At 37.7% G+C, this 111,394-nt stretch overlaps 5 protein-coding genes, 1 long non-coding RNA gene and 1 other non-coding gene across 8 annotated transcripts; 2 read left to right on the plus strand and 5 right to left on the minus strand.

Moving 5' to 3' along the window:
- Positions 1–30,757: 30,757 nt before the first annotated feature.
- LOC145774143 (protein ECT2-like) lies at positions 30,758–52,103 on the minus strand. 2 transcript variants are annotated; one of them, XM_082585303.1, is made up of 11 exons: positions 51,778–52,103; positions 49,912–50,043; positions 46,146–46,422; positions 39,289–39,403; positions 38,148–38,354; positions 37,578–37,767; positions 36,645–36,790; positions 36,083–36,262; positions 33,812–33,932; positions 32,911–33,080; positions 30,758–32,135 (listed from the first exon to the last, which is right to left on the minus strand). In XM_082585303.1, exons 1-11 carry the CDS (start codon positions 51,929–51,931, stop codon positions 32,073–32,075), a joined length of 1,755 nt encoding a protein of 584 aa, XP_082441429.1. In that variant the 5' UTR covers positions 51,932–52,103; the 3' UTR covers positions 30,758–32,072. The 2 variants fall into 2 exon arrangements, with proteins under 2 accessions (XP_082441429.1, XP_082441430.1); XM_082585304.1 differs by lacking the exons at positions 46,146–46,422; positions 49,912–50,043; positions 51,778–52,103 and adding exons at positions 40,712–40,863; positions 41,384–41,469.
- A 5,807-nt stretch (positions 52,104–57,910) lies between these two features.
- LOC145773896 (putative ubiquitin carboxyl-terminal hydrolase MINDY-4) lies at positions 57,911–60,187 on the plus strand. Its single transcript, XM_082585020.1, has 2 exons — positions 57,911–58,417; positions 58,484–60,187. Exons 1-2 carry the CDS (start codon positions 57,911–57,913, stop codon positions 59,786–59,788), a joined length of 1,812 nt encoding a protein of 603 aa, XP_082441146.1. The 3' UTR covers positions 59,789–60,187.
- Positions 60,188–60,277: 90 nt separating this feature from the next.
- LOC145774355 (pyrroline-5-carboxylate reductase 3-like) lies at positions 60,278–66,414 on the plus strand. Its single transcript, XM_082585584.1, has 6 exons — positions 60,278–62,108; positions 63,582–63,724; positions 63,829–63,933; positions 64,137–64,346; positions 64,875–64,967; positions 66,166–66,414. The coding sequence occupies exons 1-6, from the start codon at positions 62,027–62,029 to the stop codon at positions 66,352–66,354; spliced, it is 822 nt and encodes a 273-aa protein (XP_082441710.1). The 5' UTR covers positions 60,278–62,026; the 3' UTR covers positions 66,355–66,414.
- Positions 66,415–66,812: 398 nt separating this feature from the next.
- On the minus strand, positions 66,813–70,777 carry LOC145774620 (anaphase-promoting complex subunit 13-like). The gene is made up of 2 exons (XM_082585903.1): positions 68,213–70,777; positions 66,813–67,584 (listed from the first exon to the last, which is right to left on the minus strand). Exons 1-2 carry the CDS (start codon positions 68,333–68,335, stop codon positions 67,468–67,470), a joined length of 240 nt encoding a protein of 79 aa, XP_082442029.1. The 5' UTR covers positions 68,336–70,777; the 3' UTR covers positions 66,813–67,467.
- A 5,259-nt stretch (positions 70,778–76,036) lies between these two features.
- LOC145774914 (U6 spliceosomal RNA) lies at positions 76,037–76,143 on the minus strand. Its single transcript, XR_014290087.1, has one exon. It is a non-coding gene; the product is annotated as a U6 spliceosomal RNA (small nuclear RNA).
- A 477-nt stretch (positions 76,144–76,620) lies between these two features.
- LOC145773897 (mitochondrial import inner membrane translocase subunit Tim29-like) lies at positions 76,621–77,244 on the minus strand. Its single transcript, XM_082585021.1, has one exon. It carries the CDS (start codon positions 77,242–77,244, stop codon positions 76,621–76,623), a length of 624 nt encoding a protein of 207 aa, XP_082441147.1.
- Positions 77,245–99,819: 22,575 nt separating this feature from the next.
- Positions 99,820–103,500, minus strand: LOC145774702 (uncharacterized). Its single transcript, XR_014290046.1, has 3 exons — positions 103,344–103,500; positions 101,863–102,072; positions 99,820–101,516 (listed from the first exon to the last, which is right to left on the minus strand). It is a non-coding gene; the product is annotated as an uncharacterized LOC145774702 (long non-coding RNA).
- Positions 103,501–111,394: the final 7,894 nt, after the last annotated feature.

Below are 111,394 nucleotides of genomic sequence, written 5' to 3' on the forward strand. Positions count from 1 at the left end.
TTACAAGTTTGTTGAGGTCGTAACGCATGACTTACTTTGAAGCACTGCGAATATGCAAACCCGATCTTTTGAGCGCTTACTGCACCACACCGAAGTACGATGGCTTTCCAAGGGAAATTGCCTTGCACGATTTTAATCGCTGTTTGAAACTGTCGTGGAATTTCCATAGAGTTGTAACCCTGGCCTTGCGAATGACATCCTGGTTGTGAGAAATGATATCGCCTACTTGTCTGACATATTTTCCAAATTTAATGAGTCTATCCCTTCACGGTAACGAAGTAAATCTGATCAAGGTGAAATCGGCACTGTGTGGATTCAGTGATAAGCTCGCGTTCTATCAGCGAAATTTAGCTAGACGAGAATTTTTCCAAATCTCAAGCTTGCATCAACTTGATACCAGTGACAGAGGCATATCTGATGTTGATGAAGAGACGTACAGCAATCATCTTCAAGAAGTACACAAAGACATGGGAGTTCGATTCCATGATGTATTTCAGTTGTTTGTTTGATCTTTATCCTGCATTGCGGGAAAGCGGACTTGAGCGCTATGCATCGGTGTACGCCTTCCTACGTACACCTGACCCACGCTGCAGCCGACGGCAATGTCTGTTTCCGGTTGTCTACTCTACTTATGACTTAAACTTGGTACTACCCATTACTCGAAATCGATCACTGGGTAGAGGCAATTATCGTAAAGTTTCTTGCCCAGAGAAACAACAGCAAGTGCGGGTGGCTGAAGTCGAACATGCAGGCTCTCGACTGCGAGCCCAACACGCTAACCACTCGGCCACTGCTGGCGAGTCTGACTGGATAATCTCTGACTGGATAATCTCTGACTGGATAATCGACCCATTCTGTGATATTTCCGAACATGGAATTCTTGAGAAGGAACTGATAACATTGCAAGACGATTTTGCACTCAAACCGAAGTTCAATATCTCGCACCAATCGTTCTGGTTACAGAACCAAATCAAAGAGAAATACCTTCACGTGTGGAATCGGGTCAAATTTTTTATCATAGTCTTTCCCGGCTCATACTTGGTGGAGCGTGCTTTCAGTGCCGTGACAACGCTTCTGGATAATAAAAGAAACCGTCTTGACATACTTAGATAGAGGAAGACTTAAGATTGTTCCTATCCAAACTGGAGCCCGATGTCAAGAGGCTGATGACATTGCACCAACCTCATCTGTCTCATTAGAGTTGGACTTGAATGGAAAATAACTTTGGTTTTACTTTTTTGTCGAGGGGGCGTTTGATACTCTGTTTGTTGTCCAGGGGGGCGCTATTAAAAAAAAGTTTGGGAAACACTGCTCTACAGTAATAGGGTTCAAAAACGTAACATGGCTGTCAGTGGCCACAATCTGGCAGTGGAAAAAATTGAACTCCTTTTGAGGATCTCGAACTGCTTGTTCTCCGAACTTTAAAATTCAAATTTTAAACTGCATCGAAACACTGTTGAATTTTCTTTGAGGCAAGAAATCATTTTAAAAGTATCTTAAGCAAAGCTCCCAGACATCAAAATCTGTCATTTTTGCTGTCTGCAACCACTTAGTCTTCGCAGCACAGCAATTGACCGCGTGAATTATTGCGTTGAAAATCAACCAAGCGATTTGTACTTGATCCAACTGTCGTACATCACGTTGAAAGTTTTGATAGGAAACCTGACACCGGGCACTTGACTGTCTAAAGCGAGCATTGTGATCAAATGCACATACATCCAATCCAACACGAGCCGTGTATGAACTACATTACTGAGCGACTGGCATGTGTATTGTCCGCAAGATATTTTAAATTTTGAAGTGATCATGCACGCCAATAAAACATTTAACTCGCAACATTTTTCAGCGAAGAAGTGACCCATAACAGCATGGATAATACATTGTCAGTGCAGCTTTGTAATGCAATCAAGCATTACATAAGTGCAGCATGACTGCTTGATTCTCAACCCCAACAAGGTACTCATCGCTTGTTCTGTACTTTCCTGGGATAGCTTCCTTCCATGCATGCTCCATGCTTATCAAGTCTTGCTTGCAAATTAAGCTTTATCATAGAAAAAACGCAGAGGTGCAGTTCTATCTTTGATGAAGACAAAAATACAGAATGACTTGTTTATCGGAAAGGAGCCAACTAGTTTCTTGTATCAATCAGCTTATGCTCTCCTGACTTGCCTTCTACTTCATTTCACAAACAAGTAAATTGATTTGCGTAATACTCAGCGTAAAAGTTACACCAAGATTAACATTGAAAAACTGGACATTTGAGACCTAAAAGAAAATGTGCCTTTAAAGCTGCAAGAGCACTTTCGCTTACTATTTGATGTGCTGAGTTCTAACAAAAGAGAGAACCGAAGAAGATCTATTCAAAACATACAAAAAATCTGCCATTTGAAATTGATGCTGCTAAACGGAAAACATATTAAACGGGCATGATCGAGATAAGAGAAAGCAAACGCTTCCCAAAACAGACATAATGACCGACAATTTCATTCTCGGTATGGGTCGTGAATAACCGTAGCATTTAACGCGCAATTAAGTCTTGATGTCAAATAGCACAATTGATTTCTGAACAGAAAGAACACGTCTGCAATGCATGGACCATCGCGGTAAAAGCGGCATTTCGTGAGTAGTAGACCAAACGGTTTTTTCAATGTCTAAACCAAATCTTCTTAAATGAGACACTTTGCTTTGTGAACAAATGCAACAATCAACTCTTCTTTATGCAAAAAGAAGAGTTTTTCTAGGCGGTCAGGACAAGGCTAAGTGCTCACCCAACAGCGCGCAATTGCTTTTGTAAAAAGTAAAAGAAGCAAAAAAAGCGTAGATGTAAAAAATCGCACTCACTGAACCACACACCCTTTCGCAAAAATGTCAAATCAATACTAATGAAGCTAGGTTTGGCATTGGCATACCTATTTGAAGAATATACAACTTCTTTTCTTGCGTTCTTTTAGTGGCTTCAGGCTAAGCTACTAAAAGACAACCATTTGTAGTCAGCAGAAGATTGCAAGAGATTTAATAATCAGATACCTGAACATTTTCATTCACTGTTTGAGAAAGAAATAAAGAATTGAAACCTTTTTTAACATTGCACAAAACAAAACATGCCTTAAAAAGTGCTAAATAGGGAATTATTGAAAAATTATGCAAACTCAGACTACACTCATATGGCACTATTAAAAAAGCATGACCGATGCCCGTAATTCAGTCTGTCACGACAAGATCATTATTCCAAGGCAGTTATGCACTTAATAAGCTTCCGTTTAGTTACACTGGAGGTGAAGAGGCATTGCAAAAGGGTCAAACCGAGGTATGTAAAGGGTAATCATTGAAATAAAATTAGTAATCATTATAAAAAACATGGGATGAAAAGTGACGAAAAACCCACTCAATGCTAACCCTGAGCCTGAGCAAACTTAATTACGGGTACAAAGGTACATTTCAAACAACTAAGAAATTTCTCATAGACAACTACGTAAGTCCATGAACAAAAGGGTGGCGCATACCAACAACCCAGCTGGCCAAATCTGCCGTTTTTACCTTGGTTTAACGTATGCAGACGTTAAATCAATGTAAAAAAAGGATTTAGCCGGTTGGGAATATACAGCCGTACAGACGTCATCAAAATCAGAAGATGATTTTATTATTACGCATCACGCAACTAAAACTATGATGAGTCTAATGACTCAAGTGACTCAGTTCTTGCTTTCTGAAGTACTCAACAACGTCTATGCAACGCATAAATACATACATATAATGTATACATATAATCAACAATAAGGGACAAGCAGTTGAACACACAATCATCCGGGCACTTCGACTGAAAATTTTAAAGTGACGCATTATGTTACAAGGCTAAAATGGCAAGCCATGTCGTCACTGAAAGCGAGTATGGCTGACAAGAGGGGAGTGTGTCTTATCATTACAAAACAGTTAGGTATCTATCAATCAGAATAATTTTGATATTATTGGAGACTATTGAGTTTTGCATCGAAGAAGTTTTACCACACAAATAAAATATAACGTGAGAAAATATCTCAAGAAAGCAAGAGCTAATAAGTAAGAATGCAAAATGCTTGGGATATGCTTTTTTGTAATGAAACCCACAGCCAGCAGGAGTAGTTCATAAACCTCCTTTTTGAAGTAACGAATCTTCATATTATAGTAGCCCATGAATATACAGTGCGATGAACGCAACCCAGATAAAACGAACATTTAAAAAAGGGCAAGAACGCATCACATGAATACTTAGGAAAAATCACACAAACTTCCCAGAAAGGAAATCTTTTGAATCATGTGAAAAGACTAATTTTCTGTCTTTGCTTACAGCAAAGTTTTGAAAAGTGAAAACGCTGTAAAAATAGAATCTTTCGATGATTGGGATGGATGCTGTGGTATAACAAAATAGAAAATTGCTATAAATTGTCGAGAAACAATCATAACCAGAGAATGTCACACGCGGGATAGACAAACAGATGATTTAGTTTCTAGAAATTCTGCGAAAAAGCGTCTACCACATCCAAATTTTGACAGCCCAAAGTAACTTATCTCCGAAGCGCATGCTTAATGACGGAACAAATAAATAACAAACAAGAAATTGTTGCGTCATCAAACAGTCTTTTTCGAGACTTTTAGCAAAGTTTGGCTTTTTTACATAAATGAAAGACGTAAAAACGATGTTGAAATAGAAATTTTTTCCAGTTGGATTTGTGCAAATATAGAGAATGATTAATTACGCCATGCGCAAGATTTGTGTTTATGACCATACACTTTGTTGAGATTCGACGGTAAGATTTGCATAAGTTCGCATTGCGACAACGTCAAAGTACACACTGCTACTAGCAAAAGTGCTGGTCTGAAATGCGATTGATCTCAAAAACGACAAACAACTCTTATCGCCAAGGCCACATTAAGGTCAACTGGAACAACTTTTACTTCAACCAAAACTGAGAAGAAACATGTCCTCCTGGTCAAGCAGTACTTCAACTTCAATAATTGTCATTTACTCAGAAAATTTTATAGATAAATCTTGAAATTCAAAAGTCAATTTCAACGAATAAAAAACTGTTGGGGATGGGATTTAAATTGTAAGTATAAGTTCGAAGGAATAGGAATAGTCATAATATGATGTCTTCCCAGCTTACAAAAGCTGTCACTGGAAAGTTTGGTTTAGCAGGCCAGATCTTTTCTGTCTGTGTTAAAAAAGATAATTAATCAAACGTTGGAAAGACATTGCGCTGGTAGAAAATATGGCTAAGTGCACAAGATATAGATTTAAAAGTTTTGCTGGCTTTATTTCACAAGAAATCTGCTTTTGTATTGCAGTGGTGAAGGACGATATCTCAACTTTACATGTAAACATTTCTATCGCTACGCAAATGTCATTATCATTGAACGATGATTGCGGTAAGGTGGTGCAACTACTTAATTACTTTTAATAGGCGCTCATACGAAAACTGATCAGCAAAGACCAGGTGTTCAAAATGTCAAAATGTGGGAAGCTTGTTCAGGCAAGGAGTTTCCGTTTATCTGCTCTTTTTGCATCGATTCAACGTTTGTACATGATAAATCAACGTACAAAAGACCTATTTTGCGAGGAAAAAGAAGTTCGAAACAAATTGTGAAATAAATCCACAGTAAAATGACAAATGAATTACATAATTAACAAGCTACAATAACTTATTAAAAATTTAAAGCAAAGCCTACAGGTCATCAAACAGTGAAGAAGTGTAAGAAAGTAGAAGTACTTTGTTTATAAATATCTTATATATACTGTATAAGTGTATATGCCTTCATGGTAAGACTGACCTTTCGTGCTATTACAAAATGCGGTTCTGTTCACACTCCTGTTACTTTCCAATTCCATATATTACAATTTGGGTAGAGAGGTAACTCTTTTAAACCATAAACAGACATAACTAAGCAACAACACTACATTTAACATTATAAAAATAAAAAACAACAAGCGAACGTTTTCGGCTAGTCATATAGCCCTTTTCAAGCCTATAAGAAAAAATACATTATTACAAGAAATGCTAAAGAATCATATAGTATCACAGCAAAAATATGGTCAAATCTAATCATTTGAGAAACTGCCTCGCTCAAACAAAATGATAACTGAAAATTACACAGCACAACGGGTCAAGTATTTCAGAGGTAAAATTAATTGATTAATTCCATATATAGTCTGAAGTATCAACAAATATCTACGTCTTTCAGCAATGCGAACCTAAACCGCAATCTTCACAGACAAAATATGTATGTACAACTTGCTACTAAAAAATGACATCACGTGAAAAGTATTTCGCTTCAAGCTGCTTAACTTCGTGTAGCAAAGCAGAACTGAACCACTGATTTGTTTATCAGTGTTCTGCCGAAACTTGCGCCAACTGGTAATGTCAGCTCCCATCAAAAGCGATCCATGAAGAGAATGCAGATAAGGATTCAAAAGTACCGAATACAATGGATACCTCTGAACGAAATTGAATTATGAAATAAACAGCAGTGAGGTAACTATATTGTCGTTAAAATCAAACTACTAAATCTTTCTCCATCCTGAAGGTGACTTTTTCAGTAATCTTATGAACAAGGATATATATTAAGGAACTATTTATGTAAGGATTCAATGATATTAGAAAAAGATTACTGTGAAAGCAACCTTTACGGTGGCGAAAGATAATAGATTGTGTAAGTTTCTGACCCTTGCTCACGTATTTACTTTAACTAGGAGTGACAACCTAGTTGAAATCGCTCATTTTCACAAAGGGTTGGTGCCAACATTCAGCAGTTGATGTCATTGGTACCACTTACGTCAGAACGTCAAGCAGAATGTATTTTACCGAGCCTGACAAAAACAGCACATGGCAAGGCACTTAAGCAGTTAACCAGTAAATGCAGGCTTGTGATTTCTGCATCCGAATACATGCTATTCAGAATAAATCTCTCTGAGAGCTATTACGTTTTATCAGCTGATATAAATCCCGGTGCAATGTTAGTGTGACATTTATGTCGAAGATAAACAAGCTTCACAATTCGCAACTACCTTGAAAACGATGTTTGCCTACCGTATTTAAAAAAACACAAAGAGAAACAATGTTCAAGTTATTATGGCTTGTCTAAAAATTTCTCCAGTCCGAAGTCTAAGCTCTACTTCTGCTAATTTTTGCAGTTCCAAACAGACTGGTGTTGACAGGAAAAAAATGCCAACATTTTCTATAATACCAATTCAGCAAAGACAACCAAAGTTACAAGATGGAACTCTTTGCATCAGATTCAGAAAGATACACGATGGAGTGAAAAAAACATAGTCTGAAAAAGCGACAAAAAATCAGTGTCTTTGATTTGACCAAAGGAAGCTTCATTAAAAATATGTTGCAAGATATCATCACCGCACAAGGTATTAAGGTTATATAGAAATGGTGAAAGTATAAAGTTAAGTCTACTACAGATGAGCTGGGTACAAATATAAACTGCTTCAACTTCATATAACTTTCCCAACTCAACCGAAGTGTCAGCTGCTACACCGGCTGAAACAACAAAAGGTTGTACTTTGAACCGAAACTGCAAAAACAACCAAAAGAACAAAATCGGATTCGCTCAATAGCTCAGCAAATAGTTCCCCTAACGTCGGATTTACAAATTTGACAACAAACAAGGTTTAGACATGAGTGGAAACTTTTTTCTTTCAAAAACCTACACCCACGCATTAGCCTATAGTGAACACTGAACAGTACGTTTCCAGCAATTGCAAAAGCATTTTTGATAAGTCAATATCTTTTTACTGTCTTTTTTTTCGGGCAAATACAAACCGATCAATTCTAAATTTTGCCTCGTTTCAAGATCACGAAGCCGATTCAAACAAATCTATCAAGACTACTCGTTACTTCATTCTAACCAACACAGAAAACTAAAGCATTTCATATTTTTTTTAAAACGGTCACATCAAACAAAAAGTTTTCTTGTCCAGTCAACCACAAACATTATTTATAAGATATTGACCGTAAGGCTGAAATTGAGCTTTAATTTAATTTTTTATAAAGTGCTAAGAACGAAAAAAAAGTAAAAGTTACAACAAGCGACCTACTGACATGTCATTGAGTAGGTAAAAGATGATAAAAACCCTGTAACATTTAAAACGTAAATAAATAGATGTTTGAGTAGCCAGGTAAGTTATACGTAGTCAGCAATGTGAGAAAAACGTCGTTTTTAAGATCAAGGATACAACACACCAACCACAGAAGCTAAACATAAAACTGCCATTGTCCAAGCGCAGAGGCGTGGAGTTTGACTTTAATAAAGAACATTTGCCTACAAACGAAAGCAACATTTCAAAGACAAAACTGAATATTAAACCAAGAGTTCAATTTAAGGAATAGCTTCAGGTCAAATCACGTTTAATTAAATCGGCATAACTACGGACAGCGAGCTTGAAATGGCAGCTAAACTCGTGGTCACGACCAGTCAGTGTTCCTGGCAACTTATTAGGTAAATTGTGACTCATACAAACAATTTATTTCCAGGAAAAGCTACCAATTATCACCAATACTTCCTAAAACGGACAAAAATCGCACACCAGGTTAGCTGTCGCCAGGTGAACCACCTTATTCTCAAATTGAGTGATCCAAAATCAGAGATTACGTCTTTTTACGTTGTTTCAACCTCTGCAGAAGAGTGAATATGGTGTAAACAATTTCAATGCAAAAGGTACTCATATTGTAAAGCGGGACTGAGCCGGTCCTTCAGTCAGGCTGTATCAATGCCGAGTTGCTTTCTAGGAAAAAACGTTTAAACTTTGGTTTCATACTGTACTTTCTTATGTATTTCCCTGTACTAAACCAGTTTAATTCAACTTTGCGCTAGCTGGTCATTATTGCAAAAATGTATTTCTGCTAGCTTCATAAGGAACGAGACTGTAGACTTCGATTAAACTCCACTGTCCAAAGCCGCTGGTCTCAAAATCTCTGTTCCTTTACAGCAGTCTGCAGCGTTCAGTTTTGAATGCAAAGAATAAACGCTGTAAAAAAAACTGATCGTTTCGTGTCTGATTATGTTGTATCATCAAATCTTGCCGGCTGGAAAGCGTTGCTATGCGTCAGAGAATGACGTCGCTTTTGTCTGCTGTGCGCAACGTGGTGATCACGTTGTTTCACCAAATCCATAAAGTTTTTTTTTTGTGACAACAACCGCACGGCTGAATTGGCAAACAAAAGGAAAGTTTAGTCACGTATTTTTTTTGTAAATCTGATCGGTTTGCAACGTTGAAAACTATGCAGAACCAAAAAATGACTCCAGGGAGATTTAAAAAAAATTTGCGTTTTTATGGTGATTGAGCTTAAGCCTAGGCTAAAGCTACAAGGAAAAAAAAGTTTTAAAATTAGATACCAGGTGCATGGTCTCAGTTTACAGGGTGTTGTCTAAAAACCGTCGACGACAGACAAGAACCACCACCATTATAATGTGGTAGGAAGAATCTTTAGAATAAGTACCCACAAACGAAGAGCGATTACAATGGAAGAATGGTGTGAAATTTTGAATTGGAAAACGTGTCACATAGCGTGAACAACTGAACAACACATAAGGAAATACTGACAGGACATAGTGAATGAGGTCCCACAAGTTGGGGACGCGAGTGGAAAAAAAGCAACGTTGAATACTGAATAGAATGCAAGCAATTTCCAGGATGCACGAAGGAAGGAAATTGTCTGCAATGCGAAAACAGTGCTGGCTCCACTGCACCGATTGAAATTTTCAGAAAAATAGTGAGAGGCACAAAACTCAGTTATCAAAAAAAGAATGAAACTACATAGTAAGCAAGATTGGAACAATTTATTAGCACCCTTACGTGCGCCTATTGCGGAAGAATTCCGACAAGGCTTTGCCGTTAAAGCTTCGTAAAAACTTTCAAAGCGGTAATAATAATAAGACGATTTGGTTTAAATCAGGCAAAAAGTATAATTTTGTTGAAGGAAAGCGATTTTAATCTTTCATGCACATTTCGCAGCTGCTCAGTCGGCTGTGCTGACAGCTAAAGATCACAGATCGATCTTGCAATTTACAACCTTCCTAAGCGGTAAAACCGAATCCCGTTGGCTCTTCTATCACAACACAGTTTACAAAAAAACACAATGGCCTTATTTTCTTTGGCAGCCTTCTGCTAGGGAGTCAATGGCTTCCGTTAAGCAATTGTACGGTCGCAATGTCTTTCATTACCAAAAAGCCCTTTTGTACTGGGTGTCTGCCATCATGCAAGCAATACCGTTTCTTTGTCTCTACAAGATTCATACACGTATGAAACTGAAAAAGAACACGATTCTATCTTGCAATGCTTGAATAGAATTCAAGTATTCTCTCGATTTCTCATAAAAGACTAAAGATCCAATCAAACCTCCCAACTGCAGAAAAACAGAGAAAACAAGAAGTTTTTTTTTTCTAAACCTTGCCTGACAAAGAAAAAATCCAAAACCTTATATCAAACTCAATTTGAAATACAGTTTTTCCACGTTGGTCTTTTTTGGCACTCAGTCGGGAACAACTGCATCTAAGTGTTCGAAGCAGTTTTCCATTTAAAAGACTTCAGCCTCTTACTGAGTGTAAAACAGAACTGATTTGGGGACTGACTCAACGTTTGGAGACGTTGTTTAACATTGAAAAAAAAAACTGCTTTCTTGACAGAGTGAGTATAACACTCTCATGTTCCAAATATTTTGATTGCCATATTTATTTCAATTACCGGTGCTGTTAATATTAATCTGTCTTTTCATCATGTTACAGTACTAAAAAATAAACTAAGTAGTACTGCGATCTTCGCTGCTTCAAACTGACGAAACTCAGCTTAATCATCTGTAATTTCAATCATACCAGGTCACAACTTAGGTGGTGAAGATTCTGAAACGAATTGTAATGTGGAAGCAATTACACTGATGCGCGGAAGCTTTTGACTTACGGCCAACATATTGGAATTTCCTGCCATTGATTCGACAGAGGCGGGTAAAATGTGCAACCGTAAATTGCTTTAACAAGCTAAGCGTCACGACGCTTGCTTTGCTGCATAGACATGAAAAGACGATGGCATGATTGCACAGCCTCAGGCACATTTAGCTGCGGCTTTGTGAAAGATTAAAGCAAAGTTGGTCTTGTCTAGACATTTCTGTTCTTGAATGACAAATTTACGCCTTCAAACGAGATCTAGACAAGACATACTGCATTTGTCTTTTTGTGTCGAAGATTTAGCTGGAATCAATCAAAAACTGATGCAGTTTGACGACTTGAGATGGTAGCCAAAACATGACAATACTTTACTGCACTTATTGAATGGTTAACACAATTAACACATCTATAACAAGGAATTTGAATTTACCGCTGACTCACTACCTCTTATCAGTACAACAAGTTTTTTATCTTCCAACATGAACGCTGCATCTCGTGTTACTCAGATGACAAAAGCTGGCGTTTTTACATCGTTTCAACGTTGTCAGACTTCGAAGCGATGTGAAAACAGAAACTTTTGCTGGCTGCGTAATGAGATAATCACCGGCCCCACCTGCTGTAAAATTTTCCCACAATGAGATATAAACTCATCGGCAGAACAGTTCAGAGGAAGTAAGAAGGAGTATTTCGAAGCAAATGTCAAAAACCAGGCAATTTACAATGACAGTTGTGAAAACAAAATGCAGATTCACAAGACAAGTTCCTGTATCTTTGACAGGCGAAATGAATTATTATCGAATACTGATAAAAACGTCAGCAACTTGCTGTCCACTCACGAAAACAACATTTAGTGTCAACTACTCAACAATGATCGATTCCAGTACCACCTTTTAAAAGGAGGAAAACTCATACTTTTTCTCTTCATTGCTGAAACAATTTGAAACCGGTATGAAATTGTTGCAAAAAGAGATGCTATTTCACAATTTCGCCAAAAGTTAGCCATTGTTCTTGGTCATTGTGAAACATGTCATCAACACCAGACCACACTTCCTGCTTTTCATATATCGAACACAAATTGCTAAAATGCTGGTAGCTTACGGCTAATCCCAAGAGACAAACTACGCACAGGGTGGTAATGCGAAGTGACTGTGTGAAGTTAGGAACAGCAACAGTTGTCTTTTTTTACATTGCTTTAACATACCCAGGTGTTGAATCAATGGAAAAAATGTAACTTTTGCTAAGGCCAAATGCTTCTTGAAGAGGAATCTTATGGGACGTCTGCGTAGGAAATTCACATTTTGACACTGTGGCTAATCTTAGACATTCTTTTTGTGGGGTGGTCATCCTAACGCAACGCAACAAAATTACTTTTCAACCAGTTTCTCCAAGTAAACAAGAATTTCCCTGCAGTTAAGACGAAAAACGAAGAAATACTGTAAATATGTTTCTGAATATTTTTAAAGCTTTAGGGTGTAGCCTACTTGTATATATATTTTACCTGTATTTGATCATTTAGCCCATTTTGAGACCTTTTTTTTTTATCAGTCAAAAGTCCCGAGTGGCCACAGTAGCAAAAGCAATCAGAATCAAAGCAAACTGGTAGGTAGTGGCAGCACGAATTGTGGGGTTAGATTTTGTAAAATTGTGAGAGTTAGCTACAAACAAACGATAAATATCGCCGTAAACTCTTTGATGTCTGGTTGGAAAATTGGACTGTACATTTGTACAATGAACAGTTTTCAACAATTGAATTCTTTCAATGTACATAGTACGCCTTCATGAACGACATCCTTTCTTACCAAATAAGTCCAATGATAAAAATACGTCGATTGCAGATCTGCTTTGCTATCATCGCATGAAAACTTAGCGTTTTCAGCGCAGATGACAAGGATTTTAGAGCGAATCCATTGTGTTCACAAGTGTCTAGCAGAAACGAAATATATGTTTAAAAGCCGTTGGCATGCGCAGATCCACTTCCATTTGTATATCAGTTAATTGGCCAAAGAGTTTTACAGCTCAGCTTTGATAAAAACAACACTTTCAGTTTTGAGGTAATACAACAAAAAGCCAAGGTCGCTATGAGATCACATACTTTACTCGGCCACATTTACTGGGAGTGGCTCTAGAAAAAGACACTAATATCATGTCAAAACCATAAATTCATGTCAAAAACATGAAAAAGGGACTAAATTCTAATACGATGATCATAGGAGAAATTGACAGGCCGTGAAAAGCCCATAAATCTTTGACATCGCAAAAATGTGGCTTCAAAGGCACAGCAGCGAAGGCACGTCGGTTGTAACCATGGTGGTTGTAACCTTTGAACTCATGACATGAAGAGTTGGTACTTGCTAGTGGTCACAGAAACATAGCGGGGGTTTATTCGTGTATTCATTCAATTAAGCGACGTTTATTATCACAGCCGGCAGATAAAAACAATCAGTCAAAAAATACAACCAACATGCATAAATATAGCATTTACAGTATATAGCGGTGCCGGTACATGACGCGATCCCTGGGCCGTAAGGCACGAATGACGCAAGGCCCGAATAGCACAAGACCTAAATGCCGCAATGCATAAATGACGCAAAGCCCGAACGCCGTAAAGCATGAATGACGCGAGATTTGATTATCTTTTACTAAAATTAATTGCTCTTTTGAATACATTAGTAGTAATTTTTTTGTCACGGTAGCAGTTTTATTTTTTATAAGAACAAAAATATAAAAACTGTCTTTTGTGCTTAACAAAATAAAGATGAGACTTGGCTGTTTCTCACTAAAACATTTTTTTTAATGTTAGTAGTTTCATTTGCATAGTAGAAATAGTAAATAGTAGTAGCGGTAAAACTATGGCTTTCTCGCATTGATTTGTCTTTTTCTTCATCAGCACCAATGTTAATTACACTGTGCTGCGTTTGACAACTTTTTCGAAAAATACAGAAATGTTTTGACTGTTGTTTCTGAATCAATTTTTTTGAAGAGTTTGCTTGCGAACGCAAGAGATTATTACCTAACTCCAGATAACCTCAACTTTCATTGCATCTTCAACTTTAAAAAAGTCACTTTCACAAGCAAATTCTAACTAATTATAGTGATTTAGTCAAAACAGTTCGGGGTGATGAATTAATTTTATGTATTTCAACTGACGCAAACGAAAAATAATTATTATAATTTTCAGAATTGCAGTGAACCAGTTATAAAACACGCTAATTTTCCAAAGAGTAAAGTACGGTAACCTCCTTACAACAAGGTTTTTTAAGTCACACTTTCCCCAGACCGCAAATCAGTCGGTTATAACATTGATTCAACGTCTGCACATGTAAAAACAACTGATTTGTTGTCTGCGTCTTAATTTGCTAACCTATCACACAAGAACTCAAATCATGGGTTGGTACTAGCATATTCTCCGAACTCTGAAAGTTTAAATACGAGATTCCCACGTTAAATGGGAAAAGTAATAGACAGTCAATATCAAATTACAAAACTTGCTACTACTCCTATTGTGCAGAAACACAACAGTCTCAATTACTGTATTAGCAGTGTTAAAAGCACTAGTTACCTTCATTTCACAAGAAGTCGATTAGTTGTCTTAATTTATTAATAGATTGACACCACCTTCCCTTCTAGTAAACTGCCAGCAAACAAAATTAATTTGAATCAATTAGACAGACTGGAGCAACACGTATGTTTTTCAATAAAATGCCACCAATTAAAAGGCTTACCAACATGGTAAATATATATTTGTAAATCTGATGATAGTGCTAGTTTTATTGATTCATACTAGTGTGAACTATTGTAAGGATTTAATTTTACAACCGCTTTGAGTGATTGCTAACATGGAGTTAAAGCAGAATCAAATATTTTGACGACAGTCGGATAGAAATCTATTATACCCAACTGCTGCTTTGTGCTTATTGATTTCTGTATGATACAAAATCACACAAGATATTTACTTAAAATCCAACGAGCGTTTTAACAATCCTGAACTGTTATCGAAGAGTCACACAAGATGTAGCTAGCTCAATGTCAAACCTGGGTATGGTTTTTCTGTCGATTGTTGTAGTGAACAGAAAATAAAATGGATCAATGGAAGTTTTAATAACCAATGTGCCCACAATTAAACTCTGGACCAGTTGAACCAGTAAGTTCCAGCATTCAAGCTCAAACAATATGTCAGTAACTCATGGAAGAATATAAAATTGCCAAACATGCATTGTTAACGATAAAAAGTTTTGCACTTTTGCAAAATATATAACATTTACGTCGTACATTGGCAGTGCTTGCCAACACAAGCTGCCTTAAGCAATGAGAGGTTCCAACTTCCAATCATATCTTCACATGGTGCTGGCCAATTTACAAACCAAGCATAAGTAAGAAATTAACAAAAAATTGAGATTAAAATGAAAGTTTTAACTCAGCAAAAGTAACCTTGCTGCATCTAATGGATGGAAAATATATGTGACTGATTGACAAAATTGGTGTATGTTAGTGGAAACTTGCAGAAAAAGCAGACAATAACGAATGTTTTGATTAATAAATTACATTAAGACTTAAGAGGTTAAATTGTTGAGCAAATGCCAGCATCTAATGAATGCAAAATAGCAGTACCATGTTATGATCTATGGAATGATCGTTTCCCTATGAACTGCAGCTGACAATAAAAAGAGGTTTCTGATGAACCGAAGCAATTGCAGGAAAAAGGAAGTAATAAAGCACCTGTCAAAACAACCGGTGGAAATCAACTTCCTGACTACATTTTCCATTCCATTTATGTTGGAACAAGAAGTGTTATACATCAGTCACTATAAGAAACAAGGTTAAAAATAAACCATTTACATTCCAAATGTTTGCTATATAAACTAATATAAATAAACCATCAATATATAATACAAATAAACAACCAAGAACATGATGGAATCAAAAAACATTTGTCATTTGAAAAAAAATTCTCTCAGACTTTTCAATGTCACTAAGTATGAAGCTATAAATTATTTAAAAGTTATATAACATTTATATATATTAATCCAGCGCTTAAGCTTATTTTAATAGTCTGGAAATGTTCCTTTTATTTTTTAAGCCTTGATTTTTCTTTTGTGCACGAGCAATATTTCCGATTATATAATACATTATCTAGCCATCTTTCAGCATTTCAATTGATCACATTTTTTTCTTTCAAAATATGAAAATTATTTTGAACAACACTGCAAATGACATCTTTCCAGTATCGTAGTACTTAACCCTGTTGTATTTTTATCAAACTTGTATTTAACAATGATAATAATAACATATGAGATATTGCAAAGCAGAGTGCTTACTGAGCATCATTCACATTCATCTTTCAACTACATATAGTGAACAAACTAATAAAGATAATAACTACATTGAAGTTAACAGGTGATATCAACAGTGATACACACGCAAAAGTAAAAAGTTATCAAGTATCAGTGAGAGAAGGTAAAAACTAAAAAGACACAAAAAACAATAGGCCTACCAAAAATTTTGTTATTGGACTAACAAGTCTAAAGCAATATTGGTAAGTCTATGAGTATGCGTCAATTATGAAGTGTCTCTGCCAAACCCCAACGCAACATGTCTGCACCATAGTGCTCACTAGTGTTGGACGCTATGGTGCAGACATGTTGCGTTGGGGCTTGGCAGAGAGTGCTGCTTGTGAGTGTGGTGAAATGCAGACGGCAGCCCACATTATCAAGGATTGCCGGCTATACAGACCTCCTCATGGTATGGAAGGCCTAGTTTCTATCGATGACGACACCAGGCAGTGGTTAACCAACAGATGCCCTGACTTATAGCGACAACACGAGAGAAGAATTAGGAAGTAACTGCTGGTATAAATAAGATAGATGTTTATTGGCTGCTGCGAAAAAAAAAGATGTACGATAAATCAAAACACAATGTACACTAAAACTGTTGAAAAGATAATAATAATAATGGTGTTGCAAGCACAGTGGTGCTTTATCACCATTCACCTTCATGATAACTTACATAGCAAAGATAACAATTAAAAAAAAAATTATTTCATATATGATAATAGCATCACAGTAATGGGAGGCTGTAATTATTGGAAAAAAGCTGCATAATGAAAGATAAGAGTAATCTTTGATTAAAAAAAAATCAAAATAGGAAAAAACTTATTTAAACGTTTTCTTTAGTTTATTTTTTATGATATTTCAAGTTTGACATAAATTTACAATCACCAAAGTAAGATCTAGACATGCTTCATAAAACCTGAGTATCTGACTATGCAACTTTATATATATATACTCAAGTGATTCTAAAATTCATGATCAAGGGTCTTAGGAGTGTTTGGACCATAGCATTAAACACTGTGGCTACATGTTACAGACTTAGCAATAGCCAGTAGCCACTACATTTCAAGTTACAACAGATGAAATCACTTTATGGCATAAAATTTCTAAATATCAAACCATGAGTAGCCTAATCTATTCATCCATTCCTATATACTGTACTTGTATCATAAATAGCATATGACAAACAAAAGATGTAAACTGTGCCATACAAACTTTCAAATCGTTTGCTCTCCATTCAGCGGCATCTAATGGATGGAATAATTTCCTGGCAACAACACTAGACTTTTATCTGTTTATCTTGGTGACCGAGGCTACATCAGTGGTCTAAAGCCTCTACAAGTATGTGAAACTGCCAACATTAAACTCTCAAAGAAGCTTTCCCAGTCCGAAAATAAAAACTCAATCAATCAACTAGTGTAATTTTCCTAAGTTGATTGTTTGATAATAATAATCTGCTCTATCATTGCCACAATATCACATTCTGAAGATTTAAATTACATTAAGTTCAAAATAATATTAGAAGTTACAAAACAAGCATACATGATGTGTATTGTGAAACCAATCTGCTCTGCTAACCTACATGCTGGTCTAACAAATTACCCTTACGCACATGTTAGACAGATCAATGTGGAGGCAGGGTGAAGGCGATTGCAGCACTTGGAGATGAATCCGGCCACACTCGGTAACTACCGTACTCCTACTACCATGGTCCATAAATCACATCAAATTACCCACAAGTCATGTGAAGTTACCTATAAATTATGTTGCATTACCCATAAGTTAATGAAGTCACATCAACTTACTTATAGACACCTACAAGTTACATCAAATTACCTGTAAGTACCCATTCATTGATTGATTGATCAGTTAGGCAAAATTGTTACCAGTTTAGTCCATAACACCAAAATTTCTAAATTTCATAAAACTGCCGTATAATTAAAATTCAAATGGTTTAAACAACAACAAGTAAATAAATCAGGCAAGTTCGACAACTTGTATAACTTATTGATAAAGCTTTCGTTACTGTAAAAGACTTCTTCTTTAGTATCATTTCAAATAGAGTGAACACATTATGCTTGGGAATGAACATTAATGAGCAGTCCCAACAATAGGCTACCTTAAGTAGTCCGCAACAGCAAACAAAACTTTTAATAAACTTTACTTGCCTTTGCCCTACTTGCCTATGCCTAGTGTGGTTGAAGAAACTAGGGGAGTAACAGCTGTTCTCATTGGCTACGTGGTGATTGAATCAAAAGGGTTAATTATAAAAATGACTTAACAAGCTTAAACTCAATCCACAACACTTTTTATTAAGCTGTTATTTATTACTGTATGCTTTTCTTACTGTTTGTTTTTTGGGTTTTGTGGCCGTGCTAACTACAGCTTACTACAAGATCTACTATCCAGGCATGTTTTAATCCTTTCAAGGTTTTGCCACCTTCTTTCATTTATTGACGTGCTGGTAGGCCTATATCAACTATTGGAGCTAGTAGTATTTTTTCGTCCCAAAAGCATCAATGATGAACATTGTCTTAGAAAAACTAACTTGGTGAGCATATATAGGTGAGCATCATAAGATGTCCTCTGGACATCTTGTGATGTCGAAAACGTTCGATACTTAATTTGTTGCGTAGTTTTATGTTTATGTAAATGTAATAAACTTGAAGATGTTAAACTTGATCACGTTGCTCGGCTTCGTATGCCTATGGTTCAATTAGTAAATTAGATTAGACAATCACATTACAATACAATTTAAATACTAATACAATGCTCAAATTTGGGGAAAAACAGAATTAACACTACTTTTAGAAATTAACAAAGCATGAAAAATAGTTGAGTACTACAGTTAAGGCCAACATTTATTTCATATTTTGCATTTTGCAACATACCGACATGCCATCTTAAAGTACTGAATTTACATTCCAAATAAAACTTATTCTTTATCTGGCAACTCTGCCAATCAGCAAAGCAAGTATTTAAAGTTGCTAGAAGAGTTGCCATTTGACTATTTTCATAGCCAAATTTCACAAACTTGTGTATTTTTTTATATGGCTTGGCTATTGAATTATTTTTTTAATAGCCAAGCCTATTTGGTTTTTTTTGACCTTTTGGCCAGAAACACGTCTTTTTATAAGACATATCAAAAGTTCTACTGGTGAATGATAAAATTTATCTTCAGTGTTTTCGCTGATTTATAGCCTACAATATACAGAAGTTAATGAAGCAAAAAACCTCTCTCCTTTTCCACAATTATTATCAATCATGTTAACAAGTCGTTGAGGTTGACACCAAAACACGATCAGGTATTGTGCTTTCAACTTTGAATTAAATTCAGTTAAATTGATGTCAACCAGCTGTTAACCTGAGTGATATTCGCGGAATTGTGATGTGAAATGGATTGTATTGTGTTAATTTTAAGGTTACCCCAGAAGTGTTGAAACTCTTTGCCTTTACAACAGACAATATGTATGCTGATGGTGATAAAAGTGATGCATTTTTAGACATTTTTGACATTTAAATGAGCTTGATGTATCATTGTAACTTTGTGATTAAGGTTTGGCTATAATTTGGCTATATTTTGGAAGTAGTTTGGCTATTGCCTCAGTTGGCCACCTGGCAACCTTTGTTGCAACATTTATATAACAAGGATGGATGGTCATTTTATTTTTGTTTGGATGCGAAACGCCGAAACATACATAAAACAAAAACTGACAGTGTGCAAACTGTGCATCCAATGAGAGAGTGCTAAAGACCGTAGCCCTGAAGGCGTAGGAGGTCGTCGAGTCCGCACTCTCTCATTCAAATAGTTATACAAAAGAAAGTATTGCGTTGTTAATATTGTTGCAAATTGACACAAAAAAGAAGAAGGAAGGAAGAACAGAAAAAAACAAAACAAATACAGATACTACAAACAATAATAACAATTAACATAGTCAAGTAGTGGATGTCGTTTTTGTGTCCACCACAGGCTTGCCAGATTGGCCCTTTTTAGAGGCAGTTGGCACAAAAAAAAATTGTTTGGCCCCTTGGCGTTTTGTTTTGAATATTTGGCTCTGTTTAGAAGCAGTTGGCACATACTATCAAACTAGCTATTTAAATAAATGTCTTTTAGAAATTGAGACTGAAAAGTGTTGTTACGATTTTTTAGACAGTGTTTAGCTGACGATGTTTATGCCAATGCCAAAGATTCGAGTGGAAACACTGTAGGCTAGAAGATGAAGATTTGGAAATTGGAATTGTTCTTGTAAAATGTAGAAGCTGTAGAAGACTGTGTTGTTGTAATGTTGTAACCTTATTGACGTTGTTAACGTTATTGGTGTATTATTAACAACGTTATTGAACAATTTGGCTATTTTTTACCCAGTTTGGCCCTTTTTTCGACATTGTTTGGCTCTTTTTCTCAAAAGCTGTCTGACAACCCTGGACTCCACCATCATGAAACAAATCTAAACAGGGTGGATCAGACCACCGAAAGTTTGTGAACTTTTCCGGTGAGTCGAGGAAGCCACCACTCTCGTTTCCAGAAACGAAGACCTTTCAATGAGATGGAAAGACCATTGTTTGTCTGTGTCTAGGAGATCACTGAAGTTCAATCATTTTTTACACAAGTTCATTGCCATCGCACGAGAACTTCTCAAAAAAAAAACTTTCACTTACTGTAGGTAGTTTCAGCTCAAGAAAAGGTCAAGTCAGTTTGAAATTCTTAGGCCCAAAAACATGAAATGCTTTACCTTCGGAAATAGTCGGGGCTACGCTACTGGTATAAAAACTTAAAATTCTATACAATTAAACTTTGCCTACACCAGTGCTTCCCAACCTTTTTCAGTTCGCGACCCACTTTTAATGCAAGTTTTATTGTGCGACCCGCAATGAGATATGACATCTTTATTATGGCATCTTTACTACTGGCGTACGTACAGAAATAGCTAATGCGACACAACACATCTAATTCCATTGATGTACGCGCATGCAAAAAATATTAACGCCGTCAGCGTAAACGCAAACGTTCAAAAAACCATACGCCGTATGCGTCAACGTAACTTGTAAAAAAGTTGTCAGCGTCAGCGCATACTTGTTACGGACAATTTTCACCAAATCAAACGTCATATAAAACCGTTCAGGTCTACTGAATCTTAGCGTATTACGTCATGGAATTTTTCCTAAAAAATGAGCCAATATTGCACCATCGTTCGTAAGACCTGATGAAACATTGCATCATCACCTTTGAACTCCTGTTTGAATTGCTTCACAATTCCTTTCATTATTGCGTCACAGTGACTGTTTACGTGAGTTTGAGATATTGCAAATTATTCTGATCATTCGTAAGGTTGTTGCTTGAAAGTTGGTCGCAAATTTAACTGTTTCGCTTGGATTGTAGTGACAAGTTTTTAGTGGTGTAGCCTATCGCGTCGCACCCCATTTTCGATAGCCGCGGGCTAATTTTACAGAAATACACTTTTTGAATAGACGTTTCAAAAGAGTGTTTCTTTTCGGTCATTGCATGCAGACGAACGGATCCGGGAATCTTATGTTACAATTTTCCCACGAAGAGATTATGGTTTACCGCTGTGACCAATACTAGCTACTCATTTGGTTTGCTAGGTGCCAAACATTCACACGGTTAAACCAATCGAAACAAACAAGTTTTATTTTGCATTTCCACGAAGAAACACCAGCATCTGAAAGTGTTCATCTGACATTTTGCTGCGTTTTGGTTTCAATTTGTCTTTGCCGATTGAAAACATTCTTTCAACTTATTCAAAATTTGGAAAGTTTGATAAAAAAAAATGCAAACAACAGCTAAGACATTAAAAAGTATGCGTTGACGCTATGCGCTAAAAAACCGCGAAAACTTTACGGCGTAGCCTCAAGCGACAACTATCCAAAAAAATGTGGCCGTAAGCGTTAGGGTAAACAAAAAGTCTACGGCGTATACGTACATCTCTGTCTAATTCTTACGTATAATTTGGGCCCAGGCATGGGGTTAGTTGAAAAATCTATTGTAGGCTATGTTTGTTTATTTTAAATTTTCATTATAAGCTAAATTGACTCAATAGCCTACTCGTTTTTAGTTGTGTAATAAAGGACACCACGGGTGATAATCTAAGCCGCTTTAAGTTGTCAAGTTATGCACCGATTATTTTAAAATCCACTTAAAAAAGAAACTTTCCGACTAACCCCAGTCTCCCCCACCTACTGCATGTGGCACAGGAGCAAAAAAATGGTTCGTCTTGTACATAGTATAATGGTTTGGTTTTGAATCTTTATTCTCGGATTGACAAAGCCTTGATAGGTTATTCCTGGTAGTTTCGCATATGGTACTTGTAGAGGCTCTTGACCCAAGGCGGGTTACCGACAGTGGCGCCGGCAGGGGGGCAGGCGGGGCAGCTGCCCCCCCAAGGTTTTGGGCATCATCTTTTTAATTTTTTTTTTTTATTAATACATATTAATATTATTTTTTTAATATTTGGATCCCAACCTCAAGTAAGTCAACTCAAGTTGCAAGGGGGGGGGGGGGGGGGGGGGAGGGGGAGGTAAAATCTCTCTCTTTAAAAAAAGTATGGAAAACCTTGATGACTAAATTGTACAGTAGATAAAAAGATTTTCTACAGAAGCAAAGATATAGACTTTTTGAAGTTTTAACTAACGTCACATTGATGTAGAAAAATAACAACCTGTTAAATTTTTGATACCTCACACTCCCATGACTTCTTCCGCGCGCATTTTGGCATTGGTTGCTTGCAGTGATTCTTTCACTTAAACAAAACGTTTTGTTTCAGCAGTTTTGAGTTGTTCGATTCTTAAGTTGTAAAGGAGACTCAATTTCTCCAATATTTATGTTTCTTCTTTAATCTCAGCAGAGTATAAAACTTGTAAAAGTTTTTCATCCATACGACGTCATGAATGAAATTATATCTCAAATCGGCGTAATGACGTGCATCATCTAAACATTTTACCGAATAATAAATTAACAAATTCGATCGTCAAAAGTGGTTTGGTGGTGGTAAATATTCTTCTTCTTCTTCACTTGCCTTGCCTGAACCAGGCATCGACGGCCTCAGATGAATAATTAGACCAAATGTTCCTAATTATTCATCTGAGGCCGTCGATGCCTGGTTCAGGCAAGGCAATTGAAGAAGAAGAAGAATATTTACCACCACCAAACCACTTTTGACGATCGAATTTGTTAATTTATTATTTAATATTACGTAATGAAAAAAATGTGTTAAGGTTGGAAGACATTACGTCATGTATTTTCAATACAAATATGAAGTTTAAAATTTATTCTTTTGTTCATAGTCGTAATCCTCCTTCAAAGCGGTATTACAAAGAACAATTTTCGATAAGGGGGGCATCAAGAATATGTCGACATAACTTTTAAGGTTTACGTCAGCTTCGGAGATCAGTAAAATATAAGGTTCTCATTATCGTGATTGTAAGCCGCGGGAAATTTTTTCTCTAAAAAACAGATTCCTGGGAAGCTAAACATTTTTTCCAGCCCTGGTAGAAAACAAGAGAAAATAAATAATATATGTCTTGCACCAGTGGCGTAGCCAAGGGAGGGGGTTTCAACCTTTCAAATTGAATTTACGGATGTTAATACATTGTTTACAAGAAAAGTTTTAGCCTATGATGTAATTTCTCGTCAAACTGTGCAAGGATGCAAGCCATCTGCAACTGCTGAGATCGCTTGTTCGATCTAGATTAACATCTAAACAGCTATTTGTTATACAAAACTTTAATATATCAGAAATAGCCTAAAGTAACTTCATTGTCTCAAAGCTTTTTGTTTGACACTCATCAAGATGTATGACCTCTATGACGTTACATTTTCTAAACTTTGAGTTGACTTCAGAGCATAAAAATTAGTGACTTACCGGAATAAGATCGTTTTTTGAATCAACCAAGGAGAAAATTGATATATAATAAAACTGTAATAATCTCGCAAAAAAAAGCAATCAACCTATGTCTCCAAAACAAAGTTTGCCTAATTTTAAACCAAACTGCATTAAAAAAGCGAGGTTTGCCAATACCAAACATTCAAATATCTCAGTCTGGAATTAGCAACAAGAAAACATACCCGCACAGCAAACAATGTCGGCTGATCGTTGGCCAACGGTCGCGAACGTCGCGGTCGGCTTTTCGCCGCAAAACAACCATTTGCCAACTAACATTATTTCTTTAACTGGACAAAGAATCAGTAAAAAAGGGTACAACATGTTATAATTTGGTGATATAAACCACATAAAACATTTTTTTTACCAAATATATATTGTGTAAAACTTGGTTGTGGACACAATGCTAAGACAATGGTGGGCCAACGTCGCATTTGTCGTCGTGGGCATTCAGTTGAAAACCAACCTCCAGCCACCGATTGTTTATTTTGATATTCCGGGTGAAATAATCTTACATAATGAAAAGTACCCATTACAATTCTGTGAATTGAAGCTTTTATAAATTTTTATTTCAACAAACGTCAATATCATAAATAGGTTGTTAACACAACGTTGAACCAACGAAGAACCAACGTCACGTACGTCACCGTGGGCATTCGGTTGTCAGCCAACTTTTTGAGAATAAATCTCAATTTTGGTGTTTCTGGCAAACGAATTAAGAGATATGGCAAGTATGTATTATAATTCTGTGAAATGAAGAATTTTTAAAGTTCATTTCAACAAAAATTTAATATGACTAATATAGTTGTTGACGCGACGTTGTGCCAATGGTGGACCCCACAGCGCGTTCGTCGCCGTGGGCATTCGGTTGTGAACCAACCTTTTTACAACAAATATCATTTTTCGTATTCACAACAAAATAATTCGAAGCATTGGCCAGTATATGTTACAATTTGACGAAATTAAAGTGAACAAAGGTTTATTCTAACAAAAACGCTATATAAAAAATATTTTGTTGAAGCGACGTTGAGCCAATGGTGGGCTCCACAGCGCGTTCGTCGCCGTGGGCATTCGGTTGTGAATCAACCTTTCTACAACAAATATCATTTTTCGTATTCACAACAAAATAATTCGAAGCATTGGCCAGTATATGCTACAATTTGACGAAATTAAAGTGAACAAAGGTTTATTCTAACAAAAACGCTATGTAAAAAATAGTTTGTTGACGCGACGTTGAGCCAATGGTGGGCCCCACAGCGCGTTCGTCGCCGTGGGCATTCGGTTGTGAATCAACCTTTCTACAACAAATATCATTTTTCGTATTCACAACAAAATAATTCGAAGTATTGGCCAGTATATGCTACAATTTGACAAATTTAAAGTGAACAAAGGTTTATTCTAACAAAAACGCTATGTAAAAAATAGTTTGTTGACGCGACGTTGTGCCAATGGTGGCCCCACGGCGCGTTCGTCGCCGTGGGCATTCGGTTGTGAACCAACCTTTCTACGACAAATATCATTTTTCGTATTCACAACAAAATAATTCGAAGCATTGGCCAGTATAGCCTATGCTACAATTTGACGAAATTAAAGTAAACAAAGGTTTATTCTAACAAAAACGCTATATAAAAATAGTTTGTTGACGCGGCGTTGAGCCATTCCCACAGCGCGTTCGTCGCCGTGGGCATTCGGTTGTGAGCAAACCTTTTGCCAAAAAATCTTAATTTTATTTTATTTATTTATTTGCAATCAGACTCAAAGTCCATAGAATTCAAAATGCTTAGCCTACGCAATTGAATCAAATAGTTTTCAATTAGAGAAAACACAAGTCTCACGAAACAAAGTGTTACAATCACTCATACAAATAGCCTATATTAAAATGTTGCATGACCAAATGCTGCATAAATTTGATTAAAGAAATTCATCTTTTGATAAACGTTTTTACAGCTTTTCAATAGTTTATAAGTCAGTAAATCGGTTGGATATCGGAAATTTTTGAAAATGAAATATAAGCCGTCGCCAAAAATTCATATAAAAATAATATTTTGTTGAAAATACAACCAAGAAAACTCAAAATGCAAAAATTTTGTCTTGTTTGAGGATAAGGATTTTCGTTAGCCTACATCTGCCGTATTTAACGTTTGACTAGAATTAACTACATCAAAATAAAATAATTTAATTTGGACCAAAAAAATGATTTCATCATGTTTTTACAGTAACCGCAAATATCCCCCATAAAGTAGCCTACAAGTGATCATATGAATGTTTGTGGTGGGCAAAACTATTTCTCAACCATTCAGACTTTCGAGTGTTCAATACAAATTACTTCCTTTAGCCACAAAACTTGTTGTTCTCATCTCGTTTGCTTCGAATTTTCGAAGTATTTCGTTTCGACCTAAAAGTTTCTATTGAAAAGCAAAGTCCAATTTTTTCACATTCATCCAATGTTTGAAGATGTTGAATCAATGTAAAATGCCTGATTTTGTTCGCCAGTGATTTAACCCAAATAGAATTGTGGTTTAATTAAATCCAAAGTTTGATTGAATTGAATTAAGTTTAACTACTAGATTCACCCGGACAACAGAGCAGAAATTGATTTTCATTGATTCAACGTTCACAGATGTTGATACAAAAGCATGCTTTGCTGGCTGGCAATAAACAGCTCTTTGTTAATTAGGTCATGCATTGGTGTTAATTAGGTCATCCTCTTCTTTTTTCATTTTTTTCCCATGCTGCCCTGCTTTCAAATTTATTCACAGTGAGTTGTGACGGCTTGAGGGCTTGTACGAATTACAAAGATAATATTGCGGTGCTTTGGTATGTCAGCAAGGTCCAACCAATGAAATTGCGAAAGATTTTAAGCCTACAAGCTCCAGCCTCGAATACTATCATTAGTCGCCTGGAAAAGCATTGGTGAGTGTATACTAGGTACTGCATATCGCTGTTTTTATTGTTGTTAGCATTTTTGATAAAGCATGAGATGGTTCAATTAGTTCAATGTAGTAGCCTACTATAATTAATTATAATGCAATACCGATACATAATTATTCATAAATTTAGATTTTAGGACACACCTGGGTGTGTACTGTGCAGTGCATTGATTTTTGTGTTAGTTTCGATAATACTAAATAGCTTATCTCCTGTTTTTTCGATGAAGTCAACTTTTTGTAGCGAGCTTGCGCGGTGCGTTTTTTGTAAGGATTCTGAAAGTAACGAAAAGATTCCAGATGCTTGTTTAATAGATCAATGAAAAGTCAATTCAATACCATTACTTATTTTAAGTCAGTTTGTTTTAAATGGACACTGGTAAGCAAAATGTTTCCTCCTACATTGATAAAAAAAGCTCACCCTCAATAATTTGTTTATTTTTATGTCGCCAGTTTTGTGGCTCAGACTACTGTCTTGTATCGCAATTTTGGTACGATCTAATTGATTAAAAGCAATTATTTTTAACATAAAATCTAAAAAAACACTAAATTATTGGGTCAAGTTTTTGTTAGGTCATTAAGGTCATTTTCACATTTTAAAGTAAATTGTTTTGAATATTCAGGTCGACGAAAACTTGCTCTATTTGTGAGGAATAGGCTGATGATGATGGATGATGGTGATGACGGATGATGATGAGGCTACATCAGATTTCGATAATCCTTTTTCACTACAAGCACAAGCATGGTCAGCTTAAGCATTTACCCCTTTACCTTATGTTTCTTTTTCAACAAACTCTCAGTTTTTAATGAATAATAACTACAGACAAAGCTTCTGTAGTTAATTTAATGCAAGGTTGCATGAAAAAGGTGTTTATTACAGTGACGAAAAATCATAATTTTGTATTTGTAATAGAAGTAATTCGCAAAATCTTTGAAGAAATGATTTCAAAGTTTATTTGTAGCAGGATAATTCTCATTTTCTTTTCCAGACTGTTGTAATCAATGTAATTCTGAGTTTATTCATGGGAGATACTTTCAGAACTTTTTCAGTGTGATTAGTTCATTGCTTTATGGGAAAAAGTTGCTTGTTAGAGTTAGTTACGTGGCTTCAGCAACCAACCTTTTCCACTAGACATGTTGGCTTGGACCAGCTATTGGCAATTTATCCCAATGACATTATTATTTTTAGATGGAGTACGAAGAACCCATAACTTGTCCACAGCAACAAATTCAAATATCCATGCCGCTATTTCAGACTGGCTGAAATACGCAAGAAATGAGGACTGAGAAGTTTGAGAAGAGGAAGACAGGAAATTTGATTTAATTTGCCTCATGCCCTTTTCTAGACCGCTGTTATATTTAGCATGTTCTTTGTTTTTGCTGTGATGGTTAGAAATAAAAACAAACTTAACTGCCATCTGTCCTACTCTTTGCTTGTATGAGTGCCTTTTCTAGCAATGTTGTACCGAGTGGAATGCTAGTATGATAGGTGATAAGGTTTACTGCGAATTGAGGCCTCGATCCCACGTCTTCGTGGTCATCATTTTCAGCACAGATTAACTCGAAAAAAGTGAGTTAACAACACGCCACCATGTGGTCAAAGTTAAGAAACGTTTTCGGTTTGGTGAGGTTGTAATGTCTAACCCTTGTCAGAGCAAAACGTGAGCGTTTGGTCGTAGATTAGCAAATGATGGCCAACGCTAGGCCCACGAGTAACCAAATCGTTTTCGCCAGAGGGGATGATAGTAAATTGCGTCTTCCACGTCGACCCAACGAAAGCGTTTGGTCGTAGGTTGGCCAACAGTGCACTAACGTTGGTTCTACGATTAAACAACTCTTTTTTGCCACAGTGAGGATAGTTGTAGGCTAAATTGCGTCGTGGATCCCACGTCGAACTAACGAAAGCGTTTGGTCGTCAGGTTGGCCAACAGTGCACCAAAGTTGGGTCTACGATTAGCCAAGCATTTTTTTTGCCACAGTGAGGATAGTTGTAAATTGCGTCATGGATTCCTCGTCGAACCGACGAAAGCGTTTGATCGTAGGTGGCAAATGGTCGGGAAAGGGTTGGCCAACAGTGCATCAACGTTGGGTCTACGATTAGCCAAGCATTTTTTTGCCACAGTAAGGATAGTTGTAAATTGCGTCGTGGATTCCACGTCGAACCGACGAAAGCGTTTGGTCGTCAGGTTGGTCGCAGGTGGCAAATGGTCGGGAAAGGGTTGGCCAACAGTGCATCAACGTTGGGTCTACGATTAGCCAAGCCTTTTTTCGCCACAGTGAGGACAGTTGTAAATTGCGTCGTGGATCCCACGTCGAACCAACGAAAGCGTTTGGTCGCAGGTTGGTCGCAGGTGGCAAATGGTCGGGAAAGGGTTGGCCAACAGTGTGCCACCGGGGGATCGACGTTTAACCAACCGATTTTTGTGACTGACGATTCGCCCAAGGTGGCCCGCTGGCCAAATTTGTTACGCGCCAACGTCGGAAACCAACGGAGGGCCCACGGGACGTTTCCGATGGTCTAACGTTGGACCAACGACACGTTGTTGTGCGGGTAGAGACTTAGCTTTATTTCCGAAAAATGCCGAAGAAAACATGATCTTATCCTTTTGCTATGCCACCGGACAGCACCATTTTAAAGAAATATTCATACCCACAATTTTGTTGAAAATGCTCTCAGAATGCACCAAACTGAAAGTAATTTTTCAAAATTTTCTGGGGGAGGCCCCCCAGATCCCCCGCCGCTAAGTGTCGCCTTCGGCGAACACGCCATCGGGCTTCGCCCGCCGGCTGTCAACACCCCCCTTTTCAAAATTTTTGACTATACTACTGTCTTGCACTGTCAATACTTTGCCCCCCCAATGTTGAAAGTCTAGCGGCGCCACTGGTTACCGACTGCCGAGATTGGCAGAGTGAAGTTTTCCGATTGTTAAAGTGTTGTTGCGGGAAAATTATTCCATTCACTACGTGCCACTGAATGGAGAGCAGTCCTTAGAATGCGTTGCTCAAGCGCACACCCCGAGAGTCGAACTAGCGCCACGTGCGTAACCACTGAGCTAACAGGGCGAATGATGCAGCTGACACAGGTTGATTTAGCCATTTGACTCAAAAAGATGCCCAGGACTTTGGGAAGGAACTCCGATGATGAATGAAATCTTTAGTTCGGTAAATACTAGAAATTGACAACAGAGTCAACAAGGAAGAAATTTTAATTTTCAGTTTTGGAAACCCAGACTTTTTCTTACAGCTCATGCTTCTCTTCCTCAGTAAGCCAATTGTGTAGGCCTAACTTTTTCGAAACCCACACTTCTTTTTCTTTACAGCTCATGTTTTTATTTTATCCTTGCTCATGTCGAATCTATGATCAGGTTCTAGTGTTTACCGTTTATTCAGTGAAGGCAAGATTGAGTGATGCACGTCAGCTTTTGTGCAAGTTATGAAACTTACTACAATGACCAGATGCCGCAGATGGCTCAATCGAGAACTGTCCTCGAAGAGCGCTGTAGAAATGTCCACCACAAGAGTTGAACTTGTCCTTTCGTCATTCACATTAACGAGGTTTATCCACTGAGCTATCGAACGTTTAAAGCAGGCCTTGAGTTTTTTCGGAAGCCACTTTAACATGAAGAAATTCAGCCATTAGTCTCCACTACAAACAAGTAGTCTCAGTGGCAACACACTCAACCACGATAACAGACAATCTTTATTGTCGGTAGCTTATAGGAGCAAAAACGAGTGCATGCATTGAGCTTAACGTGCGCTAAGCTGGCTTAAAAGATAGGACAATGTCAAACAATAGAAACAACTTGCATCCACAAAATAGTCCAAGTACTCCACAATACAAGTCATCCACAAACGAGTGTTAAAAAGAATGATGTCATTCTATAAACGACTTGATAAAGTTCTTTTTCGCTCGGACTTTCTACGTAGGCAGACACAAAGAACATTTCAAAAGCTAAAATTATATTTAAGCTAAAATGAATTGCTGAAGAACAGTACGATACTTTGGTAAAACGATAAAAATAAAATGATTTAAGATTTTAGATTAAAGATTTGTGTATGAATGGCAACGACGGTCGTTCACAAATACAAGTAAGAAGTGAGATTAATAATACACAGTTAAACGACAAACATGGGAATGGTAGCTTTTTTAGGCAATAAAAAGACAACGATTACAACTTATCAGACACTTAAACAATTAAAAGTGTTCAGACACCATATGACCTCGCCGTGGTTACGTCAGAGCAGCCATATTGCATTATATTGGTTTAGGTGGTGGTGGGGTGAGAGAAATATGTAAAAAAGTCCGATTTGGAGTGAGATCATACAGGAAAGAAAACTGTGTCGTATGACATTGTGAATAGCTTCTTATAGAAGCAACAGCTCCATGTAATCTCAAGAGAATGTCAAACGGCGATTGACAACTTTCACAGTCATAGTGGCACAACTTGCATGAACACAAATGGTCAGTCTTCAAGCAGGTTTTTCTTCGTTGCAACTCCAAGAAACCTCAACGGTTTTAAAAACGTCTAATGCAAGCAATAAGGATCAAAGCGCTGTACTCCTTAAAACAGTGAAACTTGAAATACGATTAACCTAACAGTTGGTGAGTACATTTTTGGGTAAAAGCACAAAAACTTAAAACAAACTGTACTGTGCACTGGAACAACTTGTAATATTCTTAAAGTGCCAATACCATCCACAGCACAATTTCTTCTTGTGCCAAAACAATGGCAAGATTACAGCAGCATAACATACACAGCAGTGAATGAACCTAACCCTCTTATCAACGATTAGTCTTTTTACTTTGACTCAACGCGAGTCAAATGAAAGAACTCATTCTTGATAAGAGGGCACAGTAAGAAATTAATCATAGCACACAAACTTACCCGAGATAATGAATACCACAGAGTTTTTTTTTTTGCAAATTAAGCCTTTGTAAGCTAAAATGTTACAAAAACTTTGTGATGTTCTTTACACGGTGCAAACCAACCCTTGCTTCAATCCACTTTTAGTTTCGTCTTCAGCTTTTTGTAAAGCTTATTATTCTTCCTCACAAAGTTCTGAAAATAAGCGACTTATTTGAATGTTATGCCTCAGACAGCAAAATCCGCCATTTTTACATTGATTCAACGTCTGCAGACGGCACAGCCAAAGAAAACTTTAACAATGTAAAGGTTTTATGATGACATAAAATAACGTAAATTTTAAAACCATAAAGTGATTTAAAAATTTGATAAAGTCTCCATTGTTGCCAAGGAAACAGCATGGTTATGATAAGAAATTACTCCCCACAATCTTAGATATTAAATGATTGTGCTAGTTTGCCAGTCTCGATATCAATTGTTGCAACAAAAACTAATCTTGTCACATGATTTCTTTTGTGCTCAATATGGAGAATGATCTAGTTTAACCCAGACACATTGATTCAAGCTCTGCAGACGTTGAATTCATGTAAAAATGAGAGATTTTGTGATCTGGGACGACCGGATCTCTACGGGTAGTTGCTCTAAAACTGTTTAGCACTGCGTAGCAGCGTAGGTATTAGACAACATAATATTTCCTATTACTGTATACTTCATGCCATCTTATTTGTAATTTTGAGTACAATTTATATGTAGGCTACTACCACTTATCACTAAATATCATCTCTACAGTACACTGCATAAACTGAAAAGTTACACTAAAAATTACCTTCAAAGACATTGCCGAAGAAATTTCTCGAAGATCCTGACTAAAATTAATAACTAAGTAAATTAAAGGTGATTTTGTATGGTTTAAGAAAATCCCCTCTTTACCAAAATTGTTTTAAAAGTAAATTAATGTCACTAAAATTACCAGTAAATCTGATGGTGAGGTAGAGACTAAGACATCGGCATGATCATGAAGGCCTTTGACATGAGCCACTTGCTTTGCAAAGGAGTATATCCAGTTTGATTTGAAACTCTTATCATCGATAAGCTGAAGCACCGAGACCCTTGTTTCTACCGGAACTGAGTGAGGATGACCTAAGGATGACGTCACAATCAATACACGTATCCTAGGCGGTAGGCTCCACTCTATGTACTTGAGTAGGTATGCTGTTTTAATTACATTTAAGTCTTACTTGATTGTAAAAGTTGATAAAAAGCAGAACTAACGAATGGAAAAGGGTAGTTGAAAAAGAAGTTAATTTAATACGTGGGTAAAGTTTGGACAGCACGTTGGTCATAGAAATGGTGGCTTTACGGGTAGACTTTGTCAGTTTAAATTCAAAAGCGATCGTTTGAAAACATGACTCGACTCATCCCACAGTAGATTGAAGTGATTGCAATCTGCATGTTACAGCCTTAGTCAACGTCAGCTCCCAGCGAGCGATTGATTATATGGCAAAGTCTCTGGCAAAATTGGTTCTTTTCACATTGATTGATGTCACGGCAGTAAAGCAATTTGAAAAGGACCAATTTTGCAACGTGCGACAGCCGCGTGTAAGTGGGTACGTATAGGCTGCTCGGGCATCCATATGGAACGTCATAGATTAAAGTTGTAAAACGTACTCATTTCTCATCTATGCCTCCATCGGCCATTCAAAAGCCTTATTGTGTGAACTACAGGCGCAAAGTGGAATTATTTCAACAATCATGAAGATTTACGTGACGCATAACGTAATCCCAGACAGCAAATCAGTCGTTTTTTACATTGATTCAACGTCACATTGAAACAACGTAAAAAGCGACTTATTTGAGTCCTGGTAGCTCACCACTCTCCGGGATGGCGTGGCCAGTGGTCATGTACCGGACAGCGAACATGTTGGTACAGTCGTCCACGTCTGATATGTCCATGATGGCAAGGATATTCTTGAGAGGGAGGAGATCGACATGCTGGAAAAAAAGGGATTAAGTCGTATTTCAGGCCCATTGCGATAACATACAGTACACTGCGTATCTGCATCACAACAGGCAGATGGAAGCAGCAAAGCGACATGTGGTCATCAATTTAGCTGCTCTTATTATTTCGTCTTGTTGTGGCATAGTCGCGTGCCCTAGGGCAGTGTCGAAGCGTGGTCCTTTCCATTGTCGCGTAGACGTTTTCGCCACTCGGCTACGCAGCCAATAAGTTGCAAAATGTCAAGTCAAGCTGAGTTCCAAGAACACTTTTCTGAAGGTCAGCAAAAAGATTCAATTTGGTAATCGAATCAGTTCTATTTAGTAAATAGGTTCTCAGCCACTAGATCAGTCTTGTTTTACATTGATTCAGCGACTGCAGACGTTGAATGAATGTGAAAATGACGAATTTCGCTGTCTGGGTTAGTAAGCAACTATTTAGCTACGTTCTATACCAAGGAACAGTTTATGCTGTTCAATGCTTTATTGCATCACATCCGTAACAAAGACTGCCAGAGTTCGGGTTACGAAATGGTCAAACCACGTTTTTGAATGTAAAGAGAAAACGGTGAGTTGAGACTTTTTTTTGCTGCACGAAGACGAAGTACTGAAAGAAATCTACAGAAACAAAAAAGGATGGATAGCACTTGTGTAAACTTTTATCCTGAGAGTGTGAGCTAATAATTTGGGAGTTATTTTTCAACTTAGTTTAATGGGCCAGACATGATTAAACATTTCAATTTTTCTGCAAAAAGAAGGATGATGTCACGTTCTTTCACGTTACTGCATCTCTTAGATTCTAACACTAAATTAACGCACTAAATATTTTAACATAACAAATAACATACTGCCTGAGGAAGTAAAGACAATTAACAAACATTGCCAGTATTTTGATTCAATGAATAGCTTAGCAAACACTACCAGACTTACAAAGGCCTGAAGAGAACAAAGATCAAAGCTGTGGTAGAGAGTTTACTTTGTTGTACCATAAATATATAAAACCAAACAACACAATCAATTTAACAACAAATGCTATTATTACTACAAAAAGTGTTCGAAGCCAAGCAAAAAGATAAGTATAGCGAATTGCATCGAAGTAGCAACCGGTAACTGTAAATTGTAACCGTAAAGGTAAGGTAGTGACTGGTTTAACATATAATATTAGTTAAATCATACAAAAAAATAAAGCAGATTGGATGTTTTGGACGTTACCTAACATCGTCTACTCGGCAAGAGGAAAAACAATCTTTTAACTAAATTTGAAAACAAAACTATGAAAGCGATTTAATTTTGCAATACCAACGATGTAACTGCAACCTTGAGATCAAAATAAGAATCATCGAGTCGAAACCAGCAAAAACCTGCGAGAAACAGATCATCCGAGATGTGACGACTAAGCAAAAATAATAATTAATTAGAAAACTTGAGCGGGTAATACAAACCGCAAGTTGCCTGCTAAATAAATGAATAAGAATGAATACGTGTGAATGAATAAATAATATATAAGAATGAATAAGAATGAATAAGAATGAATAAGTACAAAAAATGAATACGTGTGAAACGCAGGAGTCCCAAGATTTTGGTTTGGAACTCAGAGCGGCCTCTGGATGTGACAAAAAAAGTCTTAAATTCTGAGTTACTTTTGTGCTATTGTTATCATATAAATAATAGACTTGATTAGAAGTTTTGCAGAGATTTGACATTCAGTGATCAGACTTTGGATATTTGTATTCTCAAAGTTATCATCTCCAACAGATGTAAACTTAGCTTAGTGTTCCGAGTCGAAATTACATCATTAGTCAGATTTATGTGAACATGTTGGCTCCGTTTGTGTTGGTTGGTTTTGTAGGCTATATTTGTGGCACAATTAATGGAGACAACTTACCAAATTAGAATTGATTGAAAACTTTTGACCTGTTCCTAGAGCAGGGATGGAAAAAAAACTTTTATTTTGCATGGGTCATACAAGAAAGCTTAATCTTTAAAAATGAAAGTGGATTATACATTTAATGACATGTGAATGCGAAACTTGGCGCTTTATTTTCTTTGCAAGTGTCGTTATCCTTGGTTGATACACATGCGCAGTTTTTAGTTTCACACCACATATGCAGCACTCATATCTACCCAGCTAAAAGATAAACGCAAACCTTTAAAAGCGACTTTCCATGGGAACGATTTCTCCACTTGGCAATCTCTATGACGTCAGTAAGAAGATAAAGAGCAAGTCGTTCTCCTTGCCTGTAGAAGCCATCAGTAAGGGTAGTGACGTCAACCTTTCCAATATAACTCCGGTTCGATGATATGATTTCCACAGGACAGCCAGTTACCTGCAGTGTTGGTCTTAGGTTAAAATACGAGCTGAAATTGTTTTTCTATACGTGGACAAGCGATCGCACATCTTGGTGCCTTTGCTGGCAATAAGAAACGCAATTCTTTGCTTTACATTTCGCTAAAAAAAATGTAGCAACTTTACAATAAAGACAATGAAAGAACAAGAGACAAGAAACATAATGTCTATGGTTCAAAAATGCAAACTCTCTACCAAAGCTTTACAATAAAGACATTCCAATGTTCCAATGTATACGCCACACTTAAATAGTACCGTACGTAATAGTACACAGACTAAATTGAAATACTAAGAGATAAATTTTGCATAATAATCCAGTTCTTTTTAATTCTGGACCAAACAGAAACACACGCAGCAAATACCTCATAAACAATGTCAAATATTTTCATTTTGCCTTCAGTTTTCCGTTTATCCTCGTTAACATATGATAGGATTTGTTTAAGGTCTTCTATGGCTTCACCCAACTTAGCGTGATCCTTCAGATTTTCCGGTGTCCTCTTTCTCAAGTCTATAAAAGAATTTTAAAGTTGTAATTCAAATGAAGTTAAAAGTTTTGAGGAAGTCTTCTGAACGGTAAACCTAGACTTTATCAAACCATATAACAAAGAAATATATTTCTTAAGAAACGATTCAACAAAATTTCTTTTTAAAAGATATGTTAAGCCTTCCATATATTTCACTTTATATGTTTCCATAAACTAGGTGATAGATTAATTTTATATTTCGATTTATTTCAGAAAACTTGTCGCCAATCTTCGTTTATACGAAGAGCTTTTGTGAAAAATAGAATAATCATAATAATGCTTGTTTTTATATAGTTCTGTATCCATCGCAGAATGCGTTGCTCCTCAGCGCTTTATAAAGCAGACAGTGTCAATGCAGCCGTATAGAGGCGCAACTGAGTACACTATTACCCGAATCCATTCCATTGCTTAGTGCTAAGCAGGAATTAGATTCAGTACCAATTATGAAGTCTTTGGTATGACCCGACAAGGTATCGAACCCATACCTACCGATTCAGAGGCTGGCGCACTAACCACTAAGCCAACGAGCCGGTTAATTTAATGAAACACAACAGAATTTATATTTGTGAAAACCATTCTTGATTAATTATCACGTGGTATGTTACTTATATATATAACAAAATTCCTTCAATAAAAGGCCAGGAAAACTAAACGCATATTGGTTTGGAAAAACACATGTGATCTAACAACATAATTGTTAATTTGCTACAACGCATAACCAACTATTAACGAGCAAGCTGTCGTTAGTTCTACTGAAGATAAAATCCATACCAGTGATTAGGAGAAGCAGACTGGGAAGGCGCTGGACTGGACGAATAAGTAGAGCATCGAGCGTCTGCATGAGGCTCTGCGGGTTTTTAAAGCATTGCACAAGGAATTGTTTAAACTCTGGATTGGTCTCTTGTCGCTTGAGCAGAAGCTCGTTGCTCATGTCAAAGTAGTTGACATATGGGGGGTAGGCCTGGTTGAAACAGAAATTGAAAATGATGTCGTCTGTCTGTTATGTGCTGCGCTGCCCAGCCAGCAAAATTGGTCGTTTTTACATTGGTGCAACGCCTGCAGACGTTGAATCAATGTGAATAGGTTCAATTCTGCTCAGTGGGATGATGATTAATAAACGCTGTTGAGTGTAGGCCGACAGGAAGTGTAAAAATTTGCACCACAGCAAATAACACACTAGATACGCAGCAAAAATATAGCAAATACCAACACCGCTCAATTAGAAGAATAAGAAAATAGTTTTTAGAAAATTATACGTCACACATTAGAGGACCTAACACTATTTACTGTGTTCCGACAGAAAAAGTAATATATGCTGCATCTGCATATTTAGTGTCCTACTATTGTGAATCGGTCTTTATTCTGTTTGATGACGTCAGCAACGCAACAATCCTCTCTCCATTCATCGATGATCTTGCTGACATCATGATGAAAGTGATGATGAGCACTCGCGATTTTTGTGATTCCGCCAAAGATGCTTTTGATGTCTTCAGGAGCCAAAAGAGGCTTTCCAGCAGCGACTGCATCTTCAAGAGGTTCTTTGTAAAGCTTCAAAAGTTTTTACAAGAACAATTTCACAAGAATGCATGTGCGCAGATCATACGGATGCTCCAGAACACCAAAGGTGGGCAAAGACGAAAATTGAATGAAACTGTTTAGGCTATCAGGCATATAATTCAACAACATGATGCGCTTTTCTGGCGTAACCTAAGCTGAACTATCATGAGGTGTTCCGGGTTGCAACTTTCCAGAAGGTACCATTAAAAAAATTTCCTTTGAACTTTGTTTGGTAATTGCAGAAGAAAAAAGAGCAACACCACTGGTGGGGATCAAACCCACGTCAAGGAAATGACTACCATTGCCCTAACCCTCTGCGCCAAGTCAGCCGATGGCAAACCGACGACTTAATTTAGCTACTATTTGCGTTTTGTTTTGTTGCTCAAAGGGGATTTTTAATGGCACCTTTTGGAAAGTTGCTTCCGGTTTTCGTCCGCATTTATTCCGACGTTTCGTCAATCAGACAAGGACCGACTTCTTCAAGGTTTTTCAAAACTTGATGATTACATGATCTAGCTAGTGATGAAGTCAGTCGTATCTGATTGACCAAACGTCAGAATGAATGCTGATGACCACCTGAAATACCAAGTGATAGTTTGCTTGTTTTAAATCAGAAGAGCGTATCATGTTATTGAATGGGCAAAAATTCTGCCACAATGCCAGATTAATGTTGATTTTAAAAAGGCGACCCATGCTGTCATGTCGAAAAGCTAATGTGGCGGTTTTAAAAAACTGTTTCGTCTCCAAAGGCTCCCAAATTGCAAACAAATGCCAATGCCAAGTTGCAGAGCCACCAGTTTATAAAGACACAGCAGACAAGAGTATACCACAGATCGTGTTATGGAGTGATTGCTTGAACAAAGCTAAACAAAAACATTGAAGTCGCGCAATTAATTATGTAAACAAATTACATATTCCTTCGCACCTTAACAATAGTATTGAGATTTCTTATGTAGCTTGTTTCGGTCTGCAGCAATTCCATGACTGTCCGATGACGTTTTGTTGGAATGAAACCTTTGAGGTGGGACTCTGACGAAGGGCTATGAAGAATATTTCTTGTCAGCACAAAATAAAAAGCCATCAAATAATACAACACAAAGATTGATAAAATTCTTGGTTGTGTGTCTACATTCTTTGGGTCTCAGCTGAATTGGTCACTAGTTAAGGTGTAGTTTTGAAAACATATTCAGTTAAGCAATTGATTGAGTTTCGCTTTTAGCAGCATGATCGTTGCTTACTTCACAGTGTAGATTCTAACAATCTGTTTTAGCCTGATGCTGCGAGTACGTTGTGGCAATATCGAATTACATTAGCTTTCGGAACATAGTTCCCTAGTCATTGCGATGTTTTTCAAAGAATAACCAAAGTTAATCCGTTCCAGATTCATACCAGTTTCCAGACATGAATCTAGTTCCCTAGTCATGTGCTATGACGAATGGAATTCCCAAATTATTCGCTATCCAACACAAAATAGCTTGAAACGATTTTTTTCGTGCATTTAGTGATCGGGAATCGCTATCCGACTACAATAGGATAATTTGTGAACGGATGTTTGAAATAAACGGAAAACAATTCCCTTTAGACTGGATTCACAAATTGATGTATCAAAGTGTGTTTAAACGCAATAATTAAACGTAGTGAGTGCAAACTTACTAGGTGTAGTCTGCGAGATGACAGTGCTGACCTCGTAACAGACATTGTCAAAAGTTTTCATAGAAATATTCTTTATATGGGACTAAAGGAACCAACGCATTCGTTTCCATAGTTAGCGTTCACTCATTGGCGAATTTCGAACATAATTAAACAAAATTTTCAGCAGACCAGAATGATGCAAATAATCATCCAACAATGCAATTGTAGTAACGCCAATTTATTTTAATATAAATACGCTGAGAATATCACTACACAACCTGTGATCACGTATGAGCCAATCCTTTGATACTTCGAAACAAAAATCGAAAAGCAGCAGTTGATAACATTTCATGAGTACGAGCAATCGAGCATGGTAACCTACACCGACAACTTACTGGGCCAATCAACTACTTTCATACAAACGCGTCACATCCAAGGCCAAAGCTACGTTTAATCTCCTTGTGGCGGGGAATTGGATAAGTGAACCCCAAACCTAACTGCGTTTCCACCAAGAAGGACCAATATCCAGTGACGTTGAAATAATGTAAAAGAGACAACGTTTGCTAGGTGAGAAAAAATTTTTGAAGTGGTTGCATGCTTTAGCCTTTCAGTTAACACAGCGAAAAAAATTCAACAATTGCAAAGCATCATGACAATGCAAAGTTCAGACAAATACGTCAATATAAAGGTGTTTCTCCAACAACGTCATATCCCACCTTTCACAAGCAGACACTGGCCGTTTACCGTCCCGATTCAATTGAAAGGGAACTTGAGACGCATTCTGATCAAAAGCTTCAGAACTATGCGTCTGGGACCGCAGCAGTGATGCCGTGGAAGATGCGTCATCATCATCATCATCACCAAGCACCTAATTGTTGCCAAGTTCTTGTAAATAAAGTAAATCACAATTCACAAGATGAAATAGCAAAACGGAAACCCGACCGCTAATTCATCTGACTACTGTTGCTACAGTCTGTTTTCATCTTCAGAACATTACCAAACTACTTCCTTATGTCCTGTTTATTTTTTCTTCTCGCTCAGAACAGAGAATAAAATCACATGCTCTACCAACCACGCCTATCAGCCCCAAAACGCCAAACATAACTATCAACTTTCATTGTATCATCTGAATTTTCGTCCACCGTAAACTGCAATAACAACTACACTACATACGTTGCTGCTTCACAGAACGTACAAAATTAATACCAAATATGAATACTCTCTACTGGAGAAGATACATTCGCCAACCAATTATCCTTGATAACATTCTCACATGACCTTTGTGAATGCTGTGTCTTATGATCGTTTTGCCAACAATAAAAATATTAACATAGCCCAAACATTGTTTTTAGTCAGTATTACATGAAAAAAAATACTGTTTCTCATACCTCATAATCAGAAGACCTGCGCCCAAAGCATACTTGACAGCAATTCCCCATCAAAAACAGTGAAAAATACCAGCAGATATAATTGCTTAAACTTAAAGAGACGTTGCACAAGACGTGCTTTTTTGTCAAATGGTTGCACTTTAGTACATGTTACATGCTACACATTCTGTTATTAACTAGTAGCCTACTTTTTACTTTTATTCAAAATAATCTCCAGTTATGACACTAATATAAACGTTGAATAAAAGTATCATCACAGCGCTCTGGCTTAGTAATTGAAGTGCTTTCCTGCAACCCAATCAGTCTTTTTGTACATTGATTCAACGTCTGCAGACATTAAATCAATATAAAAAATGACTGGATTGTTGGTTGGGCTTGTGTATGTTGATCCAGTGAATAGCATTGGTTTCATACAAAACAAAGACTTTTACCTTTCTACTGATTACCACAATACCACAAAAAGCATAAGAACCTGCGGGTAAATTCCTTATCGCTCAGTGACAGTATGTTGTAATTTCACACATCAAGAGGAAGCAGCTTCTCTAATCTCTATGTTGAAATAACTATCAACTTTCCACCTAAACGTTACAACATTCTGACAATATTCTTACTGACAGACCATTGATCAGCACATCTAAAGCAAACTATCGTCGAGTACACTTTTGTCCCTTGGACGCATAACTATGAGCCACTCACAATAACCTCTACTCTACATACAATAACCTCTACTACACATAATAGCTGACAAGCGTTGCTGTTCTGCATGTCAGAAGGAATGTCTGAAGTCACATGACAATTCATGTGAAACGTACAGCAAGCAATTTCCTGCAATCGAGAGAGAGAATTTTGCCGAATTTTTACGTTTCATAATGATCTGATCATTCAAACGAACGAAAGAAAATTTGACTAGTGTAAAACATTACAAATGGCCTATGCAACTTTTTTGTTGTCGTCGAGCTACATATTTTCTACTGAATTCACAAACAATCCTGTCTCTTGCGAAACACGGCAAACCGTCATCAAATATTTTTTTAAAACTGAAGAAATATTTACTAGGCTACGGCAAAAAATTCTGAAAAAATAAAATGTCCTTTTTGTTACACTGCACTCAATTTATATCCGACAAATAATCATACTTCATACATACACTACCTCAAAATGCATACAATGCGCAATTGTGTATTGCGCGTTTAAATTGAAAATCTCCAGTAAACATATGCTCTCCAGGCAATGCCTGCAAAATGGCTTTCTTAAACTCGAAGGAAGTTAAACCACGGCTTAAACACAATCGCCGTTACAAACCCATACCGGCTGAAGCAGCCAGTTCAAATAGTACACAAAAGCCTTTTGAAACTAAAAACTACAATAGTTTTGCTGCAAGCTAGAGGCTGAACAAAAAGCAACTGAAACTGGTAACCACGCTATTATTGCGGAACCTTTAAAGTTGACAAAAGTCAATGTTTTAACATCAATTCAACGTCACTTTTCATCAAGGAAAAGTGCACAGGGCATTGAAGTGCATAATGTAGCAAAAATAGCCGCAAGCTAATCCAGTACCGTACCGATTCTGCGACCACATTCTCCACCAGCACAAATGTTCCATGCTACAAAGTTTATCTCAAATGAGCCTCAATAACTTTGTTGAACAGTAAACACGTCACTGAATCTGTTCTCACTGCACCCAATCAGTTCATTAATTTGATATTGTTCCTCATTGCAAGTTGTCACAACAAAATGTGTTGCTGAGTGACGAGAGCCCTGTGCGATGCTCAGAAGGACGTCGGTTCGACCCTTGTGTCTTGTTTCGATAAACTTGGCTGTATCTTTCGCAGAACATACATGACAAAACCAGCAAAACTGTAATTTTGGAATTTTTTAAACTCAAAACGCATTTTACAGTACAAGAATGCTAGCAATAACTCTGCCAATTTTTTATTGTAGTTAGAACAAGTGTTGTTATTTTCTTCTACCAATTGGCATGAATGGAAACGTTCAGACACATGGGAAATTATCGTCCAATTGTTATCCACATAACCTTTATTTGCGACAAAACCAAATAAAGTCTAATGATAACATCGCGATGAACGCACTTACTACTTGCATATAGATCATAGAAAATGTATAAAAAGTTGTTGGTATAAAAATGAGATGGGGAAACGAGATTGAAAAATAATGTATAACAAGAAAGTGGTATCAAAAACACACGATTGACTTGACTGGATTGGCAAAAAAAGAAGGCTTTCGCTCTGCAATGGGCTATCGCAAGCTGAAAATGATGATGATGATGAGATACGGATATTGTATGTCGTGAATTCAATTGACCATTTTAATTGAGGTATGAAACAAATGTAAAAATTACGTGAATGTCTTCCTCTGTAAACTTAAGTATTTAAAGTATGCTCATGCCGAAAAAATACCGACTCCGGTCTGGCCTGGGGAAAGACCTGACAATCAACCCCAGAATTCATCCAAAATATTCTATGATGAGTGATGACATAAACAGCATACGGAGATACAGTTGGTTTAAAATTTGTAAAAGGAACACGTCAGGAACACGATATTCTATCTACTTCTCTGTTCAACAAATACAGAGAAATGATCACACAAAAAGCAGGTCAAATAACTCCAATATTGGAGTGAAATGGGTGGTAGAATTATCAATAATTTAAAACACGCAGACGACTATTACACTTCTGGCCGAGAATGCACAAGACTTAATTTTCAAAGTGACAAAGGAAAACGAAAAGGCTGGTTTACAAACCAACATCAAAATGTCAAAAATTATGATAACTAGGGCAGGTTTTTATTGACTTGAAAATCCAAAAAAACGTCTTTATTGACTTGTTTACTTTAAAACCTTGTTGCCCACTGTATCATATGACTTAGAAAAGCAGTTCAATAAACCAATGATGTAGCAATCTATTTTGTCTACAGACATGCTTCCACGAGTATCACAATTGCCTTCTTAATAACAGAACAATAGCTTTACAGCAAGAAACTCAATAACAAGACCAGGAGCTTTCAAAACAAAAGGGGCTGTGCATTCATTATTACTCCAACATAAACAACATGTTTTGCTTTTGTATTAAGGGCAAGAGCAACTTAAACCACCAATCACATCCATCTTTGTGTAACAAATGGTACAAAATTTGCAAACAATGCAATATGCTAGGCCCAGAATGGTCCGTTTTGGAAAACCCAATTCGGAGAGGCCAGATTCGAAGACAGCCTTTTTCGGAGAAAACCGATTGGATGATTTGTTAAATCCAGCGAGGGCTTCTGTTTATTTAGAGAATTTGTTGGGATCATTTAGGTAAGCGATTTTTGTGTTTACTTTCCCATACCCAATTACCCATGCAAACGAGAAAGTTATTCTTTCAGTGAGGTAGATGTAAATTAGCTGATATCTTACGGGTATAAGTTATAGCGATATCAGGCCTCGAAATATCCGGCGGTCATGGCGGGCATGACCTCCGGAATGACCTCGAATGTCTGCCGAAGCCGACTCATTGGTCGGTCATAAATGACCGCCGCAAAATTCTTGACAAAAATAGAGCTAATGCAGCAAAAAGATATTTTAAACTTGAATTGTTACAATTGTTTGTTTAACGCAAAAAAATACGGAGCTGAAACAATAATAGTACAGGCAATTGCTTTAAAGATCACATTAGAGTGGCGTGGTTAACGAGCTGGTGGCAAAAGTAGCCATTTTTACATCATTTCAACGCCTTGCAATGTTGCCTTGAAATAAAGTTGTCTGAACTTTTCAGCAACAATGAGGATTATTGCGTTACATTGATCGTTTGTTGAAAAGAAACGTCACAGAGAAGCAAGTCTCAGCTGGGTTCCGCACGTGCTTAGGCGAATGTGGCGACCTTATTCACGCTGATACTGATAGAAATAGTATTTCTGCACAGAAGGGAGGTGTTAGACACATTTGTCTTGAAATTTGGATTGTTGTTTTCAATTATGTTTATTGCGTCATTAAACGACTCATTAACGCACTGATTTATTTGCAAGCAATCTGCTCCAGTGTACTTCAGGGTCGGTTAATTAAGCCATCAACCAATGCAGAGTTATTCTGTTGTAGAAAATCTTCTTCTACAAACACGACTACACAATACTGTAGTGTGATTTTGTGCAAAATCTACATGCAAAAAAGTGTCCGGTTGAGATATTAAATGTCCGCTGAAAGGGCAAGTCCGGTAGGACATGCTTGACCGCCAAAAAAAAGTACAAATTTCGAGGCCTGGATATCTACCAAAAACATCTAGCTTATTTAGCAACTTACATAAGTTAAAACATTTTCGCTGAGACTTCATTTGATGAACCACTAATGTTAATCACAAATCGCCGTTTGACAACTGTTTTATTTTTTTTGTCGGTGACACTTTAGTCAATCTTGGATAGCACTAAACATTAAAAAAATACCCGTGGATCTGCCTAAACAAATATGATCTGTTTCTCGGCAGTCAAGTGTAGCAAGAATTAATAGCGATAGCCGATAGACACGTGTTTCGCCCATGAGACGATGTGATATTTGGTGCTGTAGGCTCTTTTGTTATTGTATCACATCGTTAATTTATGCCACAGAGATCTCTACCGCTGCTTTTGGCGGTCGATTGAATTCTTACTTTGTGGGAAGAAAACAACCAAACCAGCTATTGTAAAGGACAGAAAAACGTGCTAACAAAGAATCTGTTCCATCATTTTGAAGAACTTTCAAGAATTTAAATCAACAACTGAAATTGCATAACCATACCTATGTTGTACAGCAGTGATGGGAATGATTTCTCCAGGTTCAAGAGCTTCTTCATCTGCAAATAGCAAACCCATGTGATGATGAGAGGATCCTGCTGTGTGGATAGACGGTCCTGCTGCCACATCAGTTTGGGTAGGTGATGCATATGAAGATTTTAGTAGATTGTCTACAGCAATCACCACAATTCCGGCTAAATTGAGGAAGACACCTAGCTTGTAGAATCGAGAGAAATATTCCACTGGGCCAGGCAATCCAAAACGAACAACTGAGAAAAGCACTGCAAAAAATCAAATCGATGTATATTAAACTTATTTCAAAATTTAGTATGCTTATATATTGTGCAGTGTACAAACTGTGGGTCTGCTACTATTCGGTGAGTCCGATTCGGCGAGTTCCTAACCTCTAACCCCTAGGCCCTAACCCTAAAACGGCAATGATAATTAGGCTACGGTACCTGATAATTTAAAAACAAAAATTCAAAAAATCCCTGAATAGGGATCGGACTCACCGAAACGGGCCATTTCGACAAATTGTACACACAACAATAAACAACACAAAGTATCAAGGCAATACAACGTAAATAAAGTGAAAATTTTGTTGCGTGATCAAACTTACACCAATGTTTGTTTCAGTTGCTCCAGATCCTTTTCAACTTGTTTTATAACTAGGTGTGAACAAATCAATCATATATAAAAATTTACTCTCGTTTATGTTCATAGTTCATGTTTCTTTTTAGAAGGTATATGCATTATTTTGAATGGGTCTGCTACTATTTGGTGAGTCCGATGCAGGGTTGTCGGTATTTTACCCGACCCAAAAAAACCCGGGTGGGTTTTTTTAATAAAACCCACTTAAAAAAAAACAAAAAAACCCATAAAAAAACCCAGAGCATCATATTTGTCCAGTTTTTATTGGAAAATTAAAAAAATTTACAAAAACACTACAAGGCACTTACAACAAACTTTAAATTAGGACTTAAAAGGATGTGATTGTGAAGTAATTTCCAAGAATAAACTGAAAACGCAGTGGATATTGCACAGTACACAAAAATCAAGTAATAAATGTCACTTTGTGTATACTACACTAAAACTCATTTATGCAAGAAGGCCTTATAGTTAAACTGGTGAAAGTACTACTCTACTGTAGTCTGTATATATGATGTGAAATGCAATTTAGGAGGCTATTTACCAATTACAGATTTTGGATTCTAATGCATGGCTGTTTCAGAGCATTTGCCTAATTGGCCACGCAATCGCTCAATTGCTCATCCAATACTATATATATATAATATATAAATCAAATGTAGTTATTACTATCTGAAGCCTTTACAAATTGTTTCACCTAACGGATCATCAGAAGGTCTTATTCAACTACATTTGATTTAATTCGCTCTGCTTTGCCTTTTTGCTTGGCATTGAGCACTTTTTGTAGTATTAATAGTTTTCATTGTTTTTATATAATATATATATATAAATGATAAAAAATATTTAAACATGATGGCATAAATGCTCCTTGCCTTCAAATCTAAACAAATGATGCAATAATGTGATTTCTACCACGGTAGCATCAACTTGGTATAGAAATCAGTGGATGATGCAACATCCAACTTGATCTTGAAATTAATGGATGATGCAACATTCAAGCAACAACAGCCTTAGTGCATTATTTTATTGAGTTATGCAAGCATGTACTGTGAGTGAAAGGCACTTCACTCGTAAAAAGTAGTTTTGAGGTGAAATAAGCATGAATCTACCTTTTTTTGCATCTTTTTTAAAAAAACCCAATAAAACCCAAAAAAACCCGGGTTTTTTTAAAAAAACCCGGGCGGGTTGGGCTTTTTTAAAAAAACCCGGGTTTTTCTCAACCCTGGTCCGATGCGGTGAGTCCGATTCGGTGAGTCCGATTCGGTGAGTTCCTAACCTCTAACCCTAAAATGGCAATGATAATTAGGCTACGGTACCCAATAATTTAAAAAAAAAATGAAAAAATCACCAAATAGGGATCGGACTCACCGAATCGGACTCACCGAAACGGGCCATTCCGATTTTGAATAGCCTACTCTGTTGTGTGTGCTTTTAGGAAAGTTTCTCAATTCAAAGTTTGATAGTAAATAATGTCTCTAGTCTCTAGATGCCCTAGTCTCGAGTAGAAGTCGACCATTCGTCATGTTAGTCGTTCGTATCGTCTATATTACTTCTTTTATAGGTGTTCCTGTGGTGCGATGTTTGTCATATAAAGGCTATAGCCAAATGGATTAAAATTTAAATCAGTGTGTAAACAGGCAAAACAGCCTATCTTCATGTCACCTTCAAGCAAGTCACTAAGTGGCTTACTACCGTATTACTAACAGGCCTCGAAATTCGTTTTTGTTGACGGCGGACAAACGTGTCCGGTCTGAGCAGCTATCTCGGCGGACAAATTAAGTCTCACGGCGGACACACCAGTTTTAACGTCGATCGTCATGCTTAATCACTTTATCTTGATATTTCTTCGCCATCTGAGAAGTATAGCTTTAAGCTAATAGCTATACGGTTTAGAAGGCTTCAAATTTCAGCGAAGTCACTCTGAAAGGCTTTCATCAGACCAACGACGTGCGCTTGAAGAGTCAAAGCGCCGTGTAGCTGCAATACGCCGCATAACTGATTAACTTCCACCGAACGAGGTCGTGTGGATTCTTGCGTCACAATGCTCTGGGCACGAGTAGGAAAACTTCTACACTAACGCTACTATTTTCTGCTGTGCAAAGTATCACTGGGCTTTTTTAGGTTTGTTTTTGCGTGTCATTTGAGCGAAAGTGAATTTTCCCTGGGCTTTTTCTTACTGTAATACCAAAACTTAACAAATTTTGCTGCATCTTGCCGTAATAGCCTACTCGCATTTCTAATTTTGTAACCAACTTTTCCCTATCAATATTACTCGGAGATCAAAGCCAAACATTGTGACATAAGACTTGAACTAAGTCACGCGTGATTAGAGTAGAAGTACCGGTACTCCCATCGATTCTTAGCAAAGAGTTCATCTTTGTTACGATGATTCAATGTCATCAATCGTTGAAGCAACATAAAAATCAAAAGTTTTCCTGCTTGAATGGAAGCTAAGGGATACAGTACGGTATTCACATTTTCTAGATGAGCGCTAGAATGCACGGGAAATTGTATTCTCGCAACAATTGTTCGAATGTTCGTGCTATGCAATGACGATTTGAATCGCCAGTTTTTGTGTTATTTCTCGGCGGACAAATATGACCGATCTAGAGGGTACTTCCCGCGGACATCACATGCTGTGACGGCGGACATGTCCGCGGTGTCCGCCGTGAATTTCGAGGCCTGTACTAACATAATCAGTCAGATGTTCTCAAACAGAGTTTCGAACCAACATTCTTGCAAATGTCGTGCAAGCCATGTAACAGGAAAACTAATTGCAATTTTAAATGTGGTAGGCTACTGTATCAAAATTTACAAAATGCTCACCTTACTTAAAAATGTAAAATGGCAGCATTGCTAGAGTGATGCAGTTAAAAAAATTGTGCCCAAAGTTATATCATACCCATTACGGTACCCATTTTGTTAACATTGAACAACCAACAAATTCTTTATAACACATCAATAGTATTCCATACAAACATAAAAGGTCAATAAATAAAGTAAATTATGTAGTATGTTATGTTTGGCTTGTATTGTTTCATTGTGAAGGTCAGAAATAAAAACAAACTAAACTGATGTTATGTGTCAGCATTCAATACAGTTATAAGTATGAATTTACTTACATGATGCAAGCATAAGATTACGCATGTATATAGGAAAATAACTGGCATCGATATGGGCGTATCTTGCCATCCCATCTGTGAGAAACAACTCCATGCAAAGAATCAAGACAATGCACAAGAGGCTCACCCTTGCTGAAATGCAAATATGCATCAAACCTTTCATTTGTGATTGAATATTTTAGAACATTATTTGATAAATTTCAAATGGATAATACTATATATCGTACACAGATTAGATTGAATTAGGGAGAGATTGTCAGTTGTTACTATTTGTTAATAATGCATGGTTTAATCACCTTCATAATTTGCATAAAATTATCATTATTACTGCTCGCAGACCAATTTGTTTCTTGGCAACTACGAAACAATTTTAGTCATAGTGAACATGCACAACATATGGTAAATATAGCCTCCGCCTATCAAATTTGTGTAGATAAGTCAAACAGCAGCAATGCATACTCCTGTAAGCAAGCACAAGAAAATATAGCAAAATGACATCATTTAGAAATAGCCTAAACAGCAACTAAAAAAACAACTAGTTTACATAAACAAAAAAAAGAATCACCGTAACAAAAATCACTGAATTAGAATTACCAAACAGGTGCTTGAGCATTGTCCGGCAGCATAGGTACAATTTTAACTTTCGGGTTTTTAAATTATAACTTTTTTTACTTGAAGCTGTTTGAAACTTCCTGACATCTCTACATTTTTAGCGGAAATGCGTACGACAAATTTCAGAAAAAAATCTCTACATGCTTTCGGGATGGGGGCTCAAGTTGTATATTTAAGTTGTACATCTATAAGATATACATGGCATAGGTACAATTGTACCTTTGCATACTTTGTATGGAACTAATGGAAGATAAAAAGATATATATTAATTTTTATTTGTTTTTAAATAATTTTTTGTTATAATGAAATAACACAAAACACCTTACCGTATTTACTTGATTGTAAGCCGCGCTTGATTGTAAGCCGCTTTTGATTGTAAGCCGCATGTGATAGTGTTAAAAAATTAATGTAAGCCGCCCTTCAATGTAAGCTGCAAATACTGTTTACACGCAAAGCTGAAACTGTTTACTGTTAAGTACCATAAATAAAACTGACAACTCCTTTTTTTCTTTCGAATGCACGTCACAACTTCACAATTGTCGGCATCAGACAACGCAGTACAGCAAAACATCTATGGCAAAGTCGACAAGGAAAAAGGCAAAAAGAAAAAATGTAAGCCGCCTTTGATTGTAAGCCGCCCTTGAATTTAAGCCGCAAACATGATGGAAAAAAAAAACTTTATAAGCCGCGGCTTACAATCAAGTAAATACGGTATTTACAATTTCAATGCTAATTCAAAAAGCTTTTTTATTCATTTTCACAAATAACACTAGTTGTCTTTGCATGTGAATCTTTGTCGCCAACAGGTTGAACAGAAACCGCACAGATTTTTCTAGTTTCACATTGTTTTTGGTTTCAGCAGACAAAGCATTTGCCAACAATCGTAATAGACTATATCTGAGTAGACCTAGTGTATAGAAATGTTCGGGTTAATAAAAACCATAGACTACAGAAAGCATACCTACACTGATTTTTATGCTATATATATGAAGGTGCAATTGTACCTATGCCACCTATTAGCATTGCAAAATTATGTCGCCTGACGAAAGTTAAACATATACATATTATGTTTGTGAAAGCGGCTCAAAATAGCATAGATGATAAATATTGATTATGTGCCTGATCTGATACAGATGTTGACAATTATAAATTACTTCATGATAAATATAAAATCAAAAAATTAAATGCCATATTCAAATATTAGCAAGTTGATGGTCAAAGTAATGATAAAAAAATAAACATTCTTAGACTTACCAGCAAAAATACATGCCATGTGTAATAAATACAAGCCATATCCAACGGTAGTCATCTCTTCTACATCTATGAAATGTTCTGCACAGCATATATTAAGAGACAATGATCCTCCAGCTAATGCACATGCAATCAAGTGCATCTGTGTCAGGCCCATGGCTGTTCAAGTGAGATGTTGATCTTGATAAACAAAAGCTCTTCAACTTATCTCAGGTTGTTTGAGACAATAGCCTTTCAGAATTTTAGTTATCTTTTTATACATGCATTGGTTTTTAAATATGTGAAAGCAGTTTCCTTATAAAAATAACCTATCAAACTATTTCTAGCCTAATTCTACAGTGAAATTAAACATCAGTATTATGATATACGGTAGAACTTTACACAGTAACCTAATACAAAATACGGTAGCTTATTACTATAAGTCAGTTAAGGATTATACAGCCAAAGCATAAGTTTGGCATTTCCAGTTCAAAATTAAGGTTGCTACAAATTTATGCATCACTTCTTACATCTGAAACATTGTGATTGGGTACGGTATGCAGGAAAACATTGATTGATGATATGATTGATTGATTGATTGATTGAATCTTTATCCTCGGACTGGTAAAGCTTCTTGAAGAGCTTAATCCTGGCAGTTTCGCATATAATACTTGTAGAGGCTTTGAATCACTGACGCAGGCCCGGTCACCGAGATTGACAGAGTGAAGTTTCCGATTGTTGAAGTCTTGTTGCCGGGGAACTATTCCATCCATTAGATGCCGCTGAATGGAGAGCAGTCCTTAACGTGCGTTGCTCAAGCGCACACCCCGAGAGTCGAACCAGCGCCGCTTGATCTTGAAGCTTCTTCGTTCCAGAAGTGACGCGCTAACCAATTGAGCTATCGGGGCACATGTGTGCACTTGCAAAGTGCTTACTGAGAATATGAGTTTAGAAAAACTGGCGTTAGAGAATAGACAATGATGCTTCGAGTTCTACACAAACACAAAACTCTGATCTGAGGTCTGAACTGAATCGGAATCGAATCCCGAATTCCGGATGTTGTTTATGAAACTGGGTGGTGACAGTGTTGCCAAGTAAAATGTCTTCTTTTAAACGTCAATCGTTATCGCTGGCTGCACATATCACTATAGGCAAGCCATTTTAAAAATAGGCGTAAACAGAAGCGGATCTGGAGAAGTACTTGATGACCTCTTGTACCTCTGTAAAAAAACGAGAGAAAACTTGCAGTTTTTTCCAACAGGCACGTTTTTTCGCAATAGGCTAGGTATGGCGGATGGCCTATGAGTAGATACGGACTAGAAATCAATCAATCAATCAATGATTTATTTGTCAATAACAGGAACATTGTACATGTTTGAAATATGCAAGTAATATACACATTGCAAAAGTTACACAAGTTCACATACCGACAGGTGGACAACGAGACGACCATACGGTCTACTAGTCAATTGCCCCTCTACGAAAATGACGATTTTGCCATTTAAAATACGAGAGAAAAAATAATAAAACGTTAAAGCGTTCCCGCGCTTCAACATACGCACCAAAAAAAGCATATTTAAAACAGGGAGTCGAACCGAACCCGAACCGGATTTTTGTAAACCGGTTTTGGTGCGATTTTGTCTGAACCTGATAGCTCAATTGGTTAGCGCGTCACTTCTGAAACGAAGAAGCTTCAAGATCAAGCGGCGCTGGTTCGACTCTCGGGGTGTGCGCTTGAGCAACGCACGTTAAGGACTGCTCTCCATTCAGCGGCATCTAATGGATGGAATAGTTCCCCGGCAACAAGACTTCAACAATCGCAAACTTCACTCTGACAATCTCGGTGACCGGCCTGCGTCAGTGATTCAAAGCCTCTACAAGTATGCAAAACTGCCAGGATTAAGCTCTGCAAGAAGCTTTCCCAGTCCGAGGATAAAAATTCAATCAATCAATCAACCTTAACCGGAACTGAACCGAAAATTTGAGTTAGCTTAAACCCTAACCGAACCCGAACCGGTTGAAAAAAGCGGTTCACTCCAGCATTACGTCATTGTTCGCATTGTGGTAAGTGAAGTTCTACGTAGCATGTTGTTATCTTGGAGGCCACATTGTACGGATGAATTATAGCCTATTCCGTAACACACGATCCACTATCATCGATGCTTTGGAGAGGAATTTTTTGAGGTAAACAACTTCTGTTCTGTGACATCATAGACAATATAGTTTGATTGTAACTTGTGCAACAAACAACAAAGGCAAGTTAATTGAGCAAAGCAGTGTTGAGATCAGTGTTGCCAACCTTGCGGTTTTCACGCCCAATTGGGCTAGTTAGTAGTTGGGCAATAGTAGGCCTAGGCCTAATTTTATCGGACCCGAACCGGAACTTATAAAACCGGTTTTCAGTTTCTTCGAAACTGAACCAAATTTTGAAACAATCTTTGAACCAGAACCGGACCCGAACCGGAAAAATCAAACGGTTCGACTCCCTGATTTAAAATAACCTAAACACAAAATTCCAGAAAGCAAGCAGAGATTACTCAAGTTTTCGACTAAATAGCATAGGCTATCCCTCAGGCTACTTACAATACACTGCAGCTTTGTAAAATTAACGCTTTGATCTCTTTTTGAAACAATAAAATTATAACTTTTTCAGCCTACTTTAGAGAACCTCTGACCAGATCATTGGTCCCAATCCCTGCATGGACTTTTTGCCAAATTCTGTGTTTGATCTATTTATAAAAGAATTGTTGCTTGTTTCTCGGCAGCCGATTGTAGCAAGAATTAACAGCGATAGACACCGTGTTTTGCCCATAAGGCTGGGCTCGTCAGTATCACACCGTATTGTGATACTGACAAGGGTATTCGATCGCCGCTTTACCAGTCCCAGTCCGTTTATTACGCAATAATAATTCTTCACAGCAATTGTTGCTTGTTTGATATCAGCGATACCTATTTGATATTTGGTGTTATGCTGATGAATGAATGAAGCATTTGGGAAGCACGAAATGGGAATTTGGAAACCTCAAAACTAAGAAAATAGTTCAGCATTTTGAAAGAATGTGCCAATACTGTATAAAAAGCTGGAGACATTTTATTTAAATAGGTTTTCATTTTTTTTTTCTGCAATGTAGCTTTGGAGTCTACTAGATGCATCAAACTTTATACATCGAAACGGTCTTTTGCCTGAGGATGGGTTTCTCTTATGTCCGGTTTTCTTTCTCCATCCTAGTGTTGTTATGATGACTGCTCATGCTCATCCACATCAATATTGGAACTGGCAAATTCCATCCACAACACTTTTCATTAGGCTGTCATTCTTTATTACATGTGTTCGCTTTTCTTTGTTTTCGTCTTATTTTTTGCTGTTTGTTTTTGGGTTTTGTGGCCATGCTAACTACAGACATATAGCCTACTACATGATTTACTATTCAGGTACGGTACGGTACGGTATGTTTTAAACCTTTCAAGGTTTTTCCACTTTTTTCTCGTTCATAACGTGCTGGTAGGCTTATATCGATTATTGTAGTTTGTAGGCTAGTACCGTATCTTTTTTGTCCCGGAGGCGTTCATGACGAAAAATAAAATGAATGAATGAACAAATGAAGAGTAGCCTAAATCATTGAAATCCACCTATGATTTAAAAAAAAAAAGTGATTTGAAACTTCACTTTAATTTTAGACTAAACATTGACATAAGTGTGCCACTGTATTGGAACACAAACATAACCAAACGGACCAAACCATGTCGGGGGAGGAAAACAAAAACTTGCTCAAGTAGGCTATACGCAATTTTATTGAAATTGCTTAAATTCATTTTCTCCATCAGATAACCTGAGGAGAATATTGTGGGAAAACAGTGTCTGTTTCTTGCAACAACAAAAAACACTGCACGCAAAAAACAAAGACAATTGGGAAGCAGCTGTCTCGATGACTAGGCCTAATAGGCTATAGTCTTTCGCTGCTTCCTGTCTGTTGTGAAATCTATCATGGTGCTGTTTTATTTGCATTGTTTGCAATTGTGCCGTACCGTAGCCTATACAATTCGCAATTGTGGCAATTATAGACGAAATAAAAGTTTTCTGTTTGTTCGCCCGCATAGCTCAGTTGGTTATAGCGCGTGACTTCGTGACCAAAGAAGCTTCAAGATCAAGCGGCGTTCGTTCGACTCTCGGGGTGTGCACTTGGGCAACGCTTTCTCAGAATTGCTCTCCATTCAGCGGCACCTATTGGATGGAATAATTCCCCGGCAACAAAACTTCAACAATCGGAAAACTTCACTCTGTCAATCTCGGTTACCGGCCCTGCGCTAAAAGCCTCTACAAGTATGCGAAACTACCAAGAATACCCATCAAGGCTTTCTCAGTCCGAAGATAAAGATTCAAAAACCAACCAACTCTCTCTTTTTCTGCACACCAAGTCATAAATATTTTAAACTTCCCAATCGCAACACGATCAAACTGTTATTCATTCATGCATGAAAAACGTCTCCGATTCAGTGATTCTGAACGCCAGGCGCAAACGCAGTGTTACCATTTTAGTCTTTTTAAAACCAAATCTATTTTATCTTTTAAAACCAAATCTGGTTTATTTTGCAACCGTTTGGTTTATCTTTTTTTCGATTGGGTTTATAGTTTATTTTTTATTTTTTTGGTTTATATTTGTTTTTTTGGACATACTTTACGTCTTATTTTTTTAGTTTATTTCTGCTTCAATTTGGCTTAATGGTGCCAGCAGTGGTGCCCTTTTAGGGTCATGTAAGCTACTGCACATTTTGCAATATAGCAATTTCTGCTATTTTCTTTCAGCCTAATTATAATCTTTTATTTATGCCTCAACATAATATTCACGACACAAAATTCTGTATCACTGTAGGTTACATCATTAGGCTATAACATAGCATGATGCCCTTCCGTTCCATTGTTCTTTGTATACCTGACACTTGTATCATTACTCGATAATGAGCTGAAAGATGAGCATTATCGCTATATGTTGTTTTAAAACTATAAAAAAATAGGCCTTTCAGCAAAAAAGTGCCCTTTTTTCATAATCCTGCCCCCCCAGTGAAAACTCGTTCCGGCGCCCCTGCAAGTAGCAGTTGTTTTTTAACAACTTTGTAACTGAAAAATAGCAGTGAACCAAAAATATCTGGAGGTTTGTCAAGGGGCTAAATAGGGACATTCCACCTGCAACTCAAATAAATCTGGTCAGAATTTTCTCTTTAACTTGGTCGTATGAAATGCTGCTAGTAATAAGCTTCAGCATTTCTAGAAAGGCCTACAGTGTTCTACAGACGGAGAATGCACATTTTACCAAGCTTCAAAAAGTGCCCTGCACGATGGACTGATTACACAACTTCACCACAATCCTTTGAAATCCAGTTTGCAAAAATGCTTAAGTCAAGATTCGCCGCTGTTAAGTCGCCTATTTTAGTGACTTAAATTGGTGGCTCAAAACCTGGAATGAGACGAGTTTTAAGCTAGGCTTAAAGTAAGAATAATTTCTGCAGCGCAAAACTCGGCTCAAGCCACTATCTAAGCCCGGCTTTCTTAAAACTAGTTTTGAGCTACCTTTCTGTATTCGACTCTAAGTATCTTAAAGTCACGCTAGTATCTTGAAATAATAGTTGATAAACCGAATCTCGCTTTCGGGATAGGGCTTATCAAATTAAAATTAGGGTTAAAGTTAGCCACACTTCTTTTGTGGTGGCCCATAAAAACTCAATGATTAATTCAAGGGGAAAATTTTTAAATATTTGCGGAAACTCCGATCAGCGACATTGGCTTTGTTTTATTTTTTTTCTTGATCTTTTAGGGGACTAAATTGAGGAACGAAATGTTCAGGAGATGGAATTTCGAAATTGATTGCAATTTCGAAATTGATTTGAGAAAACTTCAAATGCGTAGGTTATTAACAGTATGGTACCTCTAAGTAAATAGTAAATACCCATCGTCATCTTTTTTCGGGCAACCCTTCTGTGGTTGCTTCTAGTTTGGCAGTAACTTCTAGACCATTGCACCAAGCTGCGGCCGGTGATTGCCAACCTCTGTTCTATAATCTATACCATATTTTCCAGGCAATTTGGAGGTCTTCATTATACCTAGTGATTCTTGTCACCCATTTCTCGCTGCCAATAGAATAAAACATATGTTTTTCTTGCCATGGATCATAATATTGAAGGTCTTGCATCATCTATAGTGAGAGAGTTTTTAAACAGAAAGAAATGTACGATGACCTTAAAGCAAATGGATGAAGAATGGCCTAGAGATGAAACAAGCATAAGCAATCGTACAAAGCTGGCTCAGGCACTTCATATTGAATCGTGGGTGAAAAACAACAAGGCTGGGCATCCTACTTTCAAAACAATGTTAGAAATGATTTTACATAATGTGCTTTTGACAAATCAGTCGCTTTTGCAAAGCAACGCTACAACTTTATTTGAAGAAGACAGGCATACTGCTAAAAAAGAACCAATCATCAGGCCTCATACTGTACAGGGAAGTACCAGATCAAGGGTACTTCACGAAGATCAGTCCTTCAATAACAAAGTTGAACAAGTTCAAGTTGTAGAGGATTTGACACTCGAAGACCTAAACACTAACAGCACTGAACCTTTAACAAGCAAAATATGGAATAAAACTAATCACAAGTTAACTCATATTTGTGATGTTCGTGACTTCAACTTACTACATACTCAGCAAAGTGATTTTGAAAAAAATGAGAAGCTGGAAAAGAAAAAAATATCTCAAAAACGAAACACATCCTTTAATTCTGCACCAGTTCATCAAACAGATACACTTCATACTCAGTCTTTGTTAAATTTTTTAACTGATAATTCTGAAAAAACAATTCAAACCCAAGAATTTAAGCAATTTCACTCTGATGAAGCTTCACATATTCACCAAGGGCTAAAAAGTTTGCATCATAAATATGATAAAGAAAGTGAAAATGTTTTATTTCAACCGACAAAAAATGTAGCTTTTGATTTTGAAACCGCAAAGCATTTGCATCAACTTATTTTTGGCTCTCAGAAGCATGGCTTCCGCTCAGAATGGACAAATCAGGATTTTTCATTCTGTGATTGTCATGATAGAACTGATTTACTGCGTTTTGGAATCGTCCAAAAAAAGGGTGGGCCATGTGGAGTTCTCGCTGTAGTACAAAGTGTAGTTTTAAAATATTTGTTATTTTCAAGTGCTGACACTTTTCCCTCGGAGTCCTCTTTAAATGTCACTGACTCTGATCGTTCAAATTGTCTTGCTGAAGCAATTACTGAAATCTTATGGCGAGCTGGTGAAAATAAGTTTGCTGTTTTGGCAGTTTTATCGCTGAGAAAACAATTCACACCTCTTTCTCATGAATATCTTCCAGATGGAGTCTCAGAATATGTCACAACTATAAATTTTACTTCTCTGTCAGATTTACGATCTGGTGTGAAACAGAATGTAAAAGCTTACGAGCGTGGAAAAGGAAGCTGTATTTTACTCCTATATTCAGCAATTCTCTCTCGTGGAATCGATTTTGTAAAATCTGATTTTGATGAAACGAACGGAAAGTTAATGGGTTCCCATGGCTACTGCACACAAGAGATGATTAACCTGCTTTGTGTTGGACGCGCCACATCAAATGCTTTTAACAACACTGTGAAGCTTGATGGATCAACTTTACTTCGTGGTGTACACATGCAGAGTGACATTGGCCTGTTGTCTTTGTTTGAGCATTATCGTTCATGTCAGATCGGCAGTTACTACAAAGATCCTAAGTATCCTATTTGGTTAATATGCAGTGAAAGTCATTTTACTGTGTTATTTGGACTCGGTGAAAAGTTGGTATCTCAGTATTGCCCAAAATCATTTGAGCTCTATTATTATGATGGCCTTGCCAATCAAGATGAAGTTATTCGACTCAGCATTGACATATCTGCCAAAGTTGATGAGAGTTACCTTAAGGGTGACCTTGTTCCTCCATTAGAACATTGCATCAGGACGAAGTGGCCAAGGGCAAGTATTGACTGGAATGATACAGATCCAATACTGTAATAACTTTTATGATATGAGTTTTGTTTAAACTTTAGGAAAATGTAAAACTTAGAAATTGTTTTAAAATTTTATTTGATGCATTACCTTTAGCAAGTATTTGAAAGCCCGTACTTGTGTGTGGTGTTGGTAGTTACGGATTTTATGTTAAGTTCAATTTTGTGTAACAGGCTTGTCACATCTTTAGTCAAATTTAGTTTTTTTTGCTTAGATAGCAAGTACTGTAATATAGAGATAAATGAAGGTCGCATGAAGTTTTTGTCTCCATGCGAATCTTTAGGTAGAACATGTTGCATTGCGCTGACTCTGCAAAAGACATGATCAACATGCTTTTGAAGGTACTATGTCAACAATATTGAGTTTATCACTGACCCAAAATGACTTAAACCAGAGGTGGGCAAACTACGGCCGCATGCAGCCAGAGACAATTTTCTGTGCAGTCTACGAAGTCCTGAAGCAATTATATATATAAATTAATAATAATAAAATTTTTGGGAAATTTTAATTACTACTATGACTTAATTAAATTTTTTCTTCATATATTTCGTTTTCATAATGATAAATTATATAGTAATAAAAGGTTTCTGCTTGATTCTATTTGAATAAAAGTACTGATGAAGCCGCCTTTATGGCGGCGAAAGCTCTACCAATAAATTTTTGTAGTTACCAAACCTGGTTGATTTTTTATTGATAAATTATATATAGTCTTTTTATCGATTTGTACTGTAGTGGCTTGTTCCCCAGGCACATAGTGTTGTTTAGCGATGTGCAATTTTAGCAATATGTATCATTAGCGTCAAAGCAGCCGATTGCTAAACAGCCAAATACGTCACAATCAAAATTTCTGACTTTGGCCTGTCGCATCATGAGACTTTCGTTTTAGTCTTGGACCAAGGCCAAGGCTCTTGGTAAGCAACGATTGTGGCAGTTTTTCAGATTATGTTAATTCGCTCAAAGTGCGTCTGGCAACATGTGATCTTGATGTGGGTTGTATTCAAATAAATAATTGAGACAAACATTTTGTGTATCTTTTTATGTAATATAAAAAGCTTCAATTTTTTTAATCACTTAAAATTAAATAAAAGCTTGTGTTTTGACAATTTTATGTTTTGGTTTATAATTTTAATTATACCACTGTATTAGTGTAGTGTAGTCCTCGAGATAAAAAGTTTGCCCACCCCTGGCTTAAACTATGCCTTGCAAGCATGAGCTAATCAGGCTTTGGTATTGAAAGTTTTGAAATAACTAGGTCAACATTAGCCATGAAGGATAACTTCATTTTTAAAGCATGCAATTTTGAAAATTGTTGTCCAGTGTAATCAGTTGTACTGTCTGTTACATTGCTAGGCAAAGCTTTGTTCTTGCAATGTTTTTTCCGTTAATTTATGATTGCAAGTTGTTTAACTTTTTGAGATATTTTTCGATATGCTTTTGTTCTATGGTATGTTTTTCAGCATGTCATTGAATTTCTTACAGTACAATGCTTGAAGTTATCGAATGTTAATTCACTCCAAGGCTATATAGAAATACTTTTGTACATTCATTACTGCATATGCCTCATCAGTTCAATTTTGAATAATATTGTTTATATATCTGTCACCGTTGAGAAAAATTGTACTATTTGTTGTATTTACTTTTTTTTTCCTTTTTAGATTAGAGTCTGTTAGTTTTTATGTGATGCCCTCAAACAGGGAGAGTTGTCTATCGCACTAGATTATGAATGTAGGTTATTATAATTTGAATGTCCCTGACATTCTTACACGTATTTAAGTTTTGTTCATGTATGTTTCAACTGTTGTGTTGCACTAGTATCTATTATTATTTGCACTGCATATTATTCCAATAGTTTGTGTTACTGTAGGCTGTGATATTTAAGTTTTGAGTCACGGTACTATTGTAAATAAATCTTATGCCTTCACTGTAGATGATCGTATTTGATTCGTCAATGCCTTTTTTTTGAGGTTTCAAGCCATTACAAAAAGTTCTGAATTAAATTTCAAAGTGCGTAGCAATAGTTTTTGTTTTGAAGAGATGAAACTATTTCTGTAGTTTCACAAAAATCAGACACTGGTTGGAAGTATGTCATAAAGTTTTTTCGCGTTACTATAACGGCTCTACTGAGCAAATTTTGTACTGTATTTAACTGTTAATCTGTCTTTGTAGTGTACTGCCTGTATATTTACAAGGATACACTGTAATCATTTTTTCTCATATGAAAGACAATTTAATTGACAGTTAACTATGTCAGACATCAAAGAAAAGATTGGATTTATTGGGGGAGGCGAAATGGCCTATGCCATTGTCATGGGAATGATATCTGGAGGTAGGTAAACGAATAAAATAGCTAGAAAGATTGTTTTATGGGGCAAATGTCATTCAACATGAATTACAATAGTATATATTATAGAAAGATAAACTTGGTGGGGGGGGCGATTTCCCTTTCGTGGCTACGTCCCTGAGTTGGATACACGACTTTATGCTGCGGTCCAAATGACTCCATCCCAAGGTCGTAAAGCATGAATGACGCGAGATTTAATTATTTTGTACTAAAATTAATTGTTCTTTTGAATACGGTAGTAATTTCATTTGTCACGGTAGCAATTTTAGTTTTTATACATACCGCTATAAAAATTGCTTTTAGCATTTAAAAAAATAAGATGAAAATTGGCTATTTCGCACTAAAACCAATTGTTTTTTATATGGCAGTAGTTTTATTTGCATAGTAGAAGTAGTAAATAATAATAGCGGTAGAACTATGGCTTTCTCGCATCGATTTGTCTATTTTTCTTTATCAGCGCCAATATAAATTACACCTCCACACCTAATGGATCTTCGAAAACAAAACAGTGTAACTGACCTCTTGTGTTGTTCCTAAAGCACCGAGGAACGATATTAACTGCGGGAAGCCAGACTTGGCTTCCACTTCGAGTTTGCCAAACGTTTCTGATTAGTACGATTTCCCTGCAGACGTGTTCATTAAGATTAAAAAGCAACAAAGTGTTTGTTTGTTTTTCCTATCTTTATCCTGCATTGCGGGAAAGCGGACTTGAGCGCTATGCATCGGTGTACGCCTTCCGACGTACACCTGACCCACGCTGCAGCCGAAGGCAATGTCTGTTTCCGGTTGTCTACTCTACTTATGACTTAAATTTGGTACTACCTATTACTCGAAATCGATCCCTGGGTAGAGGCAATTATCGTAAAGTTTTTTGCCCAGAGAAACAACAGCAAGTGCGGGTGGCTGGAGTCGAACATGCAGGCTCTCGACTGCGAGCCCTACGCGCTAACCACTAGGCCACTGCTGTCGATGAATTCGTGGCAGCTTCATCTTGACTTTGTTAAGTGGAAATAATTAAAATTGCTCTCGTGGCAAATGAAATTACTACCGTACCTTATTAAAAAAACAATTTGTTTTAGTGTCATCTTTTGTTAAGTACAAAAAACAATTATTGTATTTTTGTTTGTATAAAAAATTGAAACTGCTACCGTGACAAACGAAATTACTGCCGAATTCAATTAATTTTATTACGAAATAATCAAACGCCGCGTCATTCATGCATTGCGGTATAATAGGGATCGCGTCATTCGGACTACTGTACCGTATGAAGTTGTAAACCGCCCTGAAGTTAACTATTACAGCTATGCATTGAATTTAAAATTGTTGCTTCTACCTTTTTTAGACCTCTGCTATGTTTGGCATATATTGTTTTTTTTGTGATGGTCAGAAATAAAAACAAACTGAACTGAGAATTACCGTGCTTTTACGTAAATTAACATCAAGCTTTATTGTGTTTAGGAGTCGCCCCATCTCAACTGTATGTTAGCAATCCCTCAGCTAATAAGTTAATTCGATATGAAAAAGCGGGTACAAAAACTACTTCAGACAACATGAAAGTTGTTACATCATGCGATATCATAGTGTTGTGTGTCAAGCCCCAGGTAATAATGCTCAGCATCTCCAAGTAATCTTTTCAAACATGGCTATGCAGAATCAGCTCTTGCTGTAGGCCTATGTTTTGCTAATTGTTATTTCTGTACGCTAGATATATCCAGTTGTTGTGAAAGAAATGCAAGATAACAAATTTACTGGCAGCAACCAATTGATCATATCAGTCATTGCCGGATTGAAAAGTAGCGCAATTCAAAAGGTAAGTACTGGACGATTTTTGCTTTGGGTCGTTGCACCTGTTGTTCTAAAATATTATCAAGCAACTAAATATAATCATATCGAAGTGTATTTCAGTATTCAATGCAATCGGCTAAAATTCTGATGTTGATAGGTGCTTTGCTAACTTCAAAAAGTTTGTAAGTTATTGAATAGTTTATTTTATGTGCAATGTTCTTCGTTTAGGATTTTCCATCTTCCAGGGTGATTCGGACAACACCCAACACTCCTTGCTTAGTGAAAGCTGGCATTGTTTTATACTGTGAAAGCCAGTCCTCGACAAAAGCCGATTTAGAATTGACAGAAAAACTATTATCGCCTTGCGCAGAAGTCATCTTACTGCCAGAGAGACTTTTGGATGCCGGTCAAGCGATATCCGGATGTGGACCGGCAATTGTGAGTTGTATGATATGTTCGTGGTTTGTCACTTCACAAAAGGATATTCAAACGACCTGTTTTAGCCTGATACTATTGTTTATTGCCGGTGGCATGGCGGAATGGAACGTCTGCACGACGGTACAAAGGACGTCGGCTCAACACCGCTCCAGAGCACGCGGTTCCCAGCAAGGCATGCCAAAATAATGGCAGCTGCTTACTCGATGACTACATGTCTCTTTCGCAGCTTTCAGCCGGGTTGCATATGTGATCGAAGTATATGTTGTCCCAATGAATAACAAACAACAATTAAAGGAAAGCATTTTTAGCGAATTTGACTATCATTTATTCAAAAAATAAAGAACTCAAAATGTAAAAACTAAACCCGTGTTCAGCAAACAAACGTTTCAAATATTATATTGTCTTCATCCTCCCCGTTTTTAAAAAAAGGATTTCTTTTTACTCATCTCGTGTCGCGGTTAATATTTATTTTATGTCGTCTTAACGGTTAGCGGTGCAAAATTAATCGACACGCTGCAAACTTTTTAGCTCTACACTGCAATGGATGCATTGGCTGACGGAGGAGTGAAAATGGGACTTCCCCGAGCGGTGTCGTTGAAACTTGCCGCAAAAATGTTCGTTGTAAGGATTGTTCATTTTTTGTAACTTTTTAAGAAAACACTTGGTCTATCAGCAGTAATGTGATGAATTCAGCAGTAAGTGAAGATTGATCCAGAAATGTTTCATTTATTTAAGAACCTGAATTTTGGCTCAGTTGCAGCGACACTTGGAATCCTGTCTGGTCACTGTATACCAAAAAAGTTACCGCTTGAAATTTTTGCTGAAAAGTTGTAATGTTGCTGTCAGTGATTTAAGTTGTGGGATGACGGTGGATAAGGCGTTTGACTTTCTGGCAATCAAACCAGGTGGGATATCAAATATCACTGCTTTTGTGGAACGAAACAGCTTAATCCGCTTACGGGATTTTGCTTTAACTCGGTACCAAAAAGTCAAAAACCGATGTTGTTTCTGACATAACACAAGAGTCGACTTTCCTTCGCTGAGCAACCCAATATCGAGAGACTCCTACTCTACTCTCGCATGAAGGCAACGTCGACCAACGGGCGTGGGGACTACTCACCTTGCCCCGCACTGGTGACCCCCGACGGTCAGAACAACGCAGTGGCTCTCTTTGCGTATCTTGGGCAAACCCACCCTCAGACACTGGTGGGGTAATGTGGCACGAAACAGCTTTCGGGGTTTTGCTTTATTTCGGTACCACAAACCTAAGTTGTTTCTGACAGAGCATAAGAGTCGACTTGCCTTCGCTGAGCAACCCAACATCGAGAGCTCCCGCACTTTTTCAATGTTTGATAAATCGGGTTCTTCTTCTCTCGTTTGACTTGTAGTAGCTTAGATTGGCAATGCCTCATCGTGCAGCCATGATACGGTAGTTGGGTCCAGTTTTCATAAATCGGGTTGCCCGGGTGATGGGTAGATAACCAACCTATGCAACACATACGTCTACAAGTGGGGTCCAAGAAGTATTTGTGGGCTCGAGAAACCACCGTGCAGTTTTGGATATAATGCGTTTTTCTAAGATGTGTCTTGATTTAGGGCCGAAAGATCTAATTGGTACCTGGCCCAAAATATCCTCTACGACCCTGCTCATCACTCCATTGATGGTGGCAAGGACAATAGCCTAGTTGTAGACTATGTAGCGAGTTACTGATTTAGAGGAAGACTTGGCTGGATAAGCTTCAGATTTTTTTACAGACAACAGTTCCAGAGCGGGTTCTATTTTGCGATTTCGTCTAACAAACTTTTTTTCTTATTGTAGGGAGCTGGAAAAATGCACTTAGAAACAGGCCTACATCCGGGACAACTGAAAGATGCGGTAACGTCACCCGGTGGGGTGACAATACGTTCCGTCCACGCGCTCGAGAAGGCTGGTTTTCGCAGCGCATTGATTGATGCCGTGGAAGTTGCAGTAGAACGCTCAATAGAAATAGGCGAAGGGAAAAAATGAAGTTTGCTCCAATTCTGCGTTGAATCAAAGTGCATTAAATCGTGATTAAAATCATATTTTCGATGCAGTTAACTTTGTCGGTGGTTAACAGAACAGGAAATAGGCTCCGCATTTTATTTTTAACAAATTTTTATATTTAGTTTTAATACAGTGCATTTATGGGATGGCCAGACAAGTTAATCGCCAAGAACTTCTCATCAATTGCCAAGAAAAAATTAATACACTCGCGTACCGGTAGCCTACGCTTTTTTGCTAAAAAGGGGTCATAACTTAGCAATGGAAAGGTTTTGTTGTAACGATTATGCACTATGCAGTGTCGTAGCCTAATCAAGCTGATATAACTGAAAAACAACAGATAACCTACGGAACTTTGATATTTAATTCCTCTCAAGATTGCTAGATCGTGAATAACAAATCAACAATCTGTCACCGAACTAAGGTAGTGTAAGACGCAAATATGGCCATGGAGGTGTATTTAATTTCATTAAACAAAATGCTAGTAAGAGAAGTTAAACAGAAGTTACTAAAACCTACCATTCTATGCCATTAAACATTGTGAGGTGATGTCAGTTTATTATTATGTTGCCTCATTGGAAAAGAACAATTTTATTGCATTGTGCACATGAATATCACTGCAAAGAAAAGTCAACCAGACACAAACACTTTAAAAACTATAAAGTTAAATCCATTGGCAAAAAACTGAGGATGGCAACGCATAGCAGTATCCAGTATATACATGTCATACATCAACCATTCATCTACTGAGTGCTGCCAGTTGATCCGCTATTTCTTGAACTTGTCGTTTTTGTGTTTCTTAGCCTACAGAGGTGTGTAACATTTTATAGAAGACACGATTCGTTTGATACAGTTCATTTAGCCATCATGTTCAAGGCACTGGCAGTAGTTCATTTGCAGACATCAATTGCTGTCATGGTTGTGTTGATTGCATTCAGTACGTTTCTTGATAACTGAAGCCATTTAGCCAATGTGATCAGGCTTTGTAAATTTAAGCCCACGCAGAACAGTCAAGCATCTCATTGTACTGTGCAATCACAAGTTTTGTTAACATTAAACGCAATCAACGGATGCATGCGTGAAACATTGCAGACAGTATCAATGAGGATGAACTAAGTGTGGTCTTTGAGTGGTTTGACTCAACAAAGACTGTAAATTATCATCTGTCCATTTCTTTTCAATATCTTTTATGCTTTCTTTTGTATTTCCATTATCCTGCAAAAATGTTAAAGTTGTGATTAAAACCCCCTTTAAATAGGCATTTCTTTCAAGTTCTTTATCACAAAAAAAATTCATGAATATCACAGAAAAAGTTTACTAGTTTCTGTCTGTTTGTTTGCTTCAGATATGCATGCAGATGGAGTTAAAATTAAATGGAAATACACACACGTGTACACTGTACAGCCTATTAAGAGCGTAAATCGCTGCACGATCATACAGTTATACTCCGAGTACATTTCAGTCTTCGTGCAATGGTACGTCAGCAGCATCATGGAATGTTTAATCATGATTTGTTTAAATTGAACACCGACCTTCAGCTTAAAACGGTCAAGGATTAATGCAAACTAGCTACAATAGTAGAACAATCTTCCTCCATAAGCAAATTTAGTACATTACTATCCCAGCCAACAAAATTGGTCCTTTTTACATTGATTCAACATGTGCAAACGTTGAATCAATGCAGTTGAACGTCTGCAGATGTTGAATCAATGTAAATAGGACCAATTCTGCTGGCTGGGATGTCGATAAGTAGGCCTACACCGCAGAGAAAAGTTTGCTACCGTACATATTGGGGTAAAGAACAGAAGAAAATAATCATGAACATTATTGAGTTATCACATGCCTGTTCCAACTCAGGCAGCTCTTCAATCGGAACATCGATGTCTTCCAATGGCAACTCATCATGAATCCAATCTTCATCAATTATGTCAATAAGCCGACCATCAATCGTGACTTCACTATCCATTAAAATTGCTAATATTTTATGTTTAGAAAAATTTTTGTGAATCTTGGCCTGCGTTTGAAGCACAAAATGTCTAAATGAAGGGAACACACAAATAGACAATTGTATAGGTACAAACCATGGAGACTTTCACACACAGGCCATGCTCACAGGCAGTTTTAAATCGACTGGAGGCCGATCTGTTGGTGGACAAAATGGCTAGTATATATATAAGTTGATAGTATGAGTAGTAGTTAATACATATAATCTTTGTGTGTATTTTGTGCAATTGTTAACATACGGTACAAACAATGAATTAAATTTTGGCATTGGGTCCAGCAACACTAGGGAAGGACTTGTCATTTAAGTAACGTAAAATTAGGAGTTTTGCAGTGATTAGATAGGCTATTCAGTAAGGTGCATCAAACCCCCCAATGTCGATGAATTGTCATGTTGATCGGTACCAATGTTCCATTTAGGCCTAAAACAAAGTTTGTGAAATTTGGTTGGAATCTGCACCTGCCTATGTGGGCAACCATTAATTTTTCTTTTCAGGGTTGCCATTTTGTAAATACTATCTATAATTAAATGAAGTTTCGCATTTAACTTTAATAAAGTTTATGATTTCAGGGGGAAAGTGCACCACTGCACCATAGCATACCTTATTTATTATTACATTGTTTCCTACATTTTCAGGTTTGGAATCCAGCAATTAGGCTTTGGTTTTACTTTCTCTTTTACAAATTTTTGTAAATAAACGTAATTTTGGGCAAAATTCTATCTTTTCAGATTTCTGATTGTAGTCGTACGTTAACATGACAACTAATAGACACAAAATATTTGGCTTAGGTGATACTGTCACTAAATGCGATGGCGAAATAACAGGAAGCCGTCTTCCAACCGCGCTACAGATATTGAGATCTATTATCTTTCACTTAGAGGACGGATATAGTGAAAATCGCACAAAATATGAGGCTGCCAGGATAGTATACATGAAAACTATTCCATTTTTTGAAAAAGGAGGCATACCCATGTTAGCTGAGCAGACATGTCAAAAAATCATAAAACTGTTACAGGAGAATGAGAAACTGAGGAGAATACCGAAGGCACGAAGAACAACTCCTGCTGTAATTGCTAAGGTTGAACAGTACCAAAATGACCTGTCAAAAACATTCCCTTTATGGACTCCAAATTCCGAGCAAATAATACAAAACCCAAAAGACATAAAATTTCTAAAATTGATGAAGACTGATAGAATAGCTACTATAGCTGGTTTCGATGTGAAATCATTTTCAAAACTGAAAAGGAAACAGGAGAGAATTGTAAGTGCAGAGAAACGGCATGAGAAGTCTGCTAGAGAAACTGAAACTTTATTTTCTACTGTTGGATTCGAAAGCAGCTCTAGCGAGGATGAAACGCCGCTATCATCATTTATACCACAACAAGCTCCAAAATCTCACAAAAGGACTGTGCGCACAGGGACTAAAGCTTTCATTCCACATGACACTGTCAAATCTCCAAAATTAGTAGCATTAGCTACTAGAATAAAAATGACAGCAGCACAACTAGCTGCGTTCACGGAGGCTTTCGTAGAAGCTGGAGGAGATGCTTCAAAAATTACAAAATCCTACTCACAAGCTGACAAGGCCAGGCGTCAAGTTAACCAAGAAATAGCACAGGAATGTAGAGAACTGTGGATGTCACCGAAGTTTATGTCACTACATTGGGATGGCAAAGGGCTCCCAACCCTCGTCAATAAGTACGAACACGAAGAGAGATTGGCGGTTGCCGTAGGTGACTCGAAAGAACTGAAATTACTAGGAATCCCAGCTTACAAAACAGGAACTGATCAACGGGCTGGACATATCATCTCAAACTTAAGTTGTGGATTGTTGCATAGCTGGCAGTGGTCGGAGAATGTAGTCAATATGGTATTTGATACTACATCGACTAATACAGGTCAAATGACAGCAGCATGTATAATTGTATAAGTATTCAGTAACAACTTGATCGAGCGTTGCTATGGTCAGCATGCCAACACCACATCGGCGAAATCATAGTGTCTCATGTGTTTGAAGACTTGAACATTGAGTCATCAAAGTCTCCGGAGATCACTGTTTTTACCAGGCTCAGGACAAGCTGGAATCATCTTCCCCACGATGGGGATCAAGGACTGAGCCACTTGGATTTACAAAGCTTTTCTGTAGAGGCACGTCCCCTTATTCAAGAATGGATAGATGAAATTCTCGAACTTGCAAGAACTCAGCTAGAGTATAGGCGTGACGACTACAAAGAAATGATGAGTTTATGCGTGGCCTATTTAAGTTCTGATACTGTGAACTTTAGCTTCAAACAACCAGGTGCCATCCACAAGGCCCGATGGATGGCCAAGATCATATATGCCATAAAGATTGTACTGCTAGAAAGGCAAACATCTGAGCTGCCAAAGGGGACAATAACTACCAGTTCTCAAATACAGAAGCTAAAACGATTCGTGACATTCATTTCTCTGGTGTATTGTCAATGGTGGTTTTGTTGCACAGTAGCTGTCGACGCCCCATGGAACAGCTTAACTTTATATCACAAGATTCTAAAATACAGAACAGTGAATGAACTGATATCAAACAGTGCAGCGAAGAGTTTCAAACGACATCTATGGTATCTTTCTGCTGATATGGTACCATTGGCTCTCTTTAGTTCAAAAGTTCCGAATGCTGAAAAGAGACAAATAGCCGATAAGCTCATCAATATGAAGCCAGCAAATCCACTTGTATCACCGCAAGATCGCACTGGTTCCGGATACGGAAAACCCAATTTCCCAAATGAAATTACTCTCGTATCATGTCTGACAGATTTCATCAAAGTTGACTCGTGGTTTTTCTTCCATATCTTGGAAATAGACGATAGTTTTCTCGCTTTGCCTGTGGGCAAATGGTCGCAATCTGCTGCTTATCAGTCAGCGCTTCTCTACGTTGGTTCAGTAAATGTAGTCAAAGATGTCGCTGAGCGTGGTGTACAACTGGGTAGTGATTACTAACGCAGCGCTAGGAGTGAGAAACATTTTCAAAACACTATTCAAGTTGTTGAAAGTAACAGGAAGCGCATTCCAAACTTACGCAAGAGAAAATCTGTGCCTGCAGAAACCGTAACCAAGTGATATTAAATGACTATTGCTTTTTCTAAAACTGAGAGTACCGGACCGGTACGTTTAAGCATATTGGAAGACATGCTACACAATTTTACACGGTCGGATTTTCCACTAGCATGATCTTGAATAAAGTTATGTTCAAATACTTGTGAGTTTATATCAATATCACTTCATGCCATTCAAAATGTGCTTAGACTAATATTATAGCATATATGAAGAGAGGGGCGTTCTTCCCGGCTATCAGCACAAGGCTGAGCACTCGCTAGTACAGCGAGCAGCTGCGATTCGCTAACCATAACGGTGTAGCTTCCACGCAAGCCATTCAGACTTTCCAATCAACGATATGTTTCTCGGCAGCCGATTTGTAGCAAGAATTGACAGCGATAGACACGTGTTTCGCCCATGAGGCTGGGCTCATCAGTATCGCACCGTATTCTGCCACAAATTTATTCGACCACCGCTTTTCCAGTCAGTTTATGGCAGAATACGGTGCGATACTGATGAGCCCAGCCTCATGGGCGAAACACGTGTCTATCGCTGTCAATTCTTGCTACAAATCGGCTGCCGAGAAACATTATAGCATATATATATCTCATTTTTGTTTTTTTTGAGAGATTTTCAAGCTGCCGGTTGCCCACATAAACGCTATCCAATTTCAATGATCTTTACTAACTTGGTTAGTCTAACAACAGGTGGGATCTACAAATTAATTTCTCAAAAAACATAAAAATGTTGGGGAGACGATGCGCCCTACTATTCAGTGATCACACTTTGGCAATTTGGATTCCAAAAACTATCATTTCAAAGGAATATAGCCTACAGTTATACACTATACAGTAAAGTAAATTTAGCTTATAGATCACAATCGAAATTACATTGGCCTCCAGTTGACAAGCCTGTGTATTGTGTATATAGATCGCTATGGTACAAACTCTACTCTGACATGTTAGGGGCTGTCCAAAAAGATTTCTGCAGTCAGGGGGAGTGTAAATTGCAGATTTTTCTTAGCACAGTATAGATTTTGCAAATATAAACGGAGTCATTTTTTGCGATTTTATGAGGACGTCTTTTATGGACAGCTCCTTAGAAAAAATCTTAACCAAAATCATCAAACAATAGCAACAATGTCATTCCATCTTTAATTGAATTTTTTTTTAAATTTGTTCACCAATGGTCTCAGATTTTTTCATATTTGGCAAAATTAAAGATCTCATTGAAAAAATGAGTTTGCAAAAAAAATGAGCATTCTATGTTAAGCGATTGGAATCGCATTTTGAAATTTGTAAAAAATGGGGAAATTGGGGCTTTTTTGGTTCCGCTTGAGTGGTTTTTGGTCTGTGGGCTTAACGTTGAGGTAGAAACTTGGGGTAAAATGCTATTCCCCCATTTTTGGGGGTGGAGAATTCAAAAATGTTATTTAAAATGCTCTTTGACCATGCCTTCTAGGCGTAAATTTCATTTTTAGTTTATTTTATTCCGAACTCCGTTCCAGAGCGCTCTGCATGTTTAAAAATATTTTGAAGATGGCCAACGAAAGCTGAAGCATGATACTACTTGGGATTACTGAAATGATTCTAGGTAAATTACAATTACTACCAGTATTGGTTATACTAGCCTATTTACCTTCAAAGTTAGGTTGGTCTTGAAAATTACAAAATTAAAGTATAATATAATCCATTTGCAATTTGTATATACCGGTAGCGTGTAAATGCATTATAGTGGCCAAAAATAAATTTATTGTGTAACTGTTTTGCAGAGTTTTGTAAAATTGACAGATATATTTCTAAATCTATGTTCATGCTTGTTTTTGTGTGCATACGATAGTATTTTGCTACTATACAGCACCTTCTATTGAAACAAAAAATGGAGCCATGCTCTATTGGAATATTGAAGAATGTAGAAAGACAATGCCACGGGACTTCCAGAATTCGAATCCAAGGTTTTGTCAAGTTTAGTGACATCAGTGATAATGAAAGGATCATTTACCTTTGGCGAGCTGGACTAAACACAGAAAGTTGTGGGAGAGAAGGAAAAATTTGTTTATTTCATAAAAAGCATTTAGGAGAATATTTTCTTTTCAAAAAGGTTAAGTGTATTGATGTGTATCAAAAACACAAAAAGAAAAAAGTTACCAGGGACCATATTATTGATTTGAAAATGGCATTGCACTTGAGGTCCAAAGACTTTACTTGCATACCGGGCAATAAATTATGTAAGAATTGCTGGAGCATGGTGTGGAAAGATATGAATGTTGAGGAAGATGCTTAAACATCCTCGACTGATTCTGAAATCAAATCATCCGATTCAAGCTCAATTGAAATGTTGGATGCATCCATAAATCAATCAGATTCTTTAAAACGATTAAATGAAGTCCTACAGTTGTTGGGCAAATCAGCAGTAAAAACGCACTCCATCAACAAGCGCCAATGTACCTCATACGCTCAAGCTAAAATAAGTAATGCTGTCAGAGTCTACAATAAAACATATCAGTTGCAACGGCAATACAAGAAGAAGAACTAACACCTTCCACTTCAGATGAGAAAGAGCACGAAAATGCGATCAAAGCAAATGATTTGGATATGTTAATGAACGAACTAAAGGAAAAAATAACAACTGCAAATCGCCAAGAAAAGTTTGCAATCCGTAGTTTTAAAAACTCAAAAGTTTGCAATATTAACTTTAAAACCAAACTCTTGGCATGTAGAAAAAACAAGAAAGTTTCTTGAAGTGTCTAACTATTATGTTTCTCAGTCTGTCACGTTAAAACAAGAACATGGAATTTTGGCCAAAGCTGATTCCATCGGAGCCAAGCATAAAATTCCAGAAGACACAAGACAGCTGGTTAAAGATTTCTGTCTGGATGATGAGCATTCATTTTCTCGAATTATGCCCGGCCAAAAAGATTTTGTCAGTATAACAAAGAATGTACATGAACAAAAACGTCTATTGCTTTGCAATATTAGCAAACTTTATGCACTGTTTCAAAAGAAATATCCGGATGTGAAAATCGGATCATCAATATTTTACTGTCTTCGGCCTAAACAATGCATCACTGTATCAGCATCAGGAAAGCATAGTGTATGTGTATGCACAATACATCAAAATGCAAAATTGCTTGCTGCTGGAACAAAATCAGGCAAAACATACAAGGATTTTATGCGTATGATTGTGTGTGATCCATCAAACAAACAATAAATGCTTCATGGCTGTCCAAGTGTCCAACTTGTCCAAGTATATCAGTTCTAGAAAATGAATTACAGAGTATATACATTCGATGCAGAAGATATAACTGATATGATGTTTCAGCAATGGACTACGACTGACAGATGCACAATTGTAGCACAGACTTGTTCCACAGAAGAGTTCATCAGCTTGTTTACTTCAAGCATGAATAAGTTGAAAAGGCACTGTTTCATAGCAAAAACTCAGAGCATGCATTTGAAAGAGCAAAAAGAAAACCTACAATCCCATGAAGCAATTGTTCTGTTAGACTTTGCCGAAAACTACAGTTTTGTAGTACAAGATGAAGCACAATCTTTCCACTGGAATAACTTGCAGACTTGCAGTGCTCTTTGCATCCAGCTGTCATATATTTTGTTCATGGTGAGGGAAATTTGAAAAATACAAATGTTTGTGTAGCATCCGAGGACAATGATCATGATGTTCCCTTTGTATATGAAGGTCAGAAGACAATAGTGAACAACTGAACATTGTAAAATCAGACATGCCTCATGTGAAAAAAATAAGCTACTATTCTGATGGATGTGCACAGCAATAGAAGAATTACAAAAATTTTATGAATTTATGCTGGCACAAGCAAGATTTTGGCCTAGAAGCTGACTGGGTATTGTTTGCCACCAGCCATGGCAAGTCGCCCTGCGATGGCATAGAGGGTACTGTTAAGCGTTTGGTTAAACGAGAAAGCTTGCAGCGTCCGGATTCTGATCAAATACTGGATGTCTCTACTTTTTACAAATTTTGTACAGAGAGTATCAAAGGAATTCGCTTTGAATACTTTAGTACGGTACTAATGAACTAGAACAGGGATCACCAACTGGCGGCCCGCCATGCTGTATCGCTGCGGCCGCGGACGGCATCAGCATACAAATATAACCAAAAATACTTTTCTTGAGGAGTTAAAGAGCACGAAGGCAAAAAATACTTTCCGGGTAGCATATTTTCGCTTTGCATACGATTCCACCGACCGACCAATCAGATTATAGTTCTAGGTGGGGGTCGCTTAAAGTTATTCCAATGCGATGTCCAGCCGCACTGTCCCAGTGGTTGATTAAAACGTCTGTTTTCGAATTTCGAAATTGTCTGTGAGCATAGGGTTGCTTATTTCAAGTTTGCAAATGTCATGTAAACACTAGTGTGCGTTTCACCATTATTGTGTTTTACGAGCAGTGTTCTCTTTATGCAAGTTTTTGTTGGCAAAATAGGTCGGTGTGCCAACTCAATTTATAATAAATTGGAAAAATATTATATATAAATTTAAAGACTTTTTCTGATTGTATTATGAAAATATTTAGCTTAGTACGGTAGGCCTACTGCAAAATGTTTTTTTTATTTTTTTTATATATATGGAATGCTTCACGATTTTGCATGTCATCCTTGCGCAGGGGCCATGCTAATCTTCTCTGTATCGTTCCAATTTCAGTATATGTACTGCCGAAGCAAGTACTGCAAAATGTTGTTAATCAACAAATTCTTGCCACGCTGATAAGCACCGCAAGTGACAGTTGTCTACTCTATAATAAAAGAAAGACAGTTTTATAGACTCTCACAAAAATGAAAAACGCTTAGCATAGAATGCTCATTTTTTTGCAAACTCATTTTTTCAATGAGATCTTTAATTGTGCCAAATATGAAAAAATTTGAGACCATTGCCTTGTTGAACAGACTTTAAATTAAAGATGGAATGACCCAATTAACATTCAAGAGAAGGTATAAACACAATATAAAGTAAATCGGTTTGTCCAGTTATAAGTTGACAAATTGCTTTACTATGTTACAAGCATACCAGTAAAACTTCTAAGTCAGTGTATTGTCAATGAACCCATTTTGATTTTACTGGTATAAGCAACATTGCAGGTTCAACTATGCCTAGATTTAAATTAAAGATTTTTAAGCATTAAGATTTACACGATGTTCAACATTTCTATGCTTCGGAATTATTATTATTAACTGTTGTAGGAACATACATACTTTTCGTAATTGGATGATAAATTAGATTATTATAATAGGAATAACCAAAAATGGTCTTTATGAAATCAACAATGCGTTCAAAAAAATTCTTTAAGTCTTTTGGTATTTCATCAAAGTCAATATCATAATCAATCATCATATAATGTAATTTCCACCATCTTCCAAACAAACCAACATCAATTACACGACGAGGAAACTCATTCCATCTTGGATTACTGTACTTGCACTGGGTTAAAAATGACTTTGTATCTTTATCGTAGTCAGAATAGTACATTATTGAAAAAAATCCTAGTTGTTGGTATCGTAACATACCCTTTGCTAAATACTGCAATTTGTTTTGTACATAGTTATCGGTTGTTTTGCTTCTTTCAGGACCACACAAAAGTAGATCATGGGATGATTCAACCAAACTAGCAGTATATTGTGCTTCTGTTGGCATCGACTTGTATGCAGCAAATCCTAAAACCGTACATCCTGCATAAACCATTGCTCTGTACGGTCTTTCCTTGGCAGCACCCAATGTTCCATCAGCAGCAGATTTATAATCCAAAGCTATTTCCTTTGCTTTAGCATACATTTTGCTTCGAAAAGCTTTGAAGCGTAACATCATTTATGTATCAAAGTTCAATTGCAATACCTTAGCTGAAAGTAATGCACTGTATTACTTAAAACTGACAAACTCAGTTGAACATCAAAATTTTCCAAATATGGATGACATTAACCCAACGTTCTGCTAAACCAGTGGTTTCCAACCTTTTTTTGCACCGCAATACACTCAGAGCAATCAACATTGCCTCGCGACCCCCCATAAACACATTGAACAAAAGCATATTTAATGCAAAGTTTACCTAAGTTTGATTAAGAAAATGGCTCTGTTCATTAACTGTTATAAAGTAACAGTTACAAGTAACAGTTAAGATTTTCAAAGCAACGGTTGATAACTATTCAAAAACAACAGTTAAGCACACCACTACTGTGGAAAGACACACTTTTCAGTTTTCAACGGTGTTCAAGTTGCCAGATGTTTTTTAATATAGAAATATAAAACAAAGTAATTTCAGCGGGTTTAACATGATGCATTACATAAACAAATATAACCATGGGCTCCGTTAGAGGGGGGGCCGCGGGTGTGATTACCCCCCACCAATTGGAGTGGGGGGATAACTAATGCAAAATTACCCCCCACTAATGTAGAGATAAAAATTTAATTTTTATATTTTTTCTACTTTTGTGTTTTATTTTTTTATTTTGTTGCACAACTTTTTCGTTGTTTGCTAGGAAACTCCGACTCGCAAGACAACGCAAATATGCAATAGAGACCTGCATAATTCTATGGGAATTGTTCAGGAGCTAAGTAGCCTAGTTTGCACAATCAGTCTGGCAAGTTCAAAATCACCCTGCAGGAGGAATCCCACCATGGCTTGCACACTTTGTGCCAAACAAGAGGGCTGACACGTGTACCGGCCATTTGTTCAGTGTTATCAAACTACGAAGCATTGCTAAACACACTTCAAAATTTCAACAATGCGAAATCATTAGGCCTTTATTCCCAATCAGGGGTCGATCTTAACTTTTTTTTTCACTAGCCCACCGGACTAGTTGCCATCCGTTTTCACTAGCCCGCATGATTTTTCACTAGTCCGACCAGTTTACTGACTTTCCACTTGTCTGATGACATATTAAGATAAGTGTTTTGGCTTAGACCAGGGGTCACCAAACTTTTTTCTCTGAGGGCCGGATTGCTGCGAGATTAACAGCTGCGGGCCGGATGCAAATTGCGAAAAGATATATATACAACTATTTAGAATCTCCATTGATTTGAATTGAGCACAATAAATAACAAAGTCAGCTGTGGAGTAGCAAAGTTGTGACGAAAATCGAAAGGTTGCTGGAAAAGTTATCCCTTGCTGTTATACATTACATGGCATCGTACTCATGAAAAAACATAACATCTTTCTAAATTTGGCCTAGCCCTAGGCTGTCCAGTGTCCCCATTTGTGGTGGCCTAATGATAAAAACAGAACACCAACATGTAGGCTGCCTGGTGGAAAAATGTACAAATTCAACATACAACAACGAACTATAAGAACGAACAATTTTAACAAAAAAGTATCTATTACACAAAAAGGCAAAGCCAAAGACGGTTGCTAATGCCAAGGGAAGCACATGTACAGAATTGTAGTGCAGCTGTAATTTCCGCAGCACGTGGCGGGCCGGATGAAATCAATTCGCTGGCCGGTTGTGGCCCGCGGGCCGTAGTTTGGTGACCCCTGGCTTAGACTGAAACTAATTAAAGTAAAGGCTTTCAGATTTCAGTACGCACAAGAGAGCAACAATACGCACAAAAACACCTTCTCGTACTACAGACGCAAAACAATGCAATTTTAAAACATAAAAAATAAATGTGGCATGTGGTGTGTGCTTAATATTTATTGATGTTGTAATATTACATTGTGTGCATCTGTAGTACGAGATGACACACCACTCGCCAGGGCGGTACCTACAATACATACTATTCGTTCACTGTCAAAAGAAGTGGACTATTGGATAGATTGCATTTGGTTAGGCCTCTACCGTCAGACCTGTCTGGCTTGTTGGGTCAGCATAACTCTTTAGGTCACGGAGGCACACGAGTTCTTCAACTACGACAAGGTAGCAATCCAAAGAAGATGGAAAAAACGAAAAAATGTAGTCATATGCTCAGTTGACCGACTTTGCAGCATTCTTCGTGCAATTTCGCCTCTGGCAAGCAAATTTTTGCACTATTTCAGAGTGACATCGCCTATCGCCATTTTGTAAACCAAAACTTTTCACCGGCGAATATTTTCACTAGCCAATCGGACTAGTATTGCAACATTTCTATTAGTCCACGCAAATTTTCACTAGCCATTGGCTAGCGGACTAGCGTTAAGATCGAACCCTGCCAATTATTGCAAGGCAACACATACTTTGCATTGCAGTTTTGCCAAGTTTTATTTAAACCACTTGAAAAGATAACTGGCCTGTTGCAGATCAAGTCTTATACCATCAGCGACATGATGGAGCTGGTTAAAAACTCAAAAGTTAATTACCAGAATCTTAGAAATGAAGAACAATTTATGCAGTTATACAAGGAATTTCAGCTGCAAGTAGATAGCTTTAGGCTTAGCTAAAGTCCAAATTTCAAGAAATCGCTTATGAGCAAAGTGCTTCCCATGACCTCGCTTCTCATTACAGAAGGCAGTTCTATGCATCTATTGACAGCATAGTGCAAGGCCTCACCCACCGCTTCAATGGCGAAGGAATTAAAAGTCACCGAATGCTTGAAGTTTTAGTATCTGGCACAGTCACAACAGTGCTGTTACAGTGTTGGAGCGATATTGCTTCAAAGTGAAAATTTTGGGCCAAGATTTAAGCCACTTCCATCATAAAGTTGGGCCGATCAAGTATGTGTGCTATGTTTCAAACAAGTTAATGGGACTTAGGCCTATTATTGTCGAAGAGTTTTATGCCAGTGTGGAAAAACTTGTAAAATTGCTATTGGTCAATAGCCCTTCTTCTGCAGAAGCTGAAAGATCGTTTAGCTTACTACGCCGCTTGAAAACATGGCTCCGAAGCACAATGACTGCTTCAAGAATTTCATTGCCATGTGCCATGCCCATTAAGTGTATTTGAATGAACTAAGCGTAGATGAAATCTGCAAAGAATTTTTTTCAACAATGCACAAAGATTTAAAGTCTTTGCCGACTTCTGACTGTTTTTCTTAGAATAGAAGCAGAGTGCACACAGTGTTTTGTTTGAGTTGAGATGTTCGTTTATAATGTTATTTCTTTGTAGTTTTTGTGAGATTTTGGCACAAGGTATTGCCTGGGTGTTATGGCATTTTTTGTTTAGTGTTATTTCTTATACGGTGCAGATGGCAGGCCTTCCTGTAGTATCATTCAAGATGTCTCCTTTTTTTCAGTTCTTGTAAAAGTTATTGCATTTTAACTTTTTTTTTCTGAGTTGAATGTAGGCCTAACCCTAGATGCTGAAACGTTTCATTTCACTGTGGATGTTATGGCATAGGTTGTTGGTCACAGCGGTAAACCATAATCTCTTCGTGGGAAAATTGTAACGTAAGATTCCCAAATCCGTTCGTCTGCATGCAATGACCCAAAAATAAACACACTTTCGAAACGTCTATTCAAACAGTGTATTCCAGTAAAATTAGCCCGAGGCTATCGAAAATAGGTGTAACGCCTACACCTCTAAAAAAACTGTCACTACAATACAGATTAATTGGATAAAAGACGGAACTTTTGTCCAGCTAGCAAGCACTAAGCCAACAGTTAAATGTGCGGCCAACTTTCAAACAATCATTTTACGAATGACCAGAATAGATATCAATATCTCAAATTCACGTATGCAGTACTGTGACGCAATAATGAAAAACAATTATGAAGTCATTCAACAGGTGTTCGAGCTAGTGAACCAATGCATTCATGTTTAAACAGGCCCAAACAGGTCCAAACAGATTTAAACAGGTCTGACACAAGTCTTATTAACGCTGGTGCAATTTTGGCTCATGTTTTAGGAATTTCCATGACGTAATATTCAGTAGACTTGAACGGTTTTTATATGACGTTTGATTTGGTGAAAATTGTCGGGAACATAGCGGCCCCTAGTTATGACAGTCTAACATGGCATAACTAAAAAAGAATTGAAGGACAATCGTGAGCCAATGAATAAAAACACATGATACACAAATTTTTTGAATCACTCACGTTTAAGTTAATACGCAAATACAAAGGGCATGCAAAGAATGAACAGCAATAAGAATAAACACGACGATACATGAAATTGGTACCATAGATACACGCTAAATGACGCTATATACAATTGTTGCGATAATAACCGACTGTTCTGGGCTCAGACAAGTATCGGCCACCGCAGACAAAACCAGGCTCAAACCCTAACACTTAGGTGTTCTTTACGGGGGCGAGGCACGAAATATCCCTCAACACGTAGTCTACTTTCACTTTCCCCTTACTCTCATCATAGTTGCAGACGGCAACTTTGGCTCTACGAACCACAGGCTTCCCTTTCCTAATTTGTGGAACTACCTCATGCACCCTCCCAAGTTGATACTTCCCACGTTTACCAATGTCTTGGAGAGAACCTACCACTACAAGTTGACCAGGCTCCAAATTCTCGGCCATTTTTAGCCATTTTTTCCGGCCCTGAAGACCTGGCAAGTAAAAATCGATCCATTTACTCCAAAACTGCTGAGAAAGTGACAAATTGAACCGATAATCCCTTCTTAATTGGTCACGATCATGTGGTTGCCCAACAGCACAGTATGGGTCTAAGTATGGGGTCAAAAGTGAGGCAGGGGTGATGACAGTAAAATCCCTAGGGTCGTCACTCAAAGGTACCAAAGGGCGTTCGTTCACGATCCGAACGGCACTACTGGTGTACGTAAGCAGTTCAATGAAATTGGGCTTACGTAATGAAGAGTCCAAAATGTGAAAGAAGTATTTGGTCATATCGGCCACGAAACCAAATCTTTCAAGCCGAAATCTAGCCAAGACATCTACTAGAGGGTTTAGCAAGTCAGACAAGTCAAGACAAGAAGACATTAAATCATTAACACAAGTTCCTCGAAATTCAGACCCGCCATCGCAAACAAGGCGCTTTTTTAATTGTGACGTCACAAAGTATGGTAAATACCATTCAAATCCCTTGACATTTCCTGCTTCACCAGCACGCTCAATATAGCCATTAGATTTAAGATCTTTCATGGTGTCAGTAAGGAAATCACGAAGTTCAGGTTGTTTTAAAGCCTTCTTTCTTAAAGCAGCAGCTCTATCTGACGCCAACACAAAATTGTTAGGTAGATCAATATCTTCCTTCAACGGAACAGGTATCTCAAATCGACCATCTTTCAACTCAATACTCGGTTCGACAAGTTCTCTAGCCAAAATATCATTGCGAGACAATTCACAGGTTTCATTTTGCAAAGTCAAATCCTGAATGACTTTATTCAGGTCTGCTATTTCCATATCGCGAGACTCAATTTTACGCTGAAAGCCAGAGATGACATCCGACTCTGAAGACGTCTGCACTCTGCACACTTTAGCAACGCTTTCAACTAAGGGTGACTTACCACCACAAGCCAACCAACCGAGAGGAGTGAGCAAAGCATGCGGTTCACTACGATTGTCACCAACACGCTCTTCTTTAGCACACATCAAATAAGCGTTGTCGTTGCCAATCAGTACATCTACAGTACTACAATCATTCAAATGAAACATATTCACGTCATGAAAATGACGGAAACTACTTAAATTCTGCTTATGTGGTAAAGTCTTAACATCGTCAGCCCAAGCTGGGTTAACCACCGAAGTTATATCACAAAACAGTTCATTCGTCTCTAACGACTGAATGTTGAGTTTAACAAGTTCAGCACAAGTAGGTTTCTGACCAGCCAGAGTATCCATTTTAAACGACGCTTTATCATACGGTTTAAGACCAAGTTCGCACACCAAGTCACTCGAAACAAAGGTCAACTGCGAACCAGGATCATGCTGACAATACACCAACTTCGATTTGCCAGTCATTGGATTCAAAACACGAGCAGCAGTAACGCGGTTAAAGGCTGCTTTAACATTTCCAAACTTAACATTACGCACCGGAACTCTGGCACCAGCATCATCTTTACCGACCAAATCCAGAGAATCACGTGACGTCACATAAAAATCATGCAGAAGAAAATAGTGTTTCCTATCGTTGGTAGGTCCACACTTACGACAGTTGTTTGCATGATTACAGTCTCTAACCATATGCTGGCGCAAACAGTTCAAGCATTTTCCAGCTTTCACAATGACATCTCTCCGACGTTTAGGTGTCAAGCGCAAAAATTCTTTACAATTAGACAAAAAATGATATTCAACTTGACCACGTGACAAACAACAAAAACATGCCGGTAGGTCTTTACGTCTAGCCTCACCACCGCGCGGTGCGCCAACAGCAGTCGAGTACTGCGAACTTCCTGACATGACAATATCATGGGGTTTTACAGACGTCTGCCTAACCGGACATGAAGGCAATTTTCCTTTGCCAAACTTTTTAAAATGCTGCGACTCACCAGAATCGCCCATTAGCATAATGCTAAAATCAGTCGACTTGCGCGTTTCCTCCCGTACTACAAATTCAAACAAACTCTGAAAAGTAGGTTCCTCAGTGCTACCATACTGATCACCTAAAAAGTCAAGATAACGCTGCTTAGCGTCAAACGGGAGTCGCTTAGCCAAATCCAAAACAAAACGTCCTTCTAATTTATCACGCTGACCATAAGCTTTCGCGTAAAGCAAACACTGCGACAATTCATCTTTAAACTCTTTCAAATCACTGGAAGAGATAGAAGTCAATTTGCTACCATAGCGATACTTTCTAATTTCTGGTTCTGCGAAAAGACCTCCACGAACCCCAAAACGTTGGGACAAGCGAGCTAACGACATTTCTATCCTGTCTTCCTCTGACAAGCCAGGAGTGTCAGAAACCAAATTAGCAATCGTTTGTGCAGCTGTTCTAACACAAGCTGCTTGCAACAAAGTCAAACGAGTTCCCTTAAAGGGCGAAGCTGCCATCAAGGCCATAACACGATTTTTAAAGAAGACAAATGGCATATTATTACCATCGTAACCAATCAAGGCCGCCTTATCGAAAAACGTTCTACTATTTTGGTATTCAAAAAAGCAATCCTGCTGTTGAGAACTCGATTTAGCGGGAGAAGACAAGCTATATCCCTTAAGGGGCTGAGTGGGCTCAGTCACATGCACAGCCCGATCACGATCCTCACACACGTTAAAATCAGGAGACGCGATACGCCTCTCACAACCACCCAAATTACGTGTAGCTGGGCGATCAAAAACTAGCGGCGCTGAAAACTGTGAAGGGGGCAAAGCATTACTGCTAATGGCGGCCCCGTGACCTGTACGCTCTGGGGGAGGAGTTCGGTTGTAATTTGCAGGCCTTGGCTCTACAGCCTTCGGAAGACCCTTAGCCGCGGCCCCGAGACCTCCTGAAACAGCTGGAAAACATGTGGATTGTACAGGTCCACTTACGGATTGAACAGGCGTCTGGAAAAGGTTAGGTAAATTAAACTGTGATTGATGTTCACTTCTGGAATGCCTAGAAGAGCCCTTCCTAGAGCTACGCCGGGAGCCCAACTCAGAACGATATTCAGCTAAAACTACCTCTTTACGTTGTTCGGCCCTCAACTGAGCGTCTTTGAGTGCGAACTCAGCAGCTCTAGCTTCGGCTCTCGCGGCGGCCTCAGCAGCTCTCGCTTCGGCCTCAGCTCTCGCGGCAGCCTCTGCTCGTGCGGCCTCAGCAGCTCTCGCTTCGGCCTCAGCTCTCGCGGCAGCCTCTGCTCGTGCGGCCTCAGCAGCTCTCGCGTCGGCCTCAGCTCTCGCGGCAGCCTCAGCTCGTATGGCTTCAGCTCTTGCGATGGCCTCAGCAGCTCTTGCTTCGGCCTCAGCTTGGATCTGGAGCTCCTCTCGTCTTAACTGTAGGTTAATTTGTGCAACTATCCGTGACGAGCTCTCAGACATCCTAGTGCTTACATTTGAGGCGCTATCCTCAGGATGTATGTCAGCATCCAACCTATCTGAGAACTCACTTTCTTTTTGTTCGAAGTTATTTTTTAACGAGTTAAATTCGGGATCTACCCTATCACGAAGTTCTGCCAAGATTGCAGAGTTAACAATTTTACTCAAAAGAGCATGGAAATGCCGTAATTCCTCTTCTAAAGTAGATAACTTAGATCTAAAAATTAACAGTTCCTGCTTATCACTCAAAGAACCTAGGGCTACAGAAAGTTTCCCAATTTGAGTCAAAATATCCCGTCTAAGATGCCGGGCCTCTCGAACTGACTTAGCCTCATCGTTAATGGGTCCCTCCCCAGAATGGCCTGCCCGACCGCAAAGAACATCATCAGGCTTAAACTCAGTCGAGTCGACGGCGGTCGAGTCCCTGTCACCACCGAGTGTAGACATATTAAATGTTAGGGCTAAATTTAACAATTAAAAAATTAAGTTACACAAACACACAAAATTACAGTAGTTATAAAAAACTTAACTGCCAAGACCGTAAAAATACAAAAAAGAATTTAAATGCACGATACCGTAGCTGTACGAGTATGTGAAGTCCAAACGTCCACAAAACTTGCTTGGATTCTTCCACTTGAATCTTCAAGCACAGATGGATTGCCTTTAATCTTCTTTCTTGCCAATGAATGTCAAAGTTATTTTTTTTCTGTACCAAACTGAGAAGAAATGTCTTTACTGTTTAGCTTAAAGTTCTTCAGTTGCCTACCGAGAAGAAATGTCTTTAATTTTCTTTGCTTCTTTAGACTACCAACCAACAAGATCTTCTTTTATTATTTCTTTGCTTTTGTAGCCTACCAACCAACAACTTCGTCTTTTATTTTTTATGGTCACAGCGGTAAACCATAATCTCTTCGTGGGAAAATTGTAACGTAAGATTCCCAAATCCGTTAGTCTGCATGCAATGACCCAAAAATAAACACACTTTCGAAACGTCTATTCAAACAGTGTATTCCAGTAAAATTAGCCCGAGGCTATCGAAAATAGGTGTAACGCCTACACCTCTAAAAAAACTGTCACTACAATACAGATTAATTGGATAAAAGACGGAACTTTTGTCCAGCTAGCAAGCACTAAGCCAACAGTTAAATGTGCGGCCAACTTTCAAACAATCATTTTACGAATGACCAGAATAGATATCAATATCTCAAATTCACGTATGCAGTACTGTGACGCAATAATGAAAAACAATTATGAAGTCATTCAACAGGTGTTCGAGCTAGTGAACCAATGCATTCATGTTTAAACAGGCCCAAACAGGTCCAAACAGATTTAAACAGGTCTGACACAAGTCTTATTAACGCTGGTGCAATTTTGGCTCATGTTTTAGGAATTTCCATGACGTAATATTCAGTAGACTTGAACGGTTTTTATATGACGTTTGATTTGGTGAAAATTGTCGGGAACAGTTGTCGTGCTGTATTCATGTAATTGTAAATTAAGTTTTATAGATTATAGCTTTGACCTTAACGCTTTTGGCCTTTTAAATCTAACCTTTTACCGTCTGAAGTGTAAAATTTGGAGGACTTGAGCCAAGGAAGAATACAGAAAGGGATTTTGTGTACGTCCCCTCTTCTACTCAAAGTTGTCTCAAAATCTCAAAAAATGTGGCAAATGTTAAAAAGCTTTTGCTCGTGATTTCAAATTTGTTGAAAGAACTTTTCGATTTTAAATCGTGCTGAAAGGCAAAAATTTTGCGCCTTCGGCGCGAATCATGCAGCCTAGGACGCTGTGTAAAAAACTGAAGCTTTCAGTAATGCGAACGGGGTCTGGGGAGCCACCTTTCAGAAGTATATGTGATGCGATAATCCAATAAGCCCCTGTCGATGTCAAAACATCGTTCCCGCCCCTGCTTAAATTACCCCCCACTCTCAGGAAGTGTCCGGAGCCCCTGAATATAACATATTTAAAAATAAACTCTAACCAGGCCTCGAAATTCACGGCGGACACCGCGGACACGTCCGCCGTTACAGCATGTGATGTCCGCGGGAAGTACCATCTAAATCGGTCATATTTGTCCGCCTAAAAATAACACAAGAATTAGCGATACAAATCGTCATTGCACAGCACAAACAATTATTGCAAGAATATAATTTCCCGCGTATTCTAGCGTAGTAGCGCGCATCTAGAAAATGTTAATATTGTATCCCTTAGCTTCCGTTCAAGCAGGAAAACCTTCCATTTTACGTTGCTTCAACGATGGATGACATTAAATCAGCGTAACAAAAGTGAATTCTTCGCTAAGAATCGATGGGAGTATTGTACATTTACACTAATCACGTGCAACTTAGTTCAAGTCTTACATCACAATGTCTGGCTTGGTTACAAAATCAGATTACACGAGTAGTCTATTACAGTGCGGCACGAAGCAGCTAAATCCGTTTTCGGGATTTTGCTTTACTTCGTTACGTACCACAAACCTAAGTTGTTTCTGATAGAACACAAGGGTCGACTTGCCTTCGCTGAGCAACCCAACATCGGGAGCTCCCACTCTCGCATGTAAGGCAACGTCGACCAACGGGTGTGAGGAGTAGCGACCCTCCCCCGCACTGGTGACCCCCGACGTTCAGAACAACGCAGGGCACTCTACCTTTGCGTGTCTCGGGCCAACCCAGCCCTCAGACACTGGTGGGGTGTTATGTGGCACGAAGCAGCTAAATCCGTTTTCGGGATTTTGCTTTACTTCGTTACGTACCACAAACCTAAGTTGTTTCTGATAGAACACAAGGGTCGACTTGCGTTCGCTGAGCAACCCAACATCGGGAGCTCCCACTCTCGCATGTAAGGCAACGTCGACCAACGGGTGTGAGGAGTAGCGACCCTCCCCTGCAACAGCAAGATGCAAAAAAAATTGTTAACTTTTGGTATTACTGTAAGAATAAAAAATCACAGGAAAAATTGTAAAAGTGAGAATGAGGGCAATGAACCTACTCGCTCTTTGACACTTTCGCTCACATGACACGCAAAAATAAACCTAAAGAAAGAAGCCTAGTGAAACTTTGCACAGCAGAAAATAGTAGTGTGGAGTTTTCTGACTCGTGTCCAGAGCATTGTGACGCAAGAAGCCGTACGACCTCGTTTGGTAAAATTTAATCAGTTATGCGGCGTATTAAGCAGCTACACGGCGCTTTCACTCTTCAAGCACACGTCGTTGGTCTGATGAAAGCCTTTCAGAGTGACTTCGCTGAAATTTTAAAAAGCCTTCCAAACCGTAGCTATAGTTCTCAAATGGCGAAGAATTATCAAAATAAAGTGATTAAACATGACGATCGATGTTAAAACTGGTGTGTCCGCCGTGAGACTTGATTTGTCTGCCGAGATAGCTGCTCAGACCGGACACGTTTGTCCGCCGTCAACAAAAACGAATTTCGAGGCCTGCTAACGTTTTTAAATATCCAGCCCAATTGCTGCTGAACAGTGAACACACCTAAATCAGTAAAATGAATAGTCCAATCCAGTGCTTCCACTTTTACAAAGCTAGATTACCACTTGTATTACCACATTTGTCCTCAGATTACCACATTTTTTACTGTGATTTTTTACCCGATCTTAACCGTATTTCGACTTACTTTTACATTAACACAGTGGCTATTATTACCCACTTGTTGCCATAGTTACTACCAGGTGTTGTCAGAGTTAGGATTAAAGTTAGTAAGGGTTTTAAGGTAAGACTTAGGAATAAGGTTAGGGTTTTGATCTTTACCCAAAACTAAAAATTTTTCTAAAATGCAAGTTTTTGTTTTCAACAGCTTTAAACTTTTCTTAAATTACGACAGAATTCCTTATCCGGCAACGCTATTATTTGGTTATATTTACACTACAGTATATAGTGTAAAATAAGGCCCAAAACAACTACTCAGTTTATTAACAGAACGTCCGAAATAAGAAAGCAAAGTACCAGTAGCTTAGCCAGGAATTTTGAAAGGGGGGTTTTTGACGGATGCTGGGCTTCGCCCGCCGGCTTCTTCGCCAAAGGCGACACCCAGCGGTGAGGGGTCTGGGGAGCCTCCCCAGAAAATTTTGAAAAATTACTTTAAATTTGATGCATTCTGAGAGCCTTTTCAACAAAAATGTGGGTATAAATATTTCTGTAAAATGGTGCTGTCTGGTGGCATAGCAAAAGAATAAGATTATGTTTTCTTGGGCATTTTTCGGTAATAAAGCTAAATCTCTATGTTTTCTTGTTGCTAATTCCTAGTTGAGATATTGGAATGTTTACTATTCGCAAAACTCGCTCTTTTAATGCAGTTTCGTTTAAAATTAGGCAAAGTTTGTTTTAGAGGCATAGAGACTGAAAGCATCATTCTCAATATCGTGACGTCACACGCGTGCCAAAGGTGGGGTTGTAATCCCCCCCCCCCTGGCTACGCCACTGCAAAGTACCTACTGTACTTGACACCGCAGCTAGAATCTGAAAGACATATTGACTATGAATATGATCACATGGTCAGTTGGTCACCCTACCTTCAAAGTCAAAAGTCAGGACGCATTCCAAAATCAAACCGAAAACAGCGGAACATGCTATAGTCACATGCTGTTATAAGTAGTTTTTTGCATATCTGTTCGATTTTGGAGGACAACAGTTTAAATGCTTTTTATTTATTGATAGTATTTTATGTCAAATTTTCAAAATTTATAATTTCCACATTTTGGCAACATTTCCACACAAAATTTCCATATTACCACATTTTTACCACAAATTTTTGATTACCGCATTTTTACCACAAGCATGATGAAAATTCCACAATTGTGGTAATTACCACAAAAGTGGAAGCGCTGGTCCAATCATCAGGATGCAACCTGGACACAAGCGATGACACAAAGCGATGGACACAAGCAAGCATACCGATGGACACAAGCAAGGACACAAGCGATGAAACAAGCCCAAAAGTGGAGAAAGTTTTGTTTTAAAAAGTGTGAGTGGGGAAAATGACCTTGGCATGATATTTGATGACAACCTAGATGACAAAATAATTACAATGTGAGTTAGGTTGTTTGTTGAGGATGCAACCTAGTTCGTACCCTGAACAGTTCGTACCCTCAGTTCGTACCCTGAAAAGATCAAGAGAAAACATTAAAAAAAGCGGAAGTCGCTGATCGCAGTTTCCGCAAAATTTTAAAATTTTCCCCCTGAAAAGATCGAGGGAAAGATAGCACAAAGCCGAAGTCGCTGATCGCAGTTTCCACTAACCCTAATCGTAACCCTATCCTAACGCTAACCCTCGGGGAGCAAGTCTTTTAGGCGCTGACAGTTAGGCGCTGGTCTAATAGGCGCGCACACTGTGGCGTCTGGATATTTAGGTGCGGAGCACTGTGGCGCCCGTTCATTTAGGTGCTATTCCTAGTAAAGTCTGTAGATTGTATTAGCTTGGCAGCTTGCCAGAAAATTATATCATGGCTTCAGTGAGTGAAGCTGCTAAAACCGGCAATGCTTTTCACACAAAATGTTACATTGAACAGAAAAATATATTGTTGTTTTATTGATTTATTATTGTTTTATTTGTTGTTAGTCCAGGTTTGCTTTGGTGAAAGCTTTATCAATAAATTATATTGAAGCTTCCGAACATTATTGAGTTCATTTTTAGTTAACTCTTTCGCGACCACGGACGTATACACACGTCTTGGGATTTTTGCCATGATGACCAAGGAAGTATCCCTACGTCCAAGGTTAAAAGGTAGCCTATTTCAAGCAAAAAAAATAATGTAAATGATGGCAGATCCATAGTCTTTGCCTGTCCTTTTTTGGCTAATTAAAAAAAAATATTTTGGCGGTGCAGTTATCAGATGAGGACTTCTTAAAGATGTGGACACAGTGGATTTTTTTTCTTTCACTCATTGGAATTGGCAGTCAAAACTGGCTAGGCAACCCCTTACTTTGGAATTTCTCGATCAAAAAGACTGTAGGCTAAATTACGTAAACTTTTTGCTTAAAATTTTCCAAATTTCTCCATAATCATTCTGCTGTACTTCCTAAAGCATTGCGCGCAGAAACGAAGTAAATTTTTTCTCATGTGCAGAATTGTTTTGGCATTCGATTAAACTACATAAATTTTTATATTATTGTATCATGCTTGGGTAGTAAAAATTATAATGAAGTACACTTTTCTGCCAATTTTTAATTTTTTAAAAAATTAGAAAAAATACCTTTTGGAAAATTGCTAGTTGTACATAGAATGTTTTAAATTTTATTGCAAAGCTTTGCATCTTCGGATAGCTGAAGATGTATGCTTTCATTTGATGTCAAGATTGTGCGTCTACGTCGATCACATGACATGTTTTTACCGCGTAAATACAACAGATTTGTGTGAAAAATGTCTGGTAATTTAGATTAAATATAAATTACTTCTGTTCGGGATGGATTGGCCATGTGACGAGAACGCGTAAGACGCTCTACTACTGTTCACACGAATACATTTCTACAGGGCATATAGGCTACACCTTGGCTACAAGTTGCAAGCATAATGGTGAGACTTCGCTCGTTATTAAACCTAGTCCGGGTTTTGACGGAAAACTAAGTTACTCTTCACTCAAGCCTACCGCCCGCTTGAGAACAGCCTACGGTACATTTTTTACTGATGTTTAGTTATTATTTGACCTAACTAAAAGTGAACTCAATCTCATACATTTTCGGAAACTTGAATAATTTATTGATAAAGCTTTCGCCGGCGCAAACCTGGACTAACAACAAATAAATGCTGAACAAGCGCATTAAAAAAAACAACATATTTTTCTGTTCAATATAACATTTTATGTGAAAATCATTGCCGGTTTAAACAGCTTCACTCACGGAAGCCATAACATATTTTTCTGTTCAATATAACATTTTGTGTGAAAAACATTTCCGGTTCAAGCAGCTTCACCCATATATTTTTCTGTGTAATATAACATTTTGTGTGAAAAGGCATTGCCAGTTTAGGCAACTTCACTCACTGAAGCCATGACCAACAACGCACACGCATTAACAAAACAATATATTTTCCGTTTCAATATAATATTTTGTGTGAAAAGCATTGCCCTACGCCCCTACCTGCCAAGCTGATACAATCTACAGACTTTACTAGGAATAGCACCTAAATGAACGGGCGCCACAGTGCTCCGCACCTAAATATCCAGACGCCACAGTGTGCGCGCCTATTAGACCAGCGCCTAACTGTCAGCGCCTAAAAGACGTGGACCCAACCCTCGCTCATCGCAGTTTCCGCAAACACTTTTCCGCAGTTTCCGCTAACCCTAACCATAGACTAATCTATGCTCTAGCCCTAACCTTCGCTGATCGCAGTTTCCGCAAACATTTTTCCGTAGTTTCCGCTAACCCTTACCCTAACTCTAAGTCTCTAACCATAGAGTAATCTATGCTCTAACCCTAATCCTCGCTGATCGCAGTTTTCGCAAACATTGTTTCGCAATTTCCGCTAACTGCAGTTTTCGCTAACCTTTACCTTAACTATAGAGTAATCTATGCTCTAACCCAGTGGTCTTCAACCTTTTTTACAAAATCGCCCCTTTGTTGAAAGTGCGGGTCCAAATCGCCCCCTCAAATGAGGCCTCGAAATTAACGGCGGCTGTGGCCGCCGAAGGGTTCAGAAACGGCCACCGAAAGTAAGCTCTGCTCAGCCGCAGGTAACTCGAGAAGGATACAAATACGGTAACTATCGAGGGCTTTGTATGCGTATTGCGAAAGCAAAACTCGTTTTCTTCTTATTACCATCGGAGATTCGGCTCGTTAACGCGAAGCGCTGAAGCAGAAAACTTACGTCAATCATAGACGTTTTTGTTGCTGGCCGCCGGAATCGCTTGCCGTTCGGCCATACTGGTTGCCGGGTGGAAAAGTTAAGTTCGAGGACTGCGAAACGATCGCCGTTGTACAAAAGTTCATGTCGCTAAAAATTTACATACAAAACTTTAAATATCCCAACAATATAAATAAGCAAAAGCAAGCACATTTTATTGAAATACAACAGCTCGTGGAAGCTAATTAATGCGACCCTTGCGCCTGGTGCTTATTTGCAAGACTAGTAATAGCTGGGTGCAAGCCAGTCAGCTTAAGTCGAATTGCATTTCCTCCAGTCTTGTTCATGTCAAGTTGGTTTCGGTATTTTGCAATACTTCACTAAAACCTTGTTCAACAATGTATGTCGAAGGAAAAGCCAATAAATACAACTTCACTTTTGCCCATAGTTCCGGAAATCGATCATTGCACTTGATCCAGAAATCTGCCCATCCATGTGCGAAAAAAATTGCTCGAGCTTCTTCGTTACAGTAAAATCGCCCCCCTAAACAGTAAAATCGCCCCCCAATTTCAAAAATTGTACAAATCGCCCCCGCAATGGCCAAAATCGCCCCCCGGGGGGCGATATCGCCCCGTTGAAGAACACTGCCTAACCCTAACCCTCGCTGATCGCAGTTTCCGCAAACATTTTTTCATAGTTTCGCAGTTTCCGTTAACTGCAGTTTCCGGTAACTATTACCCTACCCATAGAGTAATCTATGCTCTAACCCTCGCTGATTGCAGTTTCCGCAAATATTTTTCCGCTGTTTCATTTTTCCGCAGTTTCCGCTAACCCTAACCCTAATATTACGGGACGCGAAACTCCGCTTATCCGCCAACACTAGAAGGGTCACTGCACAATTTAAGTAGATACGCAGTCACATCGAACAGCTCCATCAATTTTGAACATATGAATGTATTGTCACTAAAGAATGGCAACAACGTTCTAATAAAGTAATAAATGTATCAAAACGCTTATATGACATTTATTAATAAACTGACATAGGCCTATGCATATTGTATGCTACAGGCTATATAAAGCTATGTTGCATACATTTCACATACCAGAGTATTATAAACAATATTCACATATCAAACATTGTCATGTACATAACATAAGTAAACAATTACACAATGTATAATAAATATGGTTCTTCTATAACCAAGCAACCTCTTCTCAATATATATTTAATGATTGCTTACAGTTAGTTTTTTGAAGGTAGTTTTTGAATTTTTCGCGATGAACTGGCAACCAAATCTTTTTTAATGTCTTCAAAACGTTAAGTTCATTCTTTGCGACACAATTGAAAGCAGTTTCTACAATCATTTTAAAGCTTGCATGACCAGAATCACACTTTAAAGATACGATGACAAGAAGGTAATTAAACTGAGACACTGCGCATTCCGTGAGAGCGGAAACAAAAATATTACGTTGATTTCCAATAGTGAACAGTCCTCCTTTTAAATTCTTTTTAATTTTCCACTCTAACACTCTAATAACACAGCATAATAATGGTGCACTGCAAGAGAGGTTACAATAAAACATAGTTCTGTTGGCTTGGATAAACCACCACGATCAGCTAAAGCAAGAAGCTTGCAACACTCATTGCTTTCTTCCACTAAAGTGTCATCTTGACCGGCAACAAGAAGTTCCTTGCAAGCATTACATTTCCTACGAGGACAAATGCTTCTGTCAATATACCCAGCAACATAGTATGCCACATTCATGTCAGATGTGGATAGGTCATCTAATGTCACAATCCTAAAAAAATCAACCAGCCAAGTTACTGACAATGCAACTTTTGTTGCTGTAATTGCTGGGAAATTTAAGGATGACAATTTGGCTCCAGCTAGCAAAGCTTCTTGTTGAAGTAAAGACAGCATCATCTTGTATTTTATTACCTGAAACATTGAGTAAATGTAGTATCTATCTAAGAAGCTTCAACTAATTTCGGCATAAGCATAATCTTTGGGTAATGACAGTACTTTATGAAGATAATGTGTTCTAATATGTATATTTTTTCTTTGTAATCAGTCATACAAATTTTGGAGGTAACATGCCAGAAAGCTTCAGTCTCCACAAATAATTAAACAATTAAAAATAAACAAATATACTTCTTCATGTGTGCCTTTGCAGCAAAATGTTATATAATATTTATGTGAAGTTGCTCTAACCTTTAAACTGATGTTTCACAAACATCACTTTCCACAAATTCTCCACCATTTTGATAAATCGAGCGGTTTCAAGAAAAGATGGGTGATCCTCAGCATAAAATTCCAATCCTCGACTAGTTGATTCATGGAAAATGTCTTAAAATGTGTCATATGTTTAAGAGTTAATACATTGCAACTTTCAAGAACACTGAAGTTAATGTAAATGACAGTCATGCAAAATTGATAAGCAAGCATATTTCTTTATATTGCAAACAAGCATATTAGATTACAATATAAACATTTCATCTTTTCGGTTGCATTGTAGTCAACTGCTTCAACATTGCAATATAAACATTTCATATAAACATTTCAATATAAACATTACAATATAAACATAAGGATCATCAGAATGTCCTTATTAAACAAACTGTTTACTCGTCAGCAGAGATGTACGTATGCGCCGCAAATTCTACGCCGCATACATGCGACGTAGACTTTTTGTTTGCGCTAACGCTTGCGGCCACATTTTTTTGGATAGTTTGCGCTTGAGGATGCGCCGTAAAGTTTTCGCGGTTTTTTAGCGCATAGCGTCAACGCATACTTTTTAATGTCTTAGTTGTTGTTTGCAATTTTTTTTTGTCAAACTGCGAAATGTTGAAGGCTTGCAATTGCCCATTGTTCTAGTGTTGTGTCACAGTGTCATCTATTGTTCAGTCAGCTGGAGTTTGTTTGTATATCACACTACTGCCTTTGACGCTAGAGTCCCACATGGAGACTGAAGTCTTGCAGAAAAAAAGAAAGAATTAGTTAAAACAACTTAGGCCTACTGCGAAATTAGGTAAATTACGGGTCAGAACAGGAATGTAATGTAAGCAAGCAAGTAGGTAGGTTGGTAATGTCGCTCCATGTAAAATGTAAACAATGACTTGGCTTCGTAGTGTGAAGTTTTTTTAGTCAAGCAGTGTTGAAGGCGTTTGTAAGCAATTGTAAGCACTTTAATTTATATTAGTTAAGTCTTGCATTTTGGGGCAAATCAGAAACTTTTCAGGCAATGAGCAGTGCAGCCTATGTATCTAAACAAACTCAAATATTTGGTCTCCGACCGTGATTGCTTGCATGATGTTGTACTCTGTATGTTACATGTAGTACATTACTTTGCCTTTGCCGGTTATTCTTGTTGTAGGCTATGTAGCGTAGTAATGTGTAGGCCTACATTCAGTAGGCTATCAAGCTAAGGTAATTTTTACTTGATAATTTATACATTCTGATGCGTAAGTATGTAATTATATATGTTTTGTAACTTGATGAGCAGTTTAGCAAAACATGCATCCAGGGGCCAATTGTGAGAGGCTTTTGAGTAGCCTACTGCTAATAGGCCTAACACTAGTAATGCTAACTATCCCTGAATGCTAATAACAAAGAGTTGTGCAGTTCAGAATCTAAACTTGCTTGTGTCTGGCAGTTTTGTCTTCCATTAACCCACTTTTTAAAAATCTTATCAAAAAAAAGCATAGAGCTTACTGAGAGAATTATGGCACTAAAAGCAACATTAGTCTTATTCAAACGGAATCACTTTAAAAATAGTGTTTTTTATAATGGATTTTTAAGGAGCGACAGTTAGTATAATACTAAAATTTTCTTGATAGGCATATGGTACAGTTTCTTACACTACACTATTGTATTCAGGGAATAAATTACGGTAATACTAATCTCCAAGTGAAATGAAGCATGATAATACAAATCCATGGCCCTACATGGAAAAGTATTTTAAGCTCTCTTCTTCGAAAGGCAAAAACTTATATTTTCAATGCCAGATGTGCCTTCCGGCCAAAAAAATAATTTCTTGTAACGAGAAATCGCGAAGTGGCTTGAAAAGTGTGTTGTTTCGAGTGGTTTATACCGTGTGAATGTTTGGCACTGAGCAAACAAAATGAGTTTGCGCTAGAGTATGCGCTAACGCTGACGCCGCCAACTTTTTTTACAAGTTGCGTTGACGCATGCGGCGTATAGTTTTTCGAACGTTTGCGTTTGCGCTGACGGCGTCAATATTTTTTGTATGCGCGTACATCACTGCTCGTCAGCAACAAAATAATTAACCCTGGCTAGCGGACATTTGAAAAAAAATTAGCCTAGAAATTAATTTTTATTTTTGAAATTAAAATAATTTGTTTCCCACAAGTTGTACCAAACTGAAAGAATAACGTGAGCATTGACGCTCGAGCTGAAATGCAACAGCCCGCCGCATTTTGAAGTCTGTTCGGCAGCGTGATTCATGATCAATCACTGGAGACGACATGGGCATTGACGCTCGAGCTGAAATCCAACAGCGCGCCGCATCTGAAGCTTTTTTTTGCCGGCGTAAATTATTGCGCGTCCCGATGTATGAGGGTACGACATCGGGGGTACGACATCGGCAGGGGACGACATCGTCGCCACCCTAAAATCCCTACCCTAACCCTCGAGTTTGTTTGCGAAAGCTCCGATCAGCGAGTTCGGCTTTGTGCTATTAAACTGCAATCAGCGACTTCGGCTTTTTTTAATTTTTTCTCTCGATCTTTTCAGGGTACGAACTGAGGGTACGAACTGTTCAGGGTACGAACTAGGTTGCACCCGTTTGCTGATGATGATGGGAGTGGCAGGACCAAACTAGTCATCAAGTCTGCCATACCCGATAGTACACCCGTGTGGTGTCATAGCTTATTTTACATGGAACGGTGTCGGAGTTGAACGCAAATATATATTATATGCATTCAACATAAAAAACAATATAGGCTACATACCGTACGATAGGTAAGAAAACAGGAATACAGAAATGATGATATCCTTGTTATCATAAAGAGAACCTTCACTTTTCTGAATGTAAATGTGTTTCTCTATACTGCACAAAACACTAGTCAGAACAATACTGGAATATAATGGTGTCCGATCGTTTGGTCGACAGACATTTGGTTGACAGGACGTTTGGTCGACAGACGTTTGGTTGACAGACATTTAGCCGACAGGACATTTGGTCGACAGGACGTTAGGTCAACAGAACAATTAATTTTAGTTAACCTTAACAGGTTAGTCAAATAGTCAACTAACCAGGGTTAAGGTTAGTTAACTAACTCTAACCCTAAAAATAAGATCAGAATTAATACTTTCCAAAAAGTGTTTCAAGGATTTAACTAACCCTAAAAATAAGATCAGAATTAATACTTTCCAAAAAGTGTTTCAAGGATTTTGATATCATCGCAAAAATGCTAGAATACTTATGCGGGGTTCACACTGAGCTTGTCTAGCATTTAGCATATAGCGGGTGGGCGTGTTTTCATGTCTGGCGTGTTTCGGCTTTATGATTTGCGCTGACATGTTCACATTGGTTTCCATAGAAATAAGACGTTAAGCGTGTGGAAGCCATTGAGTGAGTAAGCTTGTTCATATATCTGTTGACAAACTTTCAAAGTTATAACAAAACCCGACATTGCATTTAAATTCGCTCTGATACTTCGTCAACAAGAAAACTTGGTATTTTTTTTTTGAAAAGTAGCCTATGCAAGACTACTTGCAAATAACAATGAAGTTTTTCTTCTGGCATAGACCTAGGCTACTTTAAAAAAAGTTTGTTTATTATTCTTTACAAGCAGGCCTACTTCATTTCCTGGCTGATTAACCAACAAAACAAACTGAAGACGGTAGCCTAGGGTATTTTTAATAAATTTTTCAGAAAAACATTTAGATGGTTGGTGCACCCATATTTCAAAGAAGGGATGACCTGGGTCCTGGGAGAACAAAATCTTGTGACATAATGGAGGAATGCTTCCATCGTTACCGTAGTTTAGAATGAGTAGTAGTAGGTAGGCTACCTTAGATGATCTGCTTTCTTGACAAAACGTGTCAGCTCCGCTTTGTCGCTTGTACCCTTTTTTGGACCTCTGCTATGTTTGCCATATATTAACTTATATGGTCAGAATAAAAACAAATTGCAAGCGCAGGTTACTTTTATTTCAGCGATGTTGGAAAATACAATTGGTTGTAATTCAAGTGGCCCATTTGTGAAATTTCATTTGGAATCTTGTGTTAACTTCCCCGCTTCTCTTACAACTTTTATGGTTTGCCCTTAACCAAGGCGGTCTTGCCTTAACATATCTCCGCATCACAACTGTCCAAAAAGTACAGACTGTGGCTGGCATCAGATGCTCTGCAAACATCAACAGTCATATAAGACTGGCAATATAGGCTACAGCTACACGCATCGGGCTCTTAATTCTTTGCTCTAAAAACTACCAAACCAAGCACGGATGTACCAAAGCAAGCAACTACGATGTACCAGTATATTGTAATAAGGCTTCGAAGTTGAGGAAAACGAAAATTGACGATAACTACAACGTAAAAAAACGAAAAATCAAGCCGCAGATAGTGTAGCTACATTCGTATCTACAATGGGCAAATAGGCCTAGCATAAGGCTTAGGCATATGATGAAACCAAGACCTGAACATACACTGCAATATTGAATCCTTTGAAAAAGAACCTACACCAATCATCTTAAATTTACCCTACTCTAACGACTAGAAAGATTCATAATAATGATAAGTGATATCAATCATACCAGTGGCAGTAAACGTTCTAAAGTTTCTAAACACTGATTGAACCAAGTAACACAACGAACGATTACTATAGCAAGAAATAAGCTAATCTGGTATAAGCATGAAAATGACGGTACAGAGCATATATGTCCACAGATCATTGTGAATGCACACTGCACAGTCCACACATTTGCAGACAATAAGCACTTTTATCAGCCACACAGTGACACATATCAAAGTAAACTAGATATACAAATTCAAATAATTGCAAACAATATACAGAACAATATATGTACTGTAACCAGGGCTGTGGAGTCGGAGGAATTTTAGCGTGTCCGGAATGGAGTAATTTAAAAGGCTCACTCCGACTTGATACAAAATAACGAAAAACAAAATTTTTGTTTAGACTCTTTTTAAAAGAATATAATTTCTTGTTCGCCGTATTTGGGTCTAAAACTTCACCCGAAAATAGAAGTGCTTGTTTTTGTTAAATTTGTAAAAGTCGCTGTATCAATTTCGATCATAACTTTGATGAAATTAAATTTTACAAAAATGGAAAACGATAAAAATTATAAAAAAAAATGGAAACTCTGAAGCCGGAGTTGGCTAGTTATAAAACGAGGAGTCGCATATTTTTCGCAAGACTCCACAGCCCTCCCAGACAGCCACTTTATCTGGTCCAAATCTTTACCAGATTGGGTACGATTTTGGCCAAATAGAGTGGCTGTCTGGGTTGCATATAATAGCTTCTTTACGGTGTTCAAATAATCTCAAATGAACTGAATAACGTCAGTGCAAACCATATTGTCTAAGCCAAGGCTTACTTCAAATTACTACAATACATACAATACAATTTTAGTGCCAAACTCCCCTCCAATCTTTTATCACTTTTCAAACCAGTCACATTGCAATTTGCAACAAACTGATGGCAAGCAGGGTGATCATTTGATCAAGAAGAAAAACACAATTAATTTGATTTTCACGTGCGCTCACATATCGTGACAGATTATGTACCGTTCTAAACTAGTCATTATAAGCTACTCGTAAACGATTAAAACAAAAAAGACGATATTTATGCAACAGTTACAAAGCATAAAAAGACGTACAGTATGAGTAAAACAGAGTATGGTTAACAGTCGTTGAACATTTATAAAATAGCGATTTTCATTTGTTGGCAATGCAGCAAAGTGAGCGCATTTGCCGCAAAATATCCAGTTCATTAGACAAACAGTTACATGTATATTGTATACACACCTAAACACTTAACCGACCCAACAAAGAGAAATTTCTCGGGCTCAAGCGAGTGTGATTCAAGAAAGTTTGAAATGTTGAGAAAATAACAACCAAAAGATTTTTTACAATTACAAACAATGCCATGTCTGGAGGCATAACCGATTAACCGACACAGTAGTTTAGAAGATATTTGTTTGAGACCATGTAAACTGGGGGAAGAGTAACAAATATCATCTGCAAACTTTATGTGATTAACACAAATATTAAAAAATCAGACAAAACAAGTTAAATCACACTTATGTGCTTTTCTGTTGAATGGTGCATACATACTAAACACTGTGTGACATGCACATATCAGAGGCGTGTTTGTCTAATTCAAAGTTTGGCGTGGTTAATCAATTGACCAAACAATGCTTCTTCATCTGTATTGTATGTAGCAGTAGACAGTGCTGTCCCTATTGCTGACGAGTTTTCTTTTAACATGGAGAGCAAACATTCCTGAAAAAATTTATTAGTTATGATGCAGGCCGCATAAAAAAGAACCACAGAAAAGTACTGAAGTTCCTTGATTTATGTCAAAAACCTTCAACACTTAAATAACAATATATAAATAACACGCTTGGTCGACCTTGGATGTAAACGTTTGTACAGTATATATATATTGAAAAGCAAGCATACATCTTACATACCTAATTTGAAGATAATTAATATTTTTAATATCAAGGACAAGGGACACAATTAGCTCGAAATCTGTTATAGTTCTTACAATGCAATGCTTTTTCATGTCCTGATGTTACTTGCATTATCCGCTTATCAGACAAGACAAAAATTTTCTTTTTCTTACTTGTATTTTATTTTTGTGTGAACTTTTTGGTCTTTCTTAAATACCCCCAGCAGGACTCTCACATCATCACCTTGCATTTTCTGATTCTAGGTAATAATTACCCCTCAGTGAAGTCTTCAAAGGAATTTATGCTTTAAGACAGAAAGTCATTACAAATTTATGCTCTCACAGTCTCACTGAACTTGTCATCCGGGTCTTTCAGTTCTACAGCTGCACATAAAATAAGCATTTGTAATTAACTTTTACTAATTTTAAGCATGAAATTTCTTAATTTTAGCAGATGAATCTCCACAATAATTAATATATTTAGTAACAAGAAGAGATTCTATTTGAATAAGGACATTCTGATGATCCTCCTTTAGGTGAAACAGGCTGTCAAGGGTTTAGATAGTAATAACTATATTTGATTTATATTTGGTAACATAACATGTATACATAAAGGAAAAGTTTTGTTTTGAAGGTAACCCACAGCTCGACCACAATCAGATTTTGCATTCATATAGCTCATGCGCTTGCACGAGTAATTGTCATTGCAATACATATATTCAGCTTCACAGTGACATCGTTGAGACAATACTATAAAGTCACTCACTAAGTATAACCACACTCTCTACTTCATACTTTGTGAAGATTCTTCCATTAAAAGCAAGAAATTGAAAGCATTTCCAACAAAGCTGTTGTGATCTTTCTTGTGCAAGTTTTGTGGAAAATATCCATTTAAAAGACTTATCTGCACAGGACTTACACAAACAACTTTTCGATTTCTGTAATTTTAGGTATGGTATTAATTATTTTCTCCCATATCATCATTTTAGAAACTAAAATCCTCACTCACAACATAGTTGTAGTATCTGTGAGCTTACAGTAACAGTACTTATTCGAAGTGGTTATATGTAACCATGGATTACCATGGTTGCAATCAAAAAGCATTGTTTTGTAAAAAGTGTTGCCAAGGATAGGTTTAAGCTAAGAGTTTTGCCCAAGATTTCAAAATCTCATAAATCACAAGTTTTTGTCTTCAACTACTTTAAACTTTACCAAATTATGGAAAAATTTCTTATCTGGAAACACTAGTGCTGTAAATATAGCCACGCCTTTACTTCGTATTGTTAATTTCAATCCATGTGTTTATTCATCAACATCCCTGATCATCAAATACGTAAATAAAGCAACACAAAGTTTGTTTAGATAGCTCAGTTGCTACCCTATAAATAAGCATTACGTACAGTCGTACACCTGAGATTAGTATGATGACACAAAAGCAGTAAAACACACAGTGAAAAACCAAAACATTACAGTTTACAAAAATATGAACAACACATGTTTTCACACTAAAACTAGATTTCTCTTCAGCTCACTGACATCAGCAACAGCAGAAACGTTTTTTTACCATTTCAGCAATGTTTTCCAACTACCGTAAGTTGTTTTGTTATCAATCATTATTTAATATTTTTTAAGTCAGAATATAAATTAATAATTACCCGGATGGCCTATATCTTTTTTCATTTCTTTCCGTAGCTTTTTCTTCAACTTCCTAGTTCCTATCTTTGTACCTATTATGCTTTTCATCGTACAGAGCAGCAACATTTTAAGTTCCACCAGTTTTTTATTTAATTGTATGTTTTATTTTTTAATTGAAGCAATATTAACTGCAATATAAAAAAATTAATACCACTTGATCATGTACCATTGACATAGCCTAGTCTATGTCATGACTTAGGTTTGTTTGTTAAAGTATATACCATACTAAATTTTACTTTTAAATCATAGACCTAGCCTATATCGAATACCAGTACATTGTGTTATACCGGTACGGTACTGCCCTGTATTGTAGCAGGCCAAGTCAAATATAGCCACTCGGCCTTCATAGATTTAGGGCTAATAAAACAGCATAGCCTACAATACTGTAGCATACATATTCTAATTCAGTATAATGCATCTAAACCTGAACTACGCTTTCATTTATTTACCAATTATATACCGTATAAAGTTGTAAACTGTATTAGCCTTATTGATCTTTTTGCAATGAGGTTGTTTGGAAAAAAAAGGTTAACTTACGGTATCTTTGATTAGTTTTAAAACAAAAACAATCTGATTTTTCTGTAAATTTGGAATTATTTGTCAACTATTTAGTCTCACTTAAGTATTCTAGTGAAATCTGATGATCTGACCCTGGTTTATGTTACAGCAATATTATAGGCCTAGAATTTTTTCCTAGGCTTTGATCTTTAAATGCCAGTATGTTAAATCAATTACATCTTGCTGCTGGCTAGAATTTGAACTGACTGCTGATAATAATGTGTTACAAAATATCTACAGAGCCAAAACTGCTGACAAACTATAGCCTAAGCGAGTACAATCAGCCGACCTCTTCCAAACCTCGACTCGAAAGTCGAACAGATCGAGTTCTCATGTCAAGCGCGAAAGGGAAAAGTTGAAATAATTCAACTTCTGTTTTCACGCTTGAAATCGAGATCTCCAAACCGGTGGCGCGATTCGGTCACGCTTCACGCTCTCAGTGTGAACACTTTTTTTTCAGTGTGAACCATCGTTTTTTTGACACGCTTTATGATTTGCGCTTATGCTTGTCAGTGTGAACCCCGCATTAAAGTCAGAAGTGTATCAACGTGAATGTTCTACCCAGTGTTTTTTTAAGGTGTTTTGGGGAACCGAAACGGTCCTCCAAATTTCTCCAGCGGTTTCCCAAAATATGGACTTGCAACTACAGTAGAAAAGTAATGGTTGTTTCTCGCTATGTCTTAAGCAAATATGGCTATTTTTGGTATTTAAATGAAACACTTGCGGTCTCTTAAAACTACTTAGCGGTCACCCAAACCAAACGGAACCTTAAAAAAACCCTTTCTACCAAATACCAATACTATAATCAGAGTTGCCATACCGTCCTTATTTCTAAGATTTGTCCTTATTTTGAAGGGTCTTAGAAAACTTAAATGTCATTTTTTCTAAGAAATGTCCTTATTTTCGACTTGCGTCCATATTTTGTCTTATTTTCAACAACTACAGAAATTCGATCGTTTTCCTCTAGTATCCGGTGTTGCATGATATTCTAAAATCCGTCTAATTAGTTTCCTCTAGTCATCAGATTCTTCAACGCCACAGTTGGTGTGCGAGTGCGTCTTCTTGACCTGCGATCGATGCCAGGCGAGACCTCGGCACAAATCACGAACTTTATTTTCCCCTCTAGGCTATTCAAGAGAAAGGCCTAGACATGAAACAGCTGTCATCCTTTTGTGTCGATAATGCACCAGACCAGTGAATTTTGGAGGATCACAGCATAGTGGAAAAAAACAACGTCTTCTCTCGTCTCAAAGAGCAAACATCGCATCTGATCCTAGTCGGCTGCCCTGCTCATATTTTGCATAATGCAGCAGAGAAGGGATCAAAGCGCCTCACGATTCTTCAGCACGATTATTTAACATAGAAATAATCGTGCTGAAGATTAGTACCGTAGCCACTTCAAAAGCCAAATTTGTAGAACGATGAGGCTCAAGCATTTCTGTGAGGAGCATGATAGCAACTACTCGATTCTACCAACACACACGCCGATTCGATTGACCACACAGTGTGGTCCACACTTGATGCTGTACTCGAGCGAATGATCGATCTCTCGGAACCACTCAAAACGCATTTTCTTTTGCTGAAACATCTACCAAGAATATAGGAGGATTTCTTTAAATCAGAAGAGTCACTGATCATCCTATCATTCCTCCACAGCGCTTTATTGCTCTTCAATAAACCACTGTTACTCTTGCACAGTGGCGTACCTAGGGAATGTGCCGCCCGGGGCGGATTGAGATTTTGCCGCCCCTTCAAGAAAAAGCATGTGAAAGTGAAGTGCGTGTTTTTATCAGATTATAATCAAAATCAAAAATCGTAGTCTGAAAGTGCCGCGCCCAGACGTGCCGCCCTGGGCGGTTCGCCCCCCTCCCTGGCTACGCCACTGCTCCTGCAAAAGTTAACTGCATCTGCATTTATTAATTGTTTCCAGAACAGGCAAAAATAATTTAATTTTTCAAGATCAAAACATTGCAACGCTAGTGTACAGGATTTTTCGGAGTAACAACAGAAGAACTACTCAGAAGAGTCCATGAAGAGCATGCTAAGGTTCTCAAAGCGAGCTTTCATGAGTTCTACACCATTATTTTGGAATATATTAACAAGTGGTATCGATTTGAGAATCATTCAACGCACGTCAACTGGATCTTGCTGAAAGATCAAGCAATCGAGTACGAGGAAGTCAAAGGGTTAGCGAAGCAAGTTGATCCACTAATGGCAATGAAAGATGAGCTGTTCGATAAGGTCTCGGCGTTTAACGCTCTGCTTAAGAAGATTCCAGATGATGTGTTCAGCAAGGATGAACCTGAGGTCAAGTGGATGAAGATCTTTACCGGAAACAACTCTTTTCCGCTTCTCTACATGCTGGTTAGCATCATTTTCTCCTTTCCGGTCAGCAATGCGTTTGTGGAAAGAGTGTTCTCTCTTGGTTTGGCGTAGTGGACCAAGGAAAGGAACAGACTTAGTGAAATGACAGCCAAATCCCAGCTACAAGTAAAGATAAACCTATAATACCTTAATAGGCTAATACATAATAATATAATAGGCTACCATAACTGACACTTATGATGATAGCACAGAAATTAGAAGGCGAATTGCTATGGCAAAAACAGCTGTGACATCACTTACAACGGTGTGGAAACAGAGGTCAATTGGTAAAAACACAACATTAAGATTGCTGCGAACTCTCGTTTTCCCAATTGCCACATATGAATGTGAAATTTGGACATGCAAAAAAAGTGACATTGAAAAGTTAAAAATTTTTGAAACGTGGTGTCACAGAAGACTATTACGCATCAGCTGGATGGAAAGAAAAACAAATGAATTTGTTTCCCAACAAGTCAAGTCAATTTATTTTGTTTTAACAGCGCCATATATTAACAAATAATCAGAGTAAAATGTAATTGTCAAAACAATGCATTGTACAACTGTTGGTTAGATTATGGCGCAATCAGGATGGTAGCGAAAGACCATAAGCAGTCATCTAGTCAGCCACCACCCCATCACAGTAAATCTAACTACACATTCATACACACTAGTGTGCAGAGGCAGGCACACTACTTCATTGAATAAAAAATAAACGATAAATGGAATTTGATTAACAACATTAACCTCAGAAAATTGAGATATTTCGGACACATAGCAAGAAGCAACTCGTTGGAAAATTCAATGTTAAATGGGATGGTGCAAGGCAAACGAACAAAAGGACGACAAACAATGAAATATTTTGACAATATCAAACAAATTACAGGAATAAAAAGCATGCCGGAAACACTAATAAAAACAAAAAACAGAACAAAATGGAGGCAGCTCATAAGGGAGATCACAGCTGATCAAACATGATCAATCTGTTGAAGAAGAAGATAACACCTTAAGCTGCCGTGAGATCTATGAAGCAATTTCTAATAACAAGGAATTGCTGGAGCAGATTGTTTTGGCAGAAAGTATGGAATGTGATATGACACGGCTCGTATAAATACAAAGTATTTCCAAGAATGTTTTTTAAATGCTAATCTAATTTTTCGGTTGTCCTTATTTTTGGGTCCATGTCATGGCAACCCTGACTATAATGCAGTGACGATCGGTGAGGGAAAGCAAGGAAAGCAGTGCTTACCTTAGCAAAAACTATGCAAAATATAATGACTGAATTCTAGGTTTAACTTATTATTTTTATGACATCTATTTTAACTTGAAAATTACTGTATTCGTGACTAGAATTACTCGTAACGCTGAGTAGTCTAAGTCCTCACCAAACCGCATGTCTTGCCTATAAATGCCAATTAACGCAAACGCTTCTGCCAGAAACAATCACTGAGGCTCCAGGTAAGCAACTATCAAACTTGGTTTCCCAGATTCAAAAATGTCAAAAACGCCTTCGTTTTAACCAATCCTCACCCGTTTTGCAAAACGTCACCAGCTGCTTAGCCAATCAGATGTGTTATGGTTATGGTAGGTTAGTTGTGCTTTCCCAGTGACGTCAATGCGTACATTCGCTAGAGCGACTAGACTAACTCGTCAGAATGGTATCTCGTCACGGTACACGCACAGCATCATAATGCCAAAAAGCTTGTTGCTGTTTTTTGATGTCTCCTCCAGTGCTTCCACTTTGAAGGATTTTATCCCGAAATCGGGATTTTTCAACGCTTCGAAGGATAAAAAAGGGATTTGAAGAAAAAAGGGATTTTTTAGGGATTTTTAACAATTTTACAAGGAAATTTTGTCTTAAAAAGGGATTTGTTCTTTTTAGCAATTTTAAAGAAAATTTTATTCATATTCCCTTTCAAAAGTTCTAAAAACGACTGGAATAAGGATGATCAGCTGGTTTCCATCGTCACTCGCCATCCGGAACCCCTCTTACACTCTTTCCCATCCTCGCCAGTGCTCTCATTTTACGGGAATTTGTCCCTAAATCGGGACTTTTGACCACTTTTAGGGACAAGTTTAGGGAATTTTATGATTTAGGGATTTTTTGGGGCTTTTAACAGTTTTGTCTTGTTCGCTTACAAAATGTATGGAAGTTTATTTGTAAAGTTTTCTTCCATATTTGAGTTCGTATTTAGCAAAGAGGAAATACGAAATTGAGAGAGTCCCACTTGATCATGTCCATGTGGATGTAGCCTCGACAGCTACTCTTTCTCAATGTTTTGAAAAAGATCCAGCTGGAGTTCGACAGGTGAGATCATCTTGCCTCAGTTTTATGCTGGAGCTAGTAGGCCAAATTAGGAAAAGGTTTATTTAATGATTCCAGGAATGACACTTTTAAATCTTTAGAGTTTTTAATTCTGTCCAATGCAGAGTGAAATACTTTCTACCAACATTGACAAAAGTATATACATCTTTCAAGTTTTGGCAAATGTAGCACCACTACAGTAGATTTGGTAGACATAAAGTGGAGGAAACAAGCGATTGAAGAGCCTCAACGATGGTCGCAACGATATGGTACATATGGAATTTTGGAAAGAGCAGTTATCTCAGAAAACAATTAGAGGTGAATTAAAGTACAAGCACCTGCGTCAACTTGTCACTTGCCTAATGTCCTTGCCATGTTCAAATGCCCCAGTTGAATGAGTTTTTAGTAGCTTGAAGGACATTAAAACTGACCACAGGAACAGTTTAAAGAGAGAAAGTTTAGTTGGTTAGATACACACCCAACAAGGTATGAAGTCAGCTGGCTTATCAGGTGACAAACTGGGTTTAAGTGATCGATCTAAATTGTTGAAGTTGGCAAGGGCTGCGAAGAGTTCAGCTACAGATGCTGAAGCACATGAACTAATTGCTAGTCGAATTAGCTCTGATGAATAAGTCGCTAGTCGTGCACACTGCACAGCTTATGTCATTTTTGGCATGTGATAAGCATTGGTAAATCTTCACTGTATCCCTGTAATGTTAAGCATCACTGTAAATTTGAAATACTGCTTTTACATTTTGCTTTAAGACTTAGCCCACTAACAACAAAGTCATGTAGAATGGTTTCGCTAGTGTTGTTGTTTAAACCGCTTACGGTAACTCTTGTTTTTTGTTTCAGAACATGAAACTGAATGTAATAATGATTTAGGGAATTTTGATGTAATCTAGGAATTTTTAGACGTGGCTTTGGGGACTTTCATGTTTTCGTTTATGAGAGCACTGATCCTCGCCTTTCTATCGCTTGATTTCTTTTATCGCCACTTTGGGAATTGGACGTGATTGCAGACTGTAGTGAGAGAGTTAGTTCTCAATTCTTTGAGTTAAAATTAGGTAATCCGTTGATTTACAGTTGAAGTTGAGTAGCAATGACAAAGTTCACTGAGGTTCGACGTACAGTCAGGTATGATAAGCTTAGGCTAGTGATATAATATTTTTAGTGCTAGTGATATGTTTAGAAAAGTTAGTTTTTGCCTATGCTAACTGATGGTGTCATAATAATAGAGGCTATGTACTGTAGTATGTATACAACATGCAGGGCCCACAAGAGGGGGGGACAACTGGTGCATTGCACCGGGGCCCGGTGAGTTCAAGGGGGCCCGAAAAAATGTCTAAATTCAAGCGATAAAAAGATTGATTTCAACGATTTTGCATAAAATATTGTTTTTATATTAGTTTTGTATGTCGATTGGGCCCCCTCATGGGTAGCCTAGGCTATGCCCTTTTTTAAAATTACAGAATTTTCAATTTTTTTAGTTTAGGGGGGCCTGAAAAAATGTTTAAATTTGCGTGCTCAGGTCGATTTTGCATAAAATATTGTTTTTTTATATTAGTTTCGTATTTTGATTGGGCCCCCTCATAGGTAGGCCTATGCCTTTTTTTTAGAACAACAAAATTTTCAATTTTTTGCATTCAGGGGGCCCAATATAATGTTTAAATTTGCGTGTTAAGGTCAATTTTGCATAAAATGTTTTTTATATTATAAAGTTGGTATTTCTTATATGAAGTTGGTATTTCTTAATGTCATGAACAATAGCAATGCATTCATCCTAAGTTTGCTCCCCTAGTCTCTGCAGACTTCAAGGTCAGAAATGGTATTGTATGTTAATGTAAAGCTGTATGCACACATATGCAATGCTATGTCAGCCATGCATTGGCCTTGTGGATTAACGCGCACTGCAAATTTTGCTTGTGATTTGTCAGATATCATGCGACATGTCGCGCTGGGAGGCCCGGCAGCAACATCTACACCGGGGCCCGGCAGGGCTCTTGGAGGCCCTGACAACATGTACCGTATAGATAGTGTACACAGTCAGACTGAGTCAGTATCATTAATAGGCCTAGTATCCTGGAGTTTTTCGTCAGTCTCAAATGATTGTGAAGGCGTTACTGACAAGGAGAAAAAAGGGATAGCCTAGCCAATAGTGTTAAGTTAGCGGATTAGTGCATCAAGGAAAACTAAACTAAACACAAAAAAAAATTTGTTAATGGATGGATAATTCATTGAAACTGGACATTTACCACCTGTACATTTTTGCTGTTAGAGATAGGTTAGGAGTCCGGGTAGGAAAGATGAGAGTGGTAATTGGTAAATGATGTCCAGGACTCCAGGTGGTAAATGTCCCAGAACCGACTAACTGACAAGCAGTTTTTTGGCTGGACAGTGAACAAAGGAAGTAAACCATGTTATTGTAAAATATGGGCTGCTTTTGTGCAGCCTACTGTTCTAATAAAACAACGTTGCTTCAACATACCGGTGCTACTGAATAAAACCGAGATTAAAATAGCTTTAACTGAGATTATAATAACTTTAAAGTTGTATTAGCACCTTTTTTAACCTAAATAACGTTAAAAATAACCTCGCCTACGAAGGAAATTTTGAAAGATTTCCGACTGAGGAAAAAGGGATTTTTCAGGACAAAAAAGGAAATTGAAGAGGATTTATCAATTGTCAGAAGTGGAAGCACTGGTCTCCTCGCCATGTACTTTAGCCTACTGTACTAGCTTTCATAGTCATGCCTTTGCCCTTTTTACAGCGTTGATATAACGTTAC

Source organism: Aplidium turbinatum, chromosome 7 (assembly GCF_918807975.1).
Source record: "Aplidium turbinatum chromosome 7, kaAplTurb1.1, whole genome shotgun sequence".
Taxonomy (NCBI): domain Eukaryota; kingdom Metazoa; phylum Chordata; class Ascidiacea; order Aplousobranchia; family Polyclinidae; genus Aplidium; species Aplidium turbinatum.

What these genes read in the sequence shown, in the direction of transcription:
- LOC145773896 (XM_082585020.1), top strand. Translation starts at nt 57,911, where the DNA reads ATGGATCATAATATTGAAGGTCTTGCATCATCTATAGTGAGAGAGTTT. An exon ending in AGTTAACTCATATTTGTGAT is followed by an intron (nt 58,418 to 58,483) that starts GTTCGTGACTTC and finishes AAGCTGGAAAAG; the next exon opens with AAAAAAATATCTCAAAAACG.
- LOC145774143 (XM_082585303.1), bottom strand. Translation starts at nt 51,931, where the DNA reads ATGGGCCTGACACAGATGCACTTGATTGCATGTGCATTAGCTGGAGGA. An exon ending in ATCTCAATACTATTGTTAAG is followed by an intron (nt 38,355 to 39,288) that starts GTGCGAAGGAAT and finishes AAACTTTTGAAG; the next exon opens with CTTTACAAAGAACCTCTTGA. An exon ending in TCTGCTTCTCCTAATCACTG is followed by an intron (nt 36,791 to 37,577) that starts GTATGGATTTTA and finishes ATTCTTTTATAG; the next exon opens with ACTTGAGAAAGAGGACACCG.
- LOC145774620 (XM_082585903.1), bottom strand. Translation starts at nt 68,335, where the DNA reads ATGGATAGTGAAGTCACGATTGATGGTCGGCTTATTGACATAATTGAT. An exon ending in AGCTGCCTGAGTTGGAACAG is followed by an intron (nt 67,585 to 68,212) that starts GCATGTGATAAC and finishes ACATTTTTGCAG; the next exon opens with GATAATGGAAATACAAAAGA.
- LOC145774355 (XM_082585584.1), top strand. Translation starts at nt 62,027, where the DNA reads ATGTCAGACATCAAAGAAAAGATTGGATTTATTGGGGGAGGCGAAATG. An exon ending in TGTTGTGTGTCAAGCCCCAG is followed by an intron (nt 63,725 to 63,828) that starts GTAATAATGCTC and finishes TCTGTACGCTAG; the next exon opens with ATATATCCAGTTGTTGTGAA. An exon ending in TTGCCGCAAAAATGTTCGTT is followed by an intron (nt 64,968 to 66,165) that starts GTAAGGATTGTT and finishes TTCTTATTGTAG; the next exon opens with GGAGCTGGAAAAATGCACTT.
- LOC145773897 (XM_082585021.1), bottom strand. Translation starts at nt 77,244, where the DNA reads ATGTATGCTAAAGCAAAGGAAATAGCTTTGGATTATAAATCTGCTGCT.